This window comes from Pinus tabuliformis, chromosome 4_2 (assembly GCF_031772625.1).
Source record: "Pinus tabuliformis cultivar Carrire ecotype Pingquan chromosome 4_2, CPIR1, whole genome shotgun sequence".
In the NCBI taxonomy this organism is placed as follows: Eukaryota; Viridiplantae; Streptophyta; class Pinopsida; order Pinales; family Pinaceae; genus Pinus; species Pinus tabuliformis.
The window spans coordinates 892,073,292-892,217,470 of NC_142304.1; the positions used below are offsets into that span (position 1 = coordinate 892,073,292).

The 144,179-nt window shown below is 40.7% G+C and overlaps 1 protein-coding gene across 1 annotated transcript; it reads left to right on the plus strand.

Moving 5' to 3' along the window:
- The first annotated feature begins 20,419 nt into the window (after positions 1-20,419).
- LOC149172570 (uncharacterized) lies at positions 20,420-102,928 on the plus strand. Its single transcript, XM_089426377.1, is given in 6 exon segments — positions 20,420-21,842; positions 21,987-23,075; positions 23,196-23,317; positions 23,571-23,786; positions 51,126-51,336; positions 102,705-102,928. Coding segments are annotated over 6 exon segments (3,285 nt in total).
- Positions 102,929-144,179: the final 41,251 nt, after the last annotated feature.

A 144,179-nucleotide genomic window follows, 5' to 3' on the forward strand; every position in this document is an offset into this window, starting at 1 on the left:
AACTTTCAAACTAGAATCCTTTGCAATGATAGCAACAATTATCCTTGGCGAACTTGGTTGCAGAGTCTTGAATTTTAGGTGGTGATAAAGAAGAGGTGCAGGGGATTTCCAGTGGGAAAAGGGGAAAATTTAGCTTGGCTTTCTATCCTCTCACGTAATTTGCGGAAAAATCACAGGCGCAGGAATCCTTTTCTAGTTTCATATGATGCTCTGCTATTCCTGCCCCAGATTCTGTTGATACCATCGCACAGAGCCTCTCGTAACCATTCAAAACCCAAACATGAACAAATCTGAATGCGGTTTATATGATAACACATGTTGTGGAAGTTGGGCGTTTGAAATGATAATAATCCAATGGATAGTATTACTCTGATCGTCTAACAAAGTGATCTAAGGGCTCACCATTGCACATAGTGGCATAGATGGGATTTCTTCTCAAAAGGAAATGCCTTACGGTGTAATTATATTTATAATGTATCTCCATCACTAAACTCCATTATCTAACTAAAATTCTATGATGAGTGGGCGATTTCCTTTTTCGAATTTGAATTTAATATTATCAAACATTCAATGTTTATGGAATTTGTAGGAAATCTATATAGTATATATTAGCATAGATCCATTTTAAGTACATATCTAACATAAGCCAAGAGGGATCAAATTTCTTCAGGTGCAAACTTATTTTATAGTGAAAATAAACAATGTGTACTTTTTCAATGTGTAAATTGTGTTCTTGAATATTACATATTTTCATATTAAAATATTTTATTCATAAATATTTTATACAACATTAAAATATTTTCTTTTAATATTTTTTTCTATATACAAATATATATGAAGTTTATATTCACAATAGTCAGTTAACATAGATCTTCAAATAATTTATTTAAATAACATGTTAAAATATTTTTGAAAAGTATAAAGTTTAAGCACCTATTTTTTTTACTTCTAACTGCTTTACATAAAATTATATTAGGTCATGGACAACTAATTAAACATGCATAACATGTTTTATTATTATTATTGTAGCCAACATTTTATTTAAATAAAGTTTTAAAATATTTTTGAAAGGTATAAGGTTTAAGCATCTTACTCACATATTTATTTTTACTTCTAATTACTTTACATGAAATTATATTAGGTCATATGGAAAACTAATTAAACATGCATAACATATTCGTTTTTTTAAGTAGGTTGTAGAATGAGCCTCTTGGCTCAATTAATTTTCATTAATAGAAATCAATAATTAAAAAATTATTGAACTTTTTTAGTAATATAACTTTATCTTATTATTGTATTTTTCCAATTGACCATAAAAAGTTTCAAGTTCCTATATAACATGAATATTTTTCAGCTATCTATGATAATATTCGTCAATGTGCACTATTATATGATGATACGATATAAGTAGACATGATTTTGCCTTTTTTTTTAAGTATGTTTTTGGAAAAATCTTGTTGAAATTTTTGGAAGTCCAAAGTTATAGTTAGTAAAATATTAAATTATAAAATTTTTGGTTTTTTTGAGGTTTTTGAGGATGCTAAATTTATCTCTACCTTAAAAATCCAGCTTGAATTACTTCTAAATCAAAATCTTACAAAATAAAAAATATCTCTTCCATCGAAAATATTATTTTCCAAACAAAATTGTCACTCAATAGATAACTCCATTATAAATTTATCTATCAATAAATTTGGGTATGTATCTTGTCCCATGAGGACCCATCTACCAACATGTGCTTTTATTAATGGTTATTGGCTATGTTCCATATGCCACCATGTACTCCACCTATCCTAGAGCCTAGTCAACTCGGAGAGGCCTACATGCTCACCTTATAAACCTTTCGGGGTCGCCGTTCTGGGATGACATGTTCTGGTGGGACATATGCTACACTCGTGGACTAATCACCAAACCGTCGGGGTGAGCTGTCACTGCCACCTATGATCCACCATGTCCTAGTGCTAAGTCACCTCATACCATTCTATGTGCGCTACACCATAAAATCCCATTACATCATGCATGCATCTTCAAAGCCAAGTGGTGGCTCCTAAGTAGTGACATGTGTGACCCAAATTTGGTCCACTTGGCCACCTTAAAATGTCGAAAACACATGCCATGTGTCACTTAATGCTGATGTCATTAGCCCCCGTGGCTCTCACATTATTTTCACATGCCAATGAAATTACACCAAGTGTCATCAATGATGTCAACAATACAGAAGCAAAAGGAGTCTCAAGGATTTTATTCATTAAAATTTAAAGGGTCCTAGGCCTTTTCACCTGCTACGTCGATTTCCACACATACTTGACACCCTGTCATCCCAGAGCTCTCCCTTTTGTGCCTCTTTTTTATTATTTTTGGGAAGGCCTCCTAGGATGAGATGTCCCATGGTGACCTCCCATTGCAGACTTCTGCCAATCAATGTTATCTCTTCCTGCTAACTTGATCTGGTTGTGTACTCCTAGTGCCATGTCATCCCAGAGCTCTCCATTGTGCATGTTTTCATAATGTCTGGGGAACTTCCTCTGGGGTTACATGGACATGGGCTCCACCATTGACTAATTACCTCTTGCTACGGTGCTGTGTTTTCTACTACACGTCTACTCGAAACTTCGTTTAGTTGCACTGCCAATGACTTCGTTGTGTTTGGCAAAAGCTCCAAACTTGCACCAATTTGTCCCTACCACCAACTTTAGCTACAATTTGACCTTGCGGTATTTTCACCTTTGGCTGACAATAAATTATGATCCAAGAGGCCATTTGTAAACTCCTAAATACCATTAGAAATATCTTTTAGAGCTCTATCAATATAAGTAGGTTATAAGAGCTACTCAAATGATTTTCTATGCCATAAATGGCTCTGAAATATCTACAACTTGACCACCTTTTCCTTTGCCATACTTGAGTTGATCTTGTTATTTGATCATGTTGCTTGGAACCATCTCTGCTTTTTCCATAATCTTCTTTTTATTTGTAATCAATGAAAACATATTCTAACAAAACTATGGGACGATAAGGAGCTAGAGAGGAAAAGGAAGATAAGGTATTATAAGGAGATGATCAATCCCACTTTTTCTAACCAAAGTTACCTTTCCATTTTGACTAGTGATCAGAAGAAAATGAACATTGCAAAGATAATAATTAATTCTCATGATCTCTGAAGTGAAATAAGGGGTTGGGCTATTCCCACAACACCCTGGGATGAAAGAATATATTTCCTTTGCAATACTAAGAGGGTTGAAGATGATAAACAACTTTTCTTAGATTTCCCAGCTCTTATGCACATCTGTTCTCTTTTCCATATCATTTACCCACTGCTAACCTTCTTGACTTGCTAAGTCAACAAAACTATAATGACCTCAAAACACTTATTTCCCTTTATTTTATCATATAAATAAAATATTAAATAGTATCAATTAATATTTTTTCTTAAGGTTCGATAGACCATATTGGTCTTAGTGGATGTTCATCATCATCATCATATAAGGCCAACTCTGTGAGTTTGAACTGAGGGCCGTTCATGGGAGACTAAAGGAGTGGATTCGATTTGAACACGGGTTTTGCACACTGTTGGCTTATATGGGCCTGACCCAGGTTTGAAAGAATTATTTAGCCAAGCAAATCCCATAGCTACCGGCCCTTTCGGCAACAGCCTGCGAAGCACGGACTAAGGTCTCACTCGAGGTAGCAGGGGAGGGTGCTGGAACCAGGCTTTCGCACCCTTGAGATGTCTAGATGTGGTCTGAGAGGTTCGCGCGTTGTCTTGCAGCTTCGCGCTGCACTAGATCCGCGTAGATCCTGGTTATTAGGCTTTCTCTTATCGTGCTGATTACAGATCTAATTTATCTGATTAAATATTATAACCCATATCTACTTAGAGAGGTATTTAAGCAAACATTTATCACTTTTATTCAGTTTGCAGATTAAGATTTAAACCCAGATTCACAAGTATTCAATAAGCAGTGCACATAAATAAAACAATTTTATTAATCATACAAAATTCCTGATTCACGATAATTCAGGTTCAACACAGAATTCAGAAGAAACTTATCTTTATTTTCACTTATCACCCTTACATCCAGATCTACCCTACGCACTTAGCTTCAGGGGTCTACACACACAGCTGCGGACTCTTCCAAGCCTCTGCGCACACAGCTGCAGAGCCTCTATCTCCTACCGAAACCCCTGACTCAGACTTACAGATGCTTTTCCAACTACCCTTCTCAGACACCCATTACATACCCTATCTCAAAATCATATTACCAAGAGAACTGCCTTTCCCCTCATAGAGCCGCGCTCTATTTATACCTATCTATGGTCCGCGGACCAACTTAATTCCTATTATTTTACATTATTTCTTGGGCGGACAACCCTTCGACTCGACCTTTTACATTTCACGCTCTACATACTTCGGAGTTTTTACAATAATTTATTCCTAATTTCTAGGCTTTTTGTCCCAAAACCATTATGCGGGACCTCCACTACCCAACAGTCCCCCAACACAATCATCGTGACTCGTCCTGAGTCACTCGCTGGCTTCGTGGTTTGCCTCCCTTTGAGTGACGCTTGTCGTCCTGCTACTCCTTTGTGGTATCCTGCAATGCTTCGTCCAGCTCTAGCTTCGTTGTTTCTCCTACTTCCTGCAACCGATAATGCTCATTCTACTCTACTCGGTTAACATAGAACACGCCCTGATAGGATTTTAGCGTGAGTGGGGAAGCCACCTATGGGACCCCTTGGTACCACCACAGTCACTTCTAACCTTCGTATCTTCTCTTAGCATTGTCTGTTGCAGCCTGTGTTGCAATTTTGCAAGACCCTTGCTGCTGTCCGTAAGATCCCAATTTTGAAGAGACAGTAGAGCCGACTTAGTATCTGCATATCTATCCGTGGTCTCCGTCTGTCGATCCTTTCGCTTTGCTGGTGTAGTTTGCTGGCCAACCCCCGGGCGGAGTGACAACATCCGGACCAATTCTGCTTCGTGTCTCCCTTTTTCTGGTACATCCCCCACCGTTGATGCTGCCATCTGTGGGATGCCCATAGCTGTCACCACCATACGTCTTAGAGAGTCCCGCTTCTTCAACGGCCATATCACCACCCTCGGGCGTACTCCTTGTGCAGATAGAATGAACAACCCCATATCGATACCTAGTATATGTTTTCTAGGAGTGTATGTCACATGGTGGATGCTGCTCGGTGATTTATAAGTCATGCGAATTTCAAATTCATTGATTCCCGCCTGTTCTAGCATCGTCATGTAAAATCTGTGGTGGTTCATGCCATATCCGACTCGTACTTCCATTCTTAATTTCCCACTGCTCGCTCCCTTTTTCCATAATGCAGACATCATGTCGTGAATAGTGACATAAACGGTCACCTTTCTTCATAGCCACACAGCGGCGCACTTCTGATCATGCAACCGCGAACTTATCACTGATCTAGCTTGACGCGTAGCTTGGTACTCACACCTTCCTCCAGAATGCTTTACTGTCCTGCGCTCTCTTTCAATTAGTTGGAGCGGTGAGACTATTCCTCGAACGGTTAGTTAGGCGGCCAACCCGCCCGTGTAGAGCTTCAGGTGACTGCCATTCACTTGGCTCAGGAAGGGGTCTCCATTAAGTTTAGCCAACTGAACCGCACCCCCATTGGTAACTTCTTTGATGACGTAGGGTCCCAACCAATGCATTCAGAGTTTTCCAGGGAACTTCTCGAATTTACTGTCGTATAGCAATACTAGATCATTCTTCTTAAAGGCATGCACCTTGATATGGCGATCATGCCATGCTTTTTCCCACTGTTTCTGTACTTGCTGATGGAATCCAGCCAAAAATCATTCCTCTTCCATTTCTTCGAGCTACGCAGCCTTTCCTCCAAAGCCCCACGGTCTGCCATACCTGTGACTGCCATGATCCGCAGACTAGGTACAATGTATTTCATAGGCATGATGGTCTCCTTGCCATAGATTAACTGAAACGACGTCTGGCCCGTCAATTTCTTGCACGTAGTTCAATATGCCCATAACACAGCAGGGATGCACAAGTCCCAGTCATTTCATCGTGCATTACAGACCTTGGTCAATGCAGTCTCCAAGATTTTGTTGAATGCCTCCACGGTCCCATTTGCTTGCGGGTGGTATGGCATACTCTATTGATGATATATTTGGAATTCCTCAGTGAGTGCGCTGATGGTTTCATTCAGAAAATGCATTCCTCGATCGCTCATGAGAATTTTGGGACAGCCAAACCTTGTCAGTACATTCTCGAACAAAAACTTCACAGCTGTTGTAGCCGTGCAATCTTTAACTGGTTGTGCCTTAGCCCATCGGGTTAAATAATCTGTTGTGGTGATGATATATCGCGTGCCCGTTTTTCCTCGTGGCTCAATAGGTCCTACGAAGTCGATTGCCCACTTCTCGAAGGGTTGTAGCGTCATCTGCGGTTGGAGCGGCATTTCATCTCTCCATGATGGTTTCCTCGTCCGTTGACAGACGTCGCAGGCTCGACAGTGAGCTTTCAAATCTTGATGCAAAGTGGGCCACCATAATCATGCGCGAAGTATCGTTTGGGCTGTGGCGCGACCCGCATAGTTTCCGCCAGCAACCCACCCATGGGCTTCGACCAGGATCTGTCCTTGCTCGAACTTCGGGACATACCGATGTAGGATCTAATCCTTGCCCATTTTGTAGAGGTGTCCTGCAATCACAGTAAAGTTGGCTGCACGTATCATCAATTCCTTCTTCTATTGAACAAAGTATCCCTGTGGCGCGGTCCCTGTAGTTAAGAAATGGATTATATCTTCAAAATGACCATCCACTATGCGCACCACATAGAGCTGAGCATCCAGAAGTCCGTCTTCTAGATTTGTGGGTTCTTCGCTGGTCTCAATTCAGGACAGGTGATCTAGGCCTGCATTTAGACATCCTGGCTTGACGACGACCTCAAAGTCATATTCCTGGAATAACAGCAGCCAGTGACAGATACGGCCCCCCAACACAGGCTTATTCACTAGGTATTTTAACATCGAGTGATTGGTATACATCTTAAAGTGACCTCCCAACAGATAATGGCGGAATTTTTGAAGTGTGTATACCATCGCTAATCCCTCACACTCAGTGGTGGAGTAATTCTTTTCAGCTTTTGACAACTGGCGACTTGCGAATGCAATCGGATGGTCTAGTCCCTCCGCTCCTGGTTGAGTAAGTACCGCCCCCAGTGCGATACATGACGCGTCAACATGCACATGAAACTCGACGTCCCATTTCGGAAAGACCAATATAGGGGCTGAAGCCATTTTCTCCTTAAGCGTCTCTAGGCTTTTGTTGCATTCCTCATTCCAGCAATAAGTAGCATCCTTCTTCAGCAATTGTTCCATTGGAGCCGTGATCTAGGCGTAACTTTTGATGAACTTCTGATAGTATCCCATGTGACCCAGAGTAGCGCGTAATTGTTTAACACTCTGTGGCGCTTGCAGATTGAGTATGACAGCGATCTTTGCCGGATCCACCATCAAGCCTTGCTTGTACACCACATGGCCCAGTAGGTTCCTGAACCAGACAAGGAAAGTACACTTCTTGAGATTCAGTGCAATCTGTTGTCGGCAACAAGTATCCAACATTAACCACAAGCTCACTACATGCTTCTTAACTAGTCCAAACACAGTCCAATTGTCCAAATAGTCCTCTAAAAACTTGCGTATGAATTCTTTGAATGCTGCTACCATTATTCATGAAAATATCGCCGACACGTTCTTCAGACCAAAGGGCATCACCGTGTACTGAAAGCAAACCCATTCGGTGGTGAATGTCGTTTTACTCCTATCTTCTGGCACAATCTTGATCTGGTGGTATCCCGAGAAACCATCCTTGAACGAGTAGGCTTCCTAACCCCCCACTTTTTCCAGTACCTCATCTGTAAACGGTGTTGGAAATGGGTCGTTCACGTAGGCATCATTGAGCTTCCTGAGATCCACGCAGATCCGAATCTCGCCCTTTTGTTTCTTTTCCTGCACAACCATTGGACTTACCCAATCGGACTCCTCGACAGGCTCAATGATTCCTACTGCCAGCATCTTGTCCAATTCTTCACGGACCTTTGCTTTATATTTTGGATTCAATCGGTAGGGCCACTGCTTAACTGGTTTCGTGTCTGGCTTCAATGTTATCTTCATCACTCCCAAGTCCCCTAGGATCCCTTTTAGCTCTGTGATATTTGTCGGAAACAAGTCTCGATACTCGCGGAGCAATTCGATGACCTTTTCTACTGTAGCGTCATCCCAATAGTCCTTGAGCATTGCATACTTTGGCTCTTCTTCAGTTCTTATATTGACTTGTTTTGTTTTCAACGGTGCCATCATATCAGGATCTTCGATTTCGGGTCCGTGAACCTTGTGGCTTCCCTTTGATTCCGAAATATTGACATTTCGTGGATTGTCCTCATCATCTTCTACCTGTACATTATAGCATGCAAGGGCCTGGCTCAGCTGCTGTGGCCAGTTGAGTTGTGCAGGTTCTTCTGGTTCTATTGGCGTTTTGAAAATGGCATATTAACACACTTTTTTATTACTCTAGTTTCCCAAATAGGCCACAACGTTGAAACCGTGGCTCTATTACCACCTGTAACATCCATCAGTTGCATAATTTTTTTATATTTATTTACTGTACATGATAATGACCAACATCATGGAAATTTCCCCAATTACATGGTTGTTGAATAAAAGAACATTGCATTCTAATATTATATGAGTTATTACATAACAACACTTAAATCATTATGAAAATACATTGGGTCACAACCTATGCACTATGTCTTGGAATTATTACCTTAGTTTATGGTTTTCAATTATATACAATATACATATGCTAAAATTAAGAATTCAATTCTCTATATTGAAGGATGATTTGATGTATCATTAATTTGATATATGACTCCATCATGTCAAGCGTTGCGTCATTAGGGAAAGATCTAGGTTTGAGGTTTATATGACCTTTTGAATTTTCTCGAACACCAATGATCACTCATATGGAGAAAGTCCTGATGTTAATCTGGTAGGTTTTCAATTTGACGACTCCACTGCCTCTTAGATGATTAAGGAGAAACTACTTGGTTTTCTCCCTTGCTCAGATGATTTGCATGTCACAACTTGTCGGGAGGCCTTTGCAACAAACCCTATTTCGAGCACATTTTCTTCAAGCCTTGCTCTTAGGTGAGTTACAATGAGTCTTCTTGTTGTATTTCATTTGTTCCTTCAAGGTTTTCTTGTGGAATTGAGTTTCCCCTTTTTGTTTTATATTTGCAGGTTTAGCGATGATGAAGATGGGTAAGGTTCCTTAGGCCCTTAGGTCACATGATTCCACTTTTGTTTCCAGGTAGAAATCCCTCTTGTCTTACAATTTCACTATGTTTTAAAGAACAAGTAAGGTTAGATGGATTTGTTTCCTAACAATTCTTCCTAGTTTCCCTTTTAGAGTGCAATTTTCTAGCTTGGCGTCAAGTTATCATCATGTATTAACTGGAGGATTTTACTTTTGTGCCTGAGTTTTTATTTTATGGTACTCACCTTTACAGCGTTTAATTTTCTCTTTCTCTCGATCCAGGGTTATACACAGGTAGAATATCCGTTCCGCTTCCTGTTGGGTTACCGAATCTTTTCTTTGAGGTGGGAGAATTGGTCATCTCAACATGTCAACCTTACACATGGATTTATTTCTCAGGTGCACAATTTTTTCCTCTATCCTCATCAAGGAATTTCTTCTGGACTTATAGTGACTATGACTCCAGTTTATTTTTAATAGTTTTGTTACCTCTGTCCCTGATATCCCATAGGGTTTTACGACATGACCCCTTAGAATTGCAAGGGTTTTTTTGTTAAAACTTGTTCATATTGTTAATTATTTTGTAAATAATGGAACTTCTTTGGATACTCTTCTTAGGGTTAACAATTCTGAGTTAATGTACACTTTATATGTGTGTGTGTGTGTGTGTGTGTGTGTGTGTGTGGGTTACACAGAAAGAACATCTTAGGTGTTAGGTCAGAATGGTCGTTATTATATCTATATATATATATATAATAACGACCATTCCATCCTAACACCTAAGATGTTCTTTCTGTGTAACCCCAATAAGATTACTTCATAGGAAACAAGACCCCAAGGTCCAACCTAGAACTCATAGACTTATATGAGTCTTCACGCTTCCACTAGCTCTCTGTTTGGCTCAAGAACACCTAATATGCAATGTCCTGTCTCACGCTCACAATGTCCTGTACAAGTTTCAATTCCTTCTCCCTTCTGTCGGCTCTTTTCTTTTTGACATAATATTTTATCTCATAGAAAGAGGTAACTAACTCCTAACCATCTATTTTTATTATCTAAAATTCTTTCCAATAAGTTCCAAAATTCCCTTAATTTTCTTTTTCTAAGATAAAAATAAATATAAAACTTTAATCATCAAAATTTCAATTTCAATTAGGCTTTTCGCTAAGCTTAAACATTCAAAAGGAAATAAAAAGAACTCAACATGTATTTACAATCAATGAGAGCATTACAATCTATTTCTTATTATATATAATTAAAAGTATTTTAAATTTTTGATTGATAGCTTAAAAATACTTTTTCTTAAACTGTTTTGAATATATTTATAATAAATTTCATAAATTCATTTAAACAACTTTATTAGTCCCTGCCATCTGGCAATGGCCAGGGACTATAGGAATCGAAAAGATGGTATTTAACATTAATTTCACCTGCTTACCATTACAAATGACAAGCGACTCTCATGAATAACCAAACTTTTAAAGAAAAATTAATTTGATAGTCTTATTTAGCCTCTTCCCAAGGCGGGAGAGGCTAAAACATAAGTTATATTCTTTTTTCCGTCGGCATTTGGAATTTTTGCGTAGCAGAGTAAACTAATGCGTAGCATTAGTTTAAAACATTAAGTGTTATACTGAATTAAATTAAACCTATAGCAACTGAATTGAATTAACCCTAAGCTCATAAGCTTCACGGCAAGGTCGGCAAGGTCAGAGACTTGGCATGTCCATCTGCGAAGGCTTCTGTCTAGTGCGCCTGTCGCCTGCCACGTACCACCGCTTCAATCTAGGTGCCATTCCATAAACTGGAATAGTTGTCCCTTTCGCCAGATTGCATAAGAGAGTTTTCCATAAGCCAAAGTCCTTGAGTCTTCAGAGTCCCTGAGTCTTCTGCATAATAATGGAGTCCAGTCCCTTGCTAATACTCTGATGAAGCGCTCCACCGTTTGGCTGTAATGTTGTGGGCTGTTGGAGCAATTGAGGCCACCAGCGCGTCTACTGACCTGCATTATGAAAGCATACATATCGAAAGTTAAACAGGTAAACCACCTATCGCTTAACTGATTGATATAGAGACTTGAAGATGAAAGCATTTTGAAACAACAAATTGCTGCCGCAATTCTTCTACTGTTGTGCAAAGAGCCCTGTCACAGAGATCAATATCAAGAATTAATGGATTCTGAATATTTATTCCCATCCAACAGGCTCAAGTAATTGATTAATTTGGTATAAACCTAAAAAATTCTACATAGAATTCAATTTTCAGAAACTATTGGCCTGAGGCCTACAAATCAGCTTAAAGAAACATGCAGCTATGATAAATTGCTCTTACTCTGCACATCTTGTTACAACACTATTCGCTGTAGCAGAAAGCTCCATCTTTTCATGCATTGCAGTTTCCTTAATTCTCTGAGCAGAATGCTGCATGCTGTTATTATTTTTCTCTGCCAGTCATGGCAGCCTCCCTCTCTGTAACAGGCGATGGACGGCAGCCTTCCCAATGTTTAGCCATGTGTCTCTTGCATGCACATCGACCGGCTGAGAATGAAACAACACACACTCATAAGAACACTCTTAAATATATCTACCGTTAAGTATCACTGTATACTTCTAATGAGCAAGCCAACTTAAGGACTGTTCATGTTAGAAATCTGCATAAGTCAAACAAGCCTCATGTTGAAAACACCTTTAACTAGGTGTTGATAAAACTCAGATAGATCTGAGAACCATTTAAAGGCATACTCAGAAAACTATCTTGGCTTCTTCTAGGTAGCCACAGGTACAGAATAATTCATGGGTAACCTACGAAAACTATAGACATTGCATGCAAAAACTATCTATCACTGTGTGATTTTAATAGCATTAAAGAAGTGATGGCCAAAGAAAAACGACAAGTTTGCACTGAATAAATTTGAAAATATCCTTTTTGAAATCACAGTATCAATTTAACCATGAATTAATGCAAAAGCAGACAGCAATATGTACGCTGTGATGACTGTATGACTATATGTACTCTAGACGACAATCCATTTGTATCAGGTTCTTACACATTTTCAAACTCTTTGAATATCAAATATTTGAATTTCTATTGGGAAAAATATATTTGTATCAAAGGACACAACTTAATTAAAGAGAAACACATATTTTAATGGAACGATGAGCTTCAAATATTGAATCATTTATCTGGGAAAGGGTTAATAAAAGTATAGATATATCTATTTCATGTTTTTCAACTTAAAAAAGCTTGTCACAGATTGTAAAGGCTTGCCTACTTAACAAATTTCACTCAATAAATTTCTTGTTCCAAATTTTCGAAAAGAAAAGTCTTTCATCTGTAACGCACAAACAGAAGTTGATTACAATTCTTACCTTCAAGCAAAATTATCTGGCCAACTCGTTCGATACTTCACAAAAATCGAGGCTTTAAATTTCACCGCAAATGCAAATTATGCTGCGATAACTTCAGGATTTCTGAGAGCATCAGAGCTTGATATGTAAAGAAATATTAATGTACTTTTTGTTTTCTGCAATTTTACAACAGGATTAAAAATGCACAGAAACCTGCCTGAATGTTCACTTCTAAATCCCTCTCTACAGATGGCCTCGAAGCAGCCCCGACATGTACGGTATGGCACACTGGCAAACGCCAATGCAGGTCCTAAAAATGCCAGAAGCAGCAGAGAATTCACGATTCCGAATGCCATTATAATCAAATGCTTCGGCGTCATTGCAGTGCTGAAGAATATCTCCTCTCTTTCTTACGATGAACACCAACAGTGAGAGCCATCAAGTTTGGAACTGTACTCCAAGTTCCTAAAGCCGAAACTCCAACAAAACGCTTTGAGCTTCCAACCGGCTCCGCGGTCAATGGATTTATCTCACTGAATCTGGCATTATCTCGGCTTTATCTTCGCAGGTCTGTAGCAAGCACTGTAACAGACTCATTCTTAGCTCATTCTGCAACTAAACAGGCCACCAGCTTTGAAAGTCAACATAACATTTCCAGAGGGTGAACCTGTTCAACATGCAAGCCCATGCAAGCCGTCGTGCCAATTGACTCGTCGCGTTTAGGAGAGGAATACTGGAGCGACATACCAGACATAGCATGAATGCAAGACACGTATATCATGCATGTTAATCTTGAACGTCACTTCTCCATTTGAAAAAAGGGATTTATTTAGTGTTGTATATAATTTTGTTTTATTTTTTCGTTATTGTTATAACAATTTTATGTGGGTGTACACGAATATATAGCAAGTCTAGTATTGCCATGTGGATCCGCTGTTTCATTACCAGAGCTAATATGTTGGCAGTTTCAAAACTTTATTGTTTGCGACTTATCTCACGCTTCCAAACTTCAAACTATTTCCATTTTGGCCATTAATCTCAGGGCCATGTGCACGTTGTTCGTTTTGATTGATAATATTATGAGGAACATAAGCTCTAGCTTTACTACTCCCACGTGCAAGCCCTTTTGACTTGTTCAAAATAGGTTTCGGCATGAAAAAGATACTCATGGTTGAGATCTGGCTGTACATTGCACCGATCCCTCAAGGCCGTTCCCAGCGTTTCCCTCCAGATAGGTGGTGGATTTGGCCTTGAACATCCATGATGTTCTCTAAAACAATAACAACTTCAAGTTGGGATCTCTCTCGCTTCTGTCTGAGAAGCCACCAGAGAAGCTAGCTAAGCCCGAAAAGCAAGAGAAGAAGTATAGTATTCGAGTAGCCAAGCCCAGCTATGAATGGCATCGACACGTGGATCGACTAGCAGCTATTATTGAGTGCATCGACTCTTGGATCGACTGCTGGGCACGAACTAGAGCTTCTTCCTGCACTGACCAGAGTTATAGCTACACTAAGTAGAGCTTGTATCACTGACAAGAGCTTCTAGCGATGACTGAGCTTGTAGAATGATACCGGCAATGAGAAAAAGACTATTTCAATGTAAATAACATTGACTTACCCATCTATGTTTCTATGATCATCGACTGTTTTAATGTAAAGAACATTGGAACCAGTTCCAGTGGCAAATCTAATTAGCTGGTGTCATTAAATTGCACTGACTGTACTTTTTCTCATGTACTGTTTCTCAAAAATAGATTTCCAGCTCAATGCAGGGACTTGCTACTTAGCAGCCACCCTTGTTATAATTTACATTCAAATTACATTTTGACCTACGCAACGAGAAAATACCATGAACTTAATTTTTTCATAGCCCGGTTAAAGTGACACCATTTCACGTTTTATTCCACGTACTCTGTAATTCGATGTAAAATCTCCGCATTGGTAGTTTTCGCGGAGTCTCTTATAAAAACCATTTATTATCTTCTTTGCCCCCGTTTTCTCTTTATTTTTTTAGGCGCGAGCTAAATATTTAGTAATAACTTTTTGTTCTAATAATAAGACTAATAAAAAAATATTTATTTTTATTTTTATTTTATTAATATTAATGATAAAATAATGTTAAGAATTGTGATTTGAATCTTTGCATTGATAGGAGAGAGAGCCATGGCATTAAATGATGGAGGTAGTATCTAAATTAAATGATGTGATAGATTTGTCTTATAATTGAGTTTAGTATGAAAGGAATTATGGGAGGATAATTTGATTTGAATGTTGTTTTCAATTTTCAAAATAGTATAATTATGATGGATTTTGATGGCAAAATGGTGGAATTATCACTCACTTAGAATAGTGAAGGAAGTCTTGGGAGGATGGTTTAAATTGGTTTATTATTTGGTGGAAGTTGTGACATGGAAGATATTTTGTGAGTTATTTAATTTTTTGTGGTTTACTTAGTGCTTACTCTTTCCTTTTTAAGGTGCTTTAATTGGATCCTCTTTTCCTGGGGTCTTAGTGGTCATAGTGTTTTGGGTGGCTAATTCAAAGCATTTTCTCATGAATTAATGTCCCTATTTTCAGGTTTAATGGCTTAATTCGGGTATGTGGGTTAAAAGTGGAGATTTTGGATTTAGTATCTTTGGTTCCAAGATTGGACTTCAAGAGATTCAAAGGTTTGGTTTCACTTAATTTGATTGATTATTGGATTTTACTTATCAAGTTTTTCCTCTATTCCAAGTCTTAAATTTTTCTTTGTAGTTTGTTGGTTCTCATTCCCATCTCTTGGTCACTTGAGAGCGTTTGGCTTAGTCCTCTTTTCCTTCTCCTATTCCTCCATTTCCAATTGAATTATCATACCTTTTTTTTTTGGCTCAAAGTCTTTTTCTTCGAGAACTTGATTTTCCCTTTTATTTCTTGTATTGCTCCCTCATCCTTCCTTTAGGTTGATCCTATTTGTTATGGTTCTTGTCTTATCTGCTCTCTCTCCCCTCATTCTATAGCTTAGTGTAGAATATTTGTGGGATGAAAATGAGGGAGAAACGATAGAGCTCCCCCCTCTATGAGTTTGGATTCCCATCCTCTATCTTCTTAGCAACCCTGAGCTTAGATGGTGGCTCGATGAGCTGTGGCTCATTATTCAGAAGTGATTCCAAAATTGATCACTAAGGTTGAAGAGGAAGGATGTCATGACCATTGATTTATCCATGACCACCATGTTGAAAGGGAAACAAGGCAATTGATCCTGGAAATTACTACTTCAACTTGGTGTTACCAAACCTACTTTATGGAGGCAATCAACCTTTATTAGCATATGAAAAACCTTATGGGAAGAGTTCTTATTTAACCGTGAAACACTCTTCAAAAGAACACTCATCTATAGGTCGAGGTTTTCCTAAGTGGTTTGTGAAAGACAAACATATTTTTTTTCTTGAAACTTAATATAAAGTGTCTAACCTTACCCAAAACAATAATGAAAATAATTGAGCTAAGAGGGTTCATGGTAGAGATGTTGTCTTAAACATGTAATTACTTGTTAAAAAAAATAAAAAAATATAATAGAAACATAAAAAATATGTAATGTGTTGTTAAACATTTTGACTGGGTAAAAAAAAAAAACATAAAATTCTCAAATCAAGTATGGTAGCGATATTGTAATGTCCTATTTAACATTTCAACTAGATTTAAATACACTAAAAATATAATTATAATTAATAATTAATAATTAAATCAACCTATATCCATCTTAACTCCAAATCTACCAAACATCTAAAGTGATCAAATCCGTTGAAATTTTATCCTTACTAGAATTTAGTAAATCTAGACTTAGAACATTAAACTTTTGAAAATTATATTATTTTAAAATAAAATTATTTTAATAAAATATTAATATTTTCTATTTTTTCATAAAAATAATTAAATTAATATTATATTATATTTAAAAAAAAATAAAATCAAATACATTTAAAAAAAATTATAAAATAAGTATATACTAATGGATTGTAGATTTCTGTGGTTAGGTTTTTCAGTATTTTCATGCGGATATTCCACAGTTTTCATCTTTGCTTTGTCGACGTTTCGAGTCTAGACCAAGACTCATTATCAGGACTTAACTCAAACAACTTATAACTTTGATTATTATTATTATATATATATATATATAATTTTAAATTCAATTATTTTTATTAATTTTTTTTAAATATATATTTTTAATAATATTATTATTAAAATCATTTTCTTCAATTTAATATAAATTCCAAATTATTATATATAAAATCATTTATCATCACATATATGAACAATGATAAAATTTCAATCTTATCAATTTTGGTTTTTTTATTAAAATTTGATGATATAATTGTGGTGATATTATAATTTTTTATCAGCTAAAAGATATATTTAAATGAAGAGATATAATATAAATATTGATTATTGTTTATATAAGAGAAATGAGAGGTTTTTAAAAGTGTTGTCTAAATGCATGTTATATTTTGGAGTTTTTGTGGGTATTTTGGAGTTTTTGGTGGGAGTGTACCAATTAGTTTTTAGTGAAATTTTAATTTTGTTGTTTAAAAGGAGTTTTTGATTATATATATATATATATATATATATATATATATATATATATATATATATATTCAATACCTTGAATTTTTTTGATCATTTGAATTGTGGAGAATTTACAATTCCAATTTATGATTCCAAGAAATTTTCATCAAATTCTCGACAAATTATAGTAGAAATTATGCAAAAATCCTCCCAAACATAGAAAATTTAAAATATACAAATTATAAAAAGTAATTTTTTTAATATAATATAAACAATGATTATTGTTTACATAGGAGAAATTAGATGTTTTTAAAAGTGTTGTCTAAACACATATTATATTTTGAAGTTTTTGGTGCAAATCTAGCATATTTTTTTTCACTCAAATATTAATTTTTGTTGTTATATATATATATATATATATATATATATATATATTTTCAGTCATCTCAAGAATTTTGAGCATTTGAATCGTGGATAATTTAGAACTCAAACTTATTATCATAAAAAAATCCCTACCAACTTTTCAACTAATTACAATAGAAATTATAAAAAATCTGTCCAAAACATAAAACACATCAAATAGAACTTTTTAAAATATGCATTAATAAATAACTTGCGAAGTATAATGAAGTATGATGAGGAACACCTTGTGAAGTTTGATGAGGAAACAACACTGGCTTTTTGGTGATTTTTGTTAGGAGGTGGGCAATGACAACAAGACAAAGGTTGGCTTAGATCTCACAAAAGGTCTTCTGGGTTCTCATACCTTATCTGCTCCTCTACTCCAACATCTGCATGGTAGAGGTATGTTCCTTTTCTCTCATATTGTCTCAAATAGCGTTTCATCTCTACATATTCAATCTTGGTTTTAGGCAGAAGACATTGAACTTTCATAGTTTTTGGCTACAGAATGGGATCTACATATTAGACAGGTTGAGACCGATGGGATTTATCTCACTGAAGAGTCAAATAGGATGACCGGGGTTGGTAATACTCACCAAAGCCAAATTGTGGTATGTGATATTTATAAGCATATCACCAATTCACTTTCAATTGTGAGGCACCTCACTGGTTGCATAAGATATGGAAGTGGGAGTTTCCATTAAAATTAAAATGCTTTGGATCGCTGGCACTACATGACAAAATACTCACCTGGAGTAATCTCTCTCGTAGAGGCTACTATGGTCCAGACATCTGCCCATTTTGGATGTTTAATTCAAAGGACGTTTCTAATCTCCTTATCAACTGTCCTATCATTGCAGAAATCTCGCATTCTGTACTTAATATATTTTAGATTGATGGGCATTGGACACATCTCAACTTGGAGGCTTGTTTCAAATTATGGTTTACTACTCAACATGAGTTATGTTCCTTACCTTTTTACATCATCTCGGGCATATGGAGGTGTAGGGACAACACGATCTTTGAACATAAGAAGGTGAACATTAGACAATCTGTATTGGCGATCGCGACATATTTTTTTGAGATAGGTCACATGAAGCATGTTTACAAACCAAGACAGATTATTACACAGGATGTTTGGCAAAAGTTTCTGATTGGTTTCTTTGATGGCGCATGCACAATACTCATTATGGATGTGGAGCCCTCATTGTTAGGGAACCTGGACATTTTTTTCATTTTTGGTAGGAAGGTGGCACGGGCACCAATAATTAGACATAAATCATTGCACTTTTGGGTGTCCTATACTCGGCTAAATGGCTTTACATCAAAGACATACATGTATTTGGGAATTCAAGACTGCATTAATTGGATCAAAGGGCTCAGTTGTTTTCAGCTTCCAATGATGTCATACTAGATGAAGCACATTCATTCCTTAGAGTGCTCTTTTCATCATATCTCTTATGCACACATTTTCTGAGAGCAAAATAACACTACATATTTGCTTTCAAAAAGAGCTATAACTTGAATAACTGGAATCATCTACTATGCCTTATGCATCCAAGACCATAGGGCCGACTCTAAGAGTTTTCATATTTCCTCATTTCTCTGATTTTAGATTTTGACATGATATAGATAATATGTTTTTTTGAAAAAGTGTTTATGACTATAATTAGGATATTTCTTTTGAAAAGATCTAATTAACATAATGTGAGTTTTCATATTTCCTCATTTCTCTGATTTTAGATTTTGACATGATATAGATAATATGTTTTTTTGAAAAAGTGTTTATGACTATAATTAGGATATTTCTTTTGAAAAGATCTAATTAACATAAGGTAAGTGATAGGTTTTTTTTAGTTTTTAGTTCCAACTTGCCACTCCAAGTGATAGTGATAAAATATCTATTCATATGAAAAAATAAAAAATAAAAGGAAAAAACTAAAATCCATGTATACAGTATATGTACTCTCTTTACTAAAATGTACTCTCTTTTTCATATATCTTTATATATAAAAGATAGCGTATTTTTTCTCCTGAAAAAACAAATAACTCAGGTCTTTCCTTGTAATTATTTGTCTTCATACTGTAATTAACGGTCTTAGTTTCTTACTGGTCATGGTCGCGTCACGCTCCGCCGAAAAGAGAGGAAAACTCGGAGATGGACTTTGAAAAGCGAGAAATACTCGGAGATGGACTTTGAAGGCGAGAAATACTCGGAAAAATTTGTGAGTGACGATTTGCCCGTAACATAGTTACAATTTCTTTACGACGGTTAACATCGTTCATTAAAATTATAAAAAAAAAATGTGAGAATCGTCAAATTTAACTTTGCTCATGTTTTCGTTTTTAAATTCCAGGACCTGTGAAGGTGTTTTGCAATTCAGAAACCCTGCGAAGGACGGCAAGAAAACGAAATTCCAAAACCTGCGATGGACGGTATTTCTGTTGAAAATCGCTTCATATTATTGACTTGTGCTTTTCTTAGCCCCCGACGGCTTTGTTGTTTTATGCCCACCACATACATATATATATACGCGTATCTGGACATTGATTTCGGGTATCTCCGGTGAACTCACGTTTACTGTTCTCATGTGGTTCTCTTTCGACTGCAGGTCAGCATCTCCTTCTCGTTTTGTTCTTATCACGCCTCTTCTCCCATTCATTTCTGCTATTTTACAGAAACTATTGGTTAGGTTTACACCATCTTGGTTTTTCCCTCTCTTAATTTCATGATTTTAGATTCTAGTTGTTGGACCTGTTTTCTGTTGCAGTGACAATAACGGCATTGTCAATATAGTAGCTCATTCATCCATTAGAAGATGAGACTCCCAAAACTTGCCTTGCACTTGTCTGCTTTCCTCCTTGCCTTGTTTCTAGACCCATCATCTGCTTTCCCCAATTCTTCATTCCATGGAGATGCTGCAGTGCTTATTTCAATGAAAGCACAAATAATTGATCCTCATCATGCATTAGACAGCTGGAGACCCTCCAATTACACCACTCACTGTTCATGGAGTGGCGTCCAATGTGACCGTATGGGTCAAGTGGTGAATCTAACTCTCTCTTCCATGGGTATTTCAGGCCCATTCCCCACTCAGGTCACAAATCTGCCAGCCCTCCTTTCACTAGACGTCTCCGGAAACATTCTCAATGGAAGCCTACCCTCCAACCTAACGAAATTGAGGAACTTAGAGGTCCTCGACGTCTCTGTCAACAATTTCTCCGGGCCATTGCTACTGGACTTGAGCTATCTCGTTAAGCTCAGGTATCTTGATCTCGGAGATAATTACTTTTCGGGCAGCATACCTGCTGAGTATGGGAAACTGAAAAATGTAGAATATCTTGGATTGGATGGAAATAATCTAGGTGGTAGATTGCCAGTAGAGCTTGGAAAACTGGCAAATTTGAAAGAGCTTTATTTGGGATTCAATGCATTTGATGGTCAGATTCCTCCCGAGATTGGGAATTTGAGCAAGCAGCTTGTACATCTCGATATGTCCCATTGTGGTGATCTTAGCGGTGCAATTCCCTCTCAGCTTGGTGGTCTGAAAAATCTGGAAACAATGTATTTGATCTCCAGTGGCCTCACTGGTCCTATTCCTCCTCAGCTGGGGCATCTTTCGAGATTAAAAGTCATGGATCTAACCTATAATAATCTCTCTGGCGGAATACCCGTGGAATTCTCGGAGCTAAAAGAGTTGAGAACGCTGTCTCTGTCCGTGAACAGACTAGATGGCGGGATTCCATCTTTCGTTGGAGACTTGCCAAATTTGGAGAATTTGTGTCTTTTGAAAAACAATTTCACAGGTTCCCTCCCTCAGCAACTCGGCATTAGTGGAAAGCTACTGGAAGTGAATGTTTCTTGCAACAAACTAACTGGTCCCATCCCTCCAAATCTCTGCAAGGGTGGAAGGCTCGCGAAGTTAATTATAGAAAACAATTTATTCTCCGGCCCGATTCCTGAGTCTCTGGGCGCATGCAAATCCCTGAATACAATCCTCATGGGGCAAAATTATTTGAATGGTTCAATTCCTGCTGGCTTGCTATACTTACCCATGTTGTTTTCAATCCAATTGCAGAACAATTATCTGAGTGGGAGTATACCTGAGAAAAAAAATAATGTATCCTCCAGGCTATGGTGGCTGAGTATTTCCAATAATCGTCTTAGTGGCTTTCTTCCTTCGTCCATTGGTAAATTATTTGATTTGGGATTTCTTCTAATCGATGGAAATCAATTAACAGGTAATGTTCCGCCAGAGATTGGGCAATTGGAGAAGATTGAACATATCGATATCAGCAAAAATAGGCTTTCTGGCAAGATTCCTAAGGAGATTAGTAAGTTATCAGATTTGCAGCAGCTTCTCGTAAATGGAAATAAATTAACAGGCAATGTGCCGCAGGAGATTGGTCGATTGGGGAAGATCGAGAAGATTAATTTCAGCAAAAATTGGCTTTCTGGTATGATTCCTGGGGAGATTAGCAACTGTACTTTTCTCCATCACATTGATCTTAGCCAGAACAAATTCAACGGTCCCATCCCATTGGTAATCACCACAATGAATCTGTACTATCTGAACCTATCCAGAAATCGCTTGAACGGAAGCATTCCCAAAGAATTGCAGAACATGCGTAGTTTGACCTATGTGGATTTTTCTTATAACAATTTTTCTGGCCATGTTCTCGAGGGCAGCCTGTTTTCACATTTCAATAAAAGCTTGTTTGCAGGGAACCCCTACTTATGCGGATCGCAATTGGGCCGTTGTGGGTTAGCACACCTCGAGGTTGGACTTTTTTCAGGTCTCTCAGCTATGGTATTTTTACTCTTCTGCTCTCTAGTGTTAATTTTTTGGGCAGTCAAATCCAAGGCAACAGCCATCAAGAAAGAAAACGACGCCAGGTCCTGGAGTATGACCGCCTTCCACGATCTCAACTTTGGGAGTGGTGATGTGTTGGAATGCATCAAAGAAAAGAACATCATCGGCAAAGGAGGAGCCGGAGTTGTGTATAGAGGTATCTTGCCCGATGGCCAACAAATTGCGGTGAAGAAATTAATGGGTACTACAGCCTCTTCAAATGATCGTGGTTTCTCTGCAGAGATCAAGACACTGGGAAAAATCCGCCATCGGCACATAGTCAGATTGTTGGCCATTATCTCCAACCACGACACTAATCTTCTGGTGTATGAATACATGACTAATGGAAGCCTGGGGGAGCTGCTTCATGGAAACAATGGCGGACATCTCTATTGGCAAACTAGATACAAAATCGCACTGGAAGCTGCTAAGGGTTTGTGCCATCTTCACCATGATTCCAGTCCGCCTATTCTTCATCGCGACGTGAAATCCAACAATATTCTTCTTGACTCGAACTTTGAAGCCCATGTTGCAGATTTCGGACTCGCCAAGATCTTGTGTCATTCGGCTGCCTCAGATTGCATGTCTTCAGTGGCAGGTACCTTTGGCTACATAGCTCCAGGTAAATTGCTGTTTCCAATTTTAGTAAAGGGTCGTCTGAAGTTTTTACTGTGCATAGCAGTTATGCAACTTTCAATCTCATTTAATACTCAACGAAACTTTAAGCATTGAATTTACACAGAGTACGGGTACACACTGAACGTGGACCAAAAAAGCGATGTGTACAGCTTCGGAGTCGTTCTGCTTGAGCTGCTTAGTGGCAAGAAATCAGTGGATGAAAGGGAATATGAAGAGGGCATGAACATCACGGAAAATGCTATTTCCAACCCCATAGCCTCATTAATGCGGGGCTACATGTGCAGGAGATAGCCACCTCCCCGTTTAGATAATAAAAAAAAAACGGCCTAGTACCCACCTCCCGTGTTATAAACTCCTATCTCCTGTGCATGTAGCCCCGCATTAATGAGGCCACCTCCCGTGTTATAAACTCCTATCTCCTGTGCATGTAGCCCCGCATTAATGAGGCTATTGGGTTGGAAATAGGAGTTGCCTGAACATCACAGGGTGGGTGAAGAAGACAACCAGTTAGAAAAGAGAAGAAGTTATGAAGATCATAGATCCCAGGCTCCACAGCGTTCCCAAGGAGGAGGCGATGCATATGTTGTTGGTGGCTCTACTCTGCGTACAGGAGCACCCTGCACACAGACCCAGCATGCGGGAGATAGTGTATATGCTCACATACTTTAAACCAGGCGAGAAGTTTGACGTTCCGGTATGAGGAGGGAAAGAAATGCAAGACGTCATTGTCCATCTCACCTAGCAAATCAAAGGTCGGCATCCTCCCTCTGTCGAAGCGAATGATAAAAACCACCCCTGTCGAAGCAAATAATAAAAACCACCTGTGAGATGCTCGTCGCCCGGACCCTTTGCTTGTTACTAGTAATTGCACCGCATGTTGTAATGGCACACCACATGGCAACACGGTAAGTTATGGCACACCACATGGCAACACGGCAAGTTATGGCACACCACATGTTGTAATGGCAAGACGGTAAGTTATGTTGTAATAGGAACCCAGTGAAACAGTAGCCTGGGAAATAATAACAATTAAAAAACATGTAAATCTTGGAAGCTTGTACCCACATCCAAAACTATGGTAAAAGAAGTTTTAAGATTCACACATGTTGCTCAAGCTCCATTACAAATTCAGGAAAAAAAAACAATATAATAAACTTGTTATCCCATATAAATAAACAAGCTAAAATATAAATATTTATAAAATACAATTAATTATTTTATATAATTTATTTATTAATTTATGAACTTTATTCCAAGATAAACCACAACTATTTAACTAATTATCAATCTAATTATGTTTAAATTTTATATAAAAATATACAAGAACATATTTTTGTTAAAACAAATCTAAATAATAACATAATCTTATCTTATTATTTCATGGCTTCACCTACTATTAGAGTTGGAATTTCAAAATAAAATTACCCGTCAAAATTGACAATTTTCACACTTTTCTGACTCGTTTCTTAATATCAAGTAAAAATCTTAACGGCTTTGTAAAATTTTGAACTTGACGGCTTTGTAAAATTTTGAACTTGACGGCTTTGTAAAATTCTAAACTGTATTTAACCACTTTGTAAAAGTTTCACGTTCCGGTATGAGGAGGGAAAGAAATGTAAGACGTCATTGTCTATCTCACCCAATAAATCAAAGGTCAACATCCTCCCTCTGTCAAAGCGAATAATTAAAACCACCCCTGTGGTCATGCTCGTTGCACTTTGTGTTATTTGTTTGTTACTAGTAATTGCAACACATGTTGCAATGGGAATGTAAGGCAGATTGTAATGGAAACCCATTAAAGCAGTAACCTAGGAAATAATAACATAGAAGAAACATGCACAATATTGTTGATTTTCTAATGATAATTCATATTTATTCATTTCATATACAAATCATAATAAGAATCATAAATATAAAACATGTTATCTACACTATAATTATCAGTGCAATTAAATAATTTTTTTAAGTTCTCATTGCTCCATGTTTCCTTGTCAAAAACTTCTACACTACTTGTAAAAATCTACAAGTTTGTTGAATTGGTACCAAAAGTGGCTTAGATTTTGGTCTTCAGGAACCAAATCTTTTGGAGCTTGGTTAAACAACTAGAAAGCATGTAAATCTTGGAGGCTTGTACCCCACATCCAAAATTCTGGTAAAAAAAGTTTCTAAGATTCACACATGTGCTCAAGCTCCAACACAAATTGATAAAATAAATAGCAAGATAATAAACTTGTTATCCAACATAGATAAACAAGCTAAAGCATAAGTAATTATAAAATACAATTAATTATTTTATATATTTATTTATTAACCTAAAATCCTTATTCCAAAATAAATCACAACTATTTAATTAATTATCAATCTAATTATGTTTAAATTTTATATTAAAAATATACACAAACATGTTTTTGTTAAAAACAAACCTAAATAATAACATAATCTTACCTTATTATCTCATATGGCTTCACCTCCCATTTTTACTTTAAGCATGGCATTTTAACGTGTATAGTCCTCTTTCCTACACATTTTCATGGACTAAATTTGTCAACCCTAAAACAATTAATTTTAGATATGAGAAAATTTGAGAACCAACCATGATTGTAAAAAACGATCATGGATTGCACCTCAGAAGCACTGACGTGTGGTTGAAGACGCAATGTAGGGAAAACATATGACAGTGCCACTATACCAAACATCCACGATTGCATGATGTGGTGCTCTCGGAGTAAGAGTTATTTTTAACAAAGAACGTAGACACAAAATTGAACACAAACACACAAGCTTAGATTCACATTGCCAAATAATGATTTTATACACAGTGATGAAGGTTCTTGAATGCCAGTGGTGATGGCTTCCTTAGGAAGCTAACTGAACTCTCGAAACCCTTTCTTGAACTCTCCAAGAGAAACCAGAAGAAACTAGACAGAAACTAGACAATGCATTGAATGCACACGGTGGTTGGAATTAATGTTTTCCAACACTCCCCCTAGATTCTAACCATATGACAAACACAAAAAATACACTATAGCACAATACATAAGACACTGTAAGCATACTCTTAATTGACATACCTATTGGTCTAAGTCTTAGCTAGGCTTACAACATAATCTGGATTTTCTACAACACACAATTTGATAACACATCTTTCATTTTTTCCTTCTTGCTAAAGGGTCCATGCTTGTTCATTTGTTGATGCAGTGTCATCTTCACCTTTCTTGCTTCCCTTATGAGCTCCTTCAACTGCTCTTTGCTTATGTAATTAACAACCTCTTCTAGATTGGAATGCAAGGCAGGATCCTGAACAATGAAAACAAGATAATCCAATTCATGCTCTCCCCACTTTCCATGAGGAGCCACCAAAATGTAGTCATCTTCGAACATGAGCAACCTCTGAACAACATCCATGGTCGTATCCTCCAATGTGGTAGCCATCTTAGAAGTAAATCCAATCAAATTTCTAACAGTTGGGTTTTGGGAAAAACAAATTTTTCTCTGAGTGATTATAGGATAATGTGAAATAGACTGCTCAACAATAAAACCATTATGTTTATCAAATAATTCTTTAGACTCAAAAATACTACCAGAATAAAAAATATTACCAGGCCCAAAAATACTTCCAAATGGACTCTCTAAAAAAACATCATCAAAAAGATTCCTATCAAATATTATTGCATTCATTGTCTTCCAATAGGACAGATGGCTTTCTACCCTGCGACTCACATCAGAGACCTCAAATTCATGCCAGCCAATAGAGATTTGCAACACAAGTAAATGCCACTTAGAACTCGATAACACCACATAAAATTTTGAGGCCAAATGTGACACCAACTGTGGATCAACAGAGACCAACCAAATTAGTGGAATCCTTCAAGGATCATATCCTCACAGAGGCATCCAATCAGCAGCAACACCCATGCGCTTAGCTCCTGCGCCACTACACTTATCGTTTTCACACAACGCTTAAGCCATCCAACAATAAGCTCGGGTTCGAATCCTGATAGACGCACCAAACACGACCTCCTCAGGCCACAACAAAAGCTGACCGCTCACACCACTGCCATTGGCCACTCAAACTAATGTCCACACTCTCACAACACCTCTACTCTTACTACATCGTGCAAATCACTCACAACTAAGTGGTCAAAAACACACTTAGCCTCAACAATACCTGACAGATAAGCACACGCTTCAAATGGACTTTCACTTTTCCATTAGCACCTCCACAGTGCTTTCGACCTCCAACTCTGATCGACCCTTTCCACTTGCTTGAACGCCCGAAGACCACCAATACTAGCCAACTCTATCACACTTGTTGCCTTCAACAAGCTTTGCTTCACTTATGTCGTGACCTTTGCTTTCACTTATCTTTTTCTCGAATGCTGCATCGAGTATCACTCACTGCCTGCTTCACACCTAGATCGACAAGAATGCTCCTCAAAGAAGACTCCTCAACAATGTTGGACCTCATCCATAACTCTCCAGCACCAAACATCGAACAATGCACAGGTCTTTCTCCCTTAGCCTATTTGTTGAATCCCTCAACTTGGATCAATCGCCCAATGCACAACAATGAAACCCAAACAACTTGCACAATCTTTCACGTGATGCGGCTCCTTAGCAGGCAACATAGTGCTCTCACACAGTTAGGAACAAGACACCAGGTCTTCACACACTCACCTTCGGTCTTCAATGTGTAACCTAACTTCAGTTCATCACAGGCAACACACAACAAACACTTCTGGAAGTCCAACGACACTTCCACATAGCAGCCAGAAACTTTAAAGGGTCACACAAATTTTACTCCACATGGCGGCGAGTAGCTTCATGCTTCAAAGGACCACACATTCACGACTATTCAAGAGCCCAGTAAATTCCCAAGCTTACGTCCTCCTCAGCCATGCATTCGTTCTATTTTTGACAACATAATACAATGCTCTCACCATGAGAGTGCCATGACTTGGTCACTAGCAACCAGTGCTCACATAACCCACAACATTCAGTTTTGTGGGTAGAAAGAAAAAATTGCAACTAGCAGAGCTAACAAGATAGTTTCACCAACAACAATACTTGCTCACAGCATTTGCAGCCCTCAGCGCTCCTTGACGCCCTTCCTCAGCTCTCCTCGACTCTCTAGGCTCCTCCACGCTCTAACGTTATCACAATTTCTCACAACTTAGCAACACTCTCTCTCACAATTGTGCGACTCTCTAACATAGTGGCACACGAAAAGAGCTTTTCATTATGTTGCTTACCCACAACAATGATACTCATGCTCTCTGCACACTCAAAACACAACTCTTATTTTAACATAGCTCCAGGTAGCTTAGTGCTCACTGTAATCAAACACTCAACACCACAATCGGTCTCATGCAACAATTTACCACTCCTCTTCTCCTCACAACTCACTTGAGCTCTGATACCATAACAGAGAACACATACACAAAATTGAACACAAACACACAAGCTAGATTTCACATTGCCAAATAATGATTTTATACACAGTGATGAAGGTTCTCGAATGTCGGTGGTGATGGATTCCTTGGGAAGCTAACTGAACTCTCGAAACCCTTTCCTGAACTCTCGAGAAGAAACCAGAAGAAACTAGACAGAAACTAGACAATGCATTGAATGCACACGGTGGTTGGAATTAATGTTTTCCAACAGTTTTACTAGTATATCGTTGATCTCATGGTCTACACTCATTCTCCAAAGTCAATAGGCTAGAACACTTTGTCTTACCATCTATTTTGTGGCCATTGTAATCGTTTTGCTGAGAGCGATCACTAGAATAATAAAACACCAAAGAATCTCCTTTAGTTAATAATGGTAGCTGTAAGTAAATTGAATGACAAGATATTTAAAATTTGATGAGTGAATATTCAAATTAGCGTTCCTAGGAATGCCACAAAAATTGTTAATCTAATCACATGTGAATGCCAAAAAAAATTATATGTCTATATTGAAACGCATCGAATCATACTAGCCATATTATGCAAAGTGTCAAATGTAGAAATAAAATAGAAGTAAATATAGGTATTCCCTTCATCCCCAATACAATTAGTAGAATGATTAATTCAACAAAAGATTTGCTTAATCTTAAACTATATTTAAATAGAGGAGTGTAATCTATTCAATTTAGTATTCATGGATAGACTTTATATTGGTAAGGTAAACAGGTCTATTCTAGTAAGATTAAAATAATCATATATAGATTTAAAGATAAGATGGATATCAAATGTCTACAAAGAACTTCCTAAAGTAAACCCAACCACCAAGGGTTTTAATTCAATCAATTTCTCTCAATGTTTCGAAGCAAACCATTTTTGAATTTCTACAAAATTGAGAAGAAACCATTATTGAATTTCTGCAAAACCTAAAAGAAAATGTAAATGAAAATTCAGTTAAAATACTCACCTAATGTGTAAATTTCTTAATGGGACTTGTAAATGCCTCCCTTTTTTCATCCACCACGAGATTGTGAGGCTTCAAGACCTTGCACACCCAAATCATTGGCGTTATAAGTAGTTAAAGAAGGCAGAGCACTGACAATGTCAAAACCACTTCTGCAAAACCATTTCAACAAAAAAAAAAAATAGGTCATTGTGTTTTCACACTTTAAATTGCTGGTGTAAATGAGAATACTCAACAACATGTTCATGGAGTGCTTCACCTCGTTGATTTAGCTGGGAGTGAATGCTTATTGAGGAATGGAATAATGGGTGAATGGTTAAAGGAAACACATGCCATTAACAAAGTTTATCAAGCTTAGGACACTATATATATATATATTTTCTAGTAATATTATTTGATTTATTATGACCATAACAATTAATCATCCAAAATTTCCAATATATTTTTTTTGACTTCACAATTTTAACAATTATTTCACAGTGATGAGACCTGTTATTTATCCATTGTAGAGCAACCTCTCTGTATAAATATCATGTGTATAGAATTTCTCCAATTCAAGGTTTTGCAAGCAATACACTAGGAAAGGAAGTTAGATTGAAAACCTAATTAAAGACGAGTAGTGATTCAATACGAGGAAAGGAAAGGAAATGAGGAGGCTTGGTGTGAGAGAGAAATAGGAAATGAGGAGGCATGGTGTGAGAGAGAAATATATTTGTTTCAGAAGTGACATAAATAAATAAATAAATGATAGAAGTTTTACTTTATCCAAATAAAATTCTACAAGGCCTAGCAAATCGAAGTAGATCTTATAGTTTCCAAAGAAGGTTCCTTTCAATGTCTTCTCATTTAGAAAATTCACGGGGATGGTTGCAAAGACTGTGTCTGAATGAGTGATCCCCACTAAAACAACTACACCCCATCCCTGAACAAACACATACCCATGTGATCAACATTTGTATTTGCTAAAACTGAGCATATATTTACAATTTCAAATGAAAGGGAAGGGAAGGTAGAGTAAATACGTCATGACATGATTCTCATGCTTGAATCATGGCCTTGAAATTCCCTGAGCACTTGATGTTGTAGTCCACCCATCCATCAGTTTTCTTGGCAATAACCTCATAAACTCCCACAATTTAGTTCTAATTTATAACATTTCTTAATACTGACCACATCTCCACAAGCTAACAAAAATGACAACCAATCACATCTCCCATATTGCAGAAAGAAAAGAAGAAATATAAATTGACATGATTGCTTTTATAATGTAGAAGTCTGTAACTGGCGGCCTAAAGGAAAATTAAGTCCCCCTGTTAATAAGCTGCAAGCCCTGACGATTTTCAAAAAGAATGATTCCTTCCTCCGCAAAAAGTGAAAGAGCATCTGTTGGAGATTATATTCCTTGTATATATGTTGAAAGGACACAAAGGAAAACATAACATGAAAAATTTGGTCTAACTATTCACGGGAGTTTGGACTAATTTATGTGCAAGAGATCATACTACATCAACTAGTTTTTCAATGTCCTAGCATTGTCATATCATTCTTGCAATTGTTTCAAACACGCATTAAACTTTGCTAGTGAATGGAACTCAAAATAGATTGCAATTCTATCATCTTTTTTCCATTTTTTTGGTTTAAAATTGATTGTGTAAAAATAATAATGAAGATGTGACCTCATTTTATGTTGGTGGCACATCTTCTCAATATGAAGAGGAGATTTCATCCACCAATGTCATTCGTCAGTGATAAGCATAAGCATAAGCATATAGACACTGACTCAGGCAGGGAATGAAAAAATATCACAAATACAAGATTTTGATTGCAAAACAACTTTCTGCCATGGATGGCCACCGACAACACCTTGTAGGAGAATTGAGAATAAAAAGAGAAGGGTGTTCATCGCCGTCAGAAACCTTTAGTGATAAAATTAATTGTGTATGCTCAATTTCACTTGCTAGCTTCTAATCCGAAATGGAGAGATTAAAAGCATTTCATTCTGATGTGAAATTTTTGCCATGGATGGCCACGGACAATGACCTATAGGAGAAGTCAACCATTCCATAAAAATAATTTATAAATTAACCACTTTGCCTTCGTGGGCTACTAGTGAACCCCAAAGTAATGCATGGACTCATCCAAGGGAGAGAATTCTTTTAAATTTGGAGACTTGCCGCTCTCCACACATTAAAGAAGTACCCAACCCCAAAACGTGTGATTGTTCTTCACCCAAATCTCCTGGTCGTCAATGCAGTGTTCAACTTTCAAACTAGAAGATGAAACATTGGTTCAGATGATAGCGACAATTATCCTTAGCGAACTTCACTGCAGAGTCTTGAATTTCAGGTGGAATAAAGAAGAGGTGTAGGGGATTTCCAGTGGGAAAAGTGGAAAATTTATCTTGGCTTTCTATCCTCTCACATAATATGCGGAAAAATCACAGTCGCAGGAATCCTTTTCTAGTTTCGTATGATGCTCTCCTATTCCTGCCCCAGATTCTGTTGATACCACCGCACAGAGCCTCTTGTAACCATTCAAAACCCAAACATGAACAAATCTGAATGTGATTTATATGATAACACATGTGCGGAAGTTGGGCATTTGAAATGATAATAATCCAATGGATAGTATTACTCTGATCGTCTAACGAAGTGATCTAAGGGTTCACCATTGCACATAGTGGCATAAAGGGGAGTTCTTCTCAAAAGGAAATGCCTTACGGCATAGTTATATTTATAATGTATCTCCATCACCAAACTCCATTATCTAACTAAAATTCTATGATGAGTGGACGATTTCCTTTTTCGAATTTGAATTTAATATTATCAAACTTCAATGTTTATGGAATTTGTAGGAAATCTATATAGTATATACTAGCATAGATCTATTTTAAGTACATATCTAACATAAGCCGAGAGGGATCAAATTTCTTCAGGTGCAAACTTATTTTATAGTGAAAATAAACAATGTGTACTTTTTCAATGTGTAAATTGTATTCTTGAATATTATATATTTTCATATTAAGATATTTTATTCATAAATATTTTATACAACATTAAAATATTTTCTTTTAATATTTTTTTTCTATATACAAATATATATGAAGTTGATATTCACAATAGTTAGTTAACATAGATCTTCAAATAATTTATTTAAATAACATGTTAAAATATTTTTGAAAAGTATGAAGTTTAAGCACCTATTTTTTTCACTTCTAACTACTTTACATAAAATTATATTAGGTCATATAGACAACTAATTAAACATGCATAACATGTTTTATTTATTATTATTATTATTGTAGCCAACATTTTATTTAAATAAAGTTTTAAGATATTTTTGAGAAATATAAGGTTTAAGCATCTTACTCACATATTTATTTTTACTTCTAATTACTTTACATGAAATTATATTAGGTCATATAGAAAACTAATTAAACATGGATGACGCTCAACTAATTTTCGTTAATAGAAATCAATAATTAAAAAATTATTGAACCTTTTTAGTAATATAGCTTTATCTTATTGTTGTATTTTTCCAATTGACCCTAAAAAGTTTCAAGTTCCTATATAACACGAATATTTTTCAGTTATCTATGATAATATTCGTCAATGTGCACTATTATATGATGATACGATATATGTAGAAATGATTTTGCTTTTTTTTTTTAAGTATGTTTTTTGGAAAAATCTTGTTGAAATTTTTGGGAGTCCAAAGTTATAGTTATTAAACTATTAAATTATAAAAATTTTGGTTTTTTTTTTTTAGATTTTTGAAGATGCTAAATTTATTTCTACGTTAAAAATCTAGCTTAAATTACTTCTAAATCAAAATTTTACAAAATAAAAAATATCTCTTCCATTGAAAAAATTATTTTCCAGACAAAATTGTCACTCACTAGATAACTCCATTATAAATTTATCTATCAATAAATTTGGGTATGTATCTTATCCCATGAGGACCCATCTGCCCACATGTGCTTTTATTAATGGTTATTGGCTCTGTTCCATATGCCACCATGTACTCCACCTGTCCTAGAGCCTAGTCAACTCGGAGAGGCCTACATGCTCACCTTATAAACCTTCCGGTGTCGCCCTTCTGGGATGACATGTTCCGGTGGGACTTATGTTGCACTCGTGGACTAATCACCAAACCGTCAGGGTGAGCTGTCACTGCCACCTATGATCCACCATGTCCTAGTGCTAAGTCACCTCATACCATTCTATGTGCGCTACACCATAAACTCCCATTACGTCATGCATGCATCTTCAAAGCCAAGTGGTGGCTCCTGAGTAGTGACATGTGTGACCCAAATTTGGTCCACTTGGCCACCTTAAAGTGTCGAAAACACATGCCACATGTCACCTAATGCTAATGTCACCAACCCCGTGGCTCTCACATTGTTTGTACATGCCAATGAAATTACACCAACTGTCATCAATGATGTCAACAGTACAGAAGCAAAAGGAGTCTCGAGGATTTTATTCATTAAAATTTAAAGGGTCCTAGACCCTTTCACCTGCTACGTCGATTTCCACACATACCTGACACCCTGTCATCCCAGAGCTCCCCATTTTGTGCCTCTTTTTTATTATTTTTGGGAAGGCCTCCTAGGATGAGATGTCCCATGGCGACCTCCCATTGCAGACTTCTGCCAATCAATGTTATCTTTTCCTGCTAACTTGATCTGGTTGTGTACTCCTAGTGCCATGTCATCCCAGAGCTCTCCATTGTGCATGTTTTCATAATGTCTGGGGAATTTCCTCGGGGGTTACATGGACATGGGCTCCACCATCGACTAATTACCTCTTGCTATGGTGTTGTGTTTTCCACTACACGTCTACTCGAAACTTCGTTCAGTTGCACTACCAATGACTTCGTTGTGTTTGGCAAAAGCTCCAAACTTGCACCAATTTGTCCCTACCACCAACTTGAGCTACAATTTGACCTTAGGGGATTGTCACCTTTGGCTGACAATAAATTATGATCCAAAAGGCCATTTGTAAACTCCTATATACCATTAGAAATCTCTTTTAGAGCTCTATCCATATAAGCAAGTTATAAGAGCTACTCAAATGATTTTCTATACCATAAATGGCTCTGAAATATCTACAACTTGACCCCCTTTTCCTTTGCCATATTTGAGTTGATCTTTTTCTTTGATCATGCTGCTTGGAACCATTTCTGCTTTTTCCATAATCTTCTTTTTATTTGCAATCAATGAAAACATATTCTAACACAATTATGGGACGATAAGGAGCTAGAGAGGAAAAGGAAGCTAAGGTATTATAAGGAGATGATCAATCCCACTTTTGCTAACCAAAATTACCTTTCCATTTTGACCAGTGATAAGAAGAAAATGAACATTGCCAAGATAATAACTAATTCTCTTGATCTCTGAAGTGAAATAAGGGGTTGGTCTATTGCCACAATGCCTTGGGATGAAAGAATATATTGCCTTTTCAATACTAAGAGGGTTGAAGATGATAAACAACTTTTCTTAGATTTCCCAGCTCTTATGCACATCTGTTCTCTTTTCCATAACATTTACCACAATGCCAACCTTCTTGATTTGCTAAGTCAACAAAACTATAACCCGGAACACTGATTTCCCTTTATTTTATCATAGAAATAAAATATTAAATAGTATCAATTAATTTTTTTGGCAAATCGTATCAACTGTAACTGTAGGTTGAGAGGGAGCTCTGAATCATGGAAAGCTTGTTGGTGAATGAACTCTCACAATTATTGGGGTTGTTAGTAGGTGCACTTCTGCTCATTGCACTCATCGTTGTGGACATTAGAAAAGCAGTAAAGAAGAGAGACTACTAAGCTTCCTTTCTAAACTCGAAGGAGCTCTGTGCACGGCAGTCGGGGCATATGCACTGGCGTTGTTAATGATGAAACTGATAGTAAATTGGGTTCAAAGAATATTGAGGATGGAACCGGCACAGTGTTGCGTGGTAGCCGATTGGAGTAGCACTAAAGTATGAGTAGATGTTTTTGTGGAGAAGGTACAATGAATGAATGGTTTTCCTCTGCTAGGTTACTGAAGACTCTTACAAAGGATGTATAAATAAAAATAAGAAGTATATATGATAACTAGAACTCAGAGGGGAGCCTTGGTTGGCAATGCTGTTGCTGTTGGCTTTTGTGCAGTTTCTGCTGGCTTAAGTGTTGTAGTTGTTGTGTGGATTGTGATTGCATGTAAGAACATCAAAAGTTGTGGAGGGGGTGTAGTGGGGAATAAGATTTAGTAAGAGCTGTGGGTGGTGCTGAAGTAGTAGTTGATTTTGGTGTTGTTGTAGTGCTCTTAGGCGGGATGTGAAAACAAAATATTCACTCCAGAAGCATGAATTTTCTGTAACCGATGGGCGGTGAGTTTTGTTAACTAGCGGGGTGGTGAGATACATTCATTTCTAGGAAAGATTTTAAAAGGGGAAGAAAACATTTGGGTGTACACATTAGTCGCACTGTATTTGCAGCGTGACTCTCCTTGTTGCTTGGACCTTGTCCCTCTGTGATTCAGGAGGCATTGGCCATTGCTGGGCCGTTCACTCCCGGAGGAGAGGCTCTCCCAGCACTACCTACATTAGTTAATGCAGTTGGTAAGAAGGTATGTCGTTTTCAAATTTAGTTTCTCTTTCTATTAATGGACTCTGGGGTGCAGTTAAGATGGGTATCTTTAAGAAGTCTGGTAAGACGGACCTGCATGCACGGATGATCTCGAGATATTTCTGAGCGTCATCTTTGTGCATTCCAATTAGCACTTTGCACTTACCAAATTCTTGAGAAGATCACACGATGTTGATTGGTCAAAACTCACAAATCCCAACACTACTTTTTATCCTATTGGTGGTGTCAAGCTTTATTGGTATTGACCAAAGCTCTGGCTCTTGGTGAACATTTTTCCAATCTACGAGATCACTCAATATGTTGGGGTAGGTTGCATCGGACTAATATTTCTTTTGACAAGACCAGATAATTTGAAAAATATGGGAGGTTGTTGGCCCAAGCCCTTTCGGCTACCATTGCCCCGAACCTATCTGGGGTGATGCCATCCAGGTTTTGATATGGTAGGAACTTCCACGTTGTTTGACCATATTTTTGATGTGGATAAATTTATTGATATCATGATTGCAACGGAGAATGAAAGTGCTAGCAGGAAGGGACGAAACAAATCTGAGGCTGGGCCACGATACGGAGCAGGTGCCACCTGTGCTGCTAAGGAAATTTTGAACCCGACAGATAAGGATCCACTGAAGAAGCACTCAAAAAATAGAACGAAAAATATCTCTGCAATAGAGGATGTACAAAGCCTCATCCTTGGCATGGATGCCTACTTGGACAACGTCATCATACTGAAACAGAGGGTCTTCGTTGGAAGGTGGGAGCATGCCAAATTGTCTGGTACCCAAATGAAAAAATGGGTGGCTAAAATCTGGTATTTAATCGTTACCTATAGACCAAAGGTGAGCATCGAGGTTAATGGATGGTTTGGCTTCCTTTTTTCTTTGGAGGAGGAGGACGTAGCGAAGATTATTGATATCCCTTGGGGTCGGGGGTGTGGATTCCTCTTCCTCGAGCGATGAACAGTGGGTTTTGAGCTTATTAAGGAAGTCTCAAAGAGAAAAATACTTTGGGCTAAGCTCTCGGGGTTGCCCTTAGAACTCTGGTCCCAAAAAGGCATTATGGAAATAGCTAACAAAATCGGCAAGTTCTACTATGTGGATGGAGGATGTGCGCCTGCGGGGTTCTTAGACAAAAGAATCGCATGGTTCGTTGTTGAAGTAGATCTATAAGGTGGTTTGTCAGCTACCTTTGGACATATATTGAGGTACATTCTCCATTTGACAATAGATGGACCATTAGGGGGTTCCCTTTCAATGCCTGGCGTGCCATGCAGGCCATTTGATTGTTGAATACCCCTAGCATTTTGGTGGAGGTCATCATTAAATGTGTAGGGACACATATTATGTTGAACGTATATCTTGGCCTAAGCAGGATGTGTGAAGTGACCAGTTACAATTGGGTCCTTTGGCTGAAGTTAATGACAAAGTAACAATAAACACTCATAGGCTACAAAATATAAATCATAGGGGCTTTGATAAGGCTTGTATCTGCTATTTCGCACCACCTATGGATGGGACTATGTTGGAGGTTGGGCTATGTATATATTGAGTCTGGGTTTGCATCCTTTAGTTCTCCTCTCACAACCTATTCAAACCATGAAAGAAAAGACTTCAGTTGCTAAGCAACTTCAATTTTCACCTCCCAATAAAGAATCAAATTTAGGTAAGACAACTTCCCCTCTTTGAGAGAACTCTAAATTGGAACTTATGGCTAGAGTGGAATCTATGGATTTGGAAGCCCTCACATTTAAAAATCATTCTTTCAAGAAAGAAAGGTTTTGGCACTTTCTAATCATCAAAAGTAGGTAGTGTCTTGAAAAAAGAAAAGTGTGAATATAAAAAGTTCTCTGCATGTGGGAGGTTGGCATCATATCTCAACATCTGCTTCTTTGAAACACTAGAGGAGGCTCTCTACTCTCCATTTGATCCTTGTAGCTCTTGTGGTAACCAATATACAACTGAATATTTGGATGTGTAGGTCCTTAGAGGGGAAAATCCCACTTACTCCATGCCCTAATGATGATTATGTCACTTAATGTTAGGGGGTTGGGATTGTCCATAAAATGAAGATCCCCCTACAATCTCATTTAATCCAAACATCCTCATCTGGTCCTCTTCCAAGAAACAATGACTGACAAAGAGAAGCTTGATATCTCCTAATGAAAATGTGTCCTTCCTGGGAAGTTTGCACTACTTGTGCCTTAGGAAATTCAGGGGGGTTGGATGCTATGTGGGACCACCGTTATTTCTCCTTCAAAGAGCATAAATCCTCTACAAGGATTGTTTTGATGGGATGCTTCTAGGGATCACACATCTACTTAAGAATTCTCAATTTATATTCTATCTACATAAATCATAAATAATTTTGGAAAAGACTAGACTCCAATGAGATCTTGTATACTTAATCTCTCATATTGGCAGGGGACTTGAACTTGACCATGGATGATGGGGAGAACTGGAGGAAAGAATGTAAGCAAGATCTATTATCTAGATTTTTTAAGGACTTATTTAAACACAACTCACTTAAGGACATTATCCCTTGTGCTATTGTCCCTACATGGAGGAATAATTAAAGTGGAGCTAAGGGACTTATAAATTTATTGAATAGGTTTGTGGTCCACTCACATACATGTGAAATACTACAAAACATCAATTCGTGGACATATTTCTCATAAATATCATACCATGCAACCATATTCATTGAATGGGCTAGAGAGAATGAGTCTACTGCCCTACCATTTAAGTTAACTCACACATGGCTCAATGATAAGGATTTCATTAAACTGGTCAGATCCTCGTGGTCTCTTTCATTAGAGTATTCATCCATACATAAGATGGAATTGATCACCTATAAGATAAAAAGGCCGAAGAAAGAGGCTCATTCATGGATTTGCTACTGAAAGAAGGAACAATCAAGGGCACACACTAAGAAGGCACTCCTATATCTAATGGTGTGAAAATAAAAAATTGTGAAGACTCAAGAGGATGAGTGGAGGCTAAAGAGTAGAGATCAATGGGTTGCTGAAGGCGACAAGAACACACACTATTTTCACTAGGTGGCATCAAAGAGAAAAATAACTAATTCCATTTGGCACATATATGATGGGGACAATTAACTTCTTACCTCACAATGGGAAATTCAGGATGATGCAATATGCTTCTTTTCCAAGCAATTTAGCACATCAGAGGAATCTAATCCATTGGTACAGGTAGGATTTACTAATCTCTTTCCATAAATGGTTAGTGTGGAGGATTCTAAGATGCTAGACCAACAAGTTACATTGTCAAAATTTCAGGAGGTAATTAAATCTCTATCAAGAGACAAAATCCCTAGACCAGATGGGTGGCCAACGAATATTTTTACTCATTTTTTTTGAAGAAATGAGACCTTCTATCTTAGAAATGATGGAAGAATCTCGATAAAAAGGCTACATTTCAGGTGCCATCAATGCAACCTTCATCTCTTTAATTCCAAAAATGTCTAATCTTTCTACTTTCTTAGATTTTAGACCTATCTTTTTATGTAACATGATATATAAGATGATATCCAAACTAATAGCAATTAGAAGCAAAAGGATTTTATCTTCTTACATTAGGCAAGAACAATTTACATTTCTTCCCAATAGAAAAATACAAGATGCAATAACCATTTCTCAAGAATGCACACACTCAACGAAAAAAACAGATCGAACACATGTCTTCTAAAAATTGATCTGATCAAAGCTTATGATCAGATTGATTGGGAATTTCTTAGATTGAAACTCCATAAGGTGGGCTTCACATGCAGAAATATTAACTGGTTCATGGCATGTATCTCCTTGGCAAACTTGGTAGTGTTGATCAATGGCAGGTCAACAACTTTCTTCAGGATTTATTGGGTGCTGAGACAAGGATGTGCTCTCTCGCCTTTGTTATTCATACTGGTCATCCATGGACTAAGTAGAGGCATTCAGGTTGCTAAAGAGGATAGACGAATGCATAGTTGTAAAGTCTCAAAAAAGATGCGTTCTACCCACCTTTTATTTGTGGATGACATCCTTTGTGTTGGTGTAGCTAAATTAGCATAATGTTGTGAATTGCAATAGGTAATCACTAATTTTGGTTTGGAATTTGGTCTGATTATGAACACAATGAAATCTGAAATGTTATCTGATTATATAGAGGATCCATTCATACAGGATATTTCCAACATTTTTGTCGTTAAAGTTAGCCCACTGTCAAGAGTATTTCGATACCTGAGTATTCCTTTGAAATTGAACAACTATGAAAACCAAGATTGGGATTAGTTGATTCAAAAGTTTGAGAAGAAACTAGTTTTGTAGGAAAACAAATGATTGTCCTTGGGTGGAAGGCTCATAATGATTAAGGCTATTCTTCAAGGAATTTCAATCTACTAGATGCATCACTTCCTCCTTTCTAAAGTTGTCATTCAAAATACTAATGCTATAATAACTCAGTTCTTATGGAGCAGGGTTGGTAAAATTGGGAAACCTCATATGGTTCACCTAGAACAAATCTCCAAGAGAGCATGGATGAAGGTGGATGGGTTATAAGAGACACCATTAGTTTTAACCTGGCATTACTCACAAAACATCTATGGAGAGCCTTCAACAATTCAGGTTAATGGAAGTTAAGTATCAAAGAGAAATACCTACAAAATCTCAACTTGGCGGATTGGGTAAGTAGTGAAGCCCCATAATGTAAGAATGCTTTGTTTATTTGGCATAGTATGATGCATGCTAAACCATGATTATGTAAGAGCTGAGGGTGGGAAGTGGGTAGGGGAGATCGAATCGTCATTGGGTTAGATGCAATTAAAGGCATCAATGGAAATCATTTTCTATTGGTCGCAATCCTCCAATTTTCTAGGCCTAAGTTATCCAAACTCAGGCTCACATTGGGGCCAAATGCGCTACTTCCTTCCCTTCTTTACGCTGGCCTCCCAGTTGATCTTAAGCTAGAGTGGGAATGAGATAGATATATGCTTGGACATGCCAAAATCACTCTAAATGAAAAAGATGATTATCTTGCTTTGGAAAGAAGAGTAATAGATGGAAATATCCCGGTCCAAGATATTTACAATTACATTACCAAGGATTTCCGGCCCATGTATAGAGTTGCTAGGCTGGTAGACATGTGGAGTTGGAACTACCCTCTTAAATTGAAATATCCTTTTCAGCCTTACCCTTCACAATCGGATCCTCACATGGGAGAATCTCATGCCAAGGGGCTTATAGGGTCGAGGGATTTGTTTTATGTGTAAATATGCAAATGAAGAGGTGGTTCACCCCTTTCTCAATTGCCCCTTTGCTACTACAATTTTGGAATAAGTGTGGAAGTATCTCCATATTTTTGCCAAGTTTTATATATCCTCTATCAATGCCTATTTCACATTGGATTGAATAAAACAAGGATTATAGGGCGCTCCCCCTTTACACATTTTGGGGCATTTGGTGATGCAAGAACACCACTATATTCAAGCATGTTTCCCTTGGTGTGAGCTCCACCTATATGAAGAGTGTGGGTTTCTTTCGGGAGATTGTGTCACGCCCCTACACCTGCGGTAGTCTTCCAACCGCTTATAGCAAGGTGCGGCACCACTGAACGCTTTCTTTTCACCAATACTAACATTCATGGACTACGCCTAATTCACTTGTCCTTATTTAGTTTGTGTTTTGCAACCAAGTAAAATTACATTTATCCTTTATACCAATGAACACCCATACTCATTCATTATCCACAACAATTATAAAAGACAATAACAATTGCACAGTATAAAGGGGAGGGGCAACTCCCGAACAAGTCTGCCCGACAATATATATTAATCAATCTTTCTTCATAATACAATCATCACAAGTAATGCTTGGCAAACTCCAAGCCAATACTTAGCTTCTTTTACAATATAGGCAAATCAACCTTTTACAATAACCATGTGCACGCCTTGCACAAAGGATGGGTGCTCACCCGAGTCACCAAGACATCCTTGTCAATCCCGGCACAATTCTGCACTCAAGACAACCTTGGGCACACCTTGCCCAACCCTCGACCGGCTCAAGATAACACCAAGACCGTGCCCAAGAGTAATGCGCATGAGCTATGCGCACTTCAACCCAAATCTGCACACTTCTTCTCCTTGAACGCTATGCGAAGTTGTCCAAGTTCGAATTGCTTTCCAAATGATCCTTCAACGCACATGTATATACACTTTTTAGTGTGGAACCACTGTGGGTGGTGGCACTCCAGCCGACCCCCAAAACCAAGGTTACACACCCCTGCACGCGCCCTTTACCATGTCGACCTGCCCGCACATCTCTTCCATGCACATCGGGTATATATCCACCATTGTTCCATCACATTTCCTAAGTGTCGTAAACTGTCCACGGTTTCGTCGCATGTAGCTCTCCGCTTCGTCGCATTTCCGTTCAGAGCGCGCCCACCTGTGCGTCCGCGCCCGCCCGCGCGCCCGTCATCCGCCCGCATGCCCATCGTGCACGCCGACTCGCCCGGCGCCCATTCGCGTTCACGCTCGAAGGCCTTACATTCTCCTCCACCTAAAATCGTTGTCATCCTCAACAACATACCATCCCGATATCCATCCACCAAGATCATCATTATCCATGATGTCAACTCCTCCACATAAGGCAAACATCCCTGCAACATATGTAGAACTCCATCTTCATCATGTCTCACCTTAGTGACCAACTGCCACCAAGATAACCATACCAAGGTATACACCTCTACGGTATGTCCTCCATCAGATATCATCTTGATCAATGATCATCGACCCCTCTGCCACAATGTCCATTGCAACATCTCTTGTCGACCTCATCATGTGTCACCAATGTGAGCCTCTGTCATGATACTCCAACAAAATGCCAACACACCTCTGCACACTTCGCGACCCCATGTCTGAACTAGTTGGGTAGCTAATCCAACTGTCACGCTCAAACCATGAGAGTGAACATCCTCATGCCATCATCAGTTGTTCCTCAAACATCCTACCACATTCTTGACTCACCAAGAATCTATCTACATAATCCATGCTCAGGTCCATGGAAACTCCATCTATCTGCAACATGTCATGATGCTTGATGCCAAGCCATCCCTGCACCATCAGTCATACCTGCTCCACATGTTTAGGGGACTCACTGCCATGAGCAGCTAACAATGAGCCCCATCTTCTCATCCATCTAAGAAGATGTAGAGGGAGTAGAGCCTGAAGGCTCTCCCTCACTAATCAACTCAATCCATCTGTCAGGATCCTCAATCTCCATCCTTTGTAGATAAGCAACCCGGTCTTCCTTCTGGACATCCGGCCTCACATATACCTCCTCATCATCATCATCATCCTCAACCAACTCTAGCCTTCTTGATAAATCCAAGATGCTATCTGAAAGTGATCTAATGACCAATGACTGCTCGGTAAGCTTTGCCTCAACAGTAGACAATCGCTTACTCATGTCTCCCATTCTCTTCTCATCCTCCATTTGCATCACTCCCAATTTACAATCAGGCCTTGTCACACCAATGGTTGGCACACCAATGGGTACATCTTCCCTTCCATCATAAATGTAGAGCTTCTTCAAATGTGGAACAATCATAGCATCAAATTGTTTCATGAATTCCATCCCCAATACAGCTTCATAGTCATCAATCCGCACTATAGTGAAGTCAACCTTCCCTGTCCATTCACCAAGTGTAGTGTCCACCCTCTCAGCTATACCAAGAATCTCAATAGGAGGAGAATTCACTGTCTTCATTTGTGCCTTTGCCGGTACAAATTTCAGCCCAATCCTTCTCGCAGTATCTTCACCCATGAAGTTGTGAGAAGCCCCACTATCCACCATAGTGAGTACATCAGCACCTCCAACCTTCATTCGAACATACTCCAATCTGTTCCTCTCAGGATCTCTCCTAGAGACCACCTCCGTAGTAGCAGAAGCACCAAGTATCTGCATCATCCCCACAGAAGCACCTTCATTCTTCGCATTAGATTATGCAATAGCAGCCACCTTTGGTTTAGAAGGACAATTCTTCACCGTGTGTGGTCCAGCACATATCCAACACTTCAAGGCTTTCTTCGTCTTCGAACTATCATCCGATTTCGAAGCATCATCCTTCTTCTTGTCTTTCGGTTTATTGGACTTCTTCTTCCTATCATCAGAAGTCTCATCATAATGCTCCACCAACCTGTCAACAACAGCAAAAGCTTCTTCAAGTGTCCTAATCTTCTGCTTCTTCACTTCATTGCGTGCCCAAGGCTTCAACCCAATAATGAAGTTGAACACCTTGTCCCTCTCCGCCATGTCAGGAAGTTCCAGAGCTGTACTTGCAAACTCCCGCTAATATGCTTGTAGGCTCCCGGTCTGCTTTATGTACTTAATCTTTTTCCTTGCTTCCCATGTTTCATCCTGAGGACTAAAATGAGTCTGCAAAGCCTTCTTCATGTCATCCCACGAAGTAATGTCATCAGCACTGTCATTGGCAATTTGATCCAACCTCCTTCGCCACCACATCTTAGCATCCTTTGTTAAGAACTGAGCAGCTACCTTGACCTTTGTCTCATCATCAGATAGACCCAACCGTTCCAAGTATTGCTCCATGTCCCATAGAAAGTTGCCAAGAGTTTTTGCATTCCTTGTTGCATCATAAGATTCCGGTTCCTTGACCTTCACATGAGGCACTCCTCCACCTGAGTTATGCCTCACGGCCTTCTTCAACACCGCGATCTCGTCCTTGGCTTCGTCAAGAGTTTTCTTCAAGTTCACGATCTCTGCAAGACCCTGGTCCCTTGATTCTTCAACCTCCTTGACCCTTACTTCAAGTTGTGTACACATAAGATCAATGTACTCATATTGTGTCTGGAGTTCATCGTGTTGTGTTCGGAGTTCATCGAGCTCTTCCTTTATCTTCGAATTGGCCTCTTGTTCCTTAGCGAACAAGTCCATCTTCTTATCCCAAGAGGTCTCCATATCCTCCATCTTTTCCAACACCTTTTCAATGAACCCAATAGTAGTATCTTTCACAACGTGACTAGACCTAGCTTGAGATTCAGCTACCATCTCTAACGGCCTTTTTCTTCTTTGCAATCTAGTTTTGACCATCCAACAGCTTCACCAAGTCACCTGCAATTAGAACCAACCCTTGTTCCACTTGTGTGAAACAACTTCCTTCACCTGCAAGCACCCTTTCCACTGTCACGAGCAATCCTGCTCAACGGCTTCAAACTGAAGTCTTGTTCTCACCTGTCAAGTGTATACCAGCTTCAATGCTTCAACACCTGAACCTGTTCACAAGCTTCAAACCTGTACTTTGTCACGAGCAACCCTGCTCTGATACCACATGTCACGATAGTGCAGTGGGATCAACACTTCATCGTCAACCCGGTCATCAGCCTGCTCTGATACCACATGTCACGCCCCTACACCTGCGGTAGTCTTCCAACTGCTTATAGCGAGGTGTGGCACCACCGAACGCTTTCTTTTCACCAATACTAACATTCATGGACTACGCCTAGTTCACTTGTCCTTACTTAGTTTGTGTTTCGCAACCAAGTAAAATTAAATTTATCCTTTATACCAATGAACACCCATACTCATTCATTATCCACAACAATTATAAAAGACAATAACAATTGCACAGTATAAAGGGGAGGGGCAACTCCCGAACAAGTCTGCCCGACAATATATATTAATCAATCTTTCTTCATAATACAATCATCATAAGTAATGCTTGGCAAACTCCAAGACAATACTTAGCTTCTTTTACAATATAGGCAAATCAGCCTTTTACAATAACCATGTGCACGCCTTGCACAAAGGATGGGTGCTCACCCGAGTCACCAAGACATCCTTATCAATCCCGACACAATTCTGCACTCAAGACAACCTTGGGCACACCTTGCCCAACCCTCGACCAGCTCAAGATAACACCAAGACTGCGCCCAAGAGTAATGCGCATGAGCTATGCGCACTTCAACCCAAATCTGCGCACTTCTTCTCCTTGAACGCTATGCAAAGTTGTCCAAGTTCGAATTGCTTTCCAAATGATCCTTCAACGCACATGTATATACACTTTTTAGTGTGGAACCATTGTGGGTGGTGGCGCTCCAACCGACCCCCAAAACCAAGGTTACACACCCCTCTGCACGCCCTTTACCATGTCGGCCTGCCCGCACATCTCTTCCACGCACTTCACGTATATATCCACCATCGTTCCATCGCATTTCCTAAGTGTCGTAAACTATCCACGGTTTCCTCGCATGTAGCTCTCCGCTTCGTTGCATTTCCGTTCAGCGCGCACCCGCCTGTGCGTTCGCGTGCGCCCGCCCGCGCGCCCATCGTCCGCCCGCGCGCCCATCGTGCACGCCGACTCTCCCGGCGCCCGTCCGCGTTCACGCCCGAAGGCCTTACAGATTGGGCCTTAGATCCCAATCCCACGAAGGAGGACATATACTTACAAAGAAAAAGATTTGTCTATCCTAATGGGTTTCTTTGATGGGGCATCCTTGGATGGTTATTGTGGTTATGGGGAAATAATTTCTATGAGGGTTTATTTGCATTATAATTTCCAGTGGAGTATGGGGGGTAGGTACAAATGACAGAGTTGAACTAATTTCTCTATGGGGATTTTTACAATGTGCATCCTAGTTGGATATTGAAAAGATGGAGGTCGCAAGGGACTCTAAATCTATTATAGATTGGGTGCAGGCAATATCTTCATTTGAGCCTCCATCTTTATTTAATTAGACAACTTAGATTAGAGAATTGATCAGCTGCTCCAAGAGAATTAAGTTCTTACATGTCTACCAAGAGAAAAATCATTCTGCAGACTCCCTCTCCAAAAATAGCAGGTCTGCTATGTCATTGAAATATTCTTCTCCATTCTGTCGACAACTCTATTAGCAAGATAAGTGCCTTTCCTTCTAAGTGATGTAATCCTGTTTTTGTCTCCTTTGGCATAAAGTTTTTTGTGTAGGTTCAACTACCTTCTAGTTTTTCTCTAACAACCTTGATGTCTTCATTCGAGGATGCCTTGTTCACATTTGCAAAAGTTTCAGATTTCTCTTCCTTTTTGTAGTATGGCTAATCAACTCTGCCATCTTTTTTGTAATTCTGAAAATCGATATCGTTTTTTGTGTTCCTGTGTAATTTGGAACATGAAGTAATATATAACAAGTATTGAATATAATCTATGAACAATGTCACTACTTTTATTTCTCTTTAATAAAAGTATGTTATTTTTTCTTCGTGTATATATATATATATACCACTCAAACTAATTTATATTATTAGACATATTAATATTCGTAATTTTTTTAATGCTTTTTTCTTTTATTAAGATTTATTATATTTGGTATTAGTTTATTTCAATATTTTATATTTTTCTTATTCTTTTTATTATTTAATAATTATTTTTATTATTAGCATTTATGATTTTTTATTTATTTTTGACTTTCTCATTCCATTAATTTTCTCATTAATTATTGTGAATGTTAGATGATTCATAAGCATATAAAGTCCCTTCTTAAAATAAGGAGGGAGTTTAAAATAAGGAGGGAGTTGTGCTTAAAGGTAGAATTCTTTAATTATAATTTCATTTAGATTTACAATTATTTTAATTAAAATTTCATTATTTAAAAAAAAATTAATAATTCTAGTTAAAATTTTGATTTCATTTGTATTTAGAATTTCATCATTCACAAATAAAAGTAATTCGATTTATTATTATTTTAATTAAAACTTTTATTTATTTCATTAAAATAAATAAATTTCCTTTCATTTAAGACTTAGGATTTTATTAGTTACACATTATTTAATTTAGTTTATATAATATTATGTTATATAAAAAAATTTAGTAGGCATATTTTAATATATTTTGACTATTTAACTTTATTTCTAAGTTCATTCTTTTGTGATTCATAATACTTAAAATTTGTTCTCTCAGATTAATTTCACTAATGATTTTTTGTCAACTAATGTCGTTCATCATCAAGATAAAGATGGAGAATTTGATTTATTTAGAGGATTAAATAATATACAAATGTAAAAAAAGTGTAATAATTCTACATTATTTAATCTTTTGGATAGATCATATTCTCCATCTATATATTTCTAAATATTTATTTTTATTTAAAATTTTCTCCACTTATACAAAATTTAATTTAATTTCCCATATCAAAATTATTAATGTGGGTAGGTTGGGGATACCTATTTTAATATTTTTTTGACTTTTTTGAACTTTTGTACATAGGTTTTCCCCACTTATACAAAATTTAATTTAATTTCCCATATCAAGATTATTAATGTAGGTAGGTTGAGGATACCTATTTTAATATCTTTTGACTTTTTTGAACTTTTGTACATAGGTTGGGGATATATATTTTAATATATTTTGACTTTTTAAGAGTGTTTTTAGTAGAGATTAAGAAACAATGGGTGAAAAAGGATAGGAGAGAATGAATGAATAGGGTTAGATGAATTGATTTTTAAAGTACTTTGACTTAATTTAATTTATCATATCATGATTATTAATGTGGGTAGAGAGGGAATACATATGTTTATATATTTTAACATTTTAGAATTTTGTGAGAGAGATTAAGAAAAGAATGGGTAAAAATGATGGAAGAGAATGAATAAATAGGGATAGATGAATGGACATTTAAAAGTACTTTGATTTTATAATTCGAATGCTTTTTTTAATTATTAGAAATATGCGCGGATTTAAATTCATAAAATTAATAATTAAATAAAATCTTAATAATTAAGATAAATAATTTCAATTTAAATAATATATAATTTAAGATAAATAATTTCAATTTAAATAATATATAATTAAAGCATTACATTGTTAAAAAGTTTAAGATTGAGCTTAAAGATTAAAAGCATCTATTTCTTCATATAAAATTATAAATTCAAATTTAATATATATATATATATATAATTAATTATATTTTTACAATTCCAATAAACTATTAATATAGATTATATGTAATTATTTTTTTTTTCTATAATTTAATACCAATTAAAGCAAACATTCCAAACAAATGTGCGTTTCATGTTTTATACTATGAATTTTCTTCTTAAATGTGAACCAACAAACTTTTTATTGAAAAAAGTAAATAAAAATGTAATTTTTTATTAAATAAATAAAATAAATAATAATGTTTGAAAATCTAAAATATACCGTGAATCTTCTTAAATGTGAACTTCAAAATTTTTATTAAAAAATTTAAATGAGTAGTAAATATTGAAAATATTTTCATTGTTTTTTATTAACAAAGAATAATATATCATATTAGATGAACTTTGTAGGGGTTTTTCTTATTGGATGTTTTTGATGGACACTCCAGTCATGGTCACGATCAGAAAGCCCATAAATAGCAAGAAAGAATGCTGACCAAATATATAAATAATGAGAGCAATGAGGGGTGGTCAAAAGATATTAAGTGTAATATTGGAGTTAAACAAGGTTGCCTCCTCTCCCCTACCCTATTTGGCGTTTGCATTGACAAGCTAGAAGGTTGTTTAGAGGAAGCAGGCTGTGCTGGCATGATCTTAGCTGGGATAGTCATCATCCTTTCTCTCTATGCTGACGATATTGTTCTTCTTGCAAGGTGCCCATCTGATATTGATAAGCAACTTAGACTTCTTAAGGATTTCTGCTCTACCATGGCTATGACTGTTAACACTGACAAAAAAAAGTTATGATTATCAAATCCAAGAAGGAAACTTATGCTAGTTTTATGTATGTTGGGAACGGGTCCCCTGGGGTCAATTTTGGGGTTAAAAACCCAAGTTTTGGGGCAAAAGGCCCGAAGTTTGTATAAAGAAATGTAAAGTATCTGCATTTTGTGGCCGCAGAGCGCGAATATATCTAAAGGCAAAAAGGGTTTTCCGCCCTTAGTCTAGGTAGTTTGTGTCAGTTTCTGAGATCCAACCTTGGTTCACAGACCGTGGGACTGTATAAAAAGTGGAGTAGAAGAAAAAATGAAGTAGAAGTACTTGATGAGTCTGTAAAGAGATAAGAGCGAGAGTCTTAGCATAGGAAGAGGCTCTGCAGCTGAGTGCGCAGAGGCCTAGGGTAGAAGTCTGCAGCTGAGTGCGCGGACCCCTGCAACTGTGTGTGCAGGGCAGATAGAGTCTGTATTGGGAATCTAAATCATCAATAAAGAGAAGTATTCTGAAATTACTGTGTACTTTCCATCTGTGTATGTGTTATTTTACTTCTGTTATAAATGTTGCAATTATGCTATGTTGAATACTGGGGTTATGAATTAATGCTATATTGATGCGTGAATCTATGTATTTCACTTTGTCATATGAACACAAGTAAGAATATATGTTTATGCAAAGATAACTGTAATACATGTTAAAGTTAACCAATACTTAAGCTAATCTGGGTAGACACAAAAGTAAGACTAATTACAGAAGCGCGTAAGCACCTGATCTATCTATTTAGGGTCCGTGAAGGATGATCAGAGACTTTCGTGGAGGCTCCAAGGATGAATAAGAGAAGTACATTGATAAGCCCTAAAGGGCTTATTGATCTGCACGAAGGTAGAGCGAAGGTCTAAAAACCAACATCATAACCATCTCAGGGTGCAGAAACTTGGTTCCTGCATCCCCCCATACTACTTCGGGTGAGACTTCAGTCTGCGCTCCGCTGATTGATGCCGAAAAGAGGCAGTAGTGTAGGGATTTGCTTGGCTGCTTAATGTTGAACCTGGGTTAGGGCCCGTCAAGAAAACAAATGGTTCCGTTGCAAGGACTGGGATATGCATAACGAGATGTGTGATGTCGTATCATTGGAATCCAACTAAGAAAGAGATTGAAAACTAGTTGGATAGAAAGATCCACGACTTCATGGTGCAAGAGAACAAGAATCCGTGATTGATGAAAGAATAGTGGTTGGACAGATATCTGTACACAGAAATACACAAAATCTTTTTTTGTTCCTTCTCGGTTGAGTTATACGAGTGGATTGCGAAGTTGGCAGATGGAAAAGGAAGGTGGAGGCTTGACAATCCGATTGTTTGGACACATGAGTTATTACGGAGATTGGAAGCCTTTGAAGATAAGATTGTGTGCATTGTTGACCATTGGCTCAACTGCATCATAGGAGGATTTGTGACAGAGTTCACGGTTGATACTTCTGTTAGTTACAATGAAGCAGAGCACCGCTTCTTTAAAGGACCGCGAGGTAAGTATTTGAAGTCACTAAATACTTGGATTAAGATGCTTTTGTGTGAAAAGTGAGTCATGCGGTTACCTTGATGTTTGGAGCTATGCGAAGTGGAAGGTATTTCAGGGATGGAGGAAGAAAAGGTCTTGAGTATAGCTCGCTGATTAAACCTCCTTTGAGTGACAACGAAGGAGTAGTGCAGTCTTCTCTGTTGAGTGCTATTCAACTAACAAGACAAGGGTTCCCGCGAATACCTACACTGCCCCCATCCTCGTCCCATCCATCCACACTGCCTCCATCCTCACCTCCACCACTCACCCCATCACCCACACCACCGCCACCTCCACCACTGTTCAACATGGTGAACTCCGTAAAGCTACCTATATTCAAGGGCATAGGGAATGAAGATCCTGACTAGTTTTTGTTCATCGCAAAGGCTGTGCGGGAAGCTGAGGGTATCACAGATGACCAAATGAGGAAAGCCACACTGGTTAATGCTTTGCAGGACCATGCACTAACGTGGTACATTAAGTACAGTACTGATAACCCAACGTCCACATTGGCAGATATCCAGGCTGCGCTGAATAGAGAATTCAGTAGACCTAAGTCTCAAGTGCAATCAATTGTGGGATTCAAGGAGATCATGATGAAGCTTGGGGATACGCCTTGGGATTTGGATCAAAGTTTGAAGTGTACGATCCGTGAAGCCAACATGAACCTAACTGATGGGCAGCACGCGAATGGTTCGTGGCCTCACTCCTGCCCCACCTAAGGGTTGCGTTATCACAATAGAAGATTGGGACCCGGGAAGAATCTCTGGAAATCGCAATGAGACTGCATGAGACACCAATGCAGGATGCTAATATGCGGGTTCAGCAGATTCATGCGCAGTTGCAGAACCTTTTCCTTGAAATGAAAAGTTTGAAGAAAGACTGAATAGCTCGGCCGGAGGTGCACGAAGAAGTTTGGTGCCTAAAATGCACAGGTCAGGGGCATGATAAGGATCATTGTCCAGTCTTTGTGAAATATGTTGCAGTAGGGGGACCAATGCCTCTAAGGCCGGAAGCTGCAACGAGGCCAAGTGCAGGGCCCGCGCTATTATGTGCCATATGCCAAGTCGATGGGAACATGTGACTAACAACTGCCATTTGCTGCATAAATTTGTACAGACACCACAACAAACCTTCTGCAATTTCTGTCAATTGGTAAGTCATGACGAGCGAAATTTCCCTAGCTACGAATTAATGATGGACAAGACACCTGCATACATGGTGTAGGTAGAAAATCGGCCTCCAGACCAAGGCATTGGGCGAATGCGAGGTGAGTATCAGGGGTGCGGATGAGACCGAGGTGGAGGGGGGCCTGGTAGAGGCCGAGGGCAGCTTATTTGTTACAATTGTGGAGGACCAGGATACTACACGAGGGACTGTCTGAATCTGACGTGACTGTCATACCACTACTGTTCTCAGTTTGACCATGCGATTGAGGATTGCCTTGTATTGTTGGTTAAGATTAGTGAAAATGGGGCGCAACCTCCGCACCCGACACAAAACCTCCAGATGATGAGGGCCGAGCCTCGCGAGGAAGACCCTAAGGTAAACATTACGTTGCGGAGCAGAACGACGACTAGGGAGGATAAAGGGAAGCAGCCTGCAGAAGGTGAATGGGTCCACAGAGCACTAGAAAAGGAGATTGGGTTTGATTTGGAGTGTGTGAAAGAAACATTTATGGAAGCAAAGAAAACCTTCGCTAAGGCCTCTACCTCAGGAAGTGAGGAGAAACCAGTTGAAGAAATGGACCCATCCATGATTACCATGTTCTTAGAGATCTGCATGAAACTGCTCCGCGATAGTAAGGTTGTGAAGGGCCTACAGGAACTAATCAATCGGTGCACTGGAAAGGATGGAGCTACTGGAAAACCATGCGTAGTTAGAAAGCTTGGAAAGAATAAGGCAAGGACTGGGTGCAAGATGAGGCTCACTGCGCAGATAGGGGAATACGAAATGGACCAAGTTATCTTGGATCTGGGGTCCGATGCGAATGTTTTGCCAAAGAAAACATGGGAAAGAATGGGGAGACCTGCGCTCCAGTGGTCTCCAATCTAGTTAAGGATGGTGAATCAACAAAAAATTATCCCAATGGGGAGGCTGCAAGGGGTGATAGTTGACATCGAAGGCATGAGTGAACTGGTAGATTTTGAGGTAATAGAGATTGTGGATGATAGCAATCCCTACCCTGTGCTCCTTGGAATTGATTGGGCCACTGACATGAATGGGGTAATCAACCTGAAGAAATGAAAGATGATATTTCAAAAGAATTCGCTCCGTGTAGTGGTGCCACTAGATCTTGCAGAAGGACCGCGCTATACAGAACCAGTCCGTGATTATGAAAGCGATGACGATTTGGACCAGATTATAAGATAACAACGTGAGACCAGGATTGGGTAAATCCGACAGCAGATGGGCATATTGCATGGGACCGCGAGAGATCCTGATCATCAGATTCATACGAATAATTAGAGCACTGGCAGAACTAGCTGCATGAAGTATCTACGCTGCGTTGTAATATGATGACCAAGTCATTGCACTGCATGTCATCAGAAGTAAGGAATTTGCCTCACTATGATGGGCTAATTGATGTTGATCGCTTTTTGGATGCATTTGAGAGAGAAGTGTCGGAGAAGCATTGCTTCCAGGCCTTGGACTGGGTACTGCGTGCTATGCTCGCAAGATGGTGGGGTACGCACAAGGATAATTTTGGTGATTGGCGCAACTATAGGAGGATGATGAGAATACATTTTGGATAGCTGAAAGTGCGGATGAAAAATAAGTATGATGGAAGGGATGATCCTTGTGATCACCTCGCCAAATGGACTAAGGCTTATGGAGTAGAGCCCCAGCCTGAAGGGGTGCATCTGTTTTGTCATACCCTGGATGTTGTGGAGCGATAAAAAGGTGTCTTGTGAACTCCTAATTACCTCACATTAATTATCAACCCAGGGACGACTTTTTATTTCAAGAGTGTACTCTGTCTGAGGCGGCTATTTACTTAAGAGTAATGTTTCGCGGTATAGTGCTTAAAATGCAAAAGTAAATGAATGCCTGAAAAAGAAATCTAATTGAAACAGCAAGAAACCGAAATGTTCCAAACTAAAATCATTCATTCAAATAACCATCAATCGAGGATACAGTTGCAATAACTCATTCCTCTAGAAATTGATGAAGGAAAAGGAATTAGAGTATGGATCATGGATCTGGGAGCATAATAGCGTCTGCTGTGTCTCACGACAGCCTTGATCCTCCTCCCACACTAAAACAGTAAATGCAAGTAAATGGAATGGAAATTAGAGCATGGACCAAAGATCTGGGAGCTAAGCAGCGGCTTGCTGACTCACTACAGCTTTAGACCTTCTCTCACACCAAAGCAATAAAGGCAAGTAAATAAATCAGCAGAAAGTAAAACGGAACGGCGAAATGGAAATGGGACAGCAATAAATGATACAGCAGTAAAATGGAACAGCAATAATCAAATGGAACAACAACAATCAAATGGAACAACAATCCTTAATGAATTATGAAACAACAACTATCACCCGTATGTACATGATTTACATTAATATAGCAATCTGAAAGTATTGAATGATATGATTACGTTTCTGAACAAATTAATATTGTCTTCAAGCCTCACAAATACTTATTTTATATGAATCCAATGATGATAACATTTATACAAATATCTTGCTATGGAAATAGATGCAATTCAAATAGATTCACTTCGCGTAATACAGAGACACGAGTTAAAGAACTTATTCAGATTCAGATATTAAGTATAAAGCATAGTCTATCATATGAAAGATATATCAGATTACTGAAACAAGAGAAATAAGCAAACCACACAAATCACCGTATGATACAAAGGCAAGTGTCCTCCGGAGCCGGGCCCTTAGCTGCCGATGGTACACCGCCTTAGATTACTCCAGACGCAGAGACGGAATGAACACCAAGTCTTTTATATTAATTGCATCCACAAAAGTATAACAAAGTCAGGTCTCAATGAGACTCAGCGATCAAAGTTTATTCCGAAAGTGTAAAATTACAAAAACAATCCCCTCCTCCTCTGATCTTTGGTTTCATTTAAATAGAGAAAGATCAGAGCATAGATAATTACAACATGATAAATTTGGGTTGATTCTAACCAGATGATCAACAAGAAAATATCTTCCCTCTCATCTCTTCAACAAAAGCAAGACGAATTTGGGTTTACAGCTGAGATTTGGAGGGCGGCCGCAACTGCAAATCTGAGAAAATCATGCTCAAAGAACCCTGCGTTTCTCCCTGTACAAGCTGAATTTGGGCAATCTGTTCTTTAAGAAGATAATTGGGCCCATTTTGGACAAAACCCATGTTCCGGATTTTCCAAATTCGTCTTCATTTGCTCAGAATCTCAACCGCAAAACTGTCACTCCTTAAACCAGCGAATTTCTGAGTTGGCAGATTTAAAAATCAAATCTTCAATCTGGAAGTTACCTTGGCAGCTAAAAATGGTAAATAATGTTACAACCAACTTATTAGCACTATCATTGGTAAAATAATGCATAATCATCAATTTATTAGAAATAAAGGAGAATAAATAATATTTATTCATGAGAGCATAAATAATTAATAAAATGGATTTAAATGATAAATTATAATAAATTACATGATGAAGAATGGTAGAAATGGGTGAAATAAACGTTCACAAGTGACAATAATAATGGTATATTAACGACTCTACAGATGTCATACCAATGAATTGGTACTTGGAAACAGAGCTCCGCCATGGCACTAAAGAATGGGACATCTTGCGCTAGGGGGTTTATAATGACGTTTAGCTTTGAGGATGGGTTTGATTGTATTGATGTGGTGCTACAAGAGGTTAAATCAACGATATTTAGGATACCACGGGATCCTTTGGACCCGATTCAACCCGATTGGACTACCTAGCTGAACGACGCACTGTAATCCTATAACGTGACCACTGAAGAAGAAGACAAGGATCCCAGAAAGATTACTATTCCAAAAACCGAGGGTCACTGCGAGGTTGAAGGTCCACAAATAGTGGATCTAGACATAACCGCACCGTTGAAAACTAGGCAGGTCAACATTGGCACAAAGGCAGAGCTGAAATTTGTAAGGATTGGGGACTATTGGGATGATGCGATAGTAAACAAAGTCACTGAGCTCCTCTGCGAATATTAGGATTTATTCCCCACGAAGTTTTATGATCTGAAGGGAATAATAGGAGACCTGGGTTTCATGAAGATCACCTTGGAACCAGACGCGAAACCTGTAAAACAAAGACCTTACTACCTTAATCCGAAGTATAAGGAAATGGTCCGCACTGAGTTAGATAAGATACTCACGGCAAGAATTATTGAACCAATGGAAGAATATGATTGGGTAAGCTCGATAGTGGTTCAGGAAAAGAAACAGAAAGAAGAAATAAGGATATGCGTGGATCTTTGGAAATTGAATGATGCTTGTGTGCATGATCCTTTCCTGACCCCGTTCACTAATGAGGTCCTAGACAATGTAGGTGGCCAAGAAGCATACTCTTTCACTGATGGGTTCTCTGGATACCATCAGATCAAAATCGCGCCTAAGGATAGAAGAAACATTACGTTCATGACTAAATGGGGATGTTTTTAGTACACCTTAATGCCTTCTGGGCTAAAAAATGCGCCAGCAATCTTTTTGCGTGTAGTCATTGCAACATTCAAAGACTTTATTCATAAATTTATGGAGGTATACTTTGACGATTAGACAGTGTTTGGATTGGTCAAGTGCCATGTGACAAGTCTGCACTTGATACTAGATACATGTTGGAGATACCAAATTGCGCTCAATATGAAGAAGTGTTTGTTTTGTGTCCCTTTTTCAATCCTAATGTGTCATGTGGTATGCATACAAGGATTGATGGTAGACCCAGTGAAGATCGTGGTGATAATCAACTTGGAGGAGCTGAGGAATGTGAAACAGCTACGCTCAACTCTAGGGCATATCAGATACTATAGGAAGTTCATCAAGAGCTATACCTAGGTCATCGCGCCTATGGAGAAATTTTTGAAAAAGGATGCTACGTTCTGTTGGAATGATGAATGTCAGAAGAGCTTAGATGTGCTGAAAGAGAAAATGGTCACTGCACCGATCTTAGTCTTCCTGGACTGGAAGAATGATTTTCATGTGCACGTGGACGCATCATGTATTGTACTGGGGGCCGTGTTGACATAGGCCAATGAGGGAGAACTTGATCGCCCTTGTAGTGTTCGCAAGTAGGAAGCTGTCTAAAGCAGAGAACAAATATTCCACAATAGAGTGCGAAGGATTAGATATGGTGTACGCGCTCCAGAAGTTCAGGCACTATTTGTTGGGCAAACACTTTAAGATGTATATAGATCATTCCGTGTTGAAGTACCTGGTCAACAAGCCTGTGTTGGGGGAGAAAATATGTAGGTGGCTGTTGTTGTTCTAGGAGTATGACTTTGAAGTTATTGTGAAGTCAGGATGACTGAATGTAGTACCTGATCATCTGTCATGCATTGAAACGGGAGAGGAACCTACTAATTTGGAGTAAGGGCTGCTTGATTAACAGCTCTTTGCGATACGTGTTGCGAACAGTCACTTTGAAGATATCTTCCACTTCCTAACAACAGGATCGACTCCGGAAGGTTATACAAGTCAACAAAAGAAGGAACTAGTAGTGCATGTGGTAGACTTTTCTATCATTGCAGGGCACTTGTACATAATGGGGACAAATGAAATATTGCGACGTTATGTGCCTGACTTTGAATGAAGCAGCATCCTCGCTGAGGCTCATGGAGGAGTTACAGGAGGAAATTATGCAGGGAAAGCAACAATGCAGAAGGTTCTACGTGCTGGGTTGTAGTGGCCAACTGTGACCACGAATAGTGTCTATGCAGAACTGTTAATCCCACTAAGGCTGGTAGCTACCTTAGAAACAAACAAACTAAAACTACTTTCGTTTTCCTTTATGAGAGATAGATGAGAGAAGAATAAAGGAGACCAACCTCTGTCTTGTGCTTGGTTCCTTGTTCGATCCCTCTCCCTTCTGATAGATCTTTTGCTACTCGCTTCCTTGTCCACCCAGCTTCACAGGGTACCTGTAGAATCAAAGCAGCATAATACCATCCAAGAACATAGATCTATTATCATAAACAATATAGGATCAGATGTACATTGACCACACAAATGCATAAAACATTAATCATACAAGCATGTGGAGGAAAACTTGAATAGCTTTATTGATAATCAAGAAAGAGCCAAGAGAATTACAACCAATTGTTCTAACCCAACATCATCCTCTCAGAAAGAAGCCCTTCTTCACCTCATGAAAAGCTTAGATCACCCAACACTATGATATTGCACCAAGAAACCAGCAACACTTCCTTACAAGATGAAAAATTCCAGCCTCTGGATCTTTGGGATGAGGGATCCGTATATAGATGTCTGCAAGGGAGGTGAGTCAGCTTGAGATTTGATTAGTGTCTTCCCTCTGGTAGTTCTTGATTCCACTTGGAGATTGATGATCTCTTACTCATACCTGGTCGAATTCAGAGAGGCAAGTGTCAGAGGAGAAGTTTCTGGAAGATTCCATGCTTCTCCACCTTGCGGATTGACCCTGCTATTTGTCCCTTCTCGCCCATCCCACCCCATAGAAGGGCTTTTTGACATACAACGCACCTACTGTGTGTATTTAGGTGGGATGCAACGCACTTTTCCTATGGAGCAGGTGAGATGGTCCAGTTTTGACCAGTTCTAAGTAGTTTTTCATGGAGAACTTCTGGGAGATGCTGTAATTAGTTGACCTTGTTCTTCTAGGGGTTGGAACAACACCTTTGGGGACTTAGGAGCCCTTGGTTTATGGACATTTATGCTTGGGGTTGCAGTGCCCAAAAATGTCTATAACACCAACCCTGGATAAGGATTCGAAAACATATTGTAGGGCATGTTGGAGAGGTAAATCCCCTCTACGGATAGAGGCGATCCCTACTAGCCCAGAATGGGTCTAGCAACAATCAATCAATGCTACTGTGCAAGTTCCTAATTGCAAATAAAAGAGAGGTAATGAACACCTACTTGGATTCCAACGCTATTGTTTGATGAAGAGATGCCGCTCTCGCTCCTTCGCTCTGGCCGGTCACGATCCTCCACGATCTCCGTGAATAGATACCTGCACACACGAAGAGAAATGCAAACACAAGCGTGAAATCTAATAAATGCAATTATACATCAGTCAGAAAGGATGTAATTCACATTAACCATTACAAAGACAAATGAGAATGGAACCATAACAGTAGTCATCTATTATTAATCAATAACAGAGAAAGGTACAACCAAAGTTCTGACGCTGAGTCCTTCTGTAGAGGGTCCAGCCAGCAAGTCTCTTAAGCATTCACCCTTGAAGGTAGATTCTCCCAAGACAAAATTCTCTCTCACACAAGCAATACTCACAGCCTTCTTTAAGCTTCCTCTAGCAAATCCACACTTGTCACACCAACTACCTACTAGCAGCAGCACTCTAAGCACTATGAATTCCACACTATCCAAACTAGCTGCTCATGGCAATGGTAGAGGCTTAAATAGGAGGAGGAGTCCCCATGAATGGTGGGAGGATGAGCTTATCTTCAAGGAAGGTGGTTTCAAATGACGAACAGACATGCCCTAGAAGGGAGGGCGATACCCACAAGGCCAACAACCAAGTCTGGAGTCATCTGGAAGGCTGGCTGTTGGAACAAATTCGCCCAAACTAGATCAGCGCGGGTATATAACTGAACTGTAGCGCTGACAGCGCATCTTAATAACGGAGCAGGCTGTGTCAGCGCGGCTTAATACTTTCATAGGATGCGTTGGCTCATGAAATTCGACCAGCACGGAAAACCCGTGTGCTTCCGCGCTGGCGGCGCATCAGTTACATTATCAACCACCAGTCAGCGCGGTTATTTTAATAACAGTCACGCTGATGAAATAAAATTTGGCAAAGTGGGTCATTTGGCCAGTTTAGAGAGCATGAGCATGGTGTATTTGATTTCATGACACAGTAGGGAGACTGACAGGGAGACAGTGACAAATTACTGCGTAACAGATGCCCCCTAAAGCATGAAACCCGAGAGAGTGGGAGGGGTGAAATGCTTTACAAAACTGCTGAACTGGAACACCACCAGGAAGGACCTGCACGTATGTACAACTGATATCTCGATTACATGTAGTCTAGGCATGGGCGCAGCCATCCAAAAGACATTCGAAGAAGGTCTGCGGTATGGACGCAGCCACCCAGCTGAAGAGACCATGATGATAAGAAGGTGTGGTCGTAGCCATCCCAAAGACTCAGGTATGGGCGCAGCCATCCATCAATGAGTCATGCAATAACAATCCACAAAATCACAGCCTGGTTCGCAACAGACAAAAACCAGGGTCTTGCGCTCCATCCCAACCCGAACAAAGTACAAGTCCAAGCATGTGAATACATGAGCTGAAGTCGAACATGCATGAACATCGTCTGATTACCAGCCAATAATGAAAACTGTTAACAGACGCGAGAGGTACCACCAATAATGGCAATGGTCCTCAAGGTACTTATAGGTACAATCCGCGGCGTGTGAATCAATGAGCTGGTGTCGAACACCCGCAGAATCATTCGAGCGGAGGCCAATGATGAAAACCTCATGTCGAACACGAAGAACCTGCCATTGAGGCATGCAGGCTCTAAGGCACCTGAAGGGAGTCTCTAGGTCACTTTCCTGGATAATGAGCTGAAGTCGACAGGAAGTAACCTTGATCGAAGGTGGGCCATGATGTTTCCCACATCATCGACACGAGACAGAGAAGGATAAAATATTTTGTGCGAGACATCAGAGGGAGGTGGTAAGCTTGCAGAGGCCAACTTCTCTTGAACATATCGGCGGCACAACAGCGGATTTGGCAGTATCTGACATCAAATGAGCAGAGGTCATGGTGACAAGGCAATGAGCAGATGAGAGGTCAAAATAGGATAACCCAAACCCACGGAGGCTAGTGTAAAACAAGATGAGAAATCCCCACCCAGACACGAATGCAGACGAGTGCCATGTTCAAGAGCGACATACTGCCGACACGACCATTATTACAGTTTCATTTTCCCCACCATTTCTGGCAGGTACCCCGATTATTTTTGGAGGACAAGCTTGACGGGGATAGCATATGCTTGGGAAGGCGTCATTTCGACGATGTCCGATGTCATTAAATTTTAACGAGTCTGACAAAGGAAAAACTCGGCGTCTTTTCTTGTTTAGAGAGTCTGAAAAGACAGCAGAAAAGAAAACTCCAGGGGGGTCCTTTTTTGTAAAGTTGTGTCTCTCGAGCCCGAAAAAGTATAAAACAATGCTCGAAAGAACTGCCCGACCAGTATGATCAAGGAGTACTTTTCGTGAATAGTGACTTCGACCCGAAAAAGTAAAAAAGCGGTCGGAAGTACGTCGTTTTAGAGCCAATAACGAGTGCGAAACGACAAACACCCGGCAATCTTTTTAAGTTAAACGGTCGAAAAAAGAGCTTTAAAAGCGACCGCCTCTCGTTCCGTTTAACGAGTCGAGAGGGAACCCGGCAATATTTTCTTACTTTATGTCGGAAAAGAGCTTGAAGACAACGTTTTTTGGGACCAAGTGTTCATAGAATCGTTGCGACCACGTCGGTTACTAGAACCTGCACAAAAACACCACCCGCGTAAACCTGTTCGACATGTTAAAAAACATAGTAAAACATGCATAAAAGCATAATATAGCGACATTAGTGCTAAATCCATGGTAAAAACATGACAAAAACCCACATTTATAAAAAACCATAGTCAATTACAAATTTTTTACCATAAATAGGGGGGTAAAAGTCATTTTTACCATTGTTACCATTTTGAGTTGTGAAGAACGTTGTGGAGCTGCGAGGTTGACGGAGTGATTTCCATCCCGTGCGGACACCGTTCATCCGGCAGCTTGTTCCAGGTAGGTTCTCCTCCCCCTGCGCTTTAATTTGAGTCTTTCTGAGAGCAATTCCACGGTGGGAAGTGGCCCTTTGGGCAAATTCTTTGAGCTCTAATGCGCTCTCGGTCAGCGCGGATATCCTCATCGGGTCCGCGCTGATCGATTTATTTTACACACACCACCACCCGGGTCAGCGCGGAAAACACGTGTGCTTCCGCGCTGACCCAGGAAGAAAAACACTGGGGCGCCATTATCAGCGCGACTGTTTTAAAAACAGCCGCGCTGACGCCGTGAAATTTGATTTTTAAAAAATTGAACGTGCAAACTTCAACGGTTAGGGTCTTAATATTTTTCTATGGTCTTGCAGGACATAATGGCCTTTGTTTGGCAAGAGAGAGCTCACGATGACGAGGATATAGCCGCTTATGCCATTGCGGAATGCCGAAATGCAATGCGGGCATGCGGGTTCTTAAAATTCTTCCTCACTCCGCGCCTGAGGGCGCAACCTGATCTTCTCGAGCTCTTAATCAGAGCTTGGAACCCAGTCGACGGAAAATTCACAATCCGTGGCCGGGACATTGAGTTTGACTCCACGGATATCTATTTTTTGACTGGATTGTCACGCCGGGGCCAGATGCCCATCCTGGAGGGGCAACGGCCCAGCGGTGAGACCCTTGACCAGCTCATGGCTCGAGTGTGCCCACGGGCTGTTAAAACACGGAGTGGGAAGGTTGGTATTTCGACGGTGGACGACATCGTTCTTCGCACCATACTCTTCATGGTGACACGGGCAGCGGGTTCTTTGGCCAATCATGAGGCCTCAAAGACCCATCTACTACTGGCTCTTGAGTGCTTACAGCCCACCGTTTTTAACTGGGCAGCAGCAGTGACGACCAGCATGAAGAGGCAACTGAGCAACTGTCAACGCGGAGAGTCGAAGCAGTTTGCTTATGGGTCGCTCTTACTTCCGCTCATGCTGGAGCGGGTGCCGGCCCTACAGCTACAGGACATGGTCGTGGATCCACCCAGAGGTCCCCGGGAGACGAGGGCCAGTCGATGGGGCCGTGTCATGCCGCGCAGAGGTGGTGGTCGCCCAATGGCTTGGGGAGTGTATTTTCGAGAGTGGCTGGATCGACAGGTCATTTTCGTAGAGTACTGGCCATATGCCGGAATCGACTTCCGCAGTGATCCCGACATGCCACTGCCCGCGGGAGAGCATTGGGACGATGGAGGTATGACACTTGATCTCATTTTAATTTTTATCTTTTGTAATGTTTTTAATTTTTTCATGTACATGTCTTGATGAATGCTATGATGTGTAGATGTGGGACCCGCGAGACCCCTTGGTCTAGCCCCAGAGGCACGGAGAGAGGGACAGGGCGCTGGAGCCCTAGCCTTGGCTCCTCCAGGAGTCAACACACTAGAGATTGTGCTACAGAACCTTGAGGGTTTGCTGGCGGGAGTGCCAGATTACCAGGGGATCGAGGAGGTCCCCATAGCTTCTCAGATCCACACAGTGGGGGTGGAACCTAGGATGCACCGCCTTTTGAGGCGGGTGGCATAGGCAGTCGTGTGTTACAGAGAGCACAACCCAACACAGTAGACATCTAGGTTTTATTTCCACTGATGTTTTTTGAGAGACACGTGTCTCAGATGTACTGAGAACATCGGCCTTACTTCAGACATATACACTTATTTTTGAGCGCCTTAGTGTGCCACACGATATATATATATACCGATTTTGGATGGATCTTTTACATATGATGATGTTTTATATGCTATGCAAATGTCTAACACAAATGTGATCTTAATTGTATCAGTTGCACAACATGCGATCCACATATTTTCATTTTTTATGCAAGCTTAAAAACACACATGCAAACACACATGCAAACTATGCTTGAAAAATAATTTATATATGCTTATTCTATGGTCTTATTATGCTTTCTATGTCTTCTTGTATGATGTTTATCTATTACGCAAATGTCTGTCTAACACATGGTTTGCCAATGCATCAGTTAACGTGTTTAATCGTCTTGGAATGTGTTGATATGTGATGTAATCAAAATTCCTTTCCAACAATCTTACACGTAAATACAACCTTAGAATGCGTTGGTCTCTGACGGAATATCGCCCGTTGAGTTGATGGACGACAAGTTGAGAGTCTAGGTTCACCACCAATGCACGAATGCCGAGGTCAACTGCTTCGGCAAGTAATTCAATTACAACACTGTATTCGGCAACATTGTTGGTGGTACGACCCAAGCACACGCCTTGAAGATCTAGCAACTCGCCGTGAGGATCGTAGATCGCCCACGCCGTAGAAGACAAATTGCAAGTGCTATGGCAGGCGCCATCGGCGAAACCAACATAAGGTGTACTAGACATCTTGTTATGAAACCAGCTCACAAAAAGATAGAAAAGAGAGATCCACGAATTAGAATTCAGCCTCTTCGAGGGGGCAACCTCCTTTACATTACATAAATGAACAATTCTTGGATGATACAAATGACAAAACCTCCTTTCTATATATAGGAGTCTAAGGAGTCACAATATAATCCAGCCGACCTAACAATAATAATATAAAGCCACAAAAATAACAATAGAGGGATTCTATGGGGCACAGAAATAACAATATGGGGGTAATAGGGGCACAACAATATAAATAAGGGGTATAACTACAATAGTAATGGGGTAATCACTAGTATTATAGGGACCCAACATGCCCCTCTCCTTCAAAAAAGTGTTGTCCTCAACGCTTGAGTAGTTCTGGATACTTCTGCATAAAATTCTCATCCTCCCATGTGGAATCTTCAGCGGATAAGTTCTTCCACTTGATAAGATACTCTGAAATTGATCGATTTCGTAGCTGTCGAGTTCTTGTTTCTGTGACTGCTTCCGGTTCCAATATAATTTTTCCTTCCTCGTCAAGTTCTGGCAATATTGTTTGAATTGGGAGCTTGTCACCTATAACCTTCTTTAAACATGAAACATGGAAAACTGGGTGCAATCGAGAAGCTGCAGGAAGCTCCAATTTGTATGCCATAGTACCAATCTTTTGCAACACCTTGTACGGACCATAATACTTTGGTGATAATTTATTATCCTTCTTAGCTTGCTTTAGGGACATTTGCTTATATGGTTGTAGCCGTAGGAATACCCAATCACCTACATCAAAACTTCTTTCACTGCGATGTTGATCTGCCTGTTGTTTCATTCTATTTTGTGCCAACACGAGGTTATCCTTTAAGAGTTGGAGGACTTGTTGTTGATGTTCGATGTGATGTTCCACTGCCTGAACCTTAGAATTTTCTCTTAAATATGATGTGATGGATGGTGGTTGATACCCATAAAGTGCCATAAATGGGGTCATTTTTGTTGCTGTATGGAAGGAAGTGTTATACCACCATTCAGCCAGAGGCAACCATTTGACCCATTGTGTCTGTTTATCAGATACAAAGCAACGAAGATATCCTTCCAAACATTTGTTTACTATCTCAGTTTGCCCATCAGATTGAGGATGATAAGATGAGCTATGAGCTAACTGAGTACCAAGACAAGAAAATAATTCTGTCCAAAAATTTCCAGTGAAAATGGGATCTCTGTCACTTACAATAATCTTTGGGTTTCCATGTAGCTTTTGAACTGTTTCCATAAATGCAGTAGAAACTGTACTGGCTTTAAATGGATGTGATAATGCACAAAAGTGTGCATACTTGGTAAGTCTGTCAACTACCACCATGATGACACTCTTTCCCTCAGACTTGGGTAAACCTGTGATAAAATCCATTGAAACCTCCTCCCAACGTTGGCTTGGAATGGATAAAGGTTGTAATAGACCCGGTGTCTTAATTGTTTCAACTTTATTTTGCTGGCAAACCAAACATTCCGCCACAAACTTTTGAATATCTGATTTAAGGCCATCCCAAAAAAATTCCTTCTTAACCCTGTGGTAAGTTTTTAAAAATCCTGAGTGCCCTCCTAAGGGAGAAGTGTGCAATTCCATAAGAATCTTTTGTTTTAGCTGGGAATTCTTACAGAGGTATAAGCGATCTTTGTACCATAACGAATCATTTTTCCAGCTAAATGTATCAGAAGTACTGGAATCTTGTTGTAGCTTTCGAATAAGTGCCCACACTTCTTCGTCATTCTTCCATTCCTCCCTTGCTTCGTTTATCCAATCTGGTTGGATAATAGAAATGGCACACAACAATGCTTCCACATCCTCATCCTTTCTTGAGAGTGCATCTGCCACCACATTTTGCTTCCCTTTTTTGTAGATGATTTCAAAGTCATAACCCAACATCTTTGTGACCCACTTTTGTTGCTCTTCAGAGGATAATCTTTGTTCTAAAAAGTATTTAAGGCTATCATGATCCGTTTTTACCTTGAAGTGTCTTCCCATTAGGTAGGGTCGCCATTTCTTAAGTGCATGGAGTATTGCCAACATTTCCTTCTCATAAATAGCTTTGCTTAAAAACTTTCCCTTGATTGGACGACTTTCAAAAGCAATGGGTCTTTCATCTTGCATTAGAACAGCACCAATTCCATTTCCTGAAGCATCACATTCCACAATAAAGGTTTTTGTGAAGTCCGGTGTAGCTAAGACCGGTGCTTGGCACATTGCCTCTTTAAGATGTTCAAAGGCCTTTGTTGCTTCCGGAGTCCATGAAAATGAATCTTTCTTCAATAATGTTGTTAGAGGTGCTGCTATTCTCCCATAATTCTTAACAAACTTGCGATAATACCCTGTCAACCCAAGAAATCCTCGCAGATGCTTTATGGATGTGGGGATTTTCCATTCCTTAATGGCTTTAATTTTGCTAGGGTCTACCTTAACTCCTTCATGAGATACAATATGACCCAAATATTCCACCTCCTGGACTCCAAAGAAACATTTGGATCTTTTTGCATATAATTGTTTCTCCTCCAATAGTTGTAGCACCCTGTCAACATGTTCAACATGATCCTTCCAAGACTTGCTGTAGATTAGTATATCATCAAAAAATACTAACACAAATTTTCTAAGGAATGGTTTGAAAATTGAATTCATCAAACCTTGAAATGTTGAAGGTGCATTGGTAAGGCCAAAAGGCATGACCAAAAATTCATAATGACCCTCATGAGTTCTAAATGCCGTTTTCGGAATGTCTTCAATCTTCATTCTGATTTGATGATATCCCGAACGAAGATCCAACTTGGTGAAGTAAATTGATCCATGCAATTCATCCAGTAATTCATCAATAACAGGAATGGGGAACTTATCTTTAATAGTGAGCTTGTTGAGCTCCCTATAATCTGGACACATGCGCCATGATCCATCCTTCTTGTGCACCAATACTACTGGAGCTGAGAAAGAACTTTGACTCGGTTGAATTATACCAGCCTCTAGCATTTCTGCAACCATACGTTCAATTTCACTTTTTTGGACATAGGGATATCTGTACGGCCTGATGTTTGGAGGAACACTTCCTGGAATCAGATGAATAGCATGATCATGATCACGCATAGGTGGGAGACCTTTGGGAGTCTCAAATACCTTGGAATGATTGTCCAAGACTTTTTGGAGATCTGGAGAAATAGATGATTCCAATGTGGAAACATCTAGCGAACATAATTGTGCAATTACACCTCTTTGCTCCTTTTTTAGAAGCTTTGTCATACCATTAGAGCTGATTATCTTTCCTGGTTTCCCTGCAATACCCCTTAATTCAACTTCCTTTCCTTCCACAGAAAATTTGATGAAAAGTTCTTGAAAATTAAAAGCTATTGTACCCAAGGATTGTAGCCATTGGACTCCTAGTACAACATCAGCACCTCCCATTGGAATGGAAAGCATTGGGCTAGTCAATACATATTCTCCCATGGATAGCTTGATATTATGGCACTTTCCAGAGCAATTTATTGTTCCTCCATTTGCAATCATCACTTGACACTCTGGTGCTGGATATAGGAAGCAATTCAATTCTTTTGCTACCCTACAATGAATAAAATTGTGGGTGCTTCCTGAATCAATCAACACTATTACCTTTTTCTTCTTGATTTGTCCTTCTATCTTGATGGTTTGAGGAGTGGTAATTCCCGCCAATGCATTACAAGATATGGTCGGATTTATTTGTTCTTCATCTAGGCTTTGTTCCTGGAATATATCCTCTTCTTTTGACCTTTCTTGCTCCTTTTCTTCTTCCTCTTCACAATCTATGTAGAATAATTTCTTCTCAGCACACTTATGACCTTTTGTGTATTTGCTATCACAATTGTAACAAAGCCCTTTTGCTCTTTTTTCTTCCAATTGTTGTGGTGTCAACCTTGTAGGTTGTGGAAGACTATGGGCAACAACACTTCCGTCTTTATAGTTGTGAATGGTATGCTTCCTAGTTGCCATAATTTTGCTTTCCATTTTTCTTGCTAACCTGAATGCCTTCTCTAATGAATCAGGTTCCCAAAGGCGCACATCATGTTGGATATTATCCTTTAAAGACCCTATGAACACATCAATCCTATGCTCCTCTGGAATATCTTTTACCCTTATGTTCAATTTTTGGAACTCCTCAATGTGCTCCATTATTGAACCCTTTTGTTTGAGACTTATCAATTGGCTAAAAAAAGTGTTGCTTTTTGTATCCTCATAATGTGCTATCAATTCTTCCGTAAAAATTGCCCAAGTGATAAATTGTTTACGAGAACAAAGCCATTGATACCATACAAACTGATTTGGTTCCAAATATAAAGTTGCCATACGTACCTTTTGTGTGTTTTGCACATTATTGAGATCGAAGAATTGCTCCATCTGTAATATCCATGTGGCGGGATCCTTGCCATCAAACTTCCTCATATCGATTTTTGGAACATGGTGAGTCTTCGATCCAACATTAGAGTCTATGGAATCATGATTAACATTTCTTTTGTTCTCATCATGAGTTTCCTTTACTACCTTTTCACCATTAGTGACCCTTTCTTGTAGCAACTTCTTCAATTCATCCATCTTATCATCCATGCCATCAATTTTAGCGTCCATGCCATTCACCTTAGCTTCCATGCCATCCATCTTAGCTTCCATGCCATCCATCTTAGCTTCCATGCCCTTTATCTTAGATTCCATGCCATTTATCTTAGATTCCACGCCATTTATCTTAGATTCTTATCTTAGCTTTTGTGAGCGTGACATTTGTTGCACTTGTTCTTGTAATTTTGATATATCATGTAGCATTTCTTCCTCTTCTTCATGAGTCATGCTAGAGCTTTCAGGTTCCTTACTAGGTGTTTGCATTTTCTTTCCTCGGGGCATCAGTTACCGATAATAATGCTTTACTATGCCCTTTGAATTCCGTTAAACCAAGCTTACACAAAAATTTAAAAAAAACTACACACCTTTTTTCACTTTATAGAAGCCTGATATTGAATCTGATGTATCTCTGTAATTTCGGATCATCCAGTTCTGAAATTGCTACCTGTAGTAGCCTTCTGCGTCCTCTTTCCAATGCCACAAGTCTGAGCCAAATTGGATTCTCCAAGGAAGAGTTATGTGAAATCTCCCACAGTGACTTGCTTTTAGACTGGTTCAGTAGAGCGAACTTGTACGACGTGCCACGAGTCACTGTTTCAACCTTTGAATCTGAAACACACCCACAAGAAACTACAGTCCGTCCTCTTTCTGTACCTTTTTACGAAATTTCAATCCGATCCTCAGAGAGAAAGTTATGACGATTTTCCCCAGGTCACCTGTTTTGAATGTAATTCAGGAGTCTGCAAAAAGACCACATTCCTCAGATCATATCTCCGAAAATATCGCGCGAAAAGCTCTGAAATTCGGACCCAAGGTTCAGCGCCAATTCTTCTCAAATGGGTTTTTTTTGCGACTTCTGAAACGTCACAGAAAAAAAGTTATAGCGAAAATGCCACGATGACCTGTTTGGAGCAGCGAAACCCTAGAATCCAAAGCTCTGATACCAAATGTTATGAAACCAGCTCACAAAAAGATAGAAAAGAGAGATCCACGCCTTAGAATTCAGCCTCTTCGAGGGGGCAACCTCCTTTACATTACATAAATGAACAATTCTTGGATGATACAAATGACAAAACCTCCTTTCTATATATAGGAGTCTAAGGAGTCACAATATAATCCAGCCGACCTAACAATAATAATATAAAGCCACAAAAATAACAATAGAGGGATTCTATGGGGCACAGAAATAACAATATGGGGGTAATAGGGGCACAACAATATAAATAAGGGGTATAACTACAATAGTAATGGGGTAATCACTAGTATTATAGGGACCCAACACATCTGCACAAGAAGCAGAGAACAAAATAAGAGGCAAACACGCCTTCACACCAAAGCAAAACAAGAAATCATGCACACATAACACACTTGCTAAGAACACACGTATGTACAAACTAGGTGCACGAAATCATGCATAGTATTTTTTCAAATAGAGCTCGTTGCGGGGCTTGTCGAGAGGATTTCCTTCGTAGTCGATCAGCTCATATGCCCCCTTTTGCAAAACTCTCTTCACAATATAGGGGCCTAGCCACATGGATTCAAGTTTACCTGCCCCCAGCTTATCCTTAGCTTGATCATAGAGCAGTACTAGATCTCCCTCAACAAAGGAGCGAGGTTGAATAGTATTATCGAAGTGAGCCTTAACCCTCTTCTTCTGCGCTTCAATAGCTAGAGAGGCTAAGTGACGAGTCTCGTCTAGCCATTCTAGATAAAGAAGTCGTTCTTCCACCGGAGTGGTGTTAGGAAGCAACTCGACAGCTAACTTTAACGAAGGAATCTCACACTCAACAGGAAGGGTGGCCTCCAGTCCATAAACAAGCTGAAAAGGAGTGAAACCAGTGGCGTCCTTCACAGAGGTCCGATAGGCCCACAAGGCGGGGAACAACATCAGATGCCAGTTAGACTTGTGCGTATTCACGGTACGTTGGAGCATTGTGATCAAAAATTTGTTCACAGCTTCAACTTGGCCGTTGGATTGAGGGTAATACGACGTCGAGCTATCTTGACGCAAGCCTAGCTGAGTCGTTAGTTCCGTCATCATGTTATTACGGAAATGTTTTCCGTGATATGTGACGATAGCCTGGGGACTCCGAACCGAGTAATGACATGACTAAACAAAAACTGCACCGCTGTGTAACCGTCTTCGTTCAATGTAGGCATCGCTTCGGCCCTTTTGGTGAAATAATCCACGACAATGATGATATACCCATGCCCCCCGGCCGAACGAGGGTTACAGGACGTATAATCGATGCCCCATTTGGCAAATGGACCTACGGTAACAACAGGGTGCAGTGGTGCAGGAGGTGCACGCATTTTCCGGTGGTAGACCTGACATTCATGACATGCACGGACGACAAGGATGCAATCCTTGAAGATAGAAGGCCAGAAATAACCAGCACGGAGGATTTTCTGGGCGGTGGCATATCCGGACATGTGGCTGCCACAAGCACCGGAGTGGCAGTCATTCAACACCCGCTCAGCCTCCTCGAGAGTCAAACATCGGCGGAGAATAGAATCAACGCCGAGGCGGTACAGGGTATCGCCAATAATGCGATAGGGTTGAGATTGGTGACGAATCCTCCGTCGAGCGTCTTTCGATACATTAGGACGGAAGGAAGACGTCTGCAAATATACTATGATGTCCCCATACCAAGGGTCGAGGGTGCTGATTAGAAACAATGTTTCATCCGGGATATGCTCTTCCGAACGAGATGGTGCAGAAGGGGATGGCAAAGAACAGAGCAATTCTGCAAAGACCAGAGATTTCTTAGACTTGGCAGCAATAAATTCCAAGTTAAACTCTTGTAGGATGACAATCCATTTCGAGTACTTTCCCCCTAACAGCTGACGCGACAAGATGTAGGTCATTGGGTTGCAGTCAGAAATCACGGTCGTAGTGCGCAACAGGATATAGTGCCGGAATCGTTGGACGGCGCAGACAGTTGCCAATGCCAACTTCTCGACATAAGCATATCGAGTTTCCGTATCCAAGAGATTGCGACTAAGGTAATAGATAACGTGCTCGTTGCCATCATCATCATCCTGCACAAGAACCATGCCGATGGTGGTGTCAGCGGTGGCTAGATAGAGAGTATAATCACGGTGGTAGTTCGGAGGTCTTAAGAGTGGGGCTGAGACAAGGAGGTCCTTGAGTCGCTCGAAAGATTCCTGGGCGATGGAATCCCAACGAAAGGGTGTGTCTCGCTTTAATAACCGTGTGAAATCCTTAGCCACCTCGGCATAATTCGGAATGAATCGTCTAAGGAAATTTGCTTTGCCCTGCAGGCTCTGCAATTGCTGCAAAGAGGCAGGGGGAGGAAGATTCAAGATGGCCTCAACTTTGAGGGGATCCAGACGGATGCCTTCTCAGGAGATGATGAACCCGAGCAGTCGGCCTGATTCTACACAGAAGACACACTTATGAGGATTAATCCTAATACGGTAGTGTCGACAGCAGAGAAAAATCTCGCGAAGATGAGAGGGGTGGTCCTGACACTTAGCTGAATGAGCTGGGAGGTCATCCAGATAAGGTTGTACAATGTGACGAATGTCGTGAAAGGCATAAGACATTGCACGTTGAAATGTAGCGCCGACATTCTTTAGACCGAAAGGAAGTTTCTTATAGGCGAAGGTGCCCCAAGGACAAATAAAAGCCGTCTTATGCTGGTCTGTGGGTGCAATGTTGATCTGGTTATAGCCAGAGAAGCCGTCCATAAACGAGTAAATTTCACTTCCTGCGCATTCATCAATAAGCTGATCGATGAAGGGCATAGGGAAGTTATCCTTCGGACAGGCACGATTGATATCACGGTAGTCAACACAGACCCGGATAGTGCCCTGCTTTTTATTCACAGGGACTATATTAGACACCCAATCCGTAAGGGGAATGGGGTAAAAGAAACCAGCTTTAAGAAGCTTTTTGACTTCGGCCTTGATGGATGCAGCCTTTCGGGGGTGCACAGGGTGTAAGCGCTGACGAACAGGCTTAGCACCTGGGTATGTAGGTATTTCGTGCACCACTATACTAGGATCGATGCCGGGCATTTCCTCATAGGACCATGCGAAGACATCACGAAATTCGCGAAATAGAGCAGTGTAGAGTTGAACTTCCTCTGGAGTGCAAGTGACTCCAATATGAATGTGCTCGACAATCCCTGGTTTGACAGAGAAGTCGATCGATTGGGTTTGCGTGATATTTCCCATATTGCCCTCTGAAGACACTTGATAAAGCTGAATGGGTGTTTGGAGGGGTGGGAATGGGACACACGAAGCAAACCGCTCGAGACATATGGTCATTTCTGGATGGGGAGGGAGAAATGAAGAGCGGTGGTGGTGATCTGACCAAGGGAGCTCTTCGAGAGACATTGTCTCTATGATGGCTTCGTCGGAAGGAAATATTTCCTTCAATGGATCCGAAGTAGCCTCATCTCCTAGCCAGGGGAAATGAACATATGAATCGGGAACACTGCTCGGGAGAGCAGGTTCATCAGGGGGAGCCGATGCAGTGACAATCTCGATGTAGTTGAGTTCGGCAGGACTCAACGGCATCATATCACCCCAAGAGTCTTCCTGATTAGCAGGAGGAAGAACCCACGGATCAGAGCGTACAGAGATCATGTTAATAGGGGCGAGATTCGGAGGTGGGAGGGGAAAGACTCCCATTAAAGTGGGATCTTTGAAAAGTCCGGCACCCACGCTCTCGAGTGACTTAGAGGTATGCTCCACGAATGGCACATTACCTTTAGAAGAAGAGGCGAAGAAGGAGAGCTGGTCCACCGTGACAATCTTCCCCTGGTGAGGGAAATGAATGACACGGAACAGGGAGGAAGCCACGGCTTGCATGGCGTATGTCCAGCTCCGTCCGAGGAGGAGGTTGTAGGTATGATTAGCGTCAACAACTTCGACCTCCACTTCTATGGTCTTCCCTTCCAAAGAGATGGGCAAGCGTTGGAGGATACCGTAAGGACGAGACTCTCTTCCATCGAAAGCTTCTAACGTCGTAGGAGACTGACTCAAAGTAGGGGAACCAATCGCCTTCCAGCAAGCAATGGACATGATGCAGGTTGAGGCACCTTCATCAATAACCGTACGATGAATCGTTCTGCTATTGATGATGACTTGTATAAGGAAAGCGACTTGGTGAGGCAGTCTCTGTGTAAAACCCTCGAGATCAAAAGAAATCAAATCTGAATCTGCCGGGTCGATGCCACCAATAGCTGATAGCAAGGACTTCCTCTGGGAGGGGCAACTCTGGAGGACTTCTAGAGCGGACATAGCAGACGGAGCCTGAGCTAAGTCCTCAACAATGCTATAGTGCTGGGCAGCACGAGCATTAGGGTTGTAAGATGACTTCCTGAGTACACCTTTCGGAGGGGGTCGGGGGATTGTCTCAGTGTTGGGCCTTTCGATGTGGAGAGGACCAGAACTAGACGGAGGAGCGCTGGAGGGAACCTCCGGCTCTTTCCCGGCACGAGATGGATAGTATTTTGCTCGAGTTGAAACATGGATGGGAATCGTTCCAGCCATGAACACTTGAGAACCGAACGAGGAAGAGGGTTGAGACGGGTCTGCCACCATTTGAGTCTGCTGGGAAGGGAAAGGCTCTTTAAGCACGGCAGGAGTCCCAGGAGCACCTTTCAATAACCGACTAACTTCGGACCGCCTTGGGCAGTCCTTAGTGTAGTGATCCTCATCACAGATGAGACAAGGATACTTAGGTTTTCATTTAGCTCCTTCCTCGGGTGGAGGCTTAGGGGAATCTTGCTTGGGCTGTCCAGATTTATCTTTAGCTTTCCCTTTCTTTTTCCCTTTTGAGGATTTATCCACCGCGGTGGACTGAACGATGTTTACCTCGGAGGTACTTCTAGGATTAGACTGGCCCTGAGGAGCATTTCCATTAGAAGCATTCTGTTTTTTCTTCCCAGGGTTCGTGGCCGATTTCTTCGATGACGAATTAACAGAGCCAATGACTCCATCGACAGATGGTTTGGGCGGAGCCTTGGGCTGTCCAGGCCTCGGGGCGTCTGGCAAATAATCATATAGAGTACCTGACTGAGAGTATACTAAGTCTAGGTACTGAGCTCGCGCGATCGCTTTCTCTTCAATTACACAAGCTCCCATGGCTATGTCTCGCGCAATCGCAGGGACAAAGGAAGTTGTGAACCAATCGGTCAGGAGTTGATCAGGAATCCAAAATTTGATCAAGCGACGACGCCTTCTCCACTCATGTATATGATCAGATATATGGGTCGCCGTGTCCTGTTTGAGAGACGTGAGGAGATGTGTCCCCGTCTCGTACCGAATGGGTAACTGAAAATGAGTTAAGAACGCCATAGCCAGCGAGTTGAAATCTTGAAACGTGCCGCGATTCAGCTCAATGTACCACTTAGCGGCTGAGCCGGTGAGAGTTCTTTGAAAGAGGCGGAGCCGGATAGAGTCATCAAGCCATGAGTTCGATGAACACCAGAGGTGATAGGTCATGACATGGGCTTGAGGATCTTCACCAGCTTTGCCATCAAATTTTGGACAATCACCGGGTATTTTAGTTGGAACTGGTGGCCAATATGGATTATGCAGAATGGGATCATTCGTCAACTTGGACACATCCGGAAGTTCCAATGTCGCTAAGAATGGCAACTGAGGGTTAAAGGACATTTGTGGCTGTGGATTCGAGGCAGTACTAGGGTTCCAACCAGGTGGTGGTTGCCCCCATGGACTCTGTCCAGATGGACCCGGCCCGTAGGGGTTCTGTCCATACAGATTCTGACCATATGCAGACAGTTGTCCCTGGGTCTGCCCCCAGCACCCCAGATATTAGCAACTTGACCCGCAGGTGCAACATACCGATAATTTTGGTAAGGAGTGACCTGCATCTATTGATAATTTTGATAAGGGGTAAACTGAGTTTGCCCCTGGGGTTGCTGGTAGCCATACATTTGCTGGGCTCCATACTGAGCCTGATAAGAAGGCTGCGCTTGGTAGGAAGGTTGGGGCCGTGGCCCGCCTTGCATTTGATAACCCATTTGAGTTTGAGGCCCAGAATAATGTCCTTGAACTGGCTGGGCTTGGATCATCTGGCCAGAAGGTTGGCCTGGTTGAGTTTTGGATAGACCTGTTTGCCCAGAAGGACGTACTTGCTGGGTGCCAGGTTGTCCTTGAGCAACCAAGGGTTGTCCTTGCAGAACAGATGGCCAAGCAGACTGGACGGCTGGTTGACCTTGCGGTTGGCTAGCCTGTCCAGATGGATGATTAGGGCGGACAGTGGGTTGACCTTGCTGCATAGAAGGCTGGCGCGCCTGTCCGGAGGGTTGTACTGGCTGAGCAGTGGGTTGGCCCTGCTGTACGTAGGGTTGCCCCCCTTGCCCAGAAGCTTGCATGGACTGAGCAGTGGGTTGGCCTTGCTGTACGTAGGGTTGCCCCCCTTGCCCAGAAGGATGATTAGATTGAGCAGTGGGTTGGCCCTGCTTCACGTAGGGTTGCCCCCCTTGCCCAGAAGGATACCCCTGTTGGACTGCTGGTTGACCTTGAGGGATATAATTTTTCCCAGCTTGTCCGGCGGGATAAACCTGCTGGAAACCAGGTTGGCCTTGTTGGATATAGGGCTGTCCTGGTTGTCCATACGGGTAACCTTGCTGGGTACCTGGTTGCCCCGGATAACCAGAAGGTTGACTCTGATAGGAAAAAGATGGACCACCAATGGCTGAAGGTTGTCCCGGGTAGGGTTATCCTTGTGGGCCCCCAGATTGTCCTGGGTAAGACTGGCCATAAAGTGGTTGCCCTTGGGGGGCTTGCACATAAGGTGGCTGGCCTAGATTAGGTGGTCCTTGAGGCTGTCCAGGAATTGCTTGGCCCCCATGAAAAGAATGAGTACCGACGTCATAAGTAATGGATAATGGTACTGAGACTTCAACAAAATGTTGAAGAGGCGCGGATTGAGCGAACTGGAGGTACTGACCGGTAGAATCATAATAAAAGAGTGGACCTTGGTAATTCGGGTCCACAATGGGTTGCCCATGGGCATCATACGGCCCCCCTCCTGGAACAGGACCAGAAGAGGGTTGAGCACTTTGTGCAGGGTCGACGACTCCAGACGAAAGTCCCGGCTGGCCATTACTCACTTGACCGTGAGAGGGACCAGCCCCAGGGTTCGTAGATGAAGATGTTGTCACAGCACTGACGACCGGAGTTGAGTATGCTACACAAACAGTTGGAATCGTGGGAACTGAGGTAACAGGTGTATTAGGGGGTTGCGAAAGAAAAGGTTCCATGGTGGCAATGACACTAGGATCCCATATAGTCGTAGAAGGCATCCTGGCAGCTATTCTATCCCTCATCGACTGATATCGTGGGGGGAGTGGAGAAGTAGCTGGAATGGGAGATTCAATATTTGACACCACGGGTGTCTCACCTGCGCTGGGAGATGTCTCGTCCATGTGGGAAGTGGACATCGGAGACGACATACCGGGAGGGGTAACAGGAATATCGTCCTCGTCAGGCTCCCAGATAGGGTTCCAATCTTCTTCGTAATCCTCGTCGCCCGGGGCACGTACGTTGATAGGTTGGATACTCGGGATAACCGGAAGAGTATCGCTTACAACTGGTACCTCAGGAGCAACAGAAGATGGAGAACCTTGATCACTTGGACCGGGAGTTGACGGGTCAGCCAGGATGACAAACCCCACACAAAAACCTAAAGGAAACTAACGATAAAGACCCTACTCAAGCTAATGCACACAAGAACTAACCAGGTAATGTTATCGTGGCCGAATAAATTTTTAAGACACAGGAACTAAACTTGACCTTTTCATGTTTCAAGAGTCGAGAAAAGGACAAAAAGATGACTCTAGTCTCCTTCGAATGTTTAATGAGCACGAAGTGACAAGACGCTCACTGGCACCTTTTCTTTTAGGGAGTCCGAAAAGGATCAAAAGTGACTGCTCTGGAGATTCTAGGCAAAGGGTTTACCAAGCAATCCGTAAAACTGCTTATACACCTTGGCAATCGTATGAGAACCAAGGACTTTCCGTACTGTAGTCAATCTTCCCGAATGTTGTGTTCGGTGCGTTACGGTTCGCAGGGCGGCAGACTCGGCTTCCTATGGATCAAGGATAAAAGCCTAGTGGGGTCTCCCTATATACGCGATGGTACGTGGGAGCATAGTCTGTGTTAGACCACTATTGAGTCACAGAAGGAGGAATCACCCAACCGTAATGTGAAACAATAGTGACTATGTTTAAAGACGCCGGAACACGTCTCTAACCTAGACCTCTAGATGTTTGCATTAAGTTCCAATGCGTTTTTAGGTTTATTCAGTTTATTTTATGGTTGATCTTGAATTAAGTTTCGGTTTCAGGCCTTATCGTATGATCTCTCACAATTACCTAGATGCAAACTACATGCCAAAGAATACCATTTCGTTCGATGAATTCTAACTATGAGAGGGTTAAGAGTTTTCAATCAAACAAAATGAACTCAACCAATCAAACAATCTAATGCAGCTAATGACAAAGAAATGAAAATTTTCTTTTGAGAACGCAAATTAATGAAATGCTCTTCTTTTCATTAACTATTGAATGCAAAAGACATTAGTTTGATTTCTTTTTCAATGGCACTGTGCACTTAGGATGAATTTTGAGAGACAGCAACACCGAGTAAAGAGAAATAAAATCACTCAATGAAAAACAAAAACACAACAAGCGTGAAAAGATCCGATTGAACCCAAGCAACTGTGATCTGTGTACAACTTGTTGCTTCAACTTATCCAAATCTATCATCAACTTAGTCAATTCTCTCTTTCTCTCTTCTTCGCTAATTCTCTTCTTCATGCTTGCTTCTTTGGCATGATCTTCCCTCTCATTGTGACTTCCATTTGAACCCTGTATATGACTATCCATGGCCATTTTCACCTATTCCTTTTGTGAATTTTCCTTGTCCACCTATGAACTACTAGAAGCCTTTCTCCCTATCTCTTTAACAACCCTTCTTATTGCTATTAAAACCAAGATCTCCTCTTGGTCTCTTCTCTTCCTCTAGATAATTCTTCCAACACCCACTGTGGAATTGTCTGTCAACTTCTACCCAACCTCTTTCTCTGTTGGAAGTTGACACGGTTCTTAGGTTCTTTGTAGAAGACCATATCCTCTTCTTTTGGAGTACCTATACACCTCATATTACCAGGTTGTCTGGCTTCTGCACTTCGTCTGCTCACTTTTCCTCTTCAAGAACTCTGTTGTCCTCATATCAATAATCCCCTTCTACTGTTGTTGGGTCCTGTCACAATCCTTGCTTGAAATCTTTGGCTGCTTCCTCTCCTTTTCTATCATAGCTTCACTGCTATGATGGTTTCCTCTGCTTGTATGGTTGTTATCTCCTTTTTGCACTACAGTCTTTCTCTATATGACTGTGCTTCCTCCATTATGATTGTTATTCACTATTTCTTCCATTCATAATTATATATAAAAAAAAACTTCACCAAATAACAATCCCCCTAGTTCACTCCTTGGACCAATTCCTCTGCAAAACTAACTAACTCTGTTAAGATCATACTAACTCCCTTGCTTATTGTAATCACCTATAATCTGCCACCTCCACTGGTCTGCCATCTTCAATTGACATTTACAAAACTACTATGTACTCTTTTCTCCTAAACTCAATTCAAATTGTCAAAACAAAATGATTACATGTTAAGTCTTAAGCCTAAACATTGTTATATTCCTTCCAAAGGCTATCATTCCTTCTTCTTTCTTCCAAGTCCTCAATCCTGGATTGCTACACTTTTTTCCTTCCTCCAGAGCCTACACCTCTGGTTTCATTGTCTTGTCTTCATCACTGTCATGTCTCAGTGTTCTCTCACTCCTTAAATGCTCCACAATTTCTTCAAACTCTTCCCTTCAACCATCAATCCTCACCTCTAATATAAATTTCAAAATGAAAGAAAATTACCTCATTGGGCTCCAAATTTGATCTAGTTATGCACCTTGCTACCATCTTCTTGCTACTATATTTCTTTGTTGGTTTGCTTCTACACCTTCATAGTCACTATTTTTCAAATAAGTAGGTTTTAAAACCTGCTCTGATACCACTTGATGCAAACCTACCTCGTATCTGAATGCAAGTCTACTTAGAATGCACTCAGACTAGTCCTATGATACCATTTGATGCAAGCTCATTATTGAGCCTGCTAATTCCCACAATGACTAGACTTCTCTTGCTAAAGGCACTTCCTTCAATTCCAGTTTAAACCTCCCTATCAGGATCTAAATTCCATGTAAAAATAAATTCTAGTGAGAATTTCCAAAAGGGCCAGTCCCTCTGTGCAAGTGGATTGTATTATATTACCAAGTTGGATGAGTTGAAAGGGCAACTCTCCGCGAGTATGGCCAAGAATTTCCACCAATTATGACCTCTGCAGCAACACCTTTATGGTCCACCTTAATCCTTAGGATCAGCCTATGCGGCACCATCCTATTTATCATGATTTTCATTCCTCTATTACATAGACCCCTGAGTCAAGCTCCTCTCTATTTCTAACTACGCTTCGATGAAACTAAGCATTATGACCAAGAGTTGTGTAATAACTGATGTGTTCCAACATTGGAAGCCCGACAAAATGGAGAATGACACTTATAAATTCGTCCAGGGTAGAACCTCCAAGCAGGACCCACTCTGCCATGTGAGCTCATTCAACAAAGATCGATGAGTAGCCTTGCGTGCTCCAAGATTATATTATCGGGTTAGGTATCGGTTGGGTGGGATCCACCCGCTTTGTTCCAACTTGACATTAACCTTTTATGCATTATATTGAATCTTTCAGGGTATGACCTCCGAGTATTACCTCCAGTATGGTGCAATGTCATTCCTCTGAACCTCTAGGATGATGCAGTCTTTCTCCCCCTCTACCCGGTCATTTAGAGTTAGGGCTCAGAAAAATCCTTCCAGGCTATTCCTTTCAATCACGGTCTGTCCACCTTGCCACATAAGCCCGATGCTTTATCACTCTATCTCCCGGATCTGTCTATTGCTACTCTCCAGCATAGTCAATTGATAGTTTTCCTCCAAACACTAAATTTTTCTAAGTATTGGTCACTCCGTGCCCTTTTTGGCCTCTCCTTTTAGCTCTACAACATGCTTCCACTGCACCACTCTAATTTTTCTCTTCGTCCTCCTCTAAAGTTCAACTTTTGCAGTTAATGGATCTTGATCCTTTGACAACCAATGATCATTCATCTATCTCTCTTGAGCTTATTCTTCCACCACCTTTTGTTGCGACTCTGGTCCCGCTTCTATCTCCATTTATCTATATTATTTAATGCATATTCTCCCTTCTAAGGCTCTGCACTCCTTTTGGTCTCTGTCTCTGGACTCCTCTTGAATTGCTTGGATGCTTTCATTGCGCCCTCCTACATGTAAGGTAGCGAATCCCTCCTAAGCTTGACCAACTTGAACTTGCAGTCACCCCTGGTTTATCCAATGATCGATATATATATATATATATATATATATATATATATAGAGAGAGAGAGAGAGAGAGAGAGAGAGAGAGAGAGAGAGAGATAAACAGGGAATCACTCTAGCACTCGATTAATTAAGAGAGTGTTTTTTTTCTTAATTAAATCAACAAATTTACAAAAGGCGTTTGGCCTGCAAATACACCGTATTGGCTCTTTCAGCCTTATGGCCATTCTTGGCCTCTAAGCCTCTCAAGCTATTCTTTCTACCCCTTCTAGATATGAATTTGATTACATTTTGTACAAAAGGATTGAAAACCAACTTTTGGTTTTAGATCCTCAATTTCCTCTTAGATCCACAAAAGACTCACCTAGACCCCTCAATTTAGGCTATGAATCTACCAGCAATATAACCACCCAATATTCTCTCCAGCTCTCACATAATTGTCAAGATCCCTATGAAAGAGAGATACAATTACATTTTACCACACTTTTATACAAATGATCATGATACGATACGTAGATTTATGCACTCAAAATAAATAATTAAAAACACACTTAGGAACCAGCTCCCTTGGTAAATGAAAGAACCCCTAGCCTAGTCAAAATTACGTTTTGACTCAGCGTAAGATGTTCCTAAATCACTATGCTTCAAACTAATTGTTGCCAGAGTGGTTGAGTAGGAAGAGCATACCTGAAAATAAAACATTGTAGAAAAAAATTATAAGCACATTAGTTGAAAAGAGGAGAAACACCATTTTAAAATGAAATTACAAACTAAATAAGGGATAAAACCATACCTGCAGAATGTATACTTGTGTGGCTGCGATAAAAACCTTCAACTAAATTTTTTAGGGTCTTAGCTAGTTCAAAGAAATATAAAGAGACAAAGAATGAAGGTAAAAACAAGTGAAAACAAGAGGGTGTTAAAGACATAATGTTTCAGAGCTCAGAATGACCGAGTGAGGGAGAAAATGAGAATGGGAGATGACAAGATAGAGGGTACTTACAAGAAAGTTAACACTAATTGTGCTTAGTAGTCAATCCCACAATCCATCATTGTGTACCATAATGATTTTTCCACATCACTATCACGGTAAACTATAGAAATAATGTATAAATTAATGCCACATTAAAATACCACAATGTGAAATAACTACGAAGTCTAGAGACTTCAAGTACTAGAATAAGGCCAAGTTCCACTGTGCCATGAAAAAAATTAGACATTGTGATATATATATATATATATATATATATATATATATATATATATAACTTCTAGTTTATGCGCTCTTCCAACACATAATCCCATGAGGTCAACAAAACCATACATAGGTTATAAAGTTTTTCTTTGGATAACTTCTAGTTTATGCGCTCTTCCAACACATAATCCCATGAGGTCAACAAAACCATACATAGGTTATAAAGTTTTTCTTTGGATGGAACAGTTATGCGATAATTCCATATGTTGATATCATAATTGTGCCTTCCAAAGAAAAAAATTATAACCTGTGTATGGTTTGGTTGACCTCATGGGATTATGTGTTCGAAGAGTGCATAAACTAGAAATGAAAACTTTGGGGTTCAAAGAACCTTTATATAATAAATCATGCTCCGGGTTAAAATATATGTGGTTCCTGTTTATATGATATTATATAAGCCAACCCTTTTTGCCAAGGATAATTACATGCAGGATGTCTATATATATATATATATATATATATATATATATATATATATATATATATATATAGATATATATATATATATATATATATATATATATATATATATATATATATATATATATATATATATATATATATATATATATCATGCATGCACATATGTTAAAGTCCAATATATATAAAAAATGTGCTCATGACTCCATTGTTATTGTACAATAGATATTATGGGCTAAGAATACATTATAAATTCTGGTAACATGTTGACGTAAAAAAGATATGTAAATTTGGAATGGTAATGACCTAGGGACTTGTTTTCAAGTATAGATCTTGTTGGGATGGGGTCTCCTAGGTTAGTTTTCGGGTTAAAAACCCAAGTTTTGATGTAAATTTTGGTAAAAAGATGTAAAGTCTCCGCAATTTGTGGATGTGGAGTGTGTAGATAGTTAGAAGTCAAAAGGGGTTTTAGCCCCTTGGTTATGTAAAGTCGAGTCGATTTTGAGATCCACCCATGGTCCGCGGACCATGGGATTGTATGTAAAAAGCTATAAATAGGTGTGTCTTAAGAGAGTCTAAGGCATGCTTATGTCTACGTCTGAGAAAAAGGGCAAGAAAGAAGCGGGTAGATAGAGGGGAAAAGGCTCCACAACTGACTGTGCAAAGGCCTAGAGTAGAGTCCGCAACTCAATACGCGGACCCATGCAGCTGAGTGCGCAGGGTAGTGTTGAGTCTGTAACCTCAAATTGAAGATCAATAAAGAAGATTATTGAAGAAATTCATGTGTTTATTTGCTTACTTCTGTTATTTATGTTTGTGATATATGTTGTGATGGAATAATGTCTTTATGAAATAATGATGTATTGATGTGTGACTCTATTGGATAAGTCTTACTAATTGTACGCAATGCATGTTAAGTATTTACATGAAGATTATAATACATTTTGTTATATTTATTAAGCACTTAAGTAGATCTGCATGAACTCAAATCTAGGGTTATTCTATGGTGCGCGTAAGTGGTTGATTCATTTGTTAAGGGTCCACAAAGGCCTATCGTAGACCTTCACGAAGGTCTAGAGGCCGTTTAAAGGAAGTTGCAGTACCGAGCCCTAGGGGCTTATAGATCTGTGCGAAGGCCGATCTAGGGAAATAGAAGACATCAAACTAATCTCTGGATGCAAAAAATTGGTTCCATCATCCCCCCATACTGCCTCAGGTGAGACTTCAACCTACGCTACACGAGTTGATGCCGAAAGGGCTAGTAATGTAGGTTTTTGTTTGGCTCAATTAAATCTGAACCTGGGTCAGGACCCACTAAGCCAAAAAATGGTTCCATTTCTGGGAGCGGGATCTGCATAAGGATATGTGTGATGTCTCATCATTGGAATCCGGCGAAGAAGGAAATTGAGAAATGGTTGGATAGGAAGATTCACAAATTCGCGGCGCAAGAGAATAGGAATCCGCTCTTATCAAAGGAGCAGTGGTTGGACAGATATTTGTACACATAAATACACGAAATTTTCTTCTGCACCTTCTCGATCGAATTATACGAGTGGATAGATAAGTTGGCAAACGACAAAGGAAGGTGGAGGCTTGATGGTCCAATAGTGTGGACTCCGAAGCTAGTGCGAAGGTTGGAAGCTTCTGAAGACAAGATCATGCGTGATGTTGACCACTGGCTCAATCGAATTATAGGAGGATTTGTTATAGAGTTCATCGTTGATACCTCAGTCAGCTAAAGTGAAGAAGAGTAATGCTTCTTCAAGGGACCTCGAGGTAAGTATCTAAGATCTTTGAATAAATGGATTAAGATTCTCTTATGTGAGAAATGGGTTATGTCATTGCCTTGATGTTCAAATCGACACAAAGTGGACGGACCTTCAGAAATCGAGAAAAAAGAGGTCGTGAATATAGCCCATTGATTGGACCTCCTTCGAGCGACGATGAGGGAATGCCCAGGCCTCACCATAGAGTGTGGTCTAGCTGATAAGACATGGTTTTCCATGGATACATCAGCCATCCACTCCACCTCCACCCTCACCTCCATAGCATACGCCTTCGCCCACACCGTCGCCACCACCACCGTCGTTCAACATGTTGAACTCAATAAAGTTTCCAATTTTCAAGGGTATAAGGAGAAAAGATACAAACCACTTATGGTTTGTTACGAATGTTGTGTGGACTGCACAATAGATCACTGATGAAAACATAAAGAAGGTGCATTTAGTTACTTCTCTGTAGGATCGTGCGATGACGTGGTATATTAAGTATTGTGTTGATCATCCTGTTAGCTACCTATACCAATAGGTTTCATATTTCATGATTGGCAATGGAAAGGTCCAAATATGCTCTGCTTTGATGATGCAAAGATCACATATTTCCATAAGAATACAATCTGTGCTTATAGCTTGATGGGGACTCAAATTTTGATGGATGGTCCAACAGTCTAAGCTGGATCATGTCATGTTTTAAATTTTCAGTTGTAGAATAGAGAAAGGAGTCTGTCCAAACTGTTTAATCTTGGCAGACAAGTAGTTCAGGTAGAGAAGAAAAGGCTCCCAACAGCTTAATCTGGGACCTTGGAAGAAATAAGGGTAGAAGTAGATAGAAAAACAAAAGAAAAAGCCAAAGAAAAGAAAAGGCAAGTAAGGGTCTGCAAGCCTAAGTGCACCCTTCAAGAAGAAACAAAAAATGCTAGGCAAAGTAGCTGGGTAAGTAGATGGGGTTGCAGAAGTGGTATTCATTTCAGATTTGACCTTGATGGTCAAGATGAGAAAAGAAAAACAAAGAAGCATGTCTAACTTCCCAATTATCCCTTTTCCCACTCATTACTAACATCCCCTCATCAATTGAATTGCTTAGAAAACTTGAGGTTTGATGGTGGTTTTATTCATTGAAAAGCCACATTTCTTGTCTAAAAATTCTTTTCATTTTGATCTACTCCCTAAAACTAAGTGAGTTTCAAATAAACTTAGTAATCCCCCCCCTCATTCACATTTCCCCCCATATTAACTCTAACTCTACTATGTAATTCCCCTATGTTACCTTTCCCCTACTATTATTAACACCATGGTGTATAAACCCCAAATTTTGTATAAATATCCCTCCCCTTGGCATTATAGCCAATAAATCCTCTGTCAGGGATCAAATTGGCATCTGGTCACTTTGATGAACCTAAACCTCACCCCTCTCCCTTCTTTGAAGTCATTCCACCCATTAAGCCTTTGTTTGTAAAGAAAAAACCTTATAAAAAACCCTTCCTAGCCATAACCCCCTTCGAAATTATGAAATTACCCAAAAAACCCACCTTTTGGCACTTATCCAAAGTTTCGGGCGCTATATTGGTTTTATTGAAAATACATTGAAAAACCTTACAAAGCACCATACCCCGATGGTCTTCCGCTAAGCGCGCATCCCAAAAAATATATTTTTTAAATCCCGCCCCCCTTCCGTATCGCTCGATCGTTTCATTAACCCGTCAGCCGTCCGATCGAGCGCCTCTGATCGGACGGCCCTTATGCATATCGGGTTGGTCCCCACGCCCGACAGTTAGCGCCCGAGAAAATGACGAAGGGTTACGTCAGTCCTCGGCCACGCGTCGCCTTCTCAAGTCTCTCGGAGCGGCCTCTGACAAAACCGGGGCCGTATTGTAAGCGGTCCGAGAAAACCGTTACCACTATTGCACTTACCGCCCGGTTTGCTGGTCCCCTGTCACGCCCACGTCAGAGCCACGTCGCTGCCACCCCGCCGTCGCATCACCCCATTCGTCCGTCCCTCCGCTGACATGTCCGCCACTTCAGCATATCCATGGACCAACCAGGACCTGCCACATCACCGGTGATGTCATGCTGATGTCATCCGACTCCGACCCCACCCGATGACGTCATGCTGACGTCATCCCAAAAACGCGCCAATATTGCCAAAAATCTATTTTTAGGCCAAAATTTCGTGTTTTTTCTACTTTTGCCGAAAGAGACTGTTGTTGTTCCTGCATGAATTTAACGACCATACCAGCGCCAACCTGCACCGTTCAACTCTGAAACCGCGGGCACCTCCGCCGTACCTGCATTTGCAACTATCAGTGACAATCCGCAAGGTATTTCTCGAAATTATTCTCTGCACCTAGTTTTTATCCAAATTTCTTCGAACAAACTGTTAAGGGAGTGTTAAAACACTGAATTCACCATCTAGTATCCAGTAACCTGCATCTATTTCCCCCTGGCAAGACAACAAACAGTTTACGAAACCTGCATTTGACTGAAACAACCTGAATTCACAGGTAGCTCGCGCAATCGTGAGCTAGAAACCTCTGCTGGCTAAATTCACCTGAGAAAAGTTCTGGTCAGCCCTGCTATCTGTCTTTATCAATCTGTTAAACAATATTTCAATTGCTGTGTGCTCAATTAACCCTCTGGTCCCTAAAATTCATACTTTCATTGTAAGGAATCACCTCTGTGTTGTTCTGCTTATTTCAACCAGTTCACCTGCAAGTCAGAAGCTTGATAGACCATGGAAACTCCAATTGCACTGAACATCAAGCCTCTCAATACCCCTCACAGGGAGTTAGAATGGAAAGCTCTGGGAGATATGGATTATCAGATGTTAGACTATTTTCCATTAGGCTCCAAATATAATATTCAGTTGCTAAATGAGTTGAAAGCCCAGCACCTTAGTGGAGCTGATATCCTAGGGATTTGGGACTCAAACTTGCCCATCTACAACCTCCCCCAGGTAAATCCTATGCCAGAATTGATCCACAGATGCCAGGAGTGCTATGATCCATGCCAAAGAGCTGTTCTCAGCTCCACAGGCTCAATTCTGTTTCATATCACCCCAGAGAGCATAAATGAGATGCTGCATTTCCACACTGCAAAACCATTGACCCCCCTCTACATGCAGAACTTGATAAAGAAGGGGACTAAGTTGTCAAATGACCAGATCGTCAAAATCAATCAGCTGTTCATACAACTAGGCTCTGAAGCCATCAGAACCCCTCCTATTGGATATGCATACTTAAATGAATTGGGCAGAATGCTAGTGGATTTGATCAGCTATGTCCTAGGGTTCAGGGGAGTGGAGGATGTGGATGATAGTATAATGGAAATGCTGTCTATGTTCTCTCCTGGAAAGCCTCCAGCTATACATTATGACTATGCCACATATATTGCAGATAGGATCCATGACCAGCTAATGAATCTGCAAAGGGAAAGACTGTTCAGATACACTTCGTACATTTACCATCTATTATTGTTTTATCAACCAGTCAGCTTCCTCATTCCCCTGAAGAAAGTTAATGCCCAAGGGAATCCAAGGTCAGTTGTGTTTTGGACCTCTGTTTTTCATTGCACCTCTGTATCACCATACACATACTGTGAGTTCATAGACTTGTTCATTCATCCAGCTATGACATTATTGTATGGTGTTTCTCCTCCAAGGTTAACTGATGACATGAGGAGAATTCTCCATCTAAACAAAACCTACAGCATTGGTAATTGGTACTTTTACCAACACCACACAGTGATCAGAGTTTATGGCTGTGAGTTGAAGCCTTATAGGCTGCCAAGGTATGTCCCTATGAGACTTTTTGCCCTAGAATACTTTAGGCAATTTGGGAATGCCGACTACCTCCACTTCCAAAGTAAGAACAAGAAGGCACAATTAAAGGTAAGGAGCCAGCTGGGCCCTTTCCTATATAACAAAAAAGAGGAGGGATGGAAAGAGGCAAATAGTATCCTAGAGGCCCTCAAACTGCAAACTAGTTTTGATTGGATACCCTATGACCCCAATCATTTTGTCTCCCTCAGGAGGATAAAATACAAATTGGGTACCTATTCACATATGAGGCTGCCTGAGATTGAGCAGTATGCCAATACATTGAGCTGGAAAAAGGGCACCCTAGAAGAGGAAATTACTAGTGAAGAGCTGCTAGAAAGAGAGGCTAGAAATATTCAAAAAGAAGCTGACATGGAAACTTGTGGACAGGTCCCCCTCTCATATCAAAGACAACTTGGAGCAGCTGCCTCATCCTCAACAACACATCAACAAGCTGCCATGAATACTCCACAGACATCCAACAAAGGCAAAGAAAAGCAGATGGAACAGCCACCTCCTATGACTGAAGAGCAAATGGAAACACTAGTGCAGCAACAAGAAGAAATGATGCAGCAGGAAGTGCAGCAACAAACACAACACCAACAGCAAGAAGAACAAAGACAGGAGCAGCCTGTCCAGCAAGAGCAAACAGTGGAAGCCCCTAAATCCACTGAACAAACTGTGCCTCCAAGGCAAGAAATTTCAGCTGAGGCATCAATCCTCCAAACTCCACAAAAGGAGGATACAAGCAGGAAAAGGGACAGAGAGACTCCCCTTACAACATCAGCAACTCATGGGGAGAAAAGACAGAGAATCAATCCCTTCTCAGAGGAAGAAATGCCAATAGGACAGTCTTTTGGTATAGTCCCACCCAGCAGGGAAGCATCAGCAAGTTCCTTTCAACAGGAACAGGATAGAGCAATGGGAGGAGAAGTGAGTTCCTCAAATCAGCAAAGGGAAGGTGGACTCAGCATTAAACAGCAGTTCATCGACATTAAGAGGAGAAATGAGCCCATCAAGATACAGCTGTATAACCATCTGTTAAACATGGCTCCCACCAACCAACAAAGACTCATGTCTGCATATGATGTGCAGGAAGGCAAAATGATCATGAGTCATTTTATGCCAACAGCAGTGCAGCCCCAATCTGCCTCTGACTACTTGAGGACTAACCTGGAAGTCCTTGCCAAGGATATCCACCCAATGGACAAAATAGAACTGCATAAGCAAACGGGTGAGATGGTCTATGCTTCCCTGGCAGACCAAACACTGGATAACTACAGGCTACAAAATAGCCTTAACAACACAGCTGCTCAGCTTGAATTGGAGAAGGCATCCTCTCAAGCAAAGGACAACAGAATTACGTCCTTAGAAGACATCATCATAGAGATTGGGCATGATCCCAAAGATATCAAGGGCATACAAGAGATATTAAAATTGAGGGATGCAGACATGGCAGCCTTGAGGAGAAAGATCAAACTCCCAGCCACAATTCACCCTCAAACAGATGATGTTGCCCAGCAAAGACATGATCAAGAGGCCACAACCTTGTTGATATCTCTGTACAAGCAGCTAATCCAAACCCAAGAAAAACTGGGAGAATCAGAGGCTGCACAGGCAGCATTACAGGAAACCTTGAAACAAAGAGAAGAAGGCCAGACTTCTCATCCTCCTCCTCAAATCGTTAATCTTGAGGAAACTTCTCCCATTGTTACTCCTCCTCCTCAACAAACAGAACCAACAACACCAACTACATCGACAGCTGCACCAACAATAGAGCAGACCCATAGTCTGGATATGCAGAAGCTTCAAAATGAAATTCAAGTCCTGGAAGCTCAAATGTTAGAGCTTAATCAAGCCAAAGAATCTTTGGCTAAAATAAATGAAAGATATGATAAGAGCAAACAGAATGTGGCTGAGAAGGAAAGAGAGATAAAATCTCTCAAAAAGAGAATAACTGAGCTTGAGAAAGAGCTCACACTAGATAAGGTGACAGCAGAGCTCAAAACAGTCCTATGGGCCAATATTGGCCAGTCCATTACTGATTAGTGGCAGTTCATTGAGACCATAGATGAGCAGTCAGCGCTCATTACAAAAGCAAATAGGGAGATACACAGAGCAAGAGCAAGCCTTGGCAACATGCCTGATGCTGCCAATAGAATGATCAACATACTAAATGATAGGACAAGCTCTCAACTGACCACCATGGGAATTGCTCACAGGACTGAGACAATCTCAATGGTTAAAAGGGTCCTGACATTAAGAAACCTGGTTGGAACATTAGAAAGGAGAACCCAAGACATGCAGACCGAAATCAACAAGTTCATGGACAGGTTTCAGGTGTTACAAAACAGAGGCCTCCCCAACATACTAAGCAGTGTGGGAAGACTGCTTACCCGTGAAAATTATGCTAAAAGGGTCAATGCCTTTGCTGCAAGTCAAATTGCAGGACAGCCCAGCACTTCAGCAGAATCAGGGCCAGCATCAGGGCAGACTCTATATAATAGGGTGGAAAACCTGTTTTTCATCATGAACGAGATCAATCATCTGTTTGATGTGCCTCCAAATTTCTATAAATATACAGAAGCAGATGAAACCATAGAGGCAATTGTGAAGCACCAATTGCCCACACAGGAAGTCTGGAACAAATTGACACAGCTAATACTATCAAGCCAGAACCTATAATGTTATGTTTTGTCAAATTTATAAGTGATCATACACATGGAAAATTTTGGTAGATAAGCATACAAAGGAAGGATGAAAGGCTGAGCCAACTCAGCAGGGTTATTCGGTCACCACAGTAGCAAGCACAGTCACAGGTGGCAGGGCCAAGAGGATACAGCGCAGCAAACGTAAAGACACATTTTCCAGCATTAAAGCAAAGCGTTCCAACCGACTCAGTGACCTCCAAAGGTCAAAATATCCTCTGACAGACTTAAAGAGCAGTTATGTTGCATTCAAAGCTGCAATAACTTCTTTTCTACTTTTCTGTACGAAGTAATGACGATATTTCTCTCTCAGATGACTCAATGCCTGAGATATTTTGTATAAACATTTCTATAAAGTCCCCTTCGCATGAGTTTGCAAGGGTTGTTGTTGATTTCATTTCTATATTTCTGTTGCTGTACAACTCTCAGAGAAATAATACAAGAGGTGGATGGAATTTCTAAAGCTCTGTGTTCCTTGATGCGCTGTGGTGGCTGGCTGAATGTTACAGGATTCCTGCATGTTTCATAGCACAATAAGTCTTCTTTAAAACTCTGTGTTATATGTTTTCCAGTCTTTCATCTTCTTTCATGTTTATGAGTTTTACACTTAATGGCAAAGTAAAAGAATAGTTCCAGGATTTGATCACAGATTACCCTGAACTCAATCTAAGCTGTTATAAATGTTTTCTTCAGATAGAGTAAATAAGGTGTAATTCTTAATTGCTACACTTTTCAAGCTATATCTTTCACTGTGATAAATATTTTCAGGAATTCAAGTTTGCTCCTGAGGCATCTATCTCTTTCCAACACCCCAGCTTAGTGGAAAATTCTTGAATGCTTTTCACTGGTTGTTCACATATCACCATCATAATCTAACTTTGTTATATGAAGTATTTAAATGGCCCTGTAATTTCAGCAAATCATCTCAAGGTTTCTAAACACTTGTAGCCATAGACTCCATTGCCCAATGAAATAAACTCATCTGCAGGTTGCACACTTCAAGTACAGAAAGATATCCCTCAACCAAAGCACAAAACTAAATACCATCATTTCATAACTAGCCTAAAATCTCCACAAAACAGAGACAAATTATAAAGAGAGAGCCCTCTCTGATTACAGTGTGGCTAGGCACTGTAATCCAAAGATTGGTTAGTGGTTACCCCGGCCGTATTCCCTTGGGAGTCATAGGGAACAACCTGGGTGTTAACATAATTGGCGACTCCGCTGGGGACTTCTTAGGATTTTCCAATTTCTATACATCCCTCAAAGCCTGAAATCAAGCCTGAAACAAGTCAGGAGGCCTTCAAAACTGTTTCTGTGTCACATTGACAGTTTTAGGGAAGAGCTCTTTCAGTGAATCTTCATCTCAGCTTTGAAATATATATAGCCATTCCAAAATCTTTATCCAGTCCTTGCAAATATAAAAAACTTCCTATAAAATCCAAAAACAGCTAGAAGCTGGCTCCCAAGAAAAATCCACGGCATACTAGGGCAAATCCTGACCCTAATCCACCCATCATTGTTGATAATCCAAATACCATCCCTAGAAACATTAATAGGCAGCAAAGGCAGGAGCAGCCTGCTGATTTAACCTCAGATTCAGATCATCCCAGCCTTATCTCAACCCCATGCAAGGTCCTTTTCCAGTCTACCCCTAATTCCCCTAGTTCACCATCCACATCTCAAAGTCCTCCTCTCACATCTTCGTCCACTGCACATATCCCCTTGAACAACACTCTAGGTTCACCCTTACTTGTCGCCCCTGTGGTACCCACTGTTCCTAATATCCCAGCTACCCCTGTTAATCCTCTAAACCCTGTAAATATGGCTAATAGATATGCACTCTTGCAGATACCAGCTAATGCTGCAGCTCTACCCTAAGATTACCAAACCAAAATCTCATATTTTGACTCCAATGGCCCTCTGACAGCTGTCCAGCATGCTAAGAGGATGCAAGACCATTTTGAGACCTATGAAATAGATGATGACAGTGTCAGAATGAGGATGTTTGTTCAAAGCCTAACTGGGGATGTAAGAACTTGGTTTAGATACCTGAATGCAAACTCCATCACAACTCCTGATGAACTGTATCAAGCCTTTACTAGTAGATGGGAGAAGAAGAAAGATCTTCTGCACATACTTGGGGAATATGACACTATCAAAAGAGGTCCCCAAGAGACTGTTTTGGAGTATTGTGCAAGATTTAACAATGTATATAATGCGATTCCACAAAATTTAAGACCTCCTCCTGATTTAGCCTTGTACAAAATCCCTGATGGTTTTGACCCTGACATGGCCTATCGGTTGAAGGAAAGAGATCCTCAATCCCTTGCAGAGGCCCAAAGGGTTGCTGTTACGGTGGAGGCCAACCTAATTGCCAAAAGGAACAGGGCAAGGTTGGAAAAGAGGACTGTTTTCAAAGAGGAACCCTCTGCCTTTGATCAAAAGCTAGATGCAATACTCAATGGAATGAAGAGATTAGGTGACAGAGTGGAATCGGTTGAGAGAAAATCATCATGGGAAGCACCACAAAACAACCCTCCTAGGAATCCAAATTTCAGGAGAACTCAGAACCCAAATGTTGGCAAGGCTAGTGCTGACCAAGACATAAGGCCCCCTTTTCAAGAAAATTATGCAGAAACTTCCACATCAATAGAGCCCAATGAAGATCCTGAGATTAACTTAATGGGTCTAGATGGTGAAAGTCAAGTTTTCTTAACACAAGAAGATCATGAGGACGATGAAGTCAAACTGTTCCAAACTAAATCAGGTGAATCCTTTGACTTTAAACAAGGCTATGACACTGCTGTTTATGAAGTCCATAAACAATACAAGCTGAGGAGCAGAACTGTGAATGTAAACCAGCCTGAAAAAATAAAGGATAATCAGCAGCCTGAAAGAGTCATAGTCACAGAGCCTAATGATAAAACAAATTCACCTGCAGAAGAAGTGATTATTGTAGAGATCACTGAACCACTGTCCTCAAAACAGCAGCCTGTGGCCACTTCACCTTCTCAGCCTAATTTGAGTGATACTCCCCAAGAGATGAGTAAAAGAGGCAAGTCCCAAAGTCAAGATAGAAATCAAGAAGAAGATTTAATAAACAAGGAAAGGACTGTTATCCATAACCCCAAGACCCAATCTGAAGAACCCTTCGACCTAGAGACTGAAATTGGAAAACTAAAAATAGCAATTCCTCTCTCAGAACTAGCCAAGCATGACATCTATAAACTACAGATCAAAAAGTCCCTTCAACTCACTAGCAACAAAGATGATGTCAATGTGCTGGATGACACCCCAGAATTACTGTTTGGCCCAGAAGTGGATGGAAAAACGGTAGCCACAGGGGTATTACCTTTTTATGTCAGCTTACACATTCATGATAAAATACTACATAATGCAATGTTTGACTCAGGTGCCTCCCACAATCTTATGCCAAAAGCAGTCATGGAGAGATTGAATCTAGACATAACAAGACCATACAAGGACCTATTTTCCTTTGACTCCAGCCAAGTCAAGTGTCTAGGTCTCATAAAAGATTTATGTGTGTCTCTGGTTCAATACCCAAACAAGACAATCCTAATGGATGTGGTAGTTGCTGATATTCCACCTAAGTATGGGACGCTGTTATCAAGATCTTGGGGAGCTAAACTCCAAGGTTCCCTGCAATTAGACATGTCATATGCCACCATCTCTGTTTTTGGGCAACCAAAAAGACTGTACAGAGAAACACTCATGAAATACATGGTCAGCAGTGAAGAAAAGCCTCAAAACTTTCCCATATATGCTGTCCATTCAGACATAGACTCATACATTCTCTTCAATGACAGCACAACTCCCTCAAAAGGTAAGGTTGAAACCAAGATACTCATACAGGAGGAAGACTCCAATGAAACGACAGTCAACCAAACACTAGATGTTGCTGCTGCCCTAGTTGTCAAGAACATCCAATCAAACGATGAGACTGTCCTAGAAGACAAGCTAGAGGAAAAACCACAACTGCTACTCACATTGCCAGCCCATGAACAGATCATTAAATCTCCTTCCCAACAGGATATTCTATGGTTCCTTGAATTTGATGGCTCAGTCAACAAGTTAGGGGCAGGAGCTGGAGTTTGGGTACACAATAAAGAAAATAGTCATGCAGAAGGCAGAGCCTATAGATTAAACTTCAGATGTACTAATAATATGGCAGAATATGAAGCTCTTTTACTAGGCCTCAAGTTAGTAAAGTTCTTACAAGCTGCCAGGGTTTCAATCATGGGTGATTCAGATCTAGTTATTCAACAAGTGAAGGGAAACTTTGTCACCAATGACAAAAGACTAAGAACTTATAGGTCTGCTGTTGCTGAGGTACTAAACTTTTTCTCTGAATTCCAAATCACTAAAATTCCTAGAACCCACAATCTGCATGCTCATAGTCTAGCCACCTTTGCAAGTACCTGCAAACTGCCTTTTGAGCCCCATCATTGTTTTACAGCTGAGGTAAAACACAGACCCTCCATTCCAAACAATGTTAATGATTGGCAAGTATTTGAGGATGACAAGCAAATAAACCATTTTTTAACTCTGCAACAAGAATTTGCAGGATTAAATATTGACACTGATACAGCAAGTCAATCACAAATACTTGATACAACAAGTCAATCACAAATACTTGATACAGCAAGTCAATCACAAATACTTGATACAGCAAGTCAATCACAAATACTTGATACAGCAAGTCGATCACAAATACAGTTTCAACAAATTGCTCACCCAATATCTCCTAGAACAACAAAACAAATACTAAATCCAACTATTTTCAACATAGACAACATTCAGCAAATTCAATCAATTAATTGTGAGGAAGTGGCCAATGCTGAAACTGAAATCATAGAGCTGAAAGACAATTTTCTACCAACACGCCTAACTCCACTAGAAGACATCTTTGACTCAAATGATATCCCCAGAAAACCAAAAATGCAGCCCTTAAATACAGCCATTCAAGAATGCAACATAGGTACAATTGACAAACCCAAAATAATTAAATTGTCTGCTTCTCTACCTCCTGACCAAAAGCCCAAATACATTGACCTCTTTAAAGAGTTCCAGGATGTCTTTGCATGGAGTTATGAGGACCTAAAGTCCTATGACACCTCTGTTATCCAGCATACAATCCCTCTCAAACCTGATCAAAAGCCCTTTAAACAAAAATTGAGGAGAATCAATCCTATGCTTCTCCCAGCAATGGAACAAGAGGTACAGAAAATGTTCAAAGCTGGCATCATAGCACCAATCAGATTCTCAGAATGGATCTCCAACTTAGTCCCTACAAGAAAGAAAACTGGGGAAATAAGGTTGTGTGTGGATTTGAGAAATCTGAACCAAGTATCCCTCAAAGACAACTATCCATTACCCAAGATGGATCACATTCTCCAAAGAGTGGTAGGGGCCTCAAGGATCTCATTACTGGATGGATTTTCAGGCTTCAATCAAATCCTGGTACACCCTGATGATCAAGACAAAACGACATTCACTACCCCATGGGGAACTTTCAAATATGTATAGATGCCTTTTGGATTGAAAAATGCAGGGGCAACTTTTCAAAGAGCCATGGATATTGCTTTTGCCAAGGAGATTCATGACTTTTTAGTCATTTACCTAGATGACCTTACACCTTTCTCAAAATCAGACCAAGAACATATAAAACATTTGAGACAGATCTTCCTAAAATGCAGAAAATATGGAATTTCCTTGAATCCCAAGAAATCCCTATTTGGTATGGAGGAAGGTAAGCTATTAGGCCACATCATTTCTAAAGATGGCATTAGAATTGACCCAGATAGGATACATGCTATCCTACGAATGCCCCACCCAAGAAATGTCAAAGAGTTGCAAGGATTCTTGGGAAAAATCAATTTCTTGAGAAGGTTTATCCCAAACTTAGCAGAACTAATCAGATTATTAAACAACATGCTAAAGAAAGATTCAAAAGTCAAATGGACTGTTGAAGCCAATCAAGCCTTTGAAGGTATAAAACTGGCCCTTACCCAAACCCCAGTGTTAACCAATCCTCAGTTTGACAGAGAATTTATCATTTTCTCTTTTGCTTCCCAGCATACTATTGCTGCTGTTTTATTGCAAAAGGATGACCAAGGAAATGAGAAGCCAATTGCTTTCTTTAGCAAAGCTCTTAGAGATGCACCTTTAAAGTATCAAATCATGGAAAAGCAAGCTTATGCTTTGGTCAAAGCCATTAAAGACTTTAGGATTTATATCCTTTATTCCCATGTCATAGCATATGTGCCAAGTCCTATTGTCAAAGACATTCTCACCCAAGAAAATTTAGAAGGCAGAAGAGGAAAGTGGATTGCCAACATCTTGGAATTTGATATTGAGATAAAACCTACAAAACTAATAAAAGGGCAAGGCTTGGCCAAATTAATGGCAGAAGCAAATTTCCAAGCCTTGGACATCAACCAGCTGGACAGTGAATCGGAGCTGGCGACTCCAAAGATCAATGTAGCCTTTGAACAATCCCCTTGGTACTCTGATATATGTTATGTATTGCAGAACCTGTGTGCTCCCCCAGGATTGTCTAGAACTAAATGTAGGTTTTTAAAAATGAAAGCTTCTAAATTTTGTGTTATGGATGGAAATTTATTGTGGAAAAACCATGAAGGAATATTGCTAAACTGCCTAATTGAGAATGAAACTGACAATATCATAAAGGAATTTCATGCAGGTGACTGTGGTGGACACTTGTACTGGAAGTCCACTGTGGATAAAATACTAAGGGCTGGGTACTATTGGCCCACCATGTTCTCTGATGTCAAGAAATTCACCACCTCATGTCATAAATGTCAAGTGTTTGAGGGAAAGAGACAGTTGCTGCCACTTCCCTTAAGGCCTATTGCAACAGAGAGACCTTTTCAACAATGGGGCTTGGATTTCATTGGGGAAATTCATCCCTCATCCTCAGGCCAACATAGATGGATCTTAACAGCCACAGACTACTTCACCAAGTGGATTGAAGCTGTTCCATGCAGACAAGCAAATGATTCCACTATCATTCAGTTCTTGGAGAACAACATATTGGCTAGATTTGGCTGTCCTGATAAAATAATAACAGACAATGCTGCTGCTTTCAGATCCAAGAAAATGGTGAACTTCTGCCATAAATTTCACATCACCTTGGGCCATTCTATTGCATACTATCCCCAAGGTAATGGCCTTGCTGAGTCATCAAATAAAAGTCTGGTAAACATCATAAAGAAAGTGCTATAAGAGAACAAAAAGAATTGGCATAAGAAGCTTGTGAATGCCCTATGGGCAGATAGACTAACAACCAAAAGATCAATTGGGACCAGCCCATATGAGTTGGTTTATGGATTAGAGGCCAAATTTCCTTCATCACTAGGAGTGCCTGTTATGAAACTTCTTCAAGAAAGCCAAGCTGAACCAAATGATATGCAAAGAAGAATCAATCAAATCATATGTTTACAGCAAACTAGAGACCAAGTGTTCAGCAGAGTTCAAGTTCTACAAGAAAAATTAAAGAAGGCCTTTGATAGAAGAACTAAGGCAGAAGATTTCAACATTGGTGACAAAGTCCTCAAGTGGGATTCAAGAAGAGAGGATAAGGGAAAACATGGAAAATTTAAGGAGAGGACCTTTAGGTACTCGACTGTTAAGGACCGGAGGCGCTCGACTGTTAAGGAGAGGGAGAGGGAGAGGAAGGGAATTGGAACCAGTAGCAACCTTTTCATTGCAAGAAACCCTCATTCATTCAATTGCCAGCCCATTTTGTTTCTAGTCTTATTTTGGCTTTGTCTTATAGGCTGAGTGAGAGGAGGTGCAGATGAAACTATGGCTATTTTAGGAGTAGACTCAAGAACACCATCACTTACTGCATTCCTATCTCTATGATTGCCCATAAGACAAGGTGTAGATAAGGACACTGAACTTGACTCATAAGATGGGATGGGAGGATTTCACTTTCTCAGGTTGTGATGAATGTGAATGGTATCTGTATTTCATACTTTCTCTATAGCTTCTTCATATGCTGTGGGTAAATGATTTGTATATTGAAACTATAAATCACTATATAAGGCTGATCAAAATATCTTCTTTAGCTCATCAGGAGAGAACTAGGTAGTAACTCAAGATAAGATTAGAGAATCATCAAATCAAAGTGGTTCAAACTTGATTCCCACCCTGTGTAACATGAGCAAGGGGCACCGGTGTATCCTATCTGTACTCCAGTTTATTCAAAGTATCCCAATGGTGTAACGCCGTCGACTTATTGGGGAAAAAGAAGAAATTCACTTCTGTATCCTGTTTCGGAGAAATCAGTGGCTCACGAATAATGGAAAGAAACATTCCATATCTTATTTCGAAGTATTCATATAGCACTTGTCCCAATTCTATATCTGGATGGAGGATGACTCGTAGGAGTAGCAGAATGCTAATCCAGGTTTTACACGGCCAAGTGAACATCGTTTGTTAAGTCGTTAAGTTTGGAAGAGCTCAGACCCAGTAGGACTTCTTGCTTGAAGCTGGACGGACGGGTTTGGGTCCTTTTTGCTTTAGGGCATGGCTTTTGGGGTGGATAAATGTAAAGAAAGGCAGCAGAGCAGCAACCAACAAACAACCTAGTGTGGCGTAGCGTCTTAACAACCCCTGATAGACCACTCACAGACCTTAACTTAGAACATTCACATTACCTTGCCTACTGGATGAAAGGAAGTTGGAGGACCTACTGCTACCACCCAGTCTTTTCTCGTTGGATCTTTTCACTGCTTGGATTTAGTCAATAACTGTATTACTTATGAGATATCCTAGACTTTATGTCTGACAGCAGCCAACCCACAACCTGGCGGGCGTATTAACGAACCTTTATGGAAGACCGGCTTCATTAACTTCACTTAGAGCATGGGCCTTCACATAAAGCATTGATTGTTGCACAGGCGTTCGACAACACACACTTCACTTGCTGACTGACATATTCTTACTTGGGTACCACTATTGCTATTTAGACCTTCTGCCTACCTATTTGCCTTTACTCTTAAGTGCGACCGTGCTACCAACTTTGACTACCACCCTTATCTTTGACTTACCAAACTTAGTGATTAGACACGTGCGTGCTTGGGTGGGCACTTACTGCTTTGCTAGGACGACCTTTATATGCCTGCTGGACTCATGTTTGTCCCACCTCTTGCTACCAACCACCTGGAATTTGTACCAACCAGACCGGCTCACAGACCTGAACTTAGTGATTGATTGGACGGGCTTGCTTGTTGGGTGGACACTTTTAAGCCTTCAGACCCCCCAAACAACAATCTCTTCTTTCCACCTGGTGCCTTTTCAGATGGGAAGGAATCCTCTATACGAGCCTAAACTGTTTTTTTAGGGCCTTTATATATGTTATTTCCCCATTACACTTTGAATCTTGATTTCTTTCTGTTGGGCAGTTAGCTAAGGAGATCCTCGGAACTGCCTTTGGAACTACTGCCTTAACTTTAGAGATTATATGAGGGTGAGCACTTAGACCAGTAATATGACCTTTATCAGCCGGAAGGACTACTGGGCAGCTACTAACAGTCAGTCTTGGATCGTTGAATCGTTTTGTTTTCACTTCTTGGATTGAGTCAATACAGCCAGAACTTCAGAGACATGGCTGGATGGTCAATTCGCTGAGAGGGTTTCCCTTTATATAAATGATCATGCTGGATGGCATGGCACGGCTGGATGGTGGTAGCAGCACTATACTTTTCTTGTCGGGCCAGACTGAACCCGCCCGGCCAGATACGATTGATTACTTAAAACAGCATTGCTAGGGAGGACCTTTAGATGCCTTACTTGCCTGAACTTTAGTTTACTTACTCTACCAACCCCCCCATCTTTGCTCTTTACAAACCTTTCACTACCTCACTTAACCAACCTTTGTAATGCCCAACACTTAGAGCATTCACAGGCCTTCGAAAACACTTGAAAGAGAATACTCATTCCGCGAGCTTACTTAGCCTAGTTCAAGAGCGAGAAAGGGTGCTGCTTCACATAGGCAAAGAGTATGGACTTTACCCAGTTTCTTCGGTTGATCCATCAATTGAAGACCCAGTAGCGGGGGCAAAGGCAGAATAGGCATAGGCAATTCGTTCCCCTGTTAGATATCAAGATGCATAACCTGTTGGAGAGCCCATGGACTTAGTTTACTCGGAAGCGATTGATCTTTTTCAACTCGTTGAAGCTGCGGTTTACTAATAATCCATTGAACTAGAATCAGTGGATCTCGTAAAGGGAGCAAAGGCGGAGTTGGAGGTTCCATTTCCAGTCGAATAACCAATTGGAGTTTATCCCATTCCAAGGCCATATGCATATACGGATGGACCTACCTACTTAAGGTTCAGTTCTAAGGCCACCACCTCGTAAAGATCCAGATCCCTCTACGGATGATCCAGTTTCATAACCGGTTTACTCAGTAGTTGGCCCAGCCCAAACATCAATTGAAGCATATGGAGAGGCAGAAGCTGCAGGCGTGATCATGAGCACGCACACTACAGGTATAGGATAGACCGAGAATTCGTCGTTTACCAGGTTTAAGCAATTTTAGGTGAATCCGCTCCTACCTCTGTATCTGTCCCTGTCTCTGCGGTGGTGGGTTAACCGCCCCGCCCCTCCTTATGCCTTCACTCGGTAAACTGGATATGCAACCTCTCTAGCTTCGGCCTCTGTAGCCACCTCTTATGGTTATTAGGCGGGTGGTTTTGACTTCCCGATAGATAGGAACTGGGCCTTTGACTTACCATGGACGTGTGTTATTTGTACGGGTGGGCCCTGGGTTTGATCGGGGCAGAATGGCAGGTGGTGATGGATGGCAAGATGAGACTGACTGACGTATGTTTGGTATACGCGGATGGATACGTTTGGGGAGTTGTTAAAGATAGCTCCTATAAAGTACAGGCAATGGCAGAACACCACCACTTCTAGGAGGAGCTCTAGCTTATGCTGGAAAAAGGGTTCTCACTGGCCAAGGAGCTGGAACTGCAAATGGATCCGTTCGAACAATATTTGGATCTGCTTTCGCAACCGCCTCTGTTTATGCTTTCTTGACCTCTGTTCTTGCTGCTGCCTTCGGTACCAAAGGCAAAGGTCTACGGGGCAAGGACCGGCAGGGGCTTGCTTGACGTTAGGAAAGCAAGGGGTTCCCCCGTAGGGACAAAGGCTTCCCTTCGCTTGATTCCAAGACCATAGCCCGTTTCATAACCCGTTGAAGCATCCTTAGAACAATCCGTTCCAGGTTCCGTTAATGGTCGAGTGAAAGCATTTGACCATTACATATTTTTACCACCATATATACTCTACTTATTAGGGGTTATGCCTTTACTTTGACCTCTGCCGATGGTAGCTTTGCCTCTTAAACGAGAGGATCTCAAACTGGCAATCGAACTTCAACCACACCTGGAACCGGGACAGGATATGTCCTTGTAGGATATGCATATGGATCTTTATCTGCGCCTGGATATGCTGTAAGTGATGGTGGTTAATCTGGAGCCGTACAAAGGGAAGTAGCGGGCTATGGGACCAGGGCAACCAGATCTGTTACTTGAACTTATAGGTACAGGGCAAGGGCTTTCAATCCGGGACTGGCTCGGATGGTGATAGTACTGTTCCTACCCTTGAGACTTATATATCCTGTAGGAAATGGCCCCACTTCGGGATGGATAATAATAACATAGGTAGGGAACTGGTCTTTTTCCTGTTACCTTTTCCCCCATCCCTGTCGTCTTCACTTATTCAATTCCTGTTTGAGAGTCATCGTCTCGCCCAGATCCTACTTTCTATTTGACTCAGTATTAGTTCGATGTGTGCTCCCTACGTCCTAAGTCTCTTTTATCCATGCTTTCTTTCTATGGTATGCCCTTTTATATGGCTAAAAGGCAACAGGGGCAAATGCTTCCTTCCCCACTATGATGGTAAAAAAGATGCTTATACCGAGGTAGGTTATTCTGTTCTTACTTCTCCACGCCCCCCATCCCTCCGGAAAGAGATTCCCCTATCCACCCCCACAAATAGTCCGGAGGCGGGTCAGGCTTTGGGGGAATCCATCAATAGCCAATATCGAAGAGATCTTGTCCATTCCACTCTGATGAATGAGGGAGATTCAAAGCATATATAATATCGGAACATTCATGACTGGAATCACTGGTCGAAATGAACCAAATCGATCTCTCTCATTTGCATCATGTCAGGTCAGATCTAATCATGCTAAGTGCTCAAGCGTAATTACGTATATAACGAATGAATGCATAATGACATAGAGAATATATGCTTTGGCGGAGGTTTTCACATCACAGATTTCCCTCCTCTCCCTCTCCTCTCCCTTATGGTCGAGCACCTAAAGGTCCTTAACAGTCGAGCACCTAAAGGTCCTTATGGTCGAGTACCTAAAGGTCCTATTCTTGTCATTTTAGGAGGCGGAGGTTTGAGTGCTCCCGATGGCAGCCTTATATTATATTGGGCCCCCCCTCTCCTCTCCTCTCCTCTCCTTATTAGTCGAGCCCCGTTGCCGATCCTTATCAGTTGAGCCCCCTAAAGGGACGGAGTCACTCACTATTCATATGGTGAGGGTCCTCTCCTCTCCTTATCAGTCGAGCCCCCTCTCCTCTCCTTATCAGTCGAGCCCCCTAAAGGGTCCTTATTAGTCGAGTGTGCTAACGCACCCTAAAGGGTCCTCTCCCTATGGTCGAGCGCCTCCGGTCCTTAACAGTCGAGCCTGCTTACGCATCCTTAACAGTCGAGCACCTAAAGGTCCTAACCAGTAAGGTGCATCCTTATCAGTGAAGTGCATCCTTACCAGCGCATCATGGGAGTGGATCCAGTCGGTTCAGAGAAAAGCGCGGGGAGTGGATCCAGTCGGTTGTACCTCACCCTATTCGATCGAGAGAGCGTGAATGCATATATTATATATGTCATTATGCCATCTCGCCCCAGTTGAATAAGCATCTGATCTATCTCTATTTTATGAAGCCGCAACTACCACATGCTCATATATAACTACCACCATTTCACCGGGCTATCAATTAAGAATGACCAGCAGTCACTTACTCATTGTCTTGGTCGGCATTCATTATATACGTAATTACGTCATTCGAGATAGGAACCAGAATAGAATCACCCACCTCCTCTTTTCAATTTACTTATTGGGCTCTCAAATAAGTAACTAAAAAAGTCACTAACGTACCTCTTGGGTTTACTTATTGGGTGGGGGGGCTTATGGTCGAGTAACTAAAGTTCCTCTCCTCTCCTCTCCTCTCCCTCTCCTCTCCTCTCCCTTATGGTCGAGCACCTAAAGGTCCTCTCCTTATCAGTCGAGCCTGCTTACGCATCCTTATCAGTCGAGCCCCCTAAAGGGTCCTTATTAGTCGAGTGTGCTAACGCACCCTAAAGGGTCCTCTCCTTAACAGTAGAGCCTGCTTACGCATCCTCTCCCTTATGGTCGAGTACCTAAAGGTCCTCTCCTTAACAGTCGAGCTTGCTTACGCATCCTTAACAGTCGAGCACCTAAAGGTCCTCTCCTTAACAGTCGAGCCTGCTTACGCATCCTCTCCCTCTTGGTCGAGCACCTAAAGGTCCTTATGGTCAAGCACCTAAAGGTGATGGCGGCCTTAACAGTCGAGCCTGCTTATGCATCCTTATCAGTCGAGCCCCCTAAAGGGTGCGTTAGCACACTCGACTGTCAAGGCCGCCATCGACGGAGTCACTCACTATTCATATGGTGAGGGTCCTCTCCTCTCCCTCTCCTTAACAGTCGAGCACCTAAAGGTCCTCTCCTCTCCCTAATGGTCGAGCCCCCTAAAGGGTCCTCTCCCTATGGTCGAGCCTGCTTACGCATCCTTAACAGTCGAGCCTGCTTATGCATCCTTATGGTAGAGTACCTAAAGGTCCTCTCCTTAACAGTCGAGCTTGCTTACGCATCCTTAACAGTCGAGCCTGCTTACGCATCCTTATCAGTCGAGCCCCGTTGCCGGTCCTTATCAGTCGAGCCCCGTTGCCGGTCCTCTCCTCTCCTCTCCCTTATGGTCGAGCACCGGCAGTGATTTGATTCGATGAAAAAAAGAGTTTTCATCAAACTATTCCTATCTTACAACTCGAATGGATCACCTGAACTTGCGGTAACCCGATCGACAAAGGAGGGGCAGATCAAATAACCCCACCATCCTCAACATCACCTCCAACTTTGCTGTCCAAGCAGTACAAGGAAACAACACTTATTTCCTTAAGAGTCTAAATGAAACTGATTTGGATGAAGGTCCTGTGAATGGCAGGATGCTGAAGCACTATTTTGAATATCACCCATAAGTGCAGCCTGAGTTTTCCCTTGTACATATCCAGATGTATATATTATTCTCTGTCAACATGTAAAAATGCAATTTCTCAAAGTTTTCTTAAACTGCCAGCAAAAGGTGAATAGAATCAGAGGTCTACCAAGAAGAGAAGCACACAATTTTGGCATTTCAAAGTAGCAAACTTCAAGATTGGCAAGAGCAGTCAAGGTGCAAGGCAATCTGACCTGCTGTTCTTGGTCTTTCAAATGAAACACCACCCCCATGTGGAGCCACTGTTAGCTACCTATACCAATAGGTTTCATATTTCATGATTGGCAATGGAAAGGTCCAAATATGCTCTGCTTTGATGATGCAAAGATCACATATTTCCATAAGAATACAATCTGTGCTTATAGCTTGATGGGGACTCAAATTTTGATGGATGGTCCAACAGTCTAAGCTGGATCATGTCATGTTTTAAATTTTCAGTTGTAGAATAGAGAAAGGAGTCTGTCCAAACTGTTTAATCTTGGCAGACAAGTAGTTCAGGTAGAGAAGAAAAGGCTCCCAACAGCTTAATCTGGGACCTTGGAAGAAATAAGGGTAGAAGTAGATAGAAAAACAAAAGAAAAAGCCAAAGAAAAGAAAAGGCAAGTAAGGGTTTGCAAGCCTAAATGCACCGTTCAAGAAGAAACAAAAAATGCTAGGCAAAGTAGCTGGGTAAGTAGATGGGGTTGCAGAAGTGGTATTCATTTCATATTTGACCTTGATGGTCAAGATGAGAAAAGAAAAACAAAGAAGCATGTCTAACTTCCCAATTATCCCTTTTCCCACTCATTACTAACATCCCCTCATCAATTGAATTGCTTAGAAAACTTGAGGTTTGATGGTGGTTTTATTCATTGAAAAGCCACATTTCTTGTCTAAAAATTCTTTTCATTTTGATCTACTCCCTAAAACTAAGTGAGTTTCAAATAAACTTAGTAATCCCCCCCCCCTCATTCACATTTCCCCCCATATTAACTCTAACTCTACTATGTAATTCCCCTATGTTACCTTTCCCCTACTATTATTAACACCATGGTGTATAAACCCCAAATTTTGTATAAATATCCCTCCCCTTGGCATTATAGCCAATAAATCCTCTGTCAGGGATCAAATTGGCATCTGGTCACTTTGATGAACCTAAACCTCACCCCTCTCCCTTCTTTGAAGTCATTCCACCCATTAAGCCTTTGTTTATAAAGAAAAAACCTTGTAAAAAACCCTTCCTAGCCATAACCCCCTTCAAAATTATGAAATTACCCAAAAAACCCACCTTTTGGCACTTATCCAAAGTTTCGGGCGCTATATTGGTTTTATTGAAAATACATTGAAAAACCTTACAAAGCACCATACCCCGATGGTCTTCCGCTAAGCGCGCATCCCAAAAAATATATTTTTTAAATCCCGCCCCCCTTTCGTATCGCTCGATCGTTTCATTAACCCGTCAGCCGTCCGATCGAGTGCCTCTGATCGGACGGCCCTTATGCATATCGGGTTGGTCCCCACGCCCGACAGTTAGCGCCCGAGAAAATGACGAAGGGTTACATCAGTCCTCGGCCACGCGTCGCCTTCTCAAGTCTCTCGGAGCGGGCTCTGACAAAACCGGGGCCGTATTGTAAGCGGTCCAAGAAAACCGTTACCACTATTGCACTTACCGCCCGGTTTGCTGGTCCCCTGTCACGCCCACGTCAGAGCCACGTCGCTGCCACCCCGCCGTCGCATCACCCCATTCGTCCGTCCCTCCGCTGACATGTCCGCCACTTCAGCATATCCATGGACCAACCAGGACCTGCCACATCACCGGTGACGTCATGATGACGTCATCCGACTCCGACCCCACCCGATGACGTCATGCTGACGTCATCCCAAAAACACGCCAATATTGCCAAAAATCTATTTTTAGGCCAAAATTTCGTGTTTTTTCTACTTTTGCCGAAAGAGACTGTTGTTGTTCCTGCATGAATTTAACAACCATACCAGTGCCAACCTGCACCGTTCAACTCTGAAACTGCGGGCGCCTCCGCCGTACCTGCATTTGCAACTATCAGTGACAATCCGCAAGGTATTTCTCGAAATTATTCTCTGCACCTGGTTTTTATCCAAATTTCTTCGAACAAATTGTTAAGGGAGTGTTAAAACACTGAATTCACCGTCTAGTATCTAGTAACCTGCATCTATTTCCCCCTGGCAAGACAACAAACAGTTTACGAAACCTGCATTTGACTGAAACAACCTGAATTCACAGGTAGCTCGCGCAATCGTGAGCTAGAAACCTCTGCTGGCTAAATTCACCGGAGAAAAGTTCTGGTCAGCCCTGCTATCTGTCTTTATCAATCTGTTAAACAGTATTTCAATTGCTGTGTGCTCAATTAACCCTCTGGTCCATAAAATTCATACTTTCATTGTAAGGAATCACCTCTGTGTTGTTCTGCTTATTTCAACCAGTTCACCTGCAAGTCAGAAGCTTGATAGACCATGGAAACTCCAATTGCACTGAACATCAAGCCTCTCAATACCCCTCATAGGGAGTTAGAATGGAAAGCTCTGGGAGATATGGATTATCAGATGTTAGACTATTTTCCATTAGGCTCCAAATATAATATTCAGTTGCTAAATGAGTTGAAAGCCCAACACCTTAGTGGAGCTGATATCCTAGGGATTTGGGACTCAAACTTGCCCATCTACAACCTCCCCCAGGTAAATCCTATGCCAGAATTGATCCACAGATGCCAGGAGTGCTATGATCCATGCCAAAGAGCTGTTCTCAGCCCCACAGGCTCAATTCTGTTTCATATCACCCCAGAGAGCATAAATGAGATGCTTCATTTCCACACTGCAAAACCATTGACCCCCCTCTACATGCAGAACTTGATAAAGAAGGGGACTAAGTTGTCAAATGACCAGATCGTCAAAATCAATCAGCTGTTCATACAACCAGGCTCTGAAGCCATCAGAACCCCTCCTATTGGATATGCATACTTAAATGAATTGGGCAGAATGCTAGTGGATTTGATCAGCTATGTCCTAGGGTTCAGGGGAGTGGAGGATGTGGATGATAGTATAATGGAAATGCTGTCTATGTTCTCTCCTGGAAAGCCTCCAGCTATACATTATGACTATGCCACATATATTGCAGATAGGATCCATGACCAGCTAATGAATCTGCAAAGGGAAAGACTGTTCAGATACACTTCGTACATTTACCATCTATTATTGTTTTATCAACCAGGCAGCTTCCTCATTCCCCTGAAGAAAGTTAATGCCCAGGGGAATCCAAGGTCAGTTGTGTTTTGGACCTATGTTTTTCATTGCACCTCTGTATCACCATACACATACTGTGAGTTCATAGACTTGTTCATTCATCCAGCTATGACATTATTGTATGGTGTTTCTCCTCCAAGGTTAACTGATGACATGAGGAGAATTCTCCATCTAAACAAAACCTACAGCATTGGTAATTGGTACTTTTACCAACACCACACAGTGATCAGAGTTTATGGCTGTGAGTTGAAGCCTTATAGGCTGCTAAGGTATGTCCCTATGAGACTTTTTGCCCTAGAATACTTCAGGCAATTTGGGAATGCCGACTACCTCCACTTCCAAAGTAAGAACAAGAAGGCACAGTTAAAGGTAAGGAGCCAGCTGGGCCCTTTCCTATATAACAAAAAAGAGGAGGGATGGAAAGAGGCAAATAGTATCCTAGAGGCCCTCAAACTGCAAACTAGTTTTGAGTGGATACCCTATGACCCCAATCATTTTGTCTCCCTCAGGAGGATAAAATACAAATTGGGTACCTATTCACATATGAGGCTGCCTGAGATTGAGCAGTATGCCAATACATTGAGCTGGAAAAAGGGCACCCTAGAAGAGGAAATTACTAGTGAAGAGCTGCTAGAAAGAGAGGCTAGAAATATTCAAAAAGAAGCTGACTTGGAAACTTGTGGACAGGTCCCCCTCTCATATCAAAGACAACTTGGAGCAGCTGCCTCATCCTCAACAACACATCAGCAAGCTGCCATGAATACTCCACAGACATCCAACAAAGGCAAAGAAAAGCAGATGGAACAACCACCTCCTATGACTGAAGAGCAAATGGAAACACTAGTGCAGCAACAAGAAGAAATGATGCAGCAGGAAGTGCAGCAACAAACACAACACCAACAGTAAGAAGAACAAAGACAGGAGCAACCTGTCCAGCAAGAGCAAACAGTGGAAGCCCCTAAATCCACTGAACAAACTGTGCCTCAAAGGCAAGAAATTTCAGCTGAGGCATCAATCCTCCAAACTCCACAAAAGGAGGATACAAGCAGGAAAAGGGACAGAGAGACTCCCCTTACAACATCAGCAACTCATGGGGAGAAAAGACAGAGAATCAATCCCTTCTCAGAGGAAGAAATGCCAATAGGACAGTCTTTTGGTATAGTCCCACCCAGCAGGGAAGCATCAACAAGTTCCTTTCAACAGGAACAGGATAGAGCAATGGGAGGAGAAGTGAGTTCCTCAAATCAGCAAAGGGAAGGTGGACTCAGCATTAAACAGCAGTTCATCGACATTAAGAGGAGAAATGAGCCCATCAAGATACAGCTGTATAACCATCTGTTAAACATGGCTCCCACCAACCAACAAAGACTCATGTCTGCATATGATGTGCAGGAAGGCAAAATGATCATGAGTCATTTTATGCCAACAGCAGTGCAGCCCCAATCTGCCTCTGACTACTTGAGGACTAACCTGGAAGTCCTTGCCAAGGATATCCACCCAATGGACAAAATAGAACTGCATAAGCAAACGGGTGAGATGGTCTATGCTTCCCTGGCAGACCAAACACTGGATAACTACAGGCTACAAAATAGCCTTAACAACACAGCTGCTCAGCTTGAATTGGAGAAGGCATCCTCTCAAGCAAAGGACAACAGAATTACGTCCTTAGAAGACATCATCATAGAGATTGGGCATGATCCCAAAGATATCAAGGGCATACAAGAGATATTAAAATTGAGGGATGCAGACATGGCAGCCTTGAGGAGAAAGATCAAACTCCCAGCCACAATTCACCCTCAAACAGATGATGTTGCCCAGCAAAGACATGATCAAGAGGCCACAACCTTGTTGATATCTCTGTACAAGCAGCTAATCCAAACCCAAGAAAAACTGGGAGAATCAGAGGCTGCACAGGCAGCATTACAGGCAACCTTGAAACAAAGAGAAGAAGGCCAGACTTCTCAGCCTCCTCCTCAAATCGTTAATCTTGAGGAAACTGCTCCCATTGTTACTCCTCCTCCTCAACAAACAGAACCAACAGCACCAACTACATCGACAGCTGCACCAACAACAGAGCAGACCCATAGTCTGGATATGCAGAAGCTTCAAAATGAAATTCAAGTCCTGGAAGCTCAAATGTTAGAGCTTAATCAAGCCAAAGAATCTTTGGCTAAAATAAATGAAAGATATGATAAGAGCAAACAGAATGTGGCTGAGAAGGAAAGAGAGATAAAATCTCTCAAAAAGAGAATAACTGAGCTTGAGAAAGAGCTCACACTAGATAAGGTGACAGCAGAGCTCAAAACAGTCCTATGGGCCAATATTGGCCAGTCCATTACTGATCAGTGGCAGTTCATTGAGACCATAGATGAGCAGTCAGTGCTCATTACAAAAGCAAATAGGGAGATACACAGAGCAAGAGCAAGCCTTGGCAACATGCCTGATGCTGCCAATAGAATGATCAACATACTAAATAATAGGACAAGCTCTCAACTGACCACCATGGGAATTGCTCACAGGACTGAGACAATCTCAATGGTTAAAAGGGTCCTGACATTAAGAAACCTGGTTGGAACATTAGAAAGGAGAACGCAAGACATGCAGACCGAAATCAACAAGTTCATGGACAGGTTTCAGGTGTTACAAAACAGAGGCCTCCCCAGCATACTAAGCAGTGTGGGAAGACTGCTTACCCATGAAAATTATGCTAAAAGGGTCAATGCCTTTGCTGCAAGTCAAATTGCAGGACAGCCCAGCACTTCAGCAGAATCAGGGCCAGCATCAGGGAGGACTCTATATAATAGGGTGGAAAACCTGTTTTTCATCATGAACGAGATCAATCATCTGTTCGATGTGCCTCCAAATTTCTATAAATATACAGAAGCAGATGAAACCATAGAGGCAATTGTGAAGCACCAATTACCCACACAGGAAGTCTGGAACAAATTGACACAGCTAATACTATCAAGCCAGAACCTGTAATGTTATGTTTTGTCAAATTTATAAGTGATCATACACACGGAAAATTTTGGTAGATAAGCATACAAAGGAAGGATGAAAGGCTGAGCCAACTCAGCAGGGTTATTCGGTCACCACAGCAGCAAGCACAGTCACAGGTGGCAGGGCCAAGAGGATACAGCGCATCAAACGTAAAGACACATTTTCCAGCATTAAAGCAAAGCGTTCCAACCGACTCAGTGACCTCCAAAGGTCAAAATATCCTCTGACAGACTTAAAGAGCAGTTATGTTGCATTCAAAGCTGCAATAACTTCTTTTCTACTTTTCTGTACGAAGTAATGAAGATATTTCTCTCTCAGATGACTCAATGCCTGAGATATTTTGTATAAACATTTCTATAAAGTCCCCTTCGCATGAGTTTGCAAGGGTTGTTGTTGATTTCATTTCTATATTTCTGTTGCTGTACAACTCTCAGAGAAATAATACAAAAGGTGGATGGAATTTCCAAAGCTCTGTGTTCCTTGATGCGCTGTGGTGGCTGGCTGAATGTTACAGGATTCCTGCATGTTTCATAGCACAATAAGTCTTCTTTAAAACTCTGTGTTATATGTTTTCCAGTCTTTCATCTTCTTTCATGTTTATGAGTTTTACACTTAATGGCAAAGTAAAAGAATAGTTCCAGGATTTGATCACAGATTACCCTGAACTCAATCTAAGCTGTTATAAATGTTTTCTTCAGATAGAGTAAATAAGGTGTAATTCTTAATTGCTACACTTTTCAAGCTATATCTTTCACTGTGATAAATATTTTCAGGAATTCAAGTTTGCTCCTGAGGCATCTATCTCTTTCCCACACCCCAGCTTAGTGGAAAATTCTTGAATGCTTTTCACTGGTTGTTCACATATCACCATCATAATCTAACTTTGTTATATGAAGTATTTAAATGGCCCTGTAATTTCAGCAAATCATCTCAAGGTTTCTAAACACTTGTAGCCACAGACTCCATTGCCCAATGAAATAAACTCATCTGCAGGTTGCACACTTCAAGTACAGAAAGATATCCCTCAACCAAAGCACAAAACTAAATACCATCATTTCATAACTAGCCTAAAATCTCCACAAAACAGAGACAAATTATAAAGAGATAGCCCTCTCTGATTACAGTGTGGCTAGGCACTGTAATCCAAAGATTGGTTAGTGGTTACCCCGGCCGTATTCCCTTGGGAGTCATAGGGAACAACCTGGGTGTTAACACATCCTTTAGCAACGCTAGCAGAAACTAAGGATGCTTTAAACAAGGAGTTTAGTAAGCCTAAGTCTGACTCATAGTCAGTCGTTGGATTTAAGGAAATCACGATGAGTGCTGGTGAGATGCCTTGGGAGTTAGATTAAAGGCTGAAATGGTCAGCACTGCGAGTGGTTTATAACCTCGCTTCTACCCCACCTGAGGATTTCTTTTTCACAGCAGAAGATAGGAACTCAAGCAAAAGCCCTTGAAATCACGTTGAAATTGCACGAGACACCTATTCGAGACACAACTTTGGGAGTTCAACAAATTCACTCACAGTTAAAGAACCTCTTCCTAGAATTGCATAGCATGAAAGAAGAGAAGCAGTGTTATAGACATATTTGGGCATTGCAACCCCAATCATACATGTCCATAAACCAAGGGCTTCTAAGTCCCTAAAAGTTTTGTTTCATACCCTAAAGGAGCAAGGTCAGCTGATTACATCATCTCCCAGAAGTTCTCCATGAAAAACTACTCAAAATTGGTCAAAGCAGGACGATATAGACTGCCCAGTGCTAAAGGTGCGATGCATCTCACCTGCCACATGAAAAAAGTGTGATGCATACTGGAAATCCCTTCTATAGGGTGCGATGAGCGAGAGCAGACAAATGGCACAAGTAGTTTTCTAGGTGGAAACCCAGATAATCTTCTAGAAACTGCCCATTTGACACTTGCCTCTTTGAGTTCACCCAGGGATGAGTAAGAGATATGAAATCTCCATGTGGAACCAAGAATTATCAGTGAAATGACACTAATCAAAATCCCAGAAGCTGACTCACTCTCTTGTAAACATCTATATATGGATCCCTCATCCAAGAGATCCAGGGGCTGGAATTTTGTAATTTGCAAGGAAGTGTTGTTGGTTTCTCTTTGAAGACATTGTTGGGTGATCTTGCCTTGTATGAGGTGAAGAGGGCTTTCATGCTGGGAGGATGGCATTGGGTCAGACCAAGTGGTTGTAATCCTCTCTTCTACTACTTCTATCAATAAAGCTATTTGAGTTTTCCTCCATATTCTTGTATATCTCTGAATATTGTGTTGTTATATGCATTTGTATGGTCAATATATATCTGATCCTATGTTGTTTACAGTGATAGATCTCTATGCTTTGATGGTATTATGCTGCTTTGACTCTACAGGTTCTCTTTGAAGCGGGACAAGTAAGGAGGGAGTGGCGAGGCTTTGTCAAAGGGGAAAGGAAACAAACAAGGAGCCAAGCAAAAGACTAAGATTGGTACTCTCTACTTCTTTCTCATCTATCTCTCGTAAAGGAAAGCAAAAGTAACTTTAGTTTGTTTGTTTCTAAGATAGCTACCCGTCTTAGTGGGACTAACAGTTCTAAATAGAGACTAGCTTTCCCGATAACAAAATGGTGACTCCGCTGGGGAGCGATTAGTTTGATTGCTTGTCTCTATTTGTTTGATTCATAAACCATAGACGGAGCCTGAAGTCAAGCCAACTAGCCTTCGAACTGCATTTTCTATGCAAGTGCAAAGTAGATCAATGCTGCTTCAGTCAATCTTTGGGTTTGTTTATGAACTGAACAGCTGACTTGCAAACATCCTAAGTGCCCTAGAGGTAGCTTAAGCAACCTCATTAGATCAACCCTATACTTTGTATTTAGTGACTATCATTAGCTCGGCCTAAATCCCTGAACTAAACAACAAACTCTGACCAAAAACCAAGTTAAAGTCTCGTTCCTGGTCCATCGCACCCTCTCCTTTAGGCAGACTGGATGCATCGCACCTCCCATGTGCAGCAGGTGGGATGCATCCTTGTTTCCCTGTGTTAGGGATCAGTAGACCATTATTGAAACCCCCTTCCTTTGCATCATTCAGGCTCCATTGTACAAATATTTGTGAATGTTTTTATGTATTTTTCGCCATTCACAGTTCTCATTTACAAAATAGTAGCTTAATCAAACTGTCGTCTTTTGATTTGAAAGTGTCGCAAGTGTCGTTTTCAGTCAAAGAAAAGAATAATTCTCTTTTTTATAGTCGATTACACTGTTACTCTTGTATTTGATCTGAATTTATAAGTATTTCAAGTGTCGAAAGCAGTTTTCAATTCAAAATCGCAAAGTGTCGTCTTGCCTTCCTGTCGTTTTTTGAAAAGAAAATTGTTAGTACTGTCGCTTTGAAAGAAGAGATAATTCAGATTTGTATTTAGCATTCTTTTTGTCATTCACACATTAAGAAAGCGGAAAACAAATACATGCACGTGCATTTTCATTTAGACTGCTTGTTGATTTTGATTTAGGACAGTGCATCTAGTGTGTGCTCTCTACTCTATGTTGAAAGGATTTTGTTTCTCTTTCCTTAGTAGCTAGGATTTTCATTGCAAAAAGAAGAGTAAACGACTGTTTATCATCTTAGATTGCATATTTAGGAGTTGTATATCTACATCACGCGGTGAACCTTAAAGGAAAACTTCTTAATAAAGATCAACTATAAAATAAATTCGATGAACATAAAAACACTTTGGAATTTAGCGCACAACATCTAGAAGTCTAGGCTAGAGACGTATTCTGGTGTCGTAAAGCCTGGTAACTGTCGCTTTCATCGTAGGTTGGGTGATTCCTCCTCTTTGAGATGACAAGTGCTAGTACGGACTTGTGCTCCCATGTACCATCGAGTATATATTGGGAGACCACAATAGGATATATCCTTTATCCTTAGGAAGTCGTGTCTGCCGCCCTATTGATCGTAATGCACTGAACACAGCATTCGGGAAGATTGACTATTGTACCGTAAAAAGTATTCTGCAGTTTTGTGATTTGGTAATCCCTCTGTCTAGATTTCCAGAGTAGTCCCTTTTGTTCCTTTTCAGACTCCTTAAAGGAAAAGGTCCATCTGAGCACTTGTCACTTCAGGCTCATTAAAAATCGAAGGCGACTAGAGTCATCTTTAGCTTTTTCTCGACTCTTAAAAAGTGAAAAAGAAAGTTGTGTCAAAGCGTCTAAAATTTATTTTAAACGGAATAATGTCATTGTTCCCTCGTTGATCTTGGGTTGAGAAAATGGAGTCCACCAACCAAGGATTTCCCCTTGGGGGAAATCCTAGTCCTTTCTCCTCTTGGGGAGATGTTGGTGCACCTCATATGGCCACATTGTCCCTCCCGAGATTAACAATTGGCCTGCCAGTATGGCTATTCTCGACCTATGTCATTCAAAGCACCGTGATTCCTGAGCAATTAGATCAGCAACTAGATGATACTAGGGTTACCCCCCAACCTTCTGCTTCATTTGCTTCTCCCTCTCCTTCTTCCTCTTCACTTGGTGAAGCTATTAAAACTGAAAACCAAGTAACTAAGAAGAAGAAGAAAGGGAAGGAGAAGAAGAAGAAGGAGCTAACGGCCAAAATGGGCAACCATGCATCGTCTAATGAAAATCCACACACTGCACCATCCAAACCTAAATCTCCATGTGTCATCTGCAAAGGAGACCACTATCATCGAGATTGTCCTTGCATCGCACAGATCTTAAGGGACTGGTCTCCCGCTTGCACAATCCGGCATCGTCCACCTCTGACGATCATGTTGAGAGTACACTGTCAACTAGTGAAAACGAAGTCACCAAACAGAAAGGAAAATATAAATTTCCCTGCAGACTGTGTGAAGGTGGTCATTCCCTCCACTGTTGTCCCTTCCTGGATGAAGCTAAAAGAGTCTTGGATAATCATCCTGCGTCACTGCAACGACTTCCTCCTGGATACAAGAAACTCTTGCCGATTCCATTACTAGTTGAAAATATGAATGACACACCTTTGTTGTCGGTCGAAGTGCCTATCATTAAAGATGAACCCTCTGAGTCCACATCAGACCAAAGTCAGCAGGTCAAGACGACAGTTGACCCCATCTTGCCTTCAAAGGAGTTACCTTCAAATGATACAGTCACCGAAGAGAATGAGGACAACACCGTTCAACTTCTTTTCATAAACACAGACTCCGATGAACATGGGGGCAATTTGCCCATTCCTTTACCACAGGAAGGAAGTTCATCAGAGTTGTATCCGGCCATTTATTCGGTCCCACCTCCAAGAAACCTAGTCATTTCCTTTGATTGGAACCTACTAGGCAGACCCTGTTTACCGTCTAATGTACCATTCCGAATCATAGTGCAAACTTACAAAATGGTCATGGTTGGTACCATCATAGATGAAGGGGCTTCTGTGAGTATCCTTTCCTCGACTTCTTGGAAAGCGCTTGGTTCGCCATCGCTTTTGCCTGAGATGCAAAATTTGACAGGCTTCGATAAAGGAACCAGATGACCGTTAGGGATCCTTCCAAGTTTACCTATAACTTTGAGAAGGAAAACCCTTTATCTGAACGTAATGGTAGTCCAAGGACCTTTAGATTACAATCTACTCCTTGGGCGTGACTACATTTATAGCATGGGAGCTATTGTTTCCTCACTCTTTCGAGTAATGTGTTTTCCGCATGAAGGCAGAGTGGTCCAGCTCGTAGACCAGCTTTCATTCCCCGGATCACACATAGCTAATAGTCAAATACAATCCCTAACATGTCTTTTTGCACAAGGAATGTCTCGTCAATCTCCAGTCCGTCCACCTGATGAACACGAGTGATTCGGTGGTTGTGATTGAAACCCAGGGTGCATGCACCCTGGCCTCCTTCGGCAAGAAAACTTCAGGTATAGGGTAGGTTTCCGCAGAGGATATATGACTGGTCTGACACACCCGTCCGTTTAGGAAAATGGGACTAGACCGGAATAAGATACCTCTGTTAGAAGGTAGGCCTTTCCCGATAGAACAAATGTTTTGTTTGGAAATTGAAGGGTAACCTGGAAAAGATAGGCCTTTCCTGATAAAACAAATGTTTTGTCTGCAAATTGAGGGGTAACCTGGGAAACGCTACTTCGCTATACCTGGGGGCATGCAAACATTTTTGCATGAAAGTGAAAAGCGACCATTTGTTTTCTTAGTTTGTAGGTTCTTAACCCTTTAAAATCATAGGATTGGTCATTCCTAGCTTACATAATAAAAGGAGTCGGAGCAAAATTTCAAATGGTGTAAGCTCCCTAAAAAATGAACCTATTGATGAGACATCCTTATTATACGACTGGCATGAGCAGTTTTATGCGAAGTTCAAGCTCGTTAAAAATTAAACCTAGCACTGAGCATATGTTCCACCAGAGTTTAAGGTCATTAAAAAATGAACCCACCTCCGGTAAATAACCATTGAGATTGAATTTTTATCAGCTCTTAAGCCTTGGTCGTGTTCTTACCATCACCTCCACTCTTTTTTAGCTGATCATACGCCTCCATTTGATTGTTTACCCCTTTTGAGGAACAACTGCGATGAGTGATCCTATTAGCCACCTTCTTTACACTGTCGTGATTGAAAAGTTCCAAACATTACCTGGAACCAGCTACTATCCGAAAACATCACTTGTTCCTCAAAAAATGAGTCTCCTTTAAGCTCTTTTCATCTAACTCGTAAAATATGAAAAGATTGCCGAGCAATTGGCCTCTCCAGCTCGTTAAAGTGATTGGAAGTGCCATCCCTCCTCTAGATTTTAATCTTTTTGGACCTGAGGGATTATTACACAAAACGATCAAGCGTTTGTCTTGTTCAGCTCATTAAAACTATCGAAAAGTCATCCCTTTTGCATTGTTTTATACTTTTTCGGACTTAAGGGATTATAGTACGAAAAAGGAATATTGGAGTCTCCCTTCCATCTCTTTTCAGAATCTCTAAAATTGAAAAGAATTGAGTTATCCTTGTCATTAAACTCGTTAAAACAATAGCGGCAAACATGTCCATTCAAACAAGAGCGAGTTTCACTGTCGCTAGGCTTGTTAAAACATAGCGACGGGTTTGCCCGAAGGGCAAATTATAGAACAAGCATATGTTATCCTCCTCAAGCTTGACAAAAATAAAGAGGTATTGGTCAGAAATGATTGGGGAAAATTGGGAAGAAAAATTGAAGAAACTTTATTGGTAGCAGGTCACTCTTGAACATGACACTTTCACTCCATCACCATGATCAAGTCCGGTTTGGTTATTCCATTCACCGGTCATGTCACCATTGGTCCACCGTACCATCCACTTTTGGGTTAACGCTACCAATCCATTTCAGTGTCGCCAATATGTTCAAGAGAAGTCGCTCATAGAATTCACCTACCCAGCTTGTGTCTCATCCACTGCAATACCTTCACGCTTCATTCTTTCATGACCGCCACCCTGAACCTTGTATCATTAGATCGTTTTCACCTCTACAAAATCATTTTCTCCATTTTGTGTCATAGATGTGGGATCCATCAATGCCCTCCTACGACGGGTCACTTCTTGTCGACATCAGCTCATTATCCAAGAAGTCGACCTAAGAACAACCCTTTCAGTACTTTGAAGCTTGCATGCCTCAATGGAAAGTTTCTCACTTCCGGTGACAGGTTTACACTAATGGCCTTTGACCGAAAGATTTTGCGTGGTGTTCGACATCAACTCATGTATTCACACCACGTGAATTGTACTGTAGTACCTTGAGGGTAATCATCATCATCGGTGATTCCTCTCGTACCTATTAACAGCTTACATCATTGGCTGGTAATCAGGCGATGTCCTTCCATGTTCGACATCAGAACATCTTTTCACATGGATCGAATTGTACTTTGGGCGAAGATTGAATGAGTTTCGAAGACCCTGGATCTAGTTTCATCCATCCAGGCTGCGATATATTCAAGAAAATAAAGACATCAAATGTACATCATTGTTGCACAGATAATCATCCAAACTAAGGGATGATGGCTCTACCAAGATCATCAGTCTGCACACAGACGATTGTCTATCCTATGTACATGAAAATGAATTTATCAAAGCTGAGCATGGGAATGCCCACCTCAACTAGATCATGAACAATATTATGAAGATAATGTATTGTATTGTATCTTATTATAGGTCACCTTCCAGTTCGAAAAACCTTGAATCATCATCATAAAGAATTTCACCTGACATCAAAAAGGATTTACGACCTCATACTTTAGGGGGGAAACTGTTATAGACTTATTTGGGCATTGCAACCCCAATCATACATGTCTATAAACCAAGGGCTTCTAAGTCCCTAAAAGTGTTGTTTCATACCCTAAAGGAGTAAGGTCAGCTAATTACATCATCTCCCAAAAATTCTTCATGAAAAACTACTTAGAACTGGTCAAAGCAGGACCATACAGGCTGCCCAGTGCTAAAGGTGTGATGCATCTCACCTACCACATGCAAAACGTGCCATGCATACTGGAAATCCCTTCTATAGGGTGCGATGAGCGAGAGCAGACAAATGGCACAAGCAGTTTGCTAGGTGGAAACCCAGAGAATCTTCTAGAAACTGCCCATTTGACACTTGCCTCTCTGAGTTCGCCCAGGGATGAGTAAGAGATCTGAAATCTCCATGTGGAACCAAGAACTATCAGTGAAATGACACTAATCAAAATCCCAAAAGCTGACTCACTCTCTTGTAAACATCTATATATGGATCCCTCATCCAAGAGATCCAGGGGCTGGAATTTTGTAATTTGCAAGGAAGTGTTGTTGGTTTCTCCTTGAAGACATTGTTGGGTGATCTTGCTTTGTATGAGGTAAAGAGGGCTTTCATGCTGGGAGGATGGCGCTGGGTCAGACCAAGTGGTTGTAATCCTCTCTTCTACTACTTCTATCAATAAAGCTATTTGAATTTTCCTCCATATTCTTGTATATCTCTGAATATTGTGTTGTTATATGCATTTGTATGGTCAATATATATCTGATCCTATGTTGTTTACAGTGATAGATCTCTATGCTTTGATGGTATTATGATGCTTTGACTCTACAGGTTCTCTTTGAAGCGGGACAAGTAAGGAGGGAGTGGCGAGGCTCTGTCAAAGGGGAAAGGAAGCAAGCAAGGAGCCAAGAGAAAGATTGAGGTTGGTACTCTCTGATTCTTTCTCATCTATCTCTTGTAAAGGAAAGCAAAAGTAACTTTAGTTTGTTTGTTTCTAAGATAGCTACCCATCTTAGTGGGACTAGCAGTTCTAAATAGACACTAGTTTTCTCGATAACAAGGAGGCTAGGCCAGTGGTGCGTGAGGAAGTCTGGTGCCTCAAGTGTAAGAGCCAGGGGCATGGTAAAGATCAATTCCCTATCTTCACAAATTATATTACAGGGGGGTCGATTCCCTTGAGGCAGGAAGCTCCAGCAGGACCGAATGTGAGGCTCGTGCTATGGTGTTATTTGTCAGGTGGTTGAAAAACATGTAACAGATAATTTTTATTTGCTACAAAAGTTTGTTCAGACACCACAACAATTGTTCAGAGATTTCTACAAATTGGTGGGCCATGATGAGTGCCACTATCACAGCTATGAGTTGATGATGGAAAGAATTTCCACCTACTGAATGCAAGCAGAAACTCGGCCTCTAGATCAAGGCACAGGAGGAGCATGTGGAGGTTATAAAGGAAGAGGATGGGGCTAAGGAGGAGAAGGACCTAGTAGAGGTCACAGACAAGTTATTTTCTATAATTGTGGGACACCAGGGCACTACGTGCAGGAGTATCGGAATCAGATGCGCCCGTCCTGTCAATACTGCAGTCAGTTTGACCACACTATAGAAGAATTCCCTATACTGATAGCTAAGATGTGGGAAAAGAAGGTGCATCCTCATAAACCTACGTAGAACTTACATTTATGAGAGTTGAGCCCCACGAGGAAGATCCGAATGTGAATATCGTGCTGAGAAGCGGAATAACAACTAGGGATGATAAGGGAAAACAACCTGAAGAGAATGGATGGGTCCACAAGGCCCTAGAAAAGGAAGTTGGGTTCAATATGGAGCGTGTGAAGGAAACATTTATGGAAGCCAAGAAAATCTTTAATGAGGCATCTACCTCAGGAAGTCGAAGCAAAGTACTAGAAACTAATAGGCTTACAGAGGTTGACCCCTCTATACTCACCATGTACCTAGAAACCTGAATGAAACCTTTACATGATAGAAAGGTCGTGAAAGGCCCACTGGAATTGATAAACAAGTGTGCTGGTAAATAAAATTCTCCTAATAGACACTGCGTAGTAAGAAAAATTGGAAAACATAAGGCAAGAATAGGGCGTAAGATGACGTTCACCGCGTAGATAGGAGATTATAAGATGGACCAGGTTATTCTGGATCTGGGGTCGAACGCGAACATTTTTCCTAAAAAGACATGCGAGAGAATGGGGAGACCTATGCTGCAGTGGTCTTTAAACCATCTTAGAATGGAAAACTAGCAGAAGATCATCCCTATTATAGGACTACATGGAGTAACAGTAGATATAGAAGGTGTGAGCGTGCTGGCTGATTTTGAAGTAATAGAGATCATTGACGATAACAATCCATACCCCACACTCCTTGGAATTGACTGGGCCATTGATATGAATGGAGTCATCAACTTAAAGAAGAGGATGATGTCATTTGAGAGGAAATCACTTCGGGTTGTAGTACCATTGGACCCTGCAGAAGGACCGCGCTATACTGAACCAGTCCGTGACTATGAAGAGAGTGATGATGACTTGGATCAGATCTATAAAATAATAGTGTGAGATCAATATTGGATTAATCCAATAGCTAACGGATGGATTGCATGGGAGTGGGAAAGTTCCTGTACCTTGGATTCAGATGAAGAACTAGAGCATTGGCAAAATAGGCTGCATGAAGTATCTACGCTGCACTGCAACATGAGGACTAAATCTTTGCACTATGTGTCATAGGAGGTAAGAAATTTACCCTATTATGATGGTCTAACTGACGTAGATAATTTTTGGATGCGTTTGAATGAGAGGTCCCTAGGGATCACTGCTTCCAAGAGTTATATTTGGCACTACGCCCCCATGATGGTGGGGTACGCACAAATATAGCTTTAATGAACGGTGAGATAATAGGAAGATGATGAGGTTGCAATTTGGTCATTCAAAAATTCGACTGACTGAGAAATATGATAGGAGAAATGATCCATGTGATCATTTAGCGAAGTGGACTAAAGTTTATGGAACGAAGCCACAACCGGAGTGGGTGCACTTATTTTGTCATACTTTGGATACAATTCCTATGAATTGGTATCTGGAAACGGAGCTCCGCCATGGCACCGTAGAGTGGGATATATTAAGGGAAGGATTGTTAATGACCTTCAGTTTTGAAGATGGGTTCGAATGCATTGATGATGCTCTGCAGGAGATAAGGTAGTGATCTTCAGAATTCCGTAGGATCATATGGAGTTGGTTCAGCCAAATTGGAGCACCGAGTTGTGCCATGCACTGGAATACTATAATGTGACCGCTGAGGGGGAGGATGAAAATCCATGAAATATCAACATTACAAGGGTAGAAGGCCATCGTGAGGTCGAAGGTCCACAACTAGAAAACCCGAACATCACCGCGCCATTGAAAGTAAAGTAAGTAAACATTGGTACTAAAGAAGAGCCAAAATTTGCGAAGATCGGGGACTACTAGGATCATGCCACAGTGGATAAAATTATTGAGTTACTCTGCAAGTACCAGGATCTTTTTCCTACCAAATTTTTGGACCTGAAAGGCATCATAGGTGAATTGGGTGTGACAGAAATCACTTTGAAATCGGACGCAAAACCCATTAAGTAGAGGTCGTATCGCCTTAATCCCAAATACAAGGAAAAGGTCTGCTTAGAGTTGGATAAGATGCTAGAAGAAGGCATCATTGAACCAGTGGAAGAATCTGATTGGGTGAGCCTAATGGTGGTTCAAGAGAAGAAACAGAAGGGAGAAATAAGGATTTTCGTAGATCTAAGGAAGCTTAATGATGCTTTCATCCATGATCCTTTTCTAACACTGTTTACAGATGAGGTATTGGACAACGTTGGAGGGTAGGAGGCCTACTCATTCACTGATGGGTTTTCGAGGTACCATCAGATCAAGATTGCACTAGAGGATAGGAGAAAAAAACCTTCGCAACTGAATGGGGTTGTTTTCAGTATATTGTCATACCGTTTGGACTCAAGAATGCGCCTGTGATATTTTCTCGCGTCGTTATAGCATCATTTAAGGAGTTCATCCATAATTTCTTGGAGGTATATTTTGATGACTGGATGGTGTTATGTTTAGTAAAGCACCATGTAACAAGCATGTGCCTGATGTTGGATACATGTTGCAAATACCAAATCGCGTTGAACCTGAAGAAGTGTCTATTATGTGTCCCCTTTGGGATCTTGCTCACTGATGGTGGACCCTGCCAAGATTGTAGTGATAGTGAATTTCGAGGCCCTAATAAGTGTCAAACAGTTGCATGCAATGCTCAAACATACAGGATATTATACAAAGTTCATCAAGGCTTATGCCCAGATTACCATGCCCATGGAGAAATTGCTGAGGAAGGACGCTACATTATGTTGGGATGAATAATGTCAGCACAGTTTGGAAGTATTGAAAGAGAAAATGGTCACCGAGTCTATTTTGTTCTTCTCGGATTGGAAAAAGGAATTCCATGTACATGTCAATGCCTCTTGTATTGCATTGGGAGTAGTGCTAACATAGGTTGGTGAGGGAGAGATGGACTACCCTATATCCTTCACAAGCAGGAAATTATAAAAGGCCGAGAAGTACTCAATGACAGAGTGTAAAGGATTGGCTATGGTATACACGCTTCAAAAAGTTAGGCACTACTTGTTGGGTGAACATTTCAAAATGTACACAGATCATTCTACCCTGAAATACCTGGTCAATAAGCCTATGTTGGGGGGGAACATCTGTTGATGGTTGCTGCTATTCCAGGAGTATAACTTCGAGGTGATTGTGAAGCCAGGAAGGTTGAATGCAGGACTAGACCATCTATCATGGATTGAAACAGGAGAGGATCCTACTAATTTGGAGGAAGGATTGCCTGATGCACAGCTCTCCATGGTGTGCATAGCAGATAACTGCTTTGCATATATTATCCACTTTTTGACTACAGGGACGACGCCGGAAGGATATAACAGTCAATAGAAGGAGTTAGTAGAGCGCACGGTGGATGTCTCGGTGATTGTAGGACATTTGTATAAGATGGGTACAGACAAGATATTTCGATGATATGTGCTATATTTTGAGTGGAATAGCGTCCTCATTGAAGCTCATGGAGTGGTTGCGAGAGGAAATTATACAGGAAATGCGACAATGCAAAAGATCTTGCGCGCAGGCTTATGGTGGCCTACGCTGCATAAATATTCTAAAGCATATTGTAGGGCATGTGATGCATGTAAACGAATAGACAGACCATCGTGGAGGGATGAGTTGCTATTGAATCCTCAAGTATCGTTGTAGCCATTCGAAAAATGGGCAATTGATTTCATTGGACCAATTCAACGCCCAACAAAGAAGATAGGTGCACACTATATTGTAGGAATTTACAGGGTAAGTTCCTCAAACAGAACACCAAAGGACACCACTCACAAACAGATCACAGATCAATACACTAGTACTTTTGACGTGGTTAAAACCATCAAAGAGGGAAATAGTCCACGGCCTGAGCCAACGAGGCCACTTCAGGCAATTTATTAATAAAAGAATGAAAATTTACATAGGCTTCTCTCATAGATGGAATACCCTACAAATGACCCTCCATGCACTTTAAATAGAAATCATTGACCAATTGGGTGTTAAGCCATGGATGAAGTGTCGGTAATACCGAGGAGAGAATGAACCGTCGGATCACTACATATCGTGACCGTCGGATTGTAAGTTACAAAATGTACATAGTAAAGAAACACACTTTACCTAACTCTATACTAGACCAAGTTGTACTTAACTATTTCCTATGTGTCGGAATATCCTAACATATATCATCACCGCGACAAAGTATCTAACCAGATGGGCGGAGGCATAGTTGTTGAAGGATTGTACAGGGGCTATAGCAGCAAAGTTTGTTTGAGTGTGTGTTAACTAGATTTGGCTTCCCCAGAGTGTTGATGAGTGATCAGGGTATGCACTTCCTAAATGAAACGATCAATGCGTTAACAGAAAAGTTCTAGGTTTATCATCAGAAGAGCACACCCTATCATCCTCGAGCTAATGGAACAATTGAGGCCTTTAATAAGATCTTGGAGAACGTGTTGATGAAGATTTGCAATGCACATCGGAATGACTGGGATGTGTGCATCTGTGTAGTGCTATGGGCATACAGGACTACTTGAAAAAATCTGATAGGACAGACACCTTTTAGATTGTCTTATGGCATAGAAGTTGTGATGCCTATGGAAAATATTGTGCCTAGTCTACGCATGTCATCTTTCACAGATATGGCAGATCGTGAAGCCTTGGAAGAATGGCTCGTGCAGCTAATGGAGCTTGAAGAAGATATATTCTTAGCTGGATTCCATCAACAAGTACAAAAGGAACATGAAAAAGCATGGCGCGATCGACACATCAAGATGCGCACATTCAAGGTACATGATTTGGTGTTGTTCTATGATAGCAAGTTTACTAAGCTTCCAGGGAAATTTCAGATGCACTGACTTGGGCCATATGTTATCAAAGATATTATAGATGGAGGTGCATTTTAGCTTGCGAAGTTGAATGGAAAACCTTTTCCAGGAAGGGTCAATGGCAGCCGATTGAAGCCATATACAGGGGATCTGTCCCAATGACTATATGATGGGAGGACAAACTTGGTGCTTCAGGTAGTTACAAGGGAGAGCGGGACTATAAACTACACTTGTAGGATTGTAGGACTCTGTGGTAGGCGGGCTGTGCAGAAAATGGTGAAGCTACAGTCTAAGAAGCTGCACGAAGCAAGCTGCGCTACAAAGGGAGGTGTCGTGTAGCATAGCAAGAAAGTGACCGTTGGATTCAATGTTCATGATTTGACAGCCAAAAGATGGTTAAGAGGAGTAGGCTGGTGGCATTTAGGGCCAAAATCTTTGAAGATATACTGCCAAAACAACATTAATGATCGAATTTTGGGGGAATGGTTGGATTTGAATTCAAAAACCCCTATACATTACTCATGCCGGTCCAACATAAAACACTTTAAACATTTAGAGTTTTTGAGTTGTTTTGTCTATTGCTTATGAACTACTCGTTCTTTGAGGATTTGGTAGCGAGCCCTGCATTTGCCAATCTACCAGAGTTTAATCGGCAGTTCTTTCTTGACACCATGTTAGGACCAAGCCCTGTTGAGACTGTGAGCACTAGGGGAGATGTCGTGTCTGAAGGAGATGCTCTAGAGGTGGTGAGTATGGAAGCTCTAACTCCTGTGCCTACGGTACTGTTATAGATATATTTGGGCACTGCAACCCCAATGACATATGTCCATAAACCAAGGGCTTCTAAACCCCTAAAAGTGTTGTTTCATACCCTAAAGGAACAAGGTCAACTGATTACATCATTTCCCAGAAGTTCTCCCTGAAAAACTGCTCAGAACTGGTCAAAACTGGACCATACAGACTTCTCCATGCTAAGGGTGTGATGCATCTCACCTGCTACACACAAAGGGTGAGATGCATACTAAAAATCCTTTCTGTAGGGTGCGATGAACGAGAGCATACAAATGGAAGCGGTAGTTTGCTAGGTGGAAACTCAAAGAATCTTCTAGAAACTGCTCATATGACACTTGCCTCTCTGAATTCGCCTAGGGATGAGCAAGAGATCATGAAATCTCCAAGTGGAACCAAGAACTATCAATGAAATGACACTAATCAAAATCCTAGAAGCTGACTCACTCTTATGCAAACATCTATATATGGATCCCTCATCCTAGAGATCCAAAGGCTGGAATTTTGTAATTTTTAAGGAAGTGTCGTTGGTTTCTATCTGAGACATTGTATTGTTGGGTGATCTTGCTTTTTATGAGGTAAAGAGGGCTTTCATGCTGGGAAGATGATGCTGGATCAGATAGCTTGGTTGCAATCCTCTCTTCTAATACTTCTATCAATAAATTTATTTGAGTTTTCCTCCATATACTTGTATATCTCTGAATCTTGTGTTTATATATGCATTTGTATGGTTGATGTACATCTGATCCTATATTGTTTATGGTTATAAATCTCTATGCTTTGATGGTATTTTGCTGCTTTGACTCTACAGGTGTTCTTTGAAGTGGGACAAGTGAGAAAGGAGTGGCAAAGCTTTATCAAAGGAGAGAGGAAACAAGCAAGGAGCCAAGAAAAACACTGAGGTTGGTACTCTCTGCTTCTCTCTCATCTATCTCTAATAAAGTAAAACACAAGTAACTTTAGTTTGTTTGTTTCTAAGATAGCTACCCATCTTAGTGGGACTAGCAGCTCTAAATGGACACTAGTTTTCCTGATAACAAGCACCAAGATTGCCTAGGCCGAAGTCTACACCTGTTCAAGAAACCCAGAAGCTGAAGAAGGATAAACAAAAGAAGTCGGTGTCGGCGTGTGAGTCACCCATGAAACATTTTGCAACTCAAAAGTAGAAGAAAGACAAGCAGCCCGAGAGGGTTGTCGATATGGAAGCCAAGGAAGGACAAGGCACTAAGGACATCGATGTTGAGGGAATGGAGCCCATTTGAAAGTTGTGGACTATATCCCTCTGTGTAAGGGGAAAATAAAGGTCACCAAGGACCCAAACTTAGATAAGTTTTTCATCTCTACGCCCCTATTGCCGGAGCAGGTCCCCTTTGAAGGTTTGCACCTTACATGGATCCCCTTACTGAAGATGGAAGATTGGGACCTGACAGACCATGAACGGTTCCCTCACCTCGCGACAACAAATTATATGAAGCGTGTCTATTACCCAGACTCAGGTGTCACCGAGCTAGAAATGGTGGAATGGATTCACGGAGTGGAGAATTCTAAGTTATTGAACCTATTGTGGGTGCCCCACTACCATTGGACCACTATTAACACGACTTGTGTACGTCAGTTGCTTATTCTAGTACACGATCAGTGCTTATGGCTAGGAGGGGCTATACCCATCACTGACAGGCTCATCCACAGGATCATGCACCTGACACATGAGGGCTTGAATCCGGCCAAGGAGTTTGGCAGAAAGGCAGGAGAAAAAGATTTGGTGGAAAAAATGAAAAAAGACTTTGCACTTGTGAAAAATCAGCGTGGATACTAGGTCTGAACAAACAGTTAGGAGAAGTTGATGGCTTGGAGCAAACACATCAAAAGATCAAGCTGGCCGCAGAAGGACCAACTACATAGCAACTTGTAGAAGAGGTTAAGCAGGCAACTACATAGAGCGTTGCCGAGGTTGGAGTCATGCAGGTGGAGTTGGGGTGTGACGCTCCATCCTATGGTCCTCTAACAACACTAAATTTATCTAATTTTAAATATAATAAAATGGGAAATAACTTATTTCTAACTAAACATTTAATTGATGATAATGTACCATTAAAATTGATCTCCCACAATTAAATAAGTAAGCATTTCATTGCAATCACTTACACGAGTAATCTATAAAAAGAGGAATACATGTTCTAATAGCTTAGTTGAGATGCCCCTGAGTTCTTGACCCTGCTGGGATACTCCTCTGGACTATCAACTAGAATTACCTCCTAGCCAACTAGGAAGTATTTCCTAGCCCAGGAAACCTCCACAAGTTCCCTAGCCCTTCGAGCCCAAGTCCAACCAGATGTAGTGTGTCCAAGTTAAACTAATACTCTCCTTCTCTCCCTTCTCTTTTCTCCAACTTCCTCTCAAAACAAAATCCTCCAAAACCACAACCAAACCAAAACCAAAACCAAGACCAAATATCCCCCCCTTCCTATCATCATCCTTCCCCTTTTATGCCTCCTTCTCTTCTCCACCTCAACCACCTGTCATTAATGTCATAACTACCCCCTCATCCTTACATTTGACTTTTCTTACCATATCTTCTCCCAAGTAAATGTGAGAGGACATTTTAGGGTTGAGAGATGAATATGTAATTTGGTAATTAATTAGATAGGACCATATCTTCTCCCAAGTAAATTTGAGAGGAAATTTTGGGGATGAGAGATGAATATATAATTTTGTAATTAATTGGAGAGGACCATATCTTCTCCCAAGTAACTTTGAGAGGACATTTTGGAGATGAGAGATGAATATATAATTTGGTAATTAATTAGAGAGGACCATATCTTCTCCCAAGTAAATTTTAGAGGACATTTTGGGGATGAGAGATGAATATATAATTTAGTAATTAATCGGAGAGGACCATATCTTCTCCCAAGTAAATTTGAGAGGACATTTTGGGGATGAGATATGAATATATAATTTGGTAATTAATTGGAGAGGACCATATCTTCTCCCAAGTAAATTATGAGAGGGCATTTTGGGGATATTGATATTTAAATTGGAATAAATGGAAGGATACCATATCCTATCAAAATTTAAATTTGAGGAGGTAAGTTGGGAATTGAATAATAATAAAATTTATATCAGTAATAAATTTACAGTTTCACCAATGTAGGTATGTATCAATATTTCTTGATAATTATAAGTCAATATTTTCAAGTAATTTAAACACTAGCAAAATTTGCATGATAAGATTAAGTAGGACATTACATACACTCCTCGTTCAGAAAACTTCGTCCCGAAGTTAGAGTGAAAAAAGAAAAATACGAGTTCGAAGCAGTTTGACAATAAGGCATAACAAAATAGAGAGAGAGTTATTTGATAAGTCAGATAATGACATCACGTCCCCTCATGAGTCTCCAACTGATCTATATCCCCCTATCCTTCATGACCTACTTTTGTTCCCACCCTATCCATCCTCTGCTACTATATATTGTGGCATCAGCTATACCAATCTAACCACTGATAAAGCCAATATGGCGGAAGTGTCGACTATATCGACCTAACTTCCCCAGCAGGCAACTGGCAATTGTCATCACACGTCTAGGGGATCGTGTCCATCACTTCCCTCCCACGATTCTAGGTTTGGAGGTTACACAGTGGGAAATACCTCCACCCCTCCTTACAACTAGGGTCAACACCCTAATATAGACCACACTACAACTTTGGTTGGATACTTTTCATCGAATAATCCAGTCAGGTAGTCATGTCACTTGTCATTCATATTTTACCCATGTCATAAGAGTGCATATCTAGTAGATACAAAATGTAATAGAACAATGTACATTATACCTTTCCTCATGAGATGTCTCGACCCTCCCCCTAATGGAAGAGTATATCTTGGCTATCATATAGTTCTTTCCAATCTGCGAGTTAGCTCTCATTCATGCATTTATATAAAAAACAAGATATATATAGATAAGTGATCTTAAACATCATGTTATTAAGTCTAGCATCCACATGTCAATCTTGTAGTTCATACTGGAAATAAATCATAATTTCACTAAGTTATTCATTAAATAAATCATATCCACTTGAGCCATACATGAAACAAAAATAATTCTGATAAGTCATGCACTAGATAATTAATCACCAAGTAAGTCATACATTAGGTCATATGTCAAACATTTCCATCAACAATACCTAATCCATCTAATGATTTATATAAGTAGTTTCACATGTGTTGTTGGGAAAAGTATCCAATACGGAATGACCCTATCCCACTCTAAGGGTGATAGTTCCTTAGCAACAATCAAAGCAAAGCTATCTGAGATTACTTCTTTATGAGATGTAAGAGAGGGGAGAAAGAGATCCACTAACCGATGTCTTCCGCTAATGATTGATCCAATCTTCTCTCTTTGCTGCTTGCCCTCAGTTCCTTGCTCTTTCACTGGCCCAGCTACACCAAGATCCTGCAAAATGGAAAGAGAGGGAAACTACAAGAAGCATACATTCATAATTGATTCAAGGATTAGAATAAATCAAATACACAAGTATAACAATACAATTGAGACACATGCATATAGAAGAACCTCAAATGCTTTATTAATGGAAGAAGTAAGGTTCAGGAAGTGATACAACCATAAAAGGCCCAATCCAACATCACCTTCCCAGCAGAAAGAAATCTCCTCTTCACCTCCTTCAAAGCAAATCACCCAATAGTTCTAAACTCAAACCAACAGCACTTCCTTACATTCACAAGATTCCAGCCTCCCTAGACCTCATGAGAGAGATCTATATATAGGAGTTTTGGAGAAAGGATGAGTCAGCTTGAGGCTGGCATGAAGCTGACTAGTGTCCTCTCTCACTTCAGTTATTCTTCAGTTCTTGAGTCCACTTGGAGGTTCTTGCTTCCACTTGGAGATCTAGACCCTCTTACTCATCACCAGTCGAATTCCTTGATCCAAGTGTCATTTTGGAAGCTTCCTGGGCATTGACACCTTGAGGAATGACTGTGCCACATGTCCAAACTCGCCCAGCGCAGGTAGCCTTCTTTGCAGTTGACATTCAACGCAGGTAGACAGTGGAGCACTTGACATTCAGCGCAGATGCTCAGTGGAGCAGTTGACATGATCCATAATTGCCTTGTTTTTGAGTGTGTTCAGGTGGAGAACTTTTATTCAGTGCTGTGGTTTGCTGACCTTGTTCCTCTAGGGGTAGGAACAACATGTTTAGGGACTTTGGATCCCTTAGATTATGGATATTTCATGCTTCATGCTGTAAGGCACAAAAATGTCTATAACAGTTGCCCCCTAAAGTATGAGGTCGTTTATCAGGTGAAATGCTTTATCAGGAGGATCCGAAGTTCTTTCAATCGCTGAGAGGTGACCTGTAATAAAATACAATACAATACATTATTTTTCATTCTGCTTTCATGATCTAGCTGAGGCGGGCATTCCCATGCTCAGCTTTATAAATTCATTTTGGTACATAGAACAGACGATCGTCTGATGGTAGACTGATAATTCTCTGCTGAAATTATCATCCTTTGAGTAGGATGATCATCTGCTGCAATGATGTACATGTCAAATGTCTTTATATTTCCTGAATATATATCGCAGCCCAGATGGATGAAACTAGATCCGGGGTCTTCAAACTCGTTCGATCTTCACTCTAAGTACAAGTCGATCCATGTGAGAATTGTGCTGAAGTCGAACATGGAAAGACATCGCTTGATTACCGGTCAATGACGTAAACCGTTAACAAGCGCGAGAGGAATCACCGATAATGATAATGACCCTCAAGGTACTGCAGTACAATTCACGTGGTGTGAATATAGGACTTGGCGTCGAACACCACGCAAAATCTTCTGGTCAAAGGTCATTGATGTATACCTGTCGCCGGAAGTGAGAAACTTGCCATTGAGGCATGAAAGCTTCAAAGTACTGAGGGGGGTGTTCCTAGATCAACTTCTTGGATAATGAGCTGAAGTCAACAAGAAGCGATCCGTCAAAGGAGGGCCTTAATGAATCCCACATCAGTGACACGGAACGGAGCTAATGATTTTAATGGAGGTGAAAACAATCTGTGACATATGATTCAGGGTGGCGTTCATGGATGGATGAAGGATAATGTATGGCAGTGGATGGGACACGGTTGACTCTTTCTGAACAACATCTCTTGAACGTATAACGACACTGATGCGATGGATCGGTAGCATTACCCCAAATGTGGATGGTTTGGCGAGACCATGGTGATGAGACCGGTGAATGAAACAACCCAACCCGATGTGATACGGAGGAAAAGTGTCATGTTCAAGAGCGACTTGCTACCATTACCGCTTTTGAGGTTCTCCCAATTTTTCCCCAGTCATTTCTGACCAGTACCTCTTTATTTTTGTCAAGCTTGAGGAGGATAACATATGCTTGTTCTATAACCTGCCCTTCGGGCAAGCCCATCGCTATGTTTTAACGAGCTTAGCCATAGGGAAACTCGTTCTCGCCTAAAGACAAGTTTGTCGCTATTTAATCATTTTAACAAGTCTAACGACAAGGAAAACTCGGTCCTTTTCATTTTTAGAGAGTCTAAAAAGGTACAGAAAGTTAACTCCAAAATTCCTTTTTCATCATCTAATCCCTTAAGTCCGAAAAAGTATAAAACAATACAGAAGGGATGAGTTTTCGATAACTTTAACGAGCCGAATAAAACAAGCGCTCGACCTTTTTGTGCAATAATCTCTCAAGTCCAAAAAGATTAAAATCTAGAGGAGGGATAGCTCTTCCGGTCCTTTTAACGAGCTGGAAGGCCAAAACTCGACAATCTTTTCATATTTTACGAGTCAGTTGAAAAGAGCTCAAAGAAGACTCGTCTTTTGAGGAACGAGTGATAAACAGGGATAGCAGCAGATTCCAGGTACAGGTTGGAATTTTCCAATCACGGCAGTGTCACAAGGATGGCTAGGTGAAATCACTCTTCGCAGCTGTTCCTCAAAATGGGTAAACAATCATATGGAGGTGAACGATCGGCCAAATGACGGCGGAGGTGGTAGGTGCAAACATGACCAAGGATTTTTATGGCTGATAAATTTACGATCACAGAGGTTATTTACCGGAATAGGTTCATTTTTTATTTAAAAATGAGCTTAAACTCTGGGGGAAACATTGCTCACTGCTTTTATTTATTTTTTAACGAGCATGAAGACCGCGTTAAAACTGCTCGGATCTTGCGTTTATTTTTTAACGAGCATGAACTTTATGCTAAAATTGCTCGAATCTTATGTTTATTTTTTAACGAGCATGAACTATGTGCTAAAACTGCTCGATTCTTATGTTTATTTTTTAACGAGCATGAACTATGTGCTAAAACTGCTCGATATACCAGTCATAAGATAAGAAATGTCCCCTGTGAGATCTCTATTTTTTAAGGAGTTTCATCTTCACTAAGCTTTACTCCATATCCTTTCTTTATGCAAGTTCGGAAACGACTAATCCAAAAAACAGATAAATAACCGTTCTTTGCTTGCACTCCAAAAGGTTTGCATGCCCCCAGGTATAAAATACAATTTCAAGGCTGCCCCTCCTCCTTCCCACCTCTATTTTTCTTTGGGTGTTCACAGCTACTTGTCGTCTTGCCAGTCTAATGTTAACGATACTTTTCTTCTCGTTATTTTTAACGGGTCTTACGCGATACTTGTCTTCTCGTCAACCCAACTTTTAACAGATCTTTCGCAAGATCGCAAGAGAACAGCTACTTGCGACAAGAGAGCAGCTACTTGCGACAAGAGAAGAACACTACTCAAAGACAAAACATTTGTGTTATTGAGGGAGGCTTGCCTCTTTCTGGTTACCCAAAGATTGTTTCGTTAATCTTTCAAACGAAACATTTCCTCGGCACTGTCTACCGAAATAGACAAGGGTGAATGACTCTTGTCAAACACGTAATTTTGACAAAAGAATCTTATTCCAGAACAACCCCTCTTCCATCCACGGACGGGGTACAGACTAGTCATATTCTCCCACGGAAATTCCATCTTATACCCAAGGTTTTTTTTGCCCGAAGCAGACCAGGATGCATGCCCCCTGGGTTCCAGTCGAATCTTTCCGAATCACTCGCACTCATCGGGAAGAAGGACTGGGGGTGGAGACATTTCTTGATTGAATAGACCATTCAGGGTTGGTATGTGACTATTTGCGATGCGTGATCCTGGAAATGAAAGTTGGTCTACGAGCTTGACCATTCTTCCTTCGTGTGGAAAACACATTACTCTAAAGAGTGAGGAGACTATTGCTCCCATGCAATATATATAGTCTCGTCCAAGGAGTAGGTTATAATCCAAGGGTCCTTGAATGACCATCACATTCATTTGAACGGTCTTCCCTTTCAATGTTACAGGCACATTGGGGAGGATCCCTAATGGTCGACTGGTTCCTTTATCGAAACCCGAGAGATTTCTTATCTCAGGCAAAAGCGCCGGGGAACCCAGTGCTTTCCAAGCAATAGAGGAAAGGATACTCACAGATGCCCCTTCATCAATGATAGTGCCAGCCATTACCATTCTGTATATTTGGACTATGATTCTGAATGGTACACTGGCTGGCAACCGGGGTTTGCCTAGTTGGTTCCAATCAAAGGATACAACCAGGTTGCTTGGTGGTGGGACCGAATACACGGCCGGATATGACCCTGACGATGTTCCTTCCTGCGATAAAGGAATGGGCGCATTGCCCTGATGCTCGTCAGAGTTTGTGTTGATGAAAAGAATCTGGATGGTGTCATCCTTATTCTCTTCAGTGAGGGTGTCATTTGAAGATGAATCTTCATTGACGGTGTCATTTGAGGATGAAACTTCTGAAGGAAGAACCGGGTCAACTGCCGTTTCGACCTTTGGACTTTCGTCCGGTCTAGATTCAGTAGGTTCATTTTCAATGACTGACGCTTCAGCTGACCACTTGAGCGAGCCAGCCGTATTCTCAACCAACGAAGGACTTGGCACGAGTTTTTTGTATCCAGGAGGAAGTCTCAATGGTGAAACCAGGCGATCTTCCAAAACTCTCTTCGCTTCGTCTAAGAAGGGACAACGGTGGATGGCGTGATCGCCTTCACACAGTCTGCAGGGGGATCTTGCTCCCCCTCTTTGTCTTGAACCTTCACTTTCGCTAGTTGACTGTAAGCATTCAACATGGCTATCAGAGGTTGATGCTCCCGAATTGTGCAAACGAGGGGACTAGTCCCTTAGTATCCCGGGAATACAGGGACAATCTCTATGGAAGTGGTCTCCTCTACATATGACACATGGCGATTTAGGCCCGGTCTGTGCTGTGTGTGGATTTTTGTCAAATGTCTTTTGCTTGCCCCCAGTCGCCTTAGGCTCCTTCTTCTTCTTCTCTCTCTTCTTCTTCTCCTTCTTCTCCATGGGAGCTTGGCTTTTTCTGGCTCTACCTTGCGAAGATGAAGGATTGGAGGAAGAGTTATAGGAAGTAGAAGGCTGGAGGGCAGCTCTAGATTGATCTAACTATTGACTCGACTGTTCAGGAACCATGGTGTTCTGAACTACATTGGTTGAGAATAGCCATATTGGCAGGCCAATCGTCAGTCCTGGAAGCGACAATGTGGCCATGTGGGGCGCACCAACTTCTCCCCAAGAGGAGAAAGGATTAGGATTTCCATCATGTGGAATTCCTTGGTTGGGGCGTTCCATGTTCTCAACCTACAGATCAACGCAGGAATAGGAGGTGATTATGTTCCGTTTAAAATGAATTTTATAACGACGCTTTAGACACAACTTGCTTTTTCACTTTTTAAGAGTCGAGAAAAAGCTAAAGATGACTCTAGTCTCCTTCGATGTTTTAACGAGCCCGAAGTGACAAATGCTCGGATGGAATTTTTCAGTTATAGAGTTTGAAAAAGGCCAAAAGAAACTACTCTGGAGATCTAGGTAGAGGGTGTGCCAAACTTTTCGCAAAACCACAGAATACATTTTACGGTACGAGTGGTCGATCTTCGTGAATGCTGTGTTCACTGCATTGCGATCAGTAGGGCGGCCGACACAGCTTCCTATGGATAAAGGCTTTGTTCCTATAGGGGTCTCCCAGTATATACGCGACGGTACGTGGGAGCACAAGTCCGTATTGATACTTATCGCTTCACCGTGGAGGAATCACCCAACCACTCAACGCTAAGATATCACGTTTAACGACGCCGGAACACGTCTCTAGCTTAGACCTCTATGTGTTTGCGTTATGTTTCAATGCGTTGTTATGTAAATTCAATTTATTTTAAGTTGATCTTGTTTAGCAGTTTGCCTTTATGGATCACCACGAGATGTATGGTACAACTCCTAAATGCAGTCTAAGATGATAAGCAAGCTTTTCAATCTTTCAACTTTGAAAATCCTAACTACTAAGGGAAAAGAAAGACATCATCTTTTCACACAGATCATAGAGCACACACTAATGCACTTTTTCCTAAATCAACATACAAGCTGTCAAAATGCACATGCACAATGCAGGTATTTCTTTTTCTCTTTCTTAATGTTGATGTAATACAAAAAGAAAGCTGTTGTATAATTTTGAATTCAATTTCAAGTGAAAGCAAACAAGCTTTTGTCCAAAATCAAAAGACACCTTAAGATTTACTTGTTTCAACACTAGAAATACGTAAATTCAAACCATATGACGAAAGCAAAAGCTCAATCAGCTATGAACAGCAAACAAACTAACTCTTAAGATCAATACGACACTTATCACAAGTCTAGATCTAAGAGGCCACAGCAAGACTAGTTCACTTTCGTTATGGGAAACTGCAAATGATTTACAACAAATACACAAAGAACAAATACAGTTTCTTTATACAACTGAGGTGGAATAGTGGCAAAGAAAGGTGGTTTTAGATAGGTACATTGACTGATAATAGGCTGCAAAAACAGGGATGAAAACAGGGCAACAGAAAGCAGAGAACCCCAGTTGCACAAGGCAAAACTGGTTCAGCGCAGGTATAACACTGTCAGTTTGACATTCAGTGCAGGTAGCCCCTTCGGGACTTGCAATGAAATGCAGACTGCCTTCACAGTGCCTGCAATGAAGAGATAAAATTTCGTTTTTCTCAGGTTCTGGGTCACAGATTGCTCAAAAATCAACAGTTTTTGGCCAAATCAAAAGCTATCAATCAAGTACACACTAAAGGGTAATTAGGAGGATGAAAAGCTATCACTAAGAGCTGTTCAGAGTCCTTGTGGATCAGCTCTTCAAATCATAAACATGCCCAGAAACTGAGCTAGAGTAGCTGCCTTCTACTTTGCATTTGAATGATCCAAATGCAGTTCGATTCGGTACTCTCTGTGTTTAGGAAATGAATAGCAAAAACACAAACAACCAACAAGATACGATCCCCAGCGGAGTCGCCAATTTGTTGTTGGGAAAAGTATCCAATACGGAATGACCCTATCCCACTCTAAGGGTGATAGTTCCTTAGCAACAATCAAAGCAAAGCTATCTGAGATTACTTCTTTATGAGATGTAAGAGAGGGGAGAAAGAGATCCACTAACTGATGTCTTCCGCTAATGATTGATCCAATCTTCTCTCTTTGCTGCTTGCCCTCAGTTCCTTGCTCTTTCACTGGCCCAGCTACACCAAGATCTTGCAAAATGGCAAGAGAGGGAAACTACAAGAAGCATACATTCATAATTGATTCAAGGATTAGAATAAATCAAATACACAAGTATAACAATACAATTGAGACACATGCATATAGAAGAACCTCAAATGCTTTATTAATGGAAGAAGTAAGGTTCAGGAAGTGATACAACCATAAAAGGCCCAATCCAGCATCACCTTCCCAGCATAAATAAATCTCCTCTTCACCTCCTTCAAAGCAAATCACCCAATAGTTCTAAACTCAAACCAACAGCACTTCCTTACATTCACAAGATTCCAGCCTCCCTAGACCTCATGAGAGAGATCTATATATAGGAGTTTTGGAGAAAGGATGAGTCAGCTTGAGGCTGGCATGAAGCTGACTAGTGTCCTCTCTCACTTCAGTTATTCTTCAGTTCTTGAGTCCACTTGGAGGTTCTTGCTTCCACTTGGAGATCTAGACCCTCTTACTCATCACCAGTCGAATTCCTTGATCCAAGTGTCATTTTGGAAGCTTCCTGGGCATTGACACCTTGAGGAATGACTGTGCCACATGTCCAAACTCACCCAGCGCAGGTAGCCTTCTTTGCAGTTGACATTCAACGCAGGTAGACAGTGGAGCACTTGACATTCAGCGCAGATGCTCAGTGGAGTAGTTGACATGATCCAGAATTGCCTTGTTTTTGAGTGTTTTCAGGTGGAGAAATTTTATTCAGTGCTGTGGTTTGCTGACCTTGTTCCTCTAGGGGTAGGAACAACATGTTTAGGGACTTTGGATCCCTTAGATTATGGATATTTCATGCTTCATGTTGTAAGGCACAAAAATGTCTATAACAACATGTCCAACTAAATGCATAAAAATTACATAGTGTTCATAAATAAATAACATGGAATTGTAAAATAGAGCCTCAGCGTATGTAGCTATCTAAGTCAAAATGGGCATCATAGAGGCTCGAAAAGTGAGGGGTAGTCAAGACGTATAGTCTCTGCATCCTCCCAGGTAGCAGATCATGGGCTATACTTGTCCCACTGGACCTTAACTTGGTCTGCCATGCAATGTCTGAGATGTCAAACCCTACGGTCCAATATGCATGATGGTTCGACCACTATGGTTCCCATGTCCAAGACCTACAATACCCTCCAATCCAGTTTGTGCAATTCATCAGAAACATAATGTCGTAAAATAGATACATGAAAAACATCATGAGTTTTATGCCAATGGGGTGGCAGTATAAGACGATAGGCAATTGGTCCAATCTTCTCCTTGATCCTAAAAGGTCCTATGAACCGAGGTGACAACTTCATTCCTTTCCCAAACTGAATGGTACTTTTGTTGGGTTAGATACAAATAAAAACTTGGTCCCCTACTTCATAACTGCGATAAATCCTATGTAAATCAACATAACTCTTCTGTCTATCTTGTGCTTTCTTTAACCTTTGTCAAATCTGTCTTACCTATTCCTCCATTTCTTGAACTAATTTTGGCCCAACTATTACTCGTTCCTCCAACTTTTCCCAACTCAATAGCGTCCTACATGGCCTTCCATATAGATCTTGATAAGGGGCCATCCCGATTGAAGTATGGTAACTGTTATTATACGCAAACTCTACCAATGGTAAGTACCTTTCCCATTGAGTATGATTATCCATTACGTACATCCTAAGCATGTCTTCGATAACCTGATTTACTCTTTCAGTCTACCCATCTATTTCTAGATGATATGTAGTGCTCAGGTTCAACTGAGTCCCTAGTGTTGACTGCAAACTTTTCCAAAACCTAGATGTAAATCAAGAGTCTCTATCAGAAATGATCTTTGTGGGTAACCCGTGTAGTCAAATAACTTCACTTATAAAAGCTTGTGCCACATCAGTAACATCGTAAGTGTCTCTTACTAGAATGAAAGGGCACTTTTGGTCAATTTATCAACTTTAACCAATATAGCATTGTGCCTCTATGATGTGAGTGGAAAACCCACAAAAAAATCCATGGAAATTACCTCCCATTTAGACATAGGGATGTCATGTGGTTGTAGGAATCTTGTTGGATGGCAATGATCAGCCTTCACCTATTGACATTCAAGACATTTGGTGACAAATTGGACTATGTCATGTTTCATGCCTGCCCAAAAGAAGAGTTTCTTCGTGTCCACGTCAATATTCTTCACTCCAGGGTGTGAAAAATAGAGTTCTCTATGTTACTCTTCGAGGATGGTCCTTCTTATACCCCCTTCCTTACGTATGTTCATTCTCCCTTGAAATCTCAATAGTCCATCTGTTTGAAGGACATATCCCTCAAAATTTGGTTCTATCTACTTCAAACTCTAGAGTGCTAAGATAACCTTTAGATACCAACTATCTTCAAAGAGTTTCTCCAACATATGTTCCCTCAAATTTACCTTTAAGGCTACTAGGGAGAAGGTTCATGGCCTCCTACTTAGTGCATCAGCCACCACATTCTCCTTTCCCTTAATGTATGAGATCTCAAAATCATGCTCACTCATGAATTCGCTCCACCGCCTTTGTCTAGCATTCAAATCCCTTTGAGTGAAGAGGTGCTTTAGGATTTGATGATCTGTTCTTAACTCAAATCTTCTCCCAACGAGGTAGTGTCTCCACAGTTTCAAAGCTAACATCACTACTACTAACTCTAAGTCATGGGTAGCATACAACTCTTCATGTTTCTTCAATTTTCTAGATGCATAAGCTATTACTCCGCCTTCTTGCATCAATACTACTCCCAATCCTTGCTTCAAAGCATCGGTGCAGACAATGAAGTCTTTTTCCATGTTCGGTACTCGAAGGATCGGTGCACTAGTTAGTAACCTCTTTAGTTTTGTGAATGTAGTGTCACATTCATATTCCCATTCATACCTGACCCCCTTTCACTGTAATGTGCTGATGGGTTTTGCAATCCTCGAAATCCCTTCCACAAACCTACAATAATACCCTGTCAGCCCCATAAAACTATGCACCTCATGATCATTTTTCGGTACTGGCCAATCCATTATGGCCTTCACTTTTTCTAGGTCAACTGAAATCCCTTCTCCTAAAATTATGTGCCCAAGGTAATGAAATTTCTTCTGAAAGAAGAAACATTTTGACAATTTTCCATACAATTGATTTTTCCTTAAGTAAGTCAATACAACCCTTAGGTGATTTTCATGCTCCTTTTCGTTTTTGGAATACACAAGAATTTTGTCTAGAAAGACTTGCACAAATTGGTCCAAATACTTCCTGAACACACCATTCATGAGGCTCATGAATACTGTTGGTGCATTGGTCAAACCAAATGGAAAAACTACAAACTCGTTGTGCCTAAACCGAGTTCAAAATGAAGTTTTTGAGATGCCCTCTTCCTTAATACTCAATTGGTGGTATCCAAATCATAGATAGATCTTTGAGAAAATTGTTGCTCCCTTCATTTGATCAAATAGGTCATCTATTCTAGGTATCAAGTACCTATTCTTTATGGTGGCTCTATTCAAGTCCCTATAATCTATGCATAGCCTTAAGGAACCACCCTTGTTCTTAACAAAAATAATTGGTGCACCCCAAGGTGAAATACTACATCTGATAAATCCAAAGTCTAAGTGCTCTTTTAACTGCATCTGCAACTCACAAAGTTCTGGAGTTTTCATCCTATAGGGTGTCTTAGATATTGGTTCTGCACTAGGTTTTACGTCGATTGTGAAATCAATCTCCCTTACAGGAGGTAATCCAGGCAATTCCTTAGGAAAAACATCCTTTAATTCTAACAAAACTGGGTGTTGATCTAGGGAGGGTCCTTTCTGGTCACTTATAGCCTCGACCACATATAGCTTGCAACCTTGTTGAAGACAATGCTTTACCTTCATCATCGATATGAATCGTAGTGACACTACTCTCTTGATTCCAAAAATCTCAATTGGCCTACCTTCATCATCTAAACAAATCACCTTTTCTTGAAACAATCTACCAAAGGTCGATGAGCTTCTAGTCAGTCCATTCCAATAATTACATCATACATCCCCAATGTTGTGACGTATGCATTCAACTTAGTCATACACACCCCGAGGTTTACTTGACATTGGTCAACACTAGGTCCTACTGCTTGTTTTATCCCAGAATCGATCTCAACTTACTTAAAGTCATCATGCTCATAGGCTTCCAACCCACATTTTTATAATGTAACTAGTGAAATGAAGCTATCTGTAGCACCTGAATCAAACAAAGTTTTAACTTTTACTTTGTTTATCATACCTGAGGCTTCCACCACGGAAGACTGGTGTTCAACTTGTTGGTTATCAACTACTGCATAGATTCGATGGTGGCTACTTGCTCCCCCCATTGGTGTTTTTCCTTCTCTACGGTTGTTACCAGTTTGTAACTCAGGACAGTCACGTTAGTAATGAGGTCCCCCGCATCCCCAACAAGTGACATGTGGTAGACCTTGAACTGAACGTTGTGGATTTCATTGGAAATAGTTCCTTCCCTTGGGACCTTTGCCCCTACTTGTTGCTCCTCGCGTATGACCTTGATTTTCACGTGCCCTTTAATCTGCGGGTGAAGCTACACTTGTAACCATTGAAATCGCCATTGTTGAGGCTCTGGGTACAACCATGTTTACATATGGTGCTGGCCTCAAACTTCCTCCCTTGGGGAAGGTACAAGGGGCCTTCCCCATAAACCTTGGTTGTTGTGGAAAAATGATTTTGTTTCCACCCATTAAGTCT